This window comes from Meleagris gallopavo, chromosome 1 (genome assembly GCF_000146605.3).
Source record: "Meleagris gallopavo isolate NT-WF06-2002-E0010 breed Aviagen turkey brand Nicholas breeding stock chromosome 1, Turkey_5.1, whole genome shotgun sequence".
In the NCBI taxonomy this organism is placed as follows: domain Eukaryota; kingdom Metazoa; phylum Chordata; class Aves; order Galliformes; family Phasianidae; genus Meleagris; species Meleagris gallopavo.
Window position 1 is genome coordinate 9462622 of NC_015011.2, and position 120525 is coordinate 9583146.

The window sequence follows — 120525 nt, forward strand, 5'->3', positions numbered from 1 at the left end:
GCGCCTCCCGGTTCCGGTTCGGTCCCGCTCTGCTCGGCCCGCGCGAAGCAGCGAGGCCTCGACGCAGGGAATCGGGTTTAGGTGCTGCCGAGCTCTTACTGCTGTTGCGCTTTTTGTGGCAGGATCAAACACCTCTCAAAGCGACAATTAAGCAATGAAAGGGTGATGTGTCTGCCTGAGTAAACCCACAGACCTCTCAGTGTAACCCTGCCTTCTCCTCTGTAAGCACGTTGTGTTTTCCTTTAGTCCTGAATCAAATAGAATAGTTCAGTTGGAATACACCTACACAGATCACCCAGTCCAACTGCCTGACCACCTCAGGGCTGAACATCAGATAAAACCCGTCATGAAGAACATCACCCAGATGCCTCTGGAACACTGCAGGCATGGGGCACCAACCACCTCTCCAGGAAGGCTATCCCAGTATCTAAACATCCTCTCAGAAAAGAGGTTCTTCCTGATGTCCAACCCAAACCTCTCCGACGTGGCTCTGAGCCATCCTTCTTATCTGTCGCTGGGTATCAGTGGGAAGGGACCGCACCTCTCTCCCCAGTGCCCTTCTGCAGGAAGCTCAGGGCAGGGCAGCCCTCAGTCTCCTTCCCTCCAGGCCTGACACACTGAGTGCTCTTTCCCACTTCCCACAGGACATGCCTTCCAGATCAGAAGTAATTGTCTTGTACTTGGTGATAATTCTATGTGATTAAACTCTCAAGTCTTTGCTGCCTTTCACATCCTCCATGATGTCACTGTGAATCACAGAATCATGGGATGGCTTTGGTTGGAAGGTTCCTCAAACATCATCTAGTTCCAGTCCCCTGTCATGAGCAGGATTGCCAACCATTAGATCAGACTGCCCATTAGATCCCACCCGGCCCTGAGTGCCTCTAGGGATGGGCACCTACAGCTTTTCTGGGCAGCTGTGCCAGGGCCTCACTGCTCTCTGAGTAAAGAATTCCCTTCTAACATCTAACTTAAACCTCCCCTCTTTCGGTTTAAATCCACTCATCTCTGTAAGCACCAGAAGCCTACTTAAAATATAGGCCAGAGCAAGGCAATTCTTTTGCCTCTGACCTTCCTGGAGACATGATTCTGAATATTTTCTACAGTTTAGAAGAAAAAAATGCTGATCTGTTCTTATTTGTTTCCAGCCCTGGGCCTGGGCAAAAATCCCTGCTTCACAGAGGATGGCACAGAGCCCTCTGGCTTGCTTTGCTCAGAGCCAGCACAAGTCTAAGTGCTTGAGTTTGCACGAGAGCACTCAAGCTCTGCTCTGAACCATTCAATGTATTCAGAGCGTGTTCTGAAAACAAATGACCTTGTAATTTTCACCTGAGCTATGTGTTTGGGATGCTATTGTAAAAGTATGTTTCATGTATTTTTGTCATCTTGTTTGTTGTTGCTTGCAACACACTTTCCTCTGGCCTTGAAAAGCATGATGTTGTCATCTTTATTTTGTCATATGCCTCGGTATCTCATGCTGCCACACTTCCAAGGAAACCATCCCGTATTACTCAACTGTATTACTCTTTATACTTTGGAACCTGTCCTTCCCACAGACACCCAAACACCTGTAAAATTCTTCATACTGAGGCTTAAAGTAAAGCTCGTTTGTCCTGAAAGTCTGTTCTGAGCATTACTCAGCCAAATGCACTGCTTTGCAACCATTAACGTCCTGCTGGTCCTTTACATTGTGCCAGCTACATCATCTGTTACTGTCTACATCGTCTGTAACCATCTATATCTACTGTTACTACCTCTCCTCCACTAGAACTGTAATAACCCTGGTCTGAGGAGGATCCTTTTATTCTGAATAGTTCCATACTTAGCATGTTTCACCCCCGTTGTGTATAACAATATTATTATTTCTGCAAGCCACAACAGTGACGTGGAAACCACAGTCTAACGCAGATGAAATGCAACAGAACCTCTTTCAGGGCTGACCTCTTCAGACAAGCTCTAGGTGCTGACAGCTGCAGTATTAAAAATATTATGTCGAGGTACTTAGTATCATTTTAACAATGAGCAGATTGGATCTAATCTTTTATAGTCCACAGTCACCTGAATCAATATTCTTAAGCTGTGATCCATGCTAGCTGAGCAAAAAGTTCATTATTTTTACATCTCTTCCCTATCTATGATTATTTCTTTTCATTCTTATTAATCTGACAACTCTTTTTGACTTAGCTAAGGCTAAAAGCTGCACGTGTTAAATACAGAACACTAGCAAAACACTACAGCATTCTACATTCACAATCCCTGTTTATATAAGGAATCCTTAACTTCTTGCTTGCACACCATTTTAGCCTAACAACGATTCAAGCTCCTTTGCAGTACCACAGAGTTTGTGGTGCTGGAACTTGTATCAGTGCTGTTTGCTGTGCTCTGGCATCCTCTGACAGTCCTGTGAACATCAGTGTTTGCTTATTCTCTTAGAAAGTAACAGTTAACTTGGAATCAGCACAATAATGGTTTCCTTTTCCCTCTTCCCTTCTCCCTTGTCCCTTCCCTTCCCTTTTTTTTCCAGTCAGTTTTAGTAGTTTATGATTTTCTTTCCTAACAACAACTGAGAAAGAACTTCTTAAGGGTGACTGACTTGGTAAGCTAAAGCATACAAGTGTCAATTATTGTTTTACTGCTTATTATATTACCCTACAATTACCACTGAGGGGCTGGAGCTGCAGAGGCAGTGATGCTGCCAAACTGCAGGATTTATAGCCTAAAACCTTGGACTGAAGACAGCTGATGACAGGGTTCCACCCCAAGAAATAGTATGGTTTCAAAAGCACCTCACTTTGTTCACAGGTTCGTAGAGGCCACAGGAAGGGCTGCAGTTGCAGTTAATTCAGGAACTGTGATGCATTGCGTAACAAGCATTATTCTCAATGTCAAATGGAAAAAAATGCAGGAAGGTAACACAACTTACAAGGTTTATACTGTCTCTATGACCCATTTATTTTATATAGAGAGCAAACAACATTTAAAGCTGCCTTTCTTTCCCCAGTGTCTGATTTTATAATAGGTCATTCATCTCTATAAAAAGTACTTACTCTGAGCAACTTTATGTTGCACTGAAGAGGATCATTACGTGACAATATAGGCAATCAATTAAGGAAGACTTCCAAGCAGGTACATCTTTCTAATTGACAGGAGCAGACAGGTACTCTTCAGCACAACCTACATTAACAAAACGTTGATTTTAATCATTTCAAATTTAAGCTAAATTGCAAAATAATTATCTGGCTTTCTTCCAACTCTTTAGGAGGTTTACTGATTCATTAGGTCCTTGCAACTAATTTTTTCCACTGTGAAAATCAAGCATGCCCTTTGTATACCTTGGCAGAAGTAGAAGGCACTGTGTATGCAAGCTTATCTTAGACATGGGAAGGTCTAAAGTAAAAAAAATAGTAAAGTATCGTAACTGGAGTGAAAGTGGAATAACAGGTGCACCAGAGGTCAAAGAAGAATTGCATTCCACCATGCTTTCACTGCTCTACACAGTTCTTTGCTGGAAGTAAGAGGGAATCAGATTTTTATGGAGAACTCCAGAAACCACATGCAGATGTGATAGAACTCTTCAGCCTCTGTGCCCTCAGCTCCCAGTGAGATGGGTCCTGGCCCCAGGAAACTCTGTGTCCCAGGGAACCTGCAGTGGTGCTTGGTCTCACTGAGGGAAGAGAAGTTCCAGATCAGTGGAGATGTTCCTAATACTGACCCTTGAACCCATCTGAGAACCAGCTCCAGTCTAGCCAAAGTGACTGGAAAAGAAGTGCGGAACTGAAACTGTTATCTCATTGCTCAGGAATTTAAGGCTGGAACCAAAGTCAAGGAAAAGCTGTTGCTTTGCATATTTTTGTCTTGCATTGAAACCTATGAGATATTTCTTTTCTTCCACAGAAAGAACTCTCCAAGAAAGTTTCAAGATAGCTGCTTGGAAGTCATCTTTATTATTATTATTATTATTTTATTTCATTGCATCTCAGGAAGATTGAAGTACTTACAATGAATCAAATTCTGTTCTCAAGTATGCATGCAAATCCTGTCAGAACAGTGCAAATATACTCAAAGGCCACATTTGGTTACTGAAAAACTAAAAGTCAAAGTTAATAGAAGATAGAAAAATAATTCATTTTTAACATTAAAGTAATGGCAACATTCTAATTCTCTTTCTACTTATCAGCAAACAAATACTCAAGAGTGAGAGGAATATTCTTGCCACTGATAGAAAGAATGACATCACTTTCTCTATAAAAATACCTAGTTATTTTAAAGCACTTCTGTGCTTATAAGTTTAAATTACAGTTATTATTGAAAATTATTTGGAAAAAGCTGTTTTAAAAGCTTGTCAGAAAGGATGATTGCAGCCTTTTATTCACTCGAACTAAAAGGTAATTGAGAGAAAGTTGTTGATACACTGGAAGGAATGGATCCAGAAGATAATTTTTCTTGTGAAGGGAAATGTCACATTCTATTCCTGAGCTATGGAAATTTACAGATTCCTTCCTTTCTTCCAAAGCTTCAATCTATCTCTACATGCTCTGTATAAACTACCTATCACTGTGAAAAGTACTAACTAGGGTTTGTTTCAAGCTGTTACAGCTGTGGCTTCCACTAACAGATAGACACAGAAGTACTTGACTGCCCGTATTTCTTTGATGACATCCTATTTTAATTATTAGCCTCTATTAGATTGCCTGGGGAGCTGTGAGACATACACACACACCCCTCATCCAATTGCATCCTTTTAAGAAAGAAAGAAGAAAGTAGGCCCTTACTTGCAGTGCTTGTAGGCAAGGTTAACTGAGGAAGCAAAACTGAAAGAATGCTGGTAATATCCAAATGTTTTTCTCTTCTGTTCACCCTTCAACTCTATCAGATCTTCCAATAAAAGAGCATGCTTCCCTCTGCTTTGCCAATGTCTCTGATCCCGCAGAGCTGCTCTTAGGCCCAAGCGGACCTTGGGCATGAAGCATATCCCTTTTTTTTTTCTTTTTTTTTGCAGCTATATACAGACCCTTTCTACAGAAGAGTTCTAACAGGCAGGAACTCTGGGCAGGCAAACAGTTTTCTATAGTTCAGATAGTAATAAACTATTATCAAACTACATACCAAGTTCAGTAGTAAACTCTTCTATATATACTCTTTCTTAGTATAAGAAAAACCAGATTTTTTGAAGGTTTTTAACTCTGCCTGGGTGGTTTTCCTTAGCACATTTACAGGGCACGTGTGTGCAACCAGTGTCACACTTTGCAAATTTCAATAGAGGGCTCCAATCTCTGCAAATTGTCTGACAGACAATTAAAACAGCACATAAAAAGAGATATAGCACTAGTACTTAAACAACCATAGAAGCGTCTCATATGATCTTTGTGATTTTCAGTAAAACAAAATAGAAATTATCTGAGCAGCAATGTCATTCAAGAAACTCAAATCAGTTCTCACGTAAAAGAACCAGTGGACCAATGTTAAAATGCTAATTACTTGAAAAAATATAAATTAGAGTGTAATTAGAATATATATATATAAATAAACTACATTTATTAAAAAGTATTTGACTCCTTAGAGATGCCAGGACTGAGACTGTACTTGATACATACAGGCTAAGATGAAACAAAAACCTAGTTTTTTCTGTTAGTCACTGGAATGACCTGATGACCCTTCATTTCTTATTATCTTACCTGTGATTACAGGTGGACTGAGCTCACCTAGAAGCTTGTGAAATGCTTAATCACCACTTACTTCTTCCTGCTCCCTTCTTGACTTCTTGCAATCTTCTTCAATGCTTCAATTATGTTCCGTTCTTGAGAACTTATCGCCCATCAACCTAACTCTTAAATACAGAAACCCACACCAATCTCCTTGGAAGACACTTTCTCCTTTTGACCTGCTATTCAAAAGCTCAAAGTTTGTTAAGCATCTCTAGAAGACTACAAATAATTGCAGTTAAAAATGAGTGTAGAGATTCATCTTAGAAATGCAAGAGGTGTTCAAAGACGTAGCCTCTATTTGGAAGATCTGGTTGTAGATTCTTTTAAAGTTGTCCGGGGATTTAAGGTAGAAGAGGAAAGGTGTTGTTTTTGTTTGTTTGTTTGCTTGTTTTTGTCTTTAAATGCTAGTGAGTAGCCTCCTAGAAACCAACGTGAATCATGTGATTTAATTAATGATGCTACTTTGGCTGGTTAGTACGATATTTTAAAAATATAATATCAACTTGAAGAAAATGCTTAGAAATAGAAGTAAAATTCTCTTTCAAAATCCAAGATTCTGAGTGATCAGATCAATGATAGATTGAAGCACTTTATTTGAATAGTGTAATTTTCACTTTGACTGTTTTTCAGATGAATGCTGAAGCAAGGATGATGACAGCTGGTATGAAGTTGTCTGAATCAGTCATGTTGGAGCACAAATACTTGCCAATACTTTGCATAAAAAAACACAAAGCGGAGCAATTTGTGCACTATGTCTTTTGACATCTCAGCATGCATGTTGACTTGAAATGGATTTCTCTCCTTCTGATATTCTGGTATCAAAATAAGATGGGAAGAGCAGAATATAAAATCAGACACAGCTACGGGGAAAAAAAAAAAGTGGGCAACAGAGAACAGAGTATCTTTTCATCACTGAAATTAAATATTTAATTCTAGCAAACAAATGCAATTAAGAGCTTTGCTGTACCTGACTTCATACTTATTCAAAGGGAAGCCAGTCATCCCGGGGGTAAATCTGAGTACGTCGAAAAGAAAATTCAGAGACTGAAGAGTAACCTGGTAAATATTTGTAATCTGTTTGTCTTGCCTGACAAAAGGCTGCCAAGTTCATCTGGAGTCCACCATCTTACAGGAAACATTTTTAGAGCTGACTAGTCTACATGTCATACTAAATATAATTTAGAAAAGTTGTATATTCTGATGAAAGTGATACATTTTCCAATGATTGCACAGGGTTTTACTCAACAAACTCATTTTGTCAGAACTATGAATCAAATTTCACTGCAAAGCTTTGAAAAATCAATCATATCCAAGCTATCTCCAGACTGTCAGTGCACGTAGTCTTGTGAAAGCCATGACTCAAAAACATAATTCTAAATCACTGTAACTAAGAAATGGTAATTAGGAGTAATCTATGTTATGAAAAAGAACCTGAGTGCAAAGGAACCATTCAAACCAATTGCTTTTATGGTTGTACCTATAACAACAAGCCATCAGGAAAAGAGATTACATTGTTAATAACAGATTCTTCGCTTTGATTAGAAAAGGTAATGCAATAATGAGACTTGAACTAATAACACATTCATAAGAGATTTAGCTGTGAGAAACTTCCTCCTCTGTCACAGTAGGACAAGTGTAAAATAAATCTGTGCAGGGCCCAAACAGGAACTATAATAGAAACCAGAGAGGCATTGAGATGAAATAAATATTCAATCTAAAATGGACTTGTACAACATTTCATTCCTCTTGCTGTTTTTAGCAGATTTTAAGACCGTGACTAGAATTCTTAGGACAGAAATGAATGTAATGCTATGTATGCCTTTCACAGCCAGGAGCCATTGGCTACTGAGAAAACATGTGTGACTTACCTGCTGCACCATATGGTTGATTATCTCAACATCACAAATCAATCCACCTTTGGAAGGAGGCACTTTGAAACACCACGGGATAGAACACAAAGTGGAGAGAGAGGAATAAAGAAGGGTTGTATGGACTTTCTCAGTACAACCCAACAACTCAACCATAGGCTGAGCAGAAGCAGACAGCACCTGACTACAAACAGGGTAGGAGTAGGAGGTAGGAAAAATACATTTGCCCTTTCATTTTCAGCACAAAAACACCAAACTCATGCACTGCTTCAGAATGCAAGCAATGCTGTGCGCGGCTCCCAGGGGAAATCCGCACTGCAGCACTGACAGAAGCTAGCTTGAAGTTGGGTTAGAAAATACAAACAACTCGTATGTAACTGAATCAATGCCAACACATTTCTGAAAACTATCAGATAAAGAGCAACATGAGTAATGGCAAAGTAAATCTGAATAAAGACATTAATTTCTCTGAGAACAGCATGGCTACAGAGCGTACGTATGTGCAAGCACATCTGCATGCACGGCCAACTAAAAAGAAAAACATTACCTGAACCTCCACATTTGCCTGAACATCCCTTCCTCTGTAGGGAACCTGCAGGATTCAATGACCTCTTGAGGTCCCTTCCAACCCCTGCAATTCTGTGATTCTGGGGTTCACATGATGATAACAGTGTTAACACCTTGCCCATTGCTTTACACTTCAGAGTAATGAAAGGATAATGCAGCCAGATTTCTTCACCCTTGAAACTTAATTTGCTTATCCTAAAAATATTAAAAGTTTCTCCTTCTAGTGTTCTTCTTACTGGTTGTTGTTTAACTGTATGGAGGGTTTGATATATTAGAATAAAAAATGCTTGCTTCCACATAAAGTATTGCCTCCTATAATTAGTTTCAAACATGTGAATAATTTGTGCTCTTTGGACTGACAAAAACACTAGTGGGTGAAGCTGACTTAAAACAGTCCTCACCATCACTGCTAAAACAGATGTGACTAATGCCAGTCAAGAGGCCTTCAGGTAGCCAAGATGTTTATGTGGGACAATCAGATTTGAAACAATGCCTCAGAAAAGGCTCACGTCTTCTGAAACAGCAGCTGGTAGCAAGAGTGGATACGTTACAGCATCTAACATGGTACTAAATGTCTAGATTTAGGCAACTGAATGCCACTCCCCATGTTGGATAGCACTGTTTAGCAGGGAGACCTCAGGTTTTTGTCATCAGAATCCTGGGATTGATGTCTTAAGTACAGGAATTACTAAGCACTCACATAGATTTTCCTCCCTACTGAAAGTGTGATCAGTGGATGAAAGTGATTGATGCTAAGGCTCCTTGCTACTCTGGTGTGTGACCCTCAAGAGGCTCAGCCTGGTCGAGGTGTGGGCTAGTTTCCTGGGCCAAACATCTCCTCTACATAGGTGGCTTAATGCCCAGGGGAAAAATGGCAGCCACAGACTGGAAGATATTTTGGTGGCAGAATCCACAAGTAAGTTAGGAATCTATTGTTCCTGAAGAAGCATTGCTCCTTTGGAGTAATATTCCTTATTTATTTTCCTTCTGAATCATATTTGCTTCATGAATGCCACAACTGCCTCCAAAACTGAACTAAGACACAGCAAATGGAGACAATCAGGGGATTTGCTTCAAAACTGAATTACTGTTCCAAATCTAATTGCCAATGTAGAGCTGGTTACATTGTACCTAGGAACCTTAGATTTGGCCCAGGGTGAAATAGCTTCCATTGTTTATAAAGCATTATTTCTAAAAAAAACCAGAACTCTCCTGCCTTTACTTTAGAGGTGATTGTCCCCACTCAGCTCTTGTGAGGCCCCACCTGCAGTACTGTGTCCAGGCCTGGGCCCCCAGTACAAGAAAGATGCAGAGCTCTTGGAATGAGTCCAGAGGAGGGCCACTAAGATGATCAGAGGGCTGGAGCACCTCTCCTATGAGGAAAGGCTGAAGGAACTGGGCTTGTTTAGCTTAGAGAAGAGAAGGCTCTGGGGAGACCTCATTGTGGCCTTCCAGTACTTGAAGGGAGCATATAAACAGGAAGGGGAACAGCTGCTTACGAGGGTGGATAGTGATAGGACAAGGGGGAATAGTTTCAAACTGATTCAGGGGATGTTTAGGTTAGATATAAGGAGGAGGTTTTTCACACAGAGGGTGGTGACAGACTGGAACAGGTTGCCCAGGGAGGTTGTGGATGCCCCATCCCTGTAGGCATTCAAGGCCAGGCTGGATGTGGCTCTGGGGAGCCTGCTCTGGTGGGTAGCGACCCTGCACATAGCAGAGGGGTTGAAACTAGATGATCTTTGTGGTCCTTTTCAACCCAGGCCATTCTATGATTCTATGATTCTACTGGTCTTTTAACTCCAAATGAATTTCCAGGCCTCAAATTTCCTGGGACATCTGGCAGAAGACATCAAAGGGGCTAGAGCAACTCAAGAATTGATGGCCACCATCTCATTTTTTATAGTTTCATGACTATGTTTCAAGCTCCCGCTGCAGTACAAGTATCCAGAAAAACAAAAAGGTTTCAAGCAAATTGATGGCTGAATTTTAACAGCCTTAAATTGATGTAGATACATGTCAGCGCCTTCAGGAGACACAGCTATTGTAGAAACGCTATACTTACCTTCAAATTGAAACATGCTGGTATTTAACAGTTTTGTAACAGTGAAGATGTTATCATGCCTAAGTAAACCTTGCATTTGCCCATCTGATACTGTATCTACAGAGATACATAACATTAGTATTTGGCTGTGTAACTTATTTCAGCTACTTATTGTACCAATTTGTTCTTCCCCAGATCCACCTATAATACAACACACTGCTGCTTATTTATATACCTCTACCACAAATATTTACAAATAATCTTTTACAGCACCTTACATAAATCACACAGAACCTCAGATTCTTTTCATTTTTTTTCTGGGCAGCTACTTATCTTAACTGACAACTGAAGTGGCAGTTCTGTGAAATCACAGTATTTTTCATCATTATTGTGGTCTCAGAACTAAAGATGTTTCTGGCGTAAGGGGGTAGGTGTTAACATGTTAACATCTGTGCCCATGTTTAATCCCGTGCAGAAGACTCCACTTTTTGGTTGGAAGATTAGAAGCATGAGCTGGCAGGGTGCATTCAGTTTGTTGTGCTTCTAGAGTATTTTTGAAGTGTTATTATTCATCCTACTTTTCTCAAATTCCAACTCACTGTATGAGAATTGCTTCAGCACTTACTATTGTTTATCCAGACAACACCTACCACTCAATGCTTCCGGCACAACGAGCATAAAGTTAATCTGACTAAAAGTAAAAAGTGCCCACATGTATGTAGAATACCATTTCATTAAGAGCAGGTACACAGAATCCTCGTCTGGCAATTTTCCATTAGTGGAAACCCATCGTTCAATGTATTTTCTATGCAAATCTCTGACTCTTACATGAGCACGGCATGAGCAGTAGTGCTGCATCACTTTCATTTGGTCAAGAAGCTATTGCTAATTAGATACAATAATGAAATTGCATAAGCACATCAAATTTCAAGTTTATGTCTATCAGTGAATTTGAATGTATATTTTATTCTTTAAGACATAATCTTTCATTGTCATGGAGTCATAAGTATTTGAAAGCTGATGGAAAAAGCAGAAAATATGCCTACAGACCAAATATCTTGTTTACAGCATACTACCGGTGAATAATTGAATCCTACATGAGGCATTTTGTAGCCTGGAATAGTTCAGAAATGAATGCTATTGATTGTTTCAGTGCACCACCTAGCACAAATGCACAAAGTAGTACAGACCATGCGGTCTCTCAGATGCAATCATCTCATTTGTTACTATTCAGTGCAGCAAAAAGATTGGCTTGGAATTCTGTTGACCTTTCCTGCAGCTGAGGACTGTTCTCTCAGATAGCCATCCTTCCATTCTGCCTCAAAGCCCAGCTCACTTCTGAGTGGCCAAAGACTTTCATCAAATAGATGGATGTTCCACAGATATTTTTTTTTCTCTCAGATGCAAAATGGTGGAACTTTAAGAATCATTCTATGGCTTGAACATTTTAATTACAGGTTTCACCACTTTATTACAATAGTCTAGATTCTAGAAAATTCTTCATGAATGTTTTTTAATCATTATACTTCTTCATTCTTAAAGCTGCACTGCAGTCGACCTTTATGGGGCACCAGTCTGAACTGCAGCAGTGTAGCTGCCATGAGAAACAGGGGAATGCTGCCTTTGGCATGCACATTAATTTTGGACAAATGCAGAAAATGCTGGGCCTCCCAACTTAGCAATCTACCCCAACTTCTATACCATTTACTGTCATTATCAGGTGCTAGTCCCTACAATACAGCCTAGAAATAACAAATAATAGAAACACACAGCAGTTGAAAAATGAATTATTGTAATGGAAAGCAGGTTTTACTCAGGCTTTACAAACAGCTTCTTATTACTAGGTATTAAGCAATTAGGCATGAATCAATATGTAGCATTTCTTGTATAAAGAGATTAAATAAAAATACATAAAAATACAATTTTCAGCTACAGATTTGTCTTCAGTCTGTTTCTGTAGGACCATGAGGTTAGAAATGGGAAGTTAAGACATGATATTTCTGAAAATTCTAATGTGAAAAAACAAGCATTCACTGCCCTAATATTAAAAAATGTCTCAAAAAGGAACAGAAACACAGCACATCACTCAGGGAAGATTACTTTTATATTGAAGTCCTGGGAAGGGAATTAATCATTGCCTTAAGTGGGCAGAACACAGCTGGGAGTGGCTGAATTGCGTTTGCAGTGGAGGAAAGCTGAGGAGCGCTCTGTGAAGCAGCTCAGCTGGATTCCTGAGCAGTGAGAGGCTGCTAACCACCAGCGCTTCAGAACACCGCAGCAGTAAAAGCCCATGAAATGGCTGCAAGAAACTGTTTGGTAGCAGGCCCAGTGGGAATTTCCTCAGCTTTCAAATAGTGGGGACTGTATGCCAAGATCCCCGCAGCACTGCTTATCTTGAAAGTAAACAGCTGAATGTGTTTGGCACGGTTGACTACTGCTGTTCAGGCAGCTTTTATATGGGTTTGTATGAGCACAACTATCATAGCGCTGGAGTTTGGAGTCAACATTCTTTTGCTAAATTTCCAGCATGTATGTATAGGGAAGATACAAACTGGCAAAAAACTTATGAAATAGATCAAGAAACATGCAGGATTTTTAGTCCTCTTAAGCCGAAATCTCCACTTCCTTGCATTACCCACTTACAGCCAAGTGCAGCACTACTGGGTACAGTAGAATGGGCTTTTCAAACTTCAGGAAGGATCATTTTTTTCTTTTTGTGGATTATCTTTTTTCCATGATAATCTTAAAGCAGTCAGTGTTGTAGTGACTGCAAAAAAAAACCAAAAAAAACAGACTTTGTCTCCTAAAACACTAATGCTACTCTCAAAGTAGATAGGTTCCAAAAATGCCAGATTCACATTAACTGCCCAGTGGTCATGCTGACATGAAAATGAGTCATGTTCAAACAGCAGGCCAGAACGCTTTGATCTTCAGCTGGCTGACACCTAGGCATGCTGCAAATGGTAATTGGCTTGATCCTGGAGAATGAGATTACCAAACACAGCACTGAGCAGAACCAACCCCTCTACTCAACAGCTGTTTTGCTGACAGACTCCAGGGACTCTTATTGCAATCTCATAAAGAGGTATTAAAAGCAACCTCAGGAGACACTTGCTCTATCTTGAAGGGGCATTATTAGTAATACAAATGTCATTTATTATGGTGTAATGGATGGAAACACTGTTGACAAAGGAGGCAATCTCTGAGTTCTCCTCTGCAGGTAAGAAGACACTCCTGAGCTATGCGCTTCCTTCCTGCAGGAGAAATCACACATTGAATGTACAATACTTGATCAACAGAGACCTAAAACCAAGGCAGTCAGTTTTGATGGTATTTTGTACAAGGGATACTAGAAGGAATTATTGTTTTGGTCTGTTTTGGTGGGAAAAAGAACTGATGCCACAGGATACAGGAGTGAGAGCCACTTACATAAACAGCGATGCTACAATGAGTTCATTTGATTACAGGACAGAGAATAAACAAAATAAGCTAATTGTAATAGAAAAGAACCAAGTCATGAAGCCCAATCCTCCCACAAAAGCAACAAGGCTATTATTGTTGCTGCTATAAAAGTTCTTGGACTATTTCAGAGAAATAAAAACGTCTTTGATGAAGTTCACAATCCTTTGAATCCATAATATCTGTATGTGGACCAGTGCTTCTTAGAGCAGTGTGAAACCCCAACCCGTAGGTTCAGTTTCTTCCAGGCGTTGTGTATGCGTACACTGAGCTGCACCTGTCAGGGAAAAATCTATAGCAGCACAGTGTAGATGAGCATCAGAAAGGAAGGCTGTGTGGAAAGGGAAATATTCAGAGCACTAAAGTGCCTAATGCTGGCTCATGTCCCCAGGACTCCTAGGCCTATAAGAGATCTCTCAGGTATTGATCCTTTTTCCTTGGGATGAAAGGGATGAGCGATTCCCCTGAAGTTCACAGGAGTTGATGGATGCTACAAAAGGCTTTTCAGAACAGCAATGACAAAGTTGCTTTCTTGTTTCTTCTGCCAGAGGAAAAGATCATACAGCTTCACTGTTGAAATAAACAAAATAGCAAACTAACACTGAGCAATTCTCTTAAGGTGAAGTGAATGCTCAGGCTGCTCTTGCACCACAGAAGTGGAGAACCCAATCTTTCCATATGAAAAGTGGGTTCTGCTTTGTTTGGGTTTAAAGAAAAAAGTTAGAGAGGATTGTTAATAAAAGTTAAGATAAAAGTTAATCTAGAATGTTTGTGAACTCTTCAAGCTATTCAGCGCCGCAGAACACAAGGATGAAACAGGGAACATTTTTGATAAATTTGAGCTGAAGAAATTTGATAGAAGCTTGACATTGTTGAGCTTGCCTCTTGTCAAGGGATATATACTTCCTATGATAACATCAATAAGCAACTTCTACTGTAACAATTGAAATTAGTTCAAAACTGCACTAAGTACTGTGGTTTTATCAACCAGAGTATAAGCAGACAAATAACGTCAAAAGCGGCATACATGTCAGCAGAACATGAAGGGATGCTGAACCCTCTCTTTTCAATCTTTTTTATATTGAAACTTATTGGAGTCATTATTTTCTTCCTCAGTAACAAAAGGAAACAACTTTACAGAAGTAACTGCCTTTGGGTACCTAAATTCTCAAATTGGATGATCTAGGATGTGGGCCAACTTCTGCTGAAGCCAACTCTGCACAAGAGGACACAAACAGTCCAAACAGTTTGACGAACCCCTTTTAATCAATTTTACTCAAGTTGCATAATCCTTGACTACTATGTACTGACATCCAAAATGATGCTGCTTTAGCACTCTGAACAACTCTAATCTCCTCTCAGACTCGTTTCCCAGCCGAGAGCTGAGCTTGCTGCAGTGAAGATCCCTTCAGCTCAGCTCTTGGCTTCTCACCACACTGAGACATGGAGGCACACGGCTGTCCTGGCCTGTCCCAGTCAGGGAGAGGTGGGCATGGCATGTAGGCATTGCAGCTGAATGGAGGGCTGGAGCACAGTGGGCTTTAAACACACCTCCTGGGAGGCTGCAAGCCTTCACACTGCAGCACAGAGCTTCCAAGTACATGCAGTCATACGATGGGGGACTAAATGTAAGACTTGTCTGGAATTAACAGCAAGAAACAGCTAAAGCCCTTTCCTCTCTTCCCCACTGAATTAATTGTTTGGATTTGAAACACTTCTTTTGCAAATATACTATTGAAATACCTGAAAGATTGAAAACTAACACGGATAGACGGTGCAATTTTTCTTGTTATCTGAGGCTGGCAGACGTTGTTACAGATGAATCAACTCAATTGCTCAGCAGAGAGACAAATCAGGTCGCTAGAATTTCACTCCATGGGAACTGCTTTGGAAAGTGTTCCAACTATGAAATATCACCGTGGTTTTGAGCTAGCAGCTCCTCATCAAGGTATTGATCTTTTGCTGGCATCATAGCATCTTGTTGAGACAATGACACTGTGTTTTCAGTGGAGCCAAGGGCACCATGATCCCTGTTCCAGGTGTGCCTGAACATGCTGAAAAGTGCAACTAGACATGGTGCTGAGGAACAGCACTGGCTTATAAAGCAGCACATATTTGCCTACGTAAAGTTAAGTACTGACAGGCTGCTGAACCACTGAAACAGCACTAAAGGCAATGGTGCTATGGAAAACTCCATGGACAAAACCAAAGTCTACTCAAGTCAGTTGTATCCTGACTCCATCACTTCTTAGCACTAGATGAAAAATGACTGCTATTTCTCCACCATGATGGTTTTCTAATAAATTTTACTGGTTTTGAGCATGTTGCCAACTCCTGGCATTGAAATAAAGCAGATACTTTCTACCATTGTGCAGTGTGTAGCAGACGGAAAATTGGAATACTATAAAGAATTCATAAAACTGCTGCTGTGGTGATTTATTCCTTCACTGTGCACAGATGTTCACACTTCAACTGGCTAATTATTTAAAAGACAGGAAGAAATTGCTTGAGGTACCCTCTCCTAAGGGAAAGGCCCAGACCACACCACCTTTCATGAAACATGTTGTAGAAGGAGCCTTCTCTCCTGAGTTTCCCGTCTCTTTCCAAGACACAATACATTTGAAAACAGCAGCATAGATCTTAGCTGGGCTAGAAAGTATGGCCCTATTTCTTCATCTACACAGGTATATGATACCTGATCTTAGACAGAGCAATTTAAGTAAGTTTGTTCCATCACGTTTCCTCTTGCCACAGAAAAAAAAAATACCAGTGTTCTTGGAAATACTCCAGTAAAACTACATTTTATTTCTATATAGCACTAAACATCTATATCAAAGTACATTTATATACACATGCCATATCTAAAACAATGTAATGTAGCTGTTTCTCTACTACAGAGTGTTTAAGTAATACAACCCACAAGAGAGATGTAGTAAGAAGAAACTCAGAAGGGAACAGCTCTGAGAACAATTCATAGGTTTTAAGGCGAGAGACTGTTTTGATCATCTTCTCTGATTTTCTGCTGGGAGAACATAGAGTTTCAAACAGTAAAACCTCAATCAAGCCCAAAGAATTGTAGCTGTACTACAGCATATCTTTCAGCAAGACATCCAGTCATGACTTAAGGAACTTAACTTGTGGAGAAGCTCCTACATCCTTTGCTGAATGATGTAATGCCCCATCTTTCTGCCCATAACAGTCGGGCTGGAATCAGGTGGCTATTAAAGTCCCTTCCAACTCAGACCAATCTGTGATTCTCAGTGTTTTGATGGGATTTCCCCCTTAACTTCAATTTCCAGATGTTAAATCATACTGTGATTGCTATCTTCTAGAGCACTGATTGCCATTATCAATTTTGCAGCTCTTAATTTTTGCCGCCTACAAATATGCAGCACCAGTGATTTTAATTTTTAGGGCATTAATAAGAATGCTGGCTAGCATTATCTGAAAACTGGTCCAAACAGATGGGTACCACACACAAATCATTTACAAAGTCCATTTATCATAAACAATAAAGATGGCATGGGATCAGTTTGATATTAATAAGATTAACAATTCTATTATTAAAGTGGGAACACAAGTATGGTATGACATCAGCTATGAGTTTAAAGCTTTTATCATACGATATTTATAAAACCTGATTCACTGTCAAATGTATATATATATACATTTATGTCCGTGCTAAAAAACAGACAAAGATTTGCCTGGTAGTAACCTGCTTATTTTACCCTTGGCTAAATCAGTTAGATCCTACCTCTCTGTACAAATCTTTCACAAAACAAAACCGAAAAGGAGAAAACACAGAAGTTTTCAGGATTCATCATCATTTCAATATTGCTCTTTTTCATGGCTCAACTCTATGGCTGACTTTCAGAGTTGGAGAGATTTTTGAAAAATGATGCATAACATATTTATTTCCTTGGGCTACTTGTGAAATCTTATTCTAATGACCGTGCATACCAGAATTATTACCACTGTACTTCAGGATTTCAGTATAAGAGATTAATCCTTTAAGCTCTTTCTATTTAAAATGGCTTTAAGTTCTGAGGAGCTGCTTGTGATTGCCTTATCATTTTCCCTTCAAAACTCAGGGCTTCCTTGGTGGTTTTACGTCAGTATTCTTAGTTCATTTCTTGCGCTAAGATTGCCAGTCCTGAAACAACTGTCAAGATCATTCAAGTGAAATTGCAATTTTTCATTTCAAGGTTTAGAAGCTAAGCTGTTCTTTCTTTTATTACTTTACAACATGATGATACATGCTGTGTTATACTAGAAAGTGATATGAATAGCAAAATATTTCACTCTCCCTCTTTGAGTTTTCCTTTTTCCCCTTAGCTGAAAAGCTTCAACTATTCCTACTTGTTTCAGAAAAGTAACAGCCTCTAACTTACATTCAGGTAAAAAGAACAAGACTATGCAGGCTTTGATTTTTTTTTTTTCAATTCCAGCAAAAAATTTAAATCTGGGAAAATATTTATCATCTTCAGTCAGTGGGTGCTTTGTAAATCCTAACACTAACAGAGTAATCTCTTGGATAAGTGGCAAAACGCCAAAACAAATGGATAATAAAATATTTACTACCTTTATCATATTTTATTTCACCCCAAAACTCTGGAATTACTGTTATTTTCTTTCCAGTATAATTTTGCTTATGCCTCTTTCACCAGTGAACAGCGTTTCTGCAGCAGCACTCAGTAATTATTTTCAACTGCAAATCATGCTAGAAGGATCCTGCTGCTATAGCTCCAGCTCCAATATATTTGTTATACTCATCACTCTTATAAATATTTGCTCTCCCTCAAATGAAAGTACACAAATCACAGAAACAGCATCAAAAAGTTCAAGCAATAAAGAACAGCTAATGAGACCTAATATAAACATACCTCTAAAATATCAAATTCATTCCTCTTTAAGGAAAGAAAACATGATTTTGATGTAACTCACTTGAATAATAACTATAATGTATTATACTGAAGATATTTTTGGAAATTATATCACATACAACTGCAAATTTATATTCTGTTCTGTATTTTTCAGCTACCTTATACTGTCTGGAGTCACTGGAATACCGAAAACATATGGAACACTAAAAAGAAAGGAAGAAGGCTGTTTTTAGTTTAAGGATACATTTCAACTGCTACACAGAAACTCAGAAATGGATTGAAAAGCAAACAATGAAATTTAATTACCTTCTAGTACACATTTGGATTAAAGAGAAATTAATTAAGAGCAAAAAGTGGTTGAAAAGCATGGTCAAGGCTCTGCTACCCTTGAGAGATATCACCAAAAACTAATCCCTGACATAGACACAGAAAACACGGAAAAGGCACTAAGAGTGGCTTTGAGGGATAAAAGGTGAGGTCTGTTTGAATTAGATATAGAGGTCTGAGGAGAAGACCCATGAGGAATTTCAAACAGTGCTGGTGATAGAGCTGGATGGCCAAAGTCAAAATTAGAGGGGAAAAAACAAAAAAGCTGCAGCAATCAGTTGTGAAGATTACCAGAGAACAAATGTTTGCTGTAGCTCTTAGGATAAATTGTAGATACAGATTAACACACAGTTTGATGCATACTAACACCTGAAGATATCTGCTGGAGATAATCCATCAAACTTCGGTGTAGTACCATGTCTCCATTATTCTTAAGCACCTGGGGAGAGCTACAGATTCACTGCTGAACAGCTTTTTGGCCAAAAAATGGAGGGGGACAAGCACGTGATTGCTGCTAGTGCCATGCCAAATGCAACATCGCCACATTGAGCCAACTCGTAGGTTCAGAAGAAAATCTTCAGGAATCCACCTTTTGCATTTTCTTCTGCTTATTTTTCACTTCTTACATTAAAGCAATAATAGTAAACAGTGTTGCTATTCACTGGGACTCTGAGAAAGAAAAAGTGGATGTGTGTGTTCGAATGTGTGGTTTACTCTGACTTTTGGGAAATGTTTTTGCCTATCTCCACATCAATCTGCAGTTCTACACAGGTCAACCAGCACCTCTTAAGTTCTCCCAACAATTTAGGAAGATATTTTAGCCTCAGGAAAAAATCACCTAATGCCATAATGATTTTTCTCTGCATCTTGTTTTGATAGCAAACTAAATTTGCAGAAACTGATTTGAAATCATAGAATCATAGATTGGCCTGGGTTGGCCACAATGATCACCTAGTTTCAACTCCCCTGCTATGTGCAGGGTCACCAACCACCAGACCAGGCTGCCCAGAGCCACATCCAGCCTGGAAAATGTATAATTTAAATAAAAGAAACCTCTATCAATAATGAACAGAACCATTGTGGCTCAGAGCCAAATATGCAATCATTTAATTCTCTGTTTGAAGTTCTGTCATGGTGCAATGCTGTGTTTAAACCTTCACCATATGTTCTGAAGGCATAATAAGGTGTAATTTCAAGGAACAAGAAGTGTCTTGGAAAGAGAACTTGTCACTTTTGCCAACTTCTCTGTCTCCTACCCAAGATTTAGGAAGAGCCATCCCTCCTGAGTCACACAGGCCTCAGCACTGCATTGCACCAGCGCTGCGGGATGAGTTCTGTGCTCCAGGCCGTGGGTGAGCTCACAGCTCAGCTGGGGTACGCCGGCAGCCAGCACTAGGTGATCTGTGTGACAGATAAACCAAAGCAAAATTAAACACCTTCACCTGAAACTGCATCAAACGTAAACAGGAGCGCTGTCACTAATTTTTTAATGAGGAAAATATATTTGAAGCTACCCGCATCGACTGCTTATCCAGAAGAAGACACAGGAAGACAGACGTTTACCCAGAGACAGACAATATTTATTTATGCTCTCTGCAGTTTCATTACCTGTTTCTCAGTTACTTGCTAGAGAGTGTAAGTGTCAGTCCCAGTGTAGTTTGGAAAGTCTGTTCCTCAGTCTCCTTCCCCCGAAATCTTGCTCAATTCATGTAACAGAGAAGGCCATTTACAGAGAATAAGATTACAAAACCCTATGATGACTGTCTGCCTGTGACAATGACTCCCCCTGGCCACCAGTTCTCTCATAGTGATTCCTTTCTCTTTTCTTCCTCTCTGATTTACTTCAAGTTTCAGTACTGCTCCCCTGGTTGACCTTTTCTGCTGCATCTCCCAGATTACATTAGCTATGTTTTTGTCCACCTGAAATGCTTGTGCTTCCAAGTTTTGAAGGATTCATGCTGACAGCCTTCACAGAAGTCCTTGTGTCTTAGCTTTCACATTTGTTCTCTTTATTTGTTCCTTTTACTCAGAATACTCTCAATCATACCCATGGATATTTCAGCATCTCCTTTTATAGAAGGGAAAAAGATATTTCTTTAATTAATGTTTATTCTTCACGTGTACTTCTTCACCATGAGGTTGACTGAACATGCAATTTTACTACTGAAAAATATGTTACAGAAGTCTTTAATGGCCATTCCTTGCTACATCAGAGGACTCTACTAAAACTTTAGTTTCTTTACAGGCACAAAAAGCAGCACCATTCAGACTACTGAGTCTCTACCTTCGGCTTTCCTTCACGTCTGGCATTCAGTACTCCTTTTGCCACGTTTTCCTATTTTAATTTTTCTACTTTTCTTGGATGTGGTTTGCTGCAGTAAGCAGGTGCTCACCACGATCAGGCTCCTTCTCTCACATCAGTGCTCCTGAGAACAGCTCATTATGCTTCTCAACAACTCCACCATATTCTTTCCTTCCTGTTTTTACACCAGTCCTTTTGCCTCTAGTAGCTGAACCTTATTTCTGATGTACCCTCCTGTCACTTCATGCATTGCTGTGGAGTTGATGTGGGACATAAAAATCACATTAAAGGAGTTTCCTCCAATGCACTGCCCCCTTTCAGCAATATATTACCATAGTATTCTATTCCTTCAAAAATAATTTTTTTTTGGCCAAATCTACATTTTAAGGTTTCCTCTGAATTTCTCATTGTCTATCCACATTGAGTCAATTAGGGACAAAGATGAAATCACTCCTGCTTCCATTCACTGACCAGCATTCATTGTTCAAAATGACAACATTTACTTGTCATTTTTGGACTTCCTTATTCAAACTTTCTTATTCACAAATGTACCACTTTTGCTCAGATCTTTCTCCCTCTGCACAGATAACTGCCTTTTTCTCTCTGTCCATGGGACAAATATGCCCCTCCTGACCCTCATGTCATGCACTCTTTTTCTCTGCACTGCGCTGAAAGAACTGTTGTGAATACATGATTTACTGGACCTCTTTCAATCAGTTATTGAGTGTCCTTCCTCTTCAGCATCCCTTTGTTCTTTCTTTCATGGTTCTCTGTGACTGCTTCTCCCATTTATCTTGTCTTGCCCTATATTGTTTTGACACAAAATACAGAACCCTCTAAGATTGTTGCCTTGTTTAGTATAACTGTCTTTGTTTTCTTTTTCTTTTTTTTTTTTTGGAAAGGGGGGGGGGGAGTAGAATGCTGTTCTTGGGTTAGTTTGCTCAGCAGCTTCACTTCCTCTGCTTCCTCCATGACTTTTACAATGAAGTAGGTGGATGAAATGGTTAGACAGAAGGGTGTTCTCATCAGCCAAACAGGAAGTGTGATCAGCCACTACAGAAGGCACTGTGTGTTGTATTAGCTGGTTAAAGTTGGTTAAAGCAGTAAAGACATGCAGAAACCAATGCTTTGATATGGAGGTGACTAATTTTAACTGTTTTTACTTTTTCCTTACTGATTCAAGTAAACAAGACATGGATAGAGACATAGTATTGTTAACTCTTAGAGTAAGTCACTTCAAGCCCCACCTCAGTGTTGCATTTACATTATAGCATGCTGCTGACACAGCGATGTAAAGATAAGCATGAAAAAGCAGACTCTAGCTTAAACAACTTAATCAGCAAATCCTCCTACTGTGTACATAGCTAAGCTATCAGGGGAGTGCTGTTGTCAGCTGAGATAATTTTCTTTAACATCAATCCACACTTTTCTGTGTGTCATGAGGAAAGCTGTACAGTGTATATGCCATACCTTCGCAGAAAAGTCTACCAGTGTAAGCACACCAGCACAGCTAGATTTCCTGAAGCTCTCCAGAACAGATGAGCTGAAAAACAAATTGGTGCAACTGAATGCCCACTGAAACATCTGTTTATATATCTCACTAGCTATCACAGCAAAGAATAAACATCTTAGTCCCTTTTCTCAAAATATTGCTACTGCAAGCTATAACTCTTGTAATTTTTGACCAGCCAAGAACACAGGTACATTCCTATATTTTAGTACATAAACTTCCTGAGCATCTTTATTTACCAATTGTATTTAGTGACTTAACTCTGAAAAATGGTCCCCGAAAGTAAAAGTAAATTATTTTGATAATTATTCAAGGCATTTCATTCCTGCTGAAAATAAATTAGCTGTGGAATCACCTTAGATTAAGAGCTCAGTTTTGAAATGGCCCACAGGACTTCAGAAGAAGCAGATCCTTGGAGAACCAGTATCCTGAATCAGTATTTTAAGGATAGACGCCTCTAATACAATATTCTATAGAATAGTTCAGAATATATATATTCATATAAAAATAGAAGTTCTGTATTACAATATAAAGGTACAAGAAAGAAATCAAGCTGACTACACTAATTTAAGCTTAAGTAACTTATGCTTAGTTTAAACTACAGTCCTGCATTCTCATTCTGCTCTATCATTAATAACACTTTTGTCGATGTGGACTCCCTGTTCTTCACAATACAAACGTAGCACCATCTGCACATCAGAATTATCTGAAGTATTCAGTTGAATAAATCAATGCAAGAATTATTTGTTTCTGGTATAGAACTTTTCACTGCATTGAAAACTTAAGAATAACGTAACACAGACATATAATTAAAATGAAATAACGCAGTGAACTCCGTGCTGACTTGATTCAATAAAATCTCCACTTATAAAATGAACCAGAAGTTCCACATGGCTGCACCAGACTGACATAAAAGTTAAATGGCTTTGTATCAGCATTCAGGCCAAGTTTCACAAACGTTACAGATAGCCTAGGCTACCTATCCTCAAAATAATGAAGTTCCCTTTAGAGAAATATCAACAATGAGTAAACACAGTTTCAGTGAGAAACATAGTTTCAAAATCCATATTACGGCTTATGATAGAATATATATTCTATGGATTTATCACGTTTTTGACTGCCACAAGCAAACGTATCTCCTTTTTATATTCTAACAGCAGTGGATCGAACACAAACTTAATCTTATACTAAGCAAAGTTCCACTCCTGACCTTACAGGTTTCATTTTCACTTTAGCTAAAAGGCATGGTTCATATTACACTATGCTTCTTGTGCACGGCATTAAAATTGCTGATACTCAAGGTCACAATGCATTACAAAATGCTTACAGATCCATAATCTTCCATAATCTTTAAGATGGACCTTATTTAAAGGACACTAGTAGAGAAGAGGATACAATCCACAGCATACTCATCTATAAGCAGCACTGAAATTACTGCAATGTGCAGCTTCCACTTACGACCAAGATCTTACGTGATTTCCTTAAGAAAAAATTTTATTAGTTCTTAGGAGGTAGATCCCAAAGCAGGCAGAAAACTTCATTATTTTTACTTTTAATAACTTATTTGCATTTTACACACATACTAAAGAACAAATGCTGGGTTTCAAGTCACGCATCACACTACCTGCCAACTTTGTTACACCAGAAGATCCCCTGCAGTCAGTGACACACTATATTTGTCTTGTGTAGAAAGCAGCAAAAAAACACCTGTAATCAGCACTGTTTTCTCAGGAGTCATGGTCCAGAGCAACGTGGAAATATGCCAATTTTATTTGCAGAGATGAGGCATCTTAGGATCAAGAGAAAATCAAAAAGCAAGCAAACAAATGCTATTACAATATTAAATGTAATCTTTAAGGGAACTTTAAAGCCATGACACATTAAAGCTTTCCCTCCAAAACCCCCCCAGATGAATGGGTAAATAATTGTATGCACCTGAAACAAAAGGAAATAATGATCTATTTTAGTATAAAATAACATTAGATCTAACGTGATTGAAATGCCCTTGCATCTTCACTTGATGTGACCTTCTGTCAACAACTTTTGCAATTCTTCACCAAGAGAATCGTGAGTTACTCCTCATACTTATCCCAACCCAAAGGACCTGAAGCCTAGAAGCATCGTACCCTGAGCACCGCACAGCAAAAGCGGCCTTTTGCCAGCACTTCAGTTCATAGAGCCAGGTACCATTACGAGTCAGTGCCCTACACACTAAAACACGGTGCGAGGGGTTCACAGGAAAGGAACGGGAGAAAAAGGCACCGTGACGCCGGCAGCCTCAGCCTAGGTTTCCTCAGCGGCCACAGAACACAGCTAACTTCCAGACCAGCGGTGCAGGCGCCCGCCATCATGACCGGAGCGAAGAGCGCCCCCACCGGCCGGGAGCTGCCCCGAAGGCCCTCCCCACCGCCCGACACTCCCTCGCTGCCATTGGGCCGGTTCGACCCACCCGGCAGTACTCTCACTTCTGGTTGGCTGGATTCTCCGGGCCTCCTCAGAGGGCGAATGATGAGCGCCGTTGTTTCCCGGTCCCAAGATGGCAGCTCTCAGTCCAGTTTCTGGAGAAGGGAACTGGGGAGAGTGAACCCTCAGGGCGTGGGTCGGGGCTGCTAGCCGGGACGGGACGCGGGGCCGGGGATGAGGTGACAGCCGCCATGGCGAACGATGGGGGCAGGAAGCAGTTCTGGAAGCGGAGCGGCACGAAAGTGCCGGGCAGGTGAGAGAGGCAGCGGGAAGGCCGGGGCTCTCGGGCCGGTCCCGCCGTCGCAGCCCCGGAGCGCAGGGCCTGTAGCGGGGCGGCAGTGCCCGGGCCCCTCAGCTGTTCCCAGCTCCGCCGGTGCCGTGAGCTCGTCCCGGGTCGTCGACCCCCGTACGCCGTCTTAAGGCCGTCCCGCGCCGCACGTCCGTTTGGTGCAGGGAGGTGACGGTGCCGTCACTGCCCTGTCCTGTCCGGGAAGTTGTTGTAAGGCGTTTCGGTCCCTCTGTCGTTCTTCTGTTGTCAGCTCAGTGCCCGATGTGTGTCAGGGTGTGCGGATCTGTTTCTGTGATCAGAGATCGCTAGTGGTCTCGTATGCTTTGGTTACAGCTTGTGTTGAAAAACAAGGTGTGAATAAACGAGTGAGCTGTGTTAGCTGAGTTCGCCTGTCCAAACACCCCACAAAAAGTTGTATGTGAGAAACTAAGGAGCTGTAGCTAAAAAAACAAACAAATAAAAAAACCCAACCTTCCTCCCCCCCCAATACAGCACAACCAAAAAAGTGCTGACTTGAAGAGAGTGGTTAAAAAGGAGAACTACAAAATTACTTTTGTTAATGGTGGGTCTGTAACAGCAGCTCTTCTGCAGTTCTGTCCCGTATCTTCAGTACACTCACCTTTGTAAACGTAAGCCGTCTGAGTAGCAGATGAGAAACTTTTACTTCTTTGTTATAAGCCAAAAATTGAGAGATTCCAAAGCGTCAGAAAAAAACCTTGACATTTTATTAGATCTCTGAATGCAGCTTTTTATTGTTGGAAATTAACAAAAGAACATTCAAAAATAGTCCTGAGCAAAAATGTTTTCTTTGTAGTAAAGAGTACGCAAACTTGAAAAACATTATTGGTTAGTGATGGTAAGAAGTGTTTTTGCAAAAAGGAAGCTTGTTCTCTAACGCAGGCTCAGTTCGTAGTTCTTAGATCTTGTTAAAATTAGTAACTTCTGTACTTCTGTTGGGTGATCGAAGCACAGAATGGTTAACAAGTTCCTGTTTTTCTTATGAATTTGAGTAGTTGTACTTTGAAACTGAAATATGACAAAAAAGCTGTAAAGTGTGGTTTCCTGTGTAGTATTTCAAAATACTATGAGGCTCTTCTCTTTTCTCCTGAAGTGTGATGAGCAGAACCAGTTGTCATATCCTAGGTGAAAGCTACCAACACTTTCTCCCATTCAGCAATTTCTGGGAATATATTCTCCAAACTCCATTAACTCCTTTAACCTTTATAAGAGGCTGAGATTGCCCATTCAGATGTTGATTTAACAGTGGGGCTCCCATCCTGGAACTGTTTTAACCGTGGAGTAATTCATTTTTCTTTCATCCTTTTTAAAGGATGAGGTGTATTCTCATTCTCAGATAAAGATAGTTTATTATTTATACTGTTTTTTGGATGGTATAGAGAAATAATCTTGCTCATCCTTTAATTGCCCCTTATCCATAAGCACAAACTGGTAGTAGTTTTGTTTATCTAGTTGTAAACTGCCTCTTCTGATCTGACTGTTCCTCTCTCTGTAAACTTCTTGCTTTGTAATTTCATTAAGTACCTGTATCGCCTGTAGGGATAAAACACGTTTGACTTTCTTTGATTACACAAACTCTGTGAATAGTTGCAGTTAATTAATTTGCAGCCTACTGCAGATGTGGAAAAATGAGAATATAGAGAATGCGTTCTTGTTTTTTGTGGCAGAGAGAGGATTGTTGCTTTATACAGAGGTGAGTTCTCTTCATGTCCACTCATACAGCATCTGAAAGAAAGGACAGATTGTCTGTGCCATGAGGACAGTGGCTGGTGACACCCGGCCCTCAACTGACCTAGAGCAGGGGAGAGGGCACACACAGGTGACTGAGGGTGGAGTTCATGAACTCCACAGACATCTGTAGGATTAATTTCACAAATTAATGCTGCTGATTTGTTAAGACTGCAGTCTTAACGGCTTGGTACTGAATGAAGTTTGCAAAGGTTGGACTTACATATGTGGTCTTGAGATTAATTTTTGATTTGTCAGGAGGACGTTTGCCACTTTTCATGTAGTTTTCAGGGCAGATTTAAGTTATGTCAGCATTGCATGTAATTTGCTTTTCTTACAATCAGAATAGTGGAGTAATAGCTTTCAATGTGAAGCCACTTTAAATAATATTGTGGCTGAAATCTGGAAGGAAATGGACTTAAATTAAAGTTAATTTATGTGAAAGCATATATTTTTTTTGTAGTCCCATGGCTTACGTTCTCTAACATGCCATCTTCTGTGTACTGTATTTTTTTTTTTTTAAATTGGTCAGCTTTGTGCATCGCTAGCTGTTAAGAATTGGCTGGTTAGATTTTGGGCCACAAGCATACAGAAAAATTTAAATCTTTGCAGATAACTCTGAGAGGTTTTGTTCTATTTTATTCGAAGAAATGATAAATCAGAAGCAGGAAAATATACTTCTTTTGAACTTTCTTACTGTGGAGTTACCTTTTTTCCTTGTTTTAATTCCTAGACAGGGGAAAAAAAAAAAGAAAAGAATCATCTTAAGTTGGCCTCAGGCTTTTTATTGAGCTACTTTTGAGTATACACTTTAATTTCAGATTTGTTGCTTTTAGTTCTGTTGGGGATTTTATGAAATGAAAGATGACTAGAACATCTCAGTTCTGTTTATTAGTGTCTAATTAATGTATGCTCTCTCTTTTCCTATAGTATCCAACACGTATATGGAGCTCAGCATCCGCCTTTTGATCCACTGCTGCATGGAACGTAAGTTAACCTAATATTCAGATAACCCAGATGGTTTGAATCTTATCTGTCTTCTTTCCTCCTTTTTTTTTTTATTTTCTACTAGAATATTGTTAACCTTCTTTTCATATTTTTTGTCATAAACTTGACTTTTCTGATGTCTTTTGTGACTTCCTGATGCTTTCCATACTGTGAATTGCAAAAGAGCTTTTTAGTGTCTTGTCTAACATGGGTTGCAATCTTTCATCTCCGTAGTGCCTTAAAAACTTATGGTAAATACTTATCTTAATTTAGCAGATGAAGCTTATAGTTCAGATGTAACCAATCTGTATGCATCTTACTGTTGATGATTTGCCTGTTTTGTTCATCTGTGAAATAAAAGAATCAAATGATGGTGTGGATTGCTTTGAGATGAAAGTGGGAATTTTGCTTGTGGCAGTAGGTGGAAGAGATGTGACAGTAATTTAAAAATTGCCTTAGATCATGGTTATTGGATATCAGAACACAATGTGTATGAAAAGGGTAAAATTATCATCATTAGTAACCAAATACATTTCTTGCTAATAACCCATAACTAATGTAAGTGCATTATTCTTCATTTCCTTATGGCTGAGGTGTTTAGGAAAATGCGTTATTGGATTCTGGCTGCTGCTGCTTTTTTAATTTTCAAAAGTTTTTAATTTTATTTTTTGAGAGTAGGGAAGCTGACTCAGTGTATAATTTAGCTGAAATCTGAAAGCTGATGTGATTGCTCTGCATTACGGTAAATGAGATCAAGGGCCAAACTAGGGAGGAATGTCTGTATTATCTATCCTGTGCTGTGTTTTGACAGAAGGATAGAATTAGCAGGTGATCAGGGCATGCTCAGAGTAGGAACTCGAGGAAATATCCTGGCTATCAGAAGAGCAAAGTTCTGAAGCAAATTCATGCTAGAGTGCATGACTGGGGAGGAATGATAGATCTAATGAGTTTTAAGGTGAGATTTGATTTGTTTATGACAGTGATTGCGTTGCTTGATTGCATATGGTGATTTAGGATTAGACCTGATGACTTGATTGCTGCTGCTGCTTGATTATACAACAACTGCATGGAAGGACCTGAAACCTCTATAAAAGCTTGTAAAGCAAGTGAATTGTAATGTGTCCTCTCTGTTTTATAAAGTGTTCCAGCAGTATTTATTTTATTTGACCTTGAGCTTTTATCTGTCTGTCTGTTTTGGAGATAAAGAAAGGGAAGACTTGTTCAGACTGCATTCAAAACGAGGAAGCATGAGGTTGTTACCTGCCTTTCTCCTCAGAAATGTTCCACAATGTTATATCATGGTTGGAAGCAGCAGTAACTTGAGTAGAGGGAGAGAAATATCTGCTGCCTGCATAATGTCAAACACTGACTGTATTTTTTACTTCCCTATCAATAGCATATTGAAAATCATTACTGATTCTCTAAACATTGTTTACTTGTTATTTAACAGCTTGATAAAACCAGGTTCAAAGCCACCTACAACTCCAGTGAAACTAAAGAAAGTCAGCACCTTCCAAGAGTTTGAAAGCAATACAAGCGATGCTTGGGATCTTGGGGATGATGACGATGAACTCTTAGCAATAGCTGCTGAAAACTTAAATACAGAAGTGGTCATGGAAACGGCTCACAAAGTAATTCAGAATCACAGCAAGTTACAAGAACAGCATAAATTTCTGGAAGAGCATCTACAGGAAGAAAAACAAGTAGAATCGGCAGAGCTGACTTCAGTCCCATGTGGTGATAATAGGCTTGTTAAATCAGTCAGTGAAGGTCATACGTCAAGTTCATCAGGTATGTTAAGAAATGGGAAAAGATGTGGAAAATCGAGTGAGGAGACCTATAATATTTGTCTTTTAGGACCAAGGTAAATATTATTAATCAGTATTAGATGATTTGAGGGAGGTGCTGCACTCCTGACCTACATATTTCTCATAGACATGCTTTACAGTTTAGTATGGAAAGAATAAACTTCTTTGTTTTCAGACTAGATATGTATTCAATTTTAGGAAGGAGTTACACTATTTGTTGTATTTTAATGACTAACTGCATCAAGATGTATGCAATTAATAATAATTCTACAGGCTTAGGAAAAGTTTGTACTAAAATGCTACTGTATAAAATATTTAATAATGGAGAAAAATGATTTGTATGGGCTGGGAAGTTTGTCCTATCGAGTGATCTGGGCTGTATTCCTGTGTAAATCTTTGAAGGGAGCAGTTGCAATGATTTCCCTATTATTATTATTTTAAGAATGGTGAGAGGGATTAAAAACAACTTTCAGTTTCACAGTGATTATGGAAATGAATTAACCTTGCTGTTAGTATGATCTCTAATTTATGTGATTTAATTGTGGAATACTGCTAGGAAGAGGAATAGCTCTGCTGTTAAATTCAAGTAGCTTGCAGTTCAAACTGGTGTTATGCCTTTAGGTTATATTTCTGTATTTCTCCAAAAGAGAATTGCGTTTTGAATTTAAAAGTTAAATTACTAGTAGTCTTCTTACTAGCTGAGGCTAAGTATTATGCTTCTTTTTCCCTTCAGATAATGCTAGTGAAAATTCTTCCATGCAGAGATCACAGTCCCTTCCACAAACTTCCACACCTCCTTTGGTGAGTGGAATGGCAGACTTCAATACCTCAGTTACTCCTGCATTAACTGAAAGAGAAGCATCCCGATTAGACAAATTTAAGCAGCTACTTGCTGGCCCCAACACAGATCTTGGTGAGTACATCTTGAAAAAGCTATGAATTCCATCTAAATAACATTTAAACTATAAAACTTTCCTGATTGATGTATTGTTTTTCTGGTTTTGATCTAATTCTTTCAACATTTAGAATAGATCTTTTAAAAGAAGAATAAAATATAGTTGAATGCCTGTTCTAATGTGTAATATGAATGCATTATACTAATAAGTAGAATGTTAGATGCCTTCTTGTTCTATTGTCTTGCATCATTTTGTCTTAGTGGACAAACTGGAAAAAAAAAACACTGCCAACAAACCAAACAAAAAAAATCACAAAATGTAGTTAGCTGTGTTAATGCTAAAGCCTGCTAACGTAGCAATGTGTGGTGTAAGAATGATTCTTCTGCTTAGAAACAGGAAAAAATGGTAAGGCATGGAATTATTATTGCTTGTCTGCTTAGTGAGCGTTCTTCACGTTCAAACTAACACAGTAGTTCTGTGTCTCATCTGTGAATGCTGGCAATGTGTTAATGTGAAAACAAATGTGTTGTCAGATAACTTGACTGTTGCCTTTGTCCACTAGATTTTAGCTGCTGATGAGTAAGTGCTGAGAGGGTATTGCAGAATCAAATGGCTGTGTATCCCACATGAAAATGTGGAGCAAATAGGAAATTTGGAAGGCTTGGTTAGTCACTTTGTTGTAAGACTTTATGTCAAAATAGCACATAAAATGATTTTGACTTAAGACAGTTCTGGAAGATACGTTCAGGAAACTTATGGAAGGAGATAGAAACTGCATGTTTACAGTTCCTTAATTAGCACTTTATTTTCCTAAAAATATGAGACTACTTAAATGTAGCACAAGTTGTGGCTTTTCTTTTTTTTCATTCTGTGATGCATCCTATGTTGAGATTGATGCTGATGAAATAGAGCTTTGGAAACAATACTAGAGCAGACATAACACTTCAGTGAGTTATGACATTCTTATAAAATACAGCTGTGAATAAACTCTGAGGTGCTATGCAAAATATGGAATTTGGTTTAAGCTTGCAAAGGATCACTGAATAGTGCTTTTTTATCCTTTGATCCAACATGTTATGTTTTTATATGATTGTGACTGATGTGAAAGCTCAACTTTTTTGAACACAGTATAATAGTAGAAGCCTTCTTTACAAAAAATTTAGTTGCTTGTGGTAGCAGTGGTGATGGGAGGACGGTTGGACTAGGTGATCTTGCGATTCCATTTCCAACCTTGTGATTCTATGACTCTATGAAATCAGAGTGAAGACGAGATTTAACTTAAACCTGATCAAGGGGCAATGGCCATAAACTGGAGCATAGGAAGTTCCACACCAATATGTGAAAGAACTTCCTCACAGTGAGGCTGATGGAGGACTGGAACAGGCTGCCCATCTCTGGAGAATCTGCCTGGATGCCTATCTGTGCAACCTGCTGTTGGGAGCCTGCTTTGCAGGGGGATTGGACTTGATGATCTCTAGATGTCCCTTCCAACCACTAAAATTCTGTGATTTCACTTCTGCTTCCTAATTACGAGTGAATACTTCCTCAGTAACTGAAATTTACGGATTAAAGTAAAAACAGATTTGTTGTGTCCCCACTCCTCTCCCCCATGCTTTCTAAACTTCACACAAATATATACAGGAATACAAAATTTAAGTATATTGTTCTGCATGTCATTATTATAATGTCACACGCATTGCATAACGTGTCAGTATTCTTTTTTGTTGATTCCAGTAAATTATGCCTGTTCTAAGTGTACATGTAGGGAGCCCCTTGTTTCTCTTGCTGCGTAAACATAAATTCATATATGTTTTTTAATATGCTCTTTTCTTCATGAAAGGAATGTAAAGAAAGTTCTCAATGTTGTGAAGCTGTAAGTAGTAGATCATATATAGTGCTGGGACTACATTACATATATTTATTAGGGAAAATGTGGGCTTGTATGCTTATACACAAATATGTACAAACAAGTATATACATATGAGCATATACACATTTCACTGTGTGTGTGTGTGTGTGTGTGTGCGTGCGTTATTGGAAAATGCTTGTTTTAGCTCCATGTTCCAACAAAGGCTATATTTAAGAAGGGTCATTAATGACAGTATTAGTCTAGAAAACCAGATTGTTATTATTCAGTATAATAGTGAGAATGAGCTAGGGTAGAACTACGTAACAGGCTCCAGTCTAAAATTTGAAGTAATGTAGGGATAGGTAGCTGTTCTATTGCACATGGCTAGCTTTCACTTTTGTGTGTGTGTGTGTGTGTGTGTGTGTGTGTGTGTGTGTGTGTGTTGGAGGGGGGATGAGGGAATTGTTGATCGTGATGAACTGAATGAGTGGGCTGTCATGATGGAGATATTCCAGCAAAAATTTCTGCTTGTTTCTACACCTTATGTAGTAGTGTTGCCTTTACTTGGAAGCAGTAGTTGTATTAGCAGAACATCTCTGACTTTGTTTACTTGATACAGATTTGCACATTGTTGAGAGAGATTGTGATGAGTCTTTTCAGAGTATCTAAAAAATAAGGTAATCTGTGGACTGAAACGCTGTCATGTGGATTTTCAACTTGAGCCTTTTCTCCAGTCGTAATGTGAGAAGTCAACACAGACTAAGAATGCGAAGTAGCAGAAGTGATGCTGAAAGCCTTTCATTCACACTTGAATAATAATTATCCTATAGAGACAGAGTAAAAAAAAAATAGTGTTGGTCACATTTGTCAACTTGTGGCTGTGAAAGATTGTGCTCTTTTTCACCATAAAAACTCAAGAGTTTTTATGTACATATATATACATACATATATGTATATATGTGTGTGTGTGTGTGTGTGTATGTATGTATATATATATATATATATATATATACACACATTTGGAAGTGAAGGTTATTTTAGCCATTGAAATGTGCTAATAGATTTTGGAGTCAGGATTTGGTCTGTAGGTTGGATGTTGTGAAGCTGTAGAAAGAGGTACGTTCCACCAGCTCCATCAAATTACACACAGAGAAAATAATGTGCTGGGAATGTACAGTTATCAGAGATGGGATCCTCTGGTAGTTACTACACAAATATATGATGACAGAGCCATTCTCAAAGTTTCTGCGTGTGGTTTTGTCTTTGGGTCCCTGTGCATGGCGTCCTTCTCTTCTACTGTGTCAGCTGCACCATTCAGCTTGGTGTCATCAGCAAACACACTGAAGGTACACTCAATTCTACCATCTGTGTCACTAATAAAGATGTTGAAGAGCACTGGTCCAGGTAGATGACATCAGTTACCATTCCTTTGTCCGCTGATGCTGTCACATGCTTCTAGGTATATTGTTTGTGCTACAGGAGAGAAACAGTCAAGAGCCTTTGCACCTCTAAGTATTAATGTAATGCAAAGAATAGGGAGCTAATGGCAGAGTTATGAAGTGAAAGCTGCCTAACAAGCTGAATCACATCGTTGCAAGAAGTGTGGGCTGGTAGAAGGAACCTGCTGTGAGAAGCAATTTGGAGAATGACTTGAGGACTGATTGCCATCTATTAGAATCACGTTGATATATGCTGAGTGCAAATTCAGGAAGCAGGATAGGACTGGAGATAGCAATACAACTGTGCTCAATACACAACTGCAAAATAGATTGTAGGGCCAATGTGTAGTCTTCCACTCATGGTACTGCAGGGCAGGTTGCTGAGAGACAGCAATTTACCCTAGTTGTTCTGTACCATCTATCTATGCTCATTCTTGCTTCATAGTCAACCTGATTTAGATTTACTTCATGTAAAGTCCTGCCTTTCTTTGTAGAGGATTTTGCCTTACTGAATTAAGGTGGCCTCTTGTTTTCAGAATCTCTTGCAGATGATTGCTATAACAGGAGTGGAGGGGACTCCAAAGCAGCTTAGAGAGGTTGAGAAGGAACTTGAAAAGTAGGGTTTATTTTTTTTTGTGTGCTTAGAATTGTTTATACAATTTAGAATGTATATTAAACCTTATTGAACACATCAATTATAATTTTTATTTGTTTATGGTTGATAAAGGTAGTAGTCTGCAACAGCATTCTGCTGTCCTCTAAAAGTGTTTGTCAAACTGATGTTATTGGAAAAAATTAAATAACTGTACAAAATATTCATTGAAGTGAACCTGATTAATTTTCTTCCTAGCCTCATTAATTTTTCTGCACTGAACTGCTTAGCCATTTGTCTTTATATTCTTGGCCCATCTATGTCACTTAGAGTTTTATTGCCTCCTGTAGTTTTCAGTCACGTACAGTTGATCATTTAGGTATATATTCTTCTTCCAGTTTGTTGCTGTGTTGGACAAAAGTAACAAATTCTGTCCTGCCCCTTCTTGTTGTGATGTGCTGTTAGTCATATCTATTTTTCAAACTGCTATCATTGAAAAGTATTCTCTCTGTGCCAGTCAGCTTTTCTGCAGAACATGCAGAGCATGCATTTCAGCTAAGAAATAATAATAATAATAAAAAAGCAAACCCAAAGAAACAACAAACCAACCCCTCCTCTCCCCTCCCCCCAAAAAAAAACAAAACCAAATCCACACAAAACAAACTCAAAGGTCGGTATTCTTTCAGTGGCCTTCAGAAAGGATTTTTATTTTTTCTTAATTAAGCATCCTTACATATCCTTACATATTTTCTTGTATTGTTTTCTGCATTTAATTTGTATTTTCCATGCTTTGATGTAATAGCGTGTAATTTCATGACTACGTGAAGTTTAACTTCCCCAGCATTACTGCTTTGGTTGGATATTTCAATTTCAACGTAATAATTAATCATTTTTTTGTAACTAGGTGACATAAGTTTTTGTTGTTTTTTTTTTAAACAGTTTCTGAAAGAATTTTGCATAGTTTGTCTCTGGAAAAGTTGTTTCTCCTTTTTTCAGGATATGTGATTGATGTTGCATTACATAGTAGCTATTGACATACAAAACATCATATTCCTAAACTGAACAAAAAAATGTGAACTTTTTTTTTGCTATTAATGATCCCTCTTATGGCATTATTAATACTATCCTAATTTCTATCTCTCCTATTGTGCTCTGTGTCGTAGTTACACTGGAAAACTTCCTGCAGTTTTCTCTTCCCTTCACTCTTTTTCCTACTTTACACCTGAAAAAAAGGTTGGCATCTTTTTCTTTTGTTGTCTCTCTTCATATGTTGAAAACCTCAGTTTACACATTCTACACTTAAATACTGTTTTTGCTGTCCTTAACTGCTCTCAATTTCTTTTTGCATTATTTTTAAGGTTTTTTTTATTTTTGTTTTGAAAAGGTTGCTGGAAATGAACAGCTATTTTTTAGCCAGCTTGATTTAACTGAAAAAGACCCTTTTGGCTATTTATAATTCATGATATTTTTTGTTAATAGTTTCATTTCATATTTTGCATCTATCATATATTCTCAAAGTTTACTTGGCTGATATTTAGACTACGTTTAAATAAATCCAGAATTTATAACTGAATATAGTGTGTAAAGAAATTCAAATTCGTAATCTCTGCTTAAGAGCTAAACGATATATAAAAGCCATTGAAAATGAAACACTATTTCAGCACCTTGGAGTTTGATTATTTTCCTTCTTGGTCTTATTAATCTCCCCTTTCTTACATTTTATTGCAGGTAGAGACAAGTCAGTATATTTCTGTATTTAAGTGGTTTTTAATATTTCTTAGGAGTAGATGAAAGTGTGTTCAAACAGTGTTAGAGCAGTGAATGTGGTGGTTTTTCTAATATTTTCTTATGTTTTACTTCCCTGTGTTTCTTCTTTCTGTAATATCTCTGATTTCAGATCTAAGGTTTATATTTGTATTCAAATATGTAAAATACATATTTTTAAATATATGTATTTATATGAATATGTAAACCTGAATTCTATATATAATTTATATAAAATTATATGAATAATTGAATATAATTATAACATATATAAAAATATAACTTATATAAATATAAAAGTGATGTCTCTGTGAACTGGGATTGGACTAGATGACCTTTAAAGGTTCCTTCAACTCAAATGATTTTATGATTGCAAGAAGTTGTTGATCTCCCTCCTGTTTATTAGCTCTCTTTGAGTATTGGAAGGCCACAGTGAGGTCTCTCCAGTGCTTTCTATTCTTCAGACTTATCAACCAGAGCTCCCTTAACCTTCTTTGTAAGAGGGGTGTTCCAGCCCTATGATGAGGTTTGTGACCTTGCTCTGAACCCACTCCATCAACTCCACGTCCTTGTGCTGAGGGCCAAAGTCTTGGACAGAGTCCTCCATGTGGGTCCTCATAAGGGCAGGTAGAGAGGGGCAATCACCTACCTTATCCTACTGGTCATAGTACTCAAAGTGAGGCTGCACCAGTGCTAAATGGAGTGCCAGAATCATTTCTTTTGTGGTGGTCCAGTCTAGCTAGGAAAGAGTGAAGAACATCATTATTTTTGCTGTAGAATACATGGGGGCAGTTAGAGAAGCGATGCGTATTTGCCTTGTAACCTCCAGAACTGAGCTAGTTATAAGTTTATCTATTTGATCTGAAAACATCAATAATTACCTGCGTTGGCCTCATTTTTGTTACATATGGTTGTAAAATTTGTGGTGCGCTGACATTTAAATAGCTCTTTATTTTATGGAAGGCTTTACAGGTATCATTTCCTTTTCTCTCACAGTAACACCAAGGTTTGTGTAAATTTATTTTTGTTCAATCAGGGATCAGAATGCATGGTAATATAAAAGCAAAAATACATTTTTCAGTATCCAGTCTGACTGCAGTCTAGTGGAAACTCTACAGTATTAGTTTTCATATTTAGCATTGCTTGAACATATAGTAGCATCAGGTATCAGTTGTCTGGCATCATATAGATTGAATCAGTTTGAATTGTAAGCTTTGTTCAGTCTCAAGGGAGGTTGCTACTGAATCGCATGATGGTATTTAGTTCTGGCATTCTTTTCGGGTTGTGTTAAACATTTATGTTTTGATTATATTTAACCTGATGGAAATTGGTCAACCAAGAAATAATTCCTGGAAGTGGATGGACCAAAATTGTAGTTGGAATCAACACGTTGTTGGGGCAGAAAAACTTAGATTTGGGTAGTTGCATTTCTGTTTATAAACAGATCGATTATTTTGATTTGATCAAACTTTCCTGTTTGATACACTATCTATTGTAAATTAAGTTTTTTATTGGAGAAAAAAAACAGTAGCAAAACAATAAAATAAAACCACACAAAAGCCACGAAGATTGAAGAACTACTGATCCCATTAACAAACAAGAATCTTCTCCTTTTTTATAGTTTTGGAAAATGAGTCGCTATCCTAAATCTTTGCTTCTCCGTGCCCTTCTTCATCAGCATTCACATTTGGTATTACTTAGTATGAATGTGATACATCGTTGACTTGATAGAAGAACACTAGTACTTATTTCCTGGACTTCTTTCAGGAAATAACTTAAGGAAATTGAGGAGCTATTATCAGTTTTATTAATTGCAGCAGCGCAGTGTAAGGAGTAAAACTGGTTCTCTATTGTGTTGAAGCCTATGGAAGACATTCTAGATTAAAACCATTGATCTGAACACCACTCAAAAGTAAATAGATTTCATAGAATCATAGAATCACAAGGTTGGAAACGACCTGTAAGATCATCTAGTCCAACTGTCTTCTCATCACCACTGCTACCACAAGCACTAAACCATGTCTCGTAGCTCCTCATCCAGGCACCTCTTGAACACTACCAGGGACGGCGACTCTACCACCTCCCTGGGCAGCCATTCCAGTGCCTGACCACTTTCTGAGAGGAAAAAGTATTTCCTCATGTCTAACATAAACCTTCTCTGATACAACTTGTGGCCATTTCCCTGAGTCTTGTTTGTTGCCTGGGAGAAGAGGCCAAACCCCTCCTCATCCCAGCCTCTCTTCAGGAAGTTGTAGAGTGCAATGAGGTCTCCCCTGAGCCTCCTCTTCTCCAGACTAAACAATCCCAGCTCCCTCAGCCACTCCTCATAAGACTTGTGCTCCAGACCATTCACCAGTTTCGTTGCCCTTCTCTGGACACGCTTCAGGGCCTCAATGTCTTTTTGTAGTGAGGGGCCCAAAACTGAACACAATACTCAAGGTGTGGCCTCACCAGAGTACAGGGGGACGATCACCTCCTTGCTCCTGCTGGCCACACTATTTCTAATGCAGGCCAGATGCTGTTGTCCCTCTTGGCCACCTGGGCACACTGTTGGCCCATGTTCAGCCAAGAATCAACCAACACCCCCAGGTCCCTTTCTTCTTCACGATCATCCAGCGACTCAGCCCCAAGCCGATAACGCTGCATGGAGTTATACTGGCCAAAGAGCAGGACCTGGCACTCGGCCTTGTTGAACCTCATTCCATTCACCTCAGCCCAGCGATCCAGCTTATCTAGATCCCTCTGTAGGGCCTCCCTACACTCAGGCAGATCCACACCACCTCCCAACTTGGTGTCATCTGCAAACTTACTGAGGGTGCACTCAATCCTGTCATTTAGGTCATCAATGAAGATATTAAATAAGATGGGCCCCAGTACCAACCCCTGGAGGACACCACTTGAAAAGGGTCACCAGCTGGACTCCATTTACCACTACCCATTGGGCACAGCCCTCTAGCCAGTTTCTTACCCAAAGAAGTGTATACCTGTCCAGACCACGGGCAGCCAGTTTCCCCAGAAGAATCCTGTGAGAGACTGTGTCAAAGGCTTTGCTGAAGTCTAGGTAGGCTACATCAACAGCCTTTCCCTCATCTACCAGTCTGGTCACCCAGTTGTAGAAGGAAATGAGGTTGGTCAAGCACGATCTGCCTTTCATGAACCCGTGCTGCTAGGCCTGATCCCCTGGATGCCATGCACGTACCGTGTGATTTTTAACATAATCTTTTGAACTGCTCATCTTTTCAGCAAGATTTTACTAACTCTCTTTCCAAGTAGACTTGAACATTGAGCATTACAGCGAGGATTTAATTTTCAACTGATGCTATGAGATTGCTGTCATTAAAATACCATCCAAAATTATCATCCAACTTCCTGTTGTGTACCTTTATTTGATTTTTAAAATGTCATGGTAACAGGATATTCTTCTACAAATTACAAAAGCGATTTAATTAAGAGTGTTTCACATGTCAGATAAGGTTTTGTCACCAATAAGGGAACCTTAGTGGTAATGATTATTGGTTAGAAATGGCCTCATGCTTCTTTTTACTAATGGAAAACTGCTCTTGTGATGCAAAGAACGTTCGCAGTCAGTTGAGGAAAACTTGTGTTGTTTGGTGATTTTAAAAAAAAAAAAAAAGCTTAAAGGAATTTGTTGTAATAGAGATGGGAAATAAGAGAAAAGCTTTTAAGCCTTTTCCTGAATGTTTAAACAGTTTGTAGCTCTTACTGATGTAATTTTGATTCTTTACTTCAGTGATTCTACTGCAAGTCTTATGTTCAGGGTAGGCATAGACAAGGTTCTTTGACAGCTGGATGCTTGTGCTTGGTTACTGCTGGCATTTCAGATGACAGTAAAAGGACTTCTCTCCGTAAATATGCAGTTTTTCACTTTATGTGAATTATGAGCTAAGTTTAATTTCTTCAGCTCCTTCAGTTTTGGTCACAAGCTGAAACTCAGCCTTATTTCCTGTCTCCACTAATCCATGAAACATTTAGGAGGAATGCATTGCAATCCCAGTGGTCTTCTCACTTTGAGCTGATAATCACACGTTAGTTCTTCTCACAAGTTGGTAATGCTAACATGCCAGACTCCTGTGTGGAGTTCATTATTTGAAATGTTAATTGTTTTGGGTGACTAAATCAATTCTTTCATCTCATTCAAGAGTGTAGCTCTAGTCCATTAGACATACTCCAGGTGAGATTCTTTGCACAGGCAGGATCCTCTTTATTCTGTAGCGCTTACTCAGTTTTCTTCTTTAGCCAAAGGTACTGAGGGAAATGACGGAGAGAAAGGAGATATGTAACTCTCAGGTTTTTGTTTTAATTTTTTTTTTAAGTGGGAGAAACTCTTGTGGGTAAGTGTACTGTTTCTGAGACTCAGTATTTACATTGTGTCTTCAACTGTTGAGTTTATTTCTTAGTGGGTTTAGTACTCTTCAGTTTGTCTTTGTTTTCCTAATCTTCTGTTCACTTGCTTTCTCTTACGAATCTCATCTTCTGCTCCTCCAACTCTTTACAAAAAATACCTAACAAATTGTACTTTCCTGCTTCCTTCTAGCAAAGATCCTAAGAAGGGTCTTAGCATGTATTTAGAACATTGGCTTGGACTTTATTTTCTGGTTTTTGCATGCTTTCAGAATAACTCTTTGTTCCATTGAGAAGATGAAGGGCAGTGTTTGCCTGAAAAAAAATTTAATGAAGCTCCTAACAGAGCTATTATTCATTTTAGAAACCAGTTGCTGTGGTTGCCATAGTAATAACAAGCCCTTTATTAAAGCTTTTTTTTTCCTATATGTTCTGCCTGCATTATAATGTGCGGTTGGGGGAGCTACAGTTCCATGAATCTGTGATCTTGAAAGAATTTTCCAGCTTTGTATAGTTAAATTATCCAAGGAATTTGTGTTATAGGGACATAAAACATGTAAATCTAGTTTATCATATCTATTGTGAAATTGTTCATGCAGGCCATTGCTTCATGTAGCCGATTACAGTAACCTCAGTGAAATAACAGCTGTATCAAAAATGAATAATGCACATAGGGAAGTTTAGAACTCCTTTAATATCTCATGATTTATTTTATTTATCTATTTGTAACTGGTAGAATGATGAACATGTAGTTCCAAGAGAAATACTTGCAGGCTTTGTTGTTTCCCTATATGTTTGTTAGTTGTGATGGGTTGTAGCTGCATTAATAGTTCCTGGGGTTAGAAAGCCTGTAAAGGGTGTGTTTTCTTTGTATTATGCCCTGTGAAATATTTATGGAATATGAAGAATCTTTACATAAGCTACTCTAAAAGCATAGTGTCATAAGATTTCCTTTAGAGTAATTGCTCTAAACATTTTCAACTTCAGAGAGAACAAGTATGTGCTTGAATGTATTGTACTACCAGATAAAAACATTTTTTTCTAAAATGAAATTAATTATGCCAATTTGAGACATTTATATAAAGTGTTATTATCCCTTCATAATAAGACCTCCAATCTCAGCAGTGTTTCTGCAAATTAAATGCTGTCTCATAGGCAGAAGTGCCAGTTGCATAGTGGTAGCAAATGGAGAGGTTTTTTTTGGTGTAAAGTTTGTGGGGTTTTATAAATGTATTGATTGGTCACAGAATTATGTAAAATGATGGGTCAGCTCAAAGAGAAAGCACTAATTGGGCTTCACAGTGTTGCTTCAGAAAATGAAGAGAGTGAGACAGTTTTCATGAAGAGTTTTACAAATATTGCTCTCATTTCAACTCTGAACCAGTAGGTTAAACTTATTTCTGTGCTTGCATCTTTAGCACATTGTCATGACTGTGGTGAAAGTTTTTTGCAGCTGCTCGTTTTGGAGATAATAAAATAAGTTACTTCAGTATTCTGGAATTTTGAGAAAATGTTGATTTTATTGAAGCAAGGATATTTTGCAGTGCTATTTTAATTGAAAATACATGCCTGATTTGTAGGTGGCATTAAAGCTCTGAAGAAATCCTGTGCTGGGAAGCATGTTTTCAGCTCATAACTGTGACAACTAATTCCCTGGCAAGTCTATATGGGAAAGGAGTTAGTATAATGACAATAAATTGAAATTATGCTTTGAATAGGGATAATCTAACCTTTCAACCAATGACAAATAATTTAATGCTTAATTAGATACTAAACAGAGAACAAGTTTCTAATATAAGTACATTTCCTTGGTGCCCTGCAAGTGTTGGTTGAGGATGGATTTCTTCTAATACCTTGATTTGAAGGGTTGCTAACTGTGAGGTGTATGTGCACAGTCATACAGGCTTTTTACAAGATATGAATTTCCAAGTTTGAGAGCTACACCTTCACATCTGTGCTGCTATACTGCTGTACTCAAGACAACAAAAAGTAATGATTAAAATCTGAAGTTATACTGTTGCTTTTTGGAATTTGTTTGATAAGGGAAAGCTTAACATCAAGCCAGTATTTATTAATTTTATTCTAGGTACTGTATGTAATTTCCCTTCCTTTAGGTATTGTTTAACCCTTTGTCCATGTAGTTACCTTTTATTCTTTTAAAATGCTACTGAAATACTCTCTGGTAATGGTCTAAACGTAATTATATTCCAATTACAGTTTTGAAGCTTGCTGTACTGTAAAATCTTAATTTTGAAAAGCATTTTATAATGTGCTGTTACTGAGAAAACCAAGACCTGATGACACTTGTTTCTGAGCGGAATTGTTTCTCTAAGTTATGGAGAGATTAATTTCTTGATGAAGTCAGGCTGCCCATGTAAAGGGGTGAAAATGTTGAGATGTGAAGCCATAAATGAATATTGAAAGCTAAGTTGAGATAGATGCACTTGCTAAAGTTAAGTCCTTTGATATTAGTATGGGTTGGTGTTCTAGTATTACTAAAATGAGGAGAGGGGGAAAAAAAAAAAGCTAAAATGTTGAGGACTAACTAAGAATGAAATAGCTGGAGTATTTTGGTAGGCCGGAGGTTCCAGCTGTGCCATCTGACTTTGTCTTTCAGTTTGCCTGCTTTTTCTTAACACGTTATTTTTGGTGTCCTTACATTAGTTGGAATTCATTCTTGTTATTTTTGCACCGTTCACTGACATTCATCCTTCTGTTTTGTGAATCAGTTGGAATAATGTCATACTTGGGGGAGAGGGAGATATTTTTCAGGAAAGGAAGGAAGTGAAAATTTTGGTGGATGGTTTGGAGGGGAAGCAGCTTCACCATGGAGACAGCTGGCACAGGTTAGAAAAGCAGCGCTTCACTTTTCCAGCCTTTTTGTATGTTTGCTTCCAGATACGTGCTATCTGTAGTATAAGCAGCTATGAACTCTCAAGTATTTTTGAAACTGAGATGTGTCCCAGGGTACTGAGCTTCTGAGGCCATCAAGAGCCACGTAGCTCTGGTGACACTGCTGAAGGCTGGACGCTGGAGCATGCATAGAATATTTGCTGTATGTCAGAAAGGGTTCAGCATGGGATGTCAGGGGAGCTAATATCTTGACTTTAATTGTGTCAAGGCTGTTTATAAGAACAACATCTTAACTGTTTTCTAACAGTGCTTTTCTAGTTTCTTCTTTGGACATGGAAACACATTCTTCTCAGATGTCTAAATGAATGGCTTTTTTCTTTGCATAAGACCTTCTTGGAGTTATTTGCCTTGAGTTGTGCTTCTGACTTCGTTTATTTTTGAGTTTCTTTTGTGTTCTTGATCAATTAATTTCTAACAGTGTGCTCCCTTGAATGATCTGTGTATTACGTATTGGCCAGTATGAAACTTGTGTATTTTAAAAAGCAGTAATTTTATCATTTATTATAGTTAGAATGCAACTTCAGTTGTATTATTAGCTTCACTACTTATATATTACTTCAGATGGATTTTCTGTTTCAAGGTATTATAGAATATGAGAGTACTTAGCACTGCTAGTTGGGAAAGTCTTCAACAAGAGACAAGGGAGGGAAAAAAGAAGAACCAAGTGTTTAAAAGAAAAGCTAACGCAACCTGGATCAAAATATTGTGGCGAAGTGCCATCTTACAGACTGGAACATAGTATTTTAGTTCTGAGATAAAAACATAATGATCATAATGATTTCATACTTCTTAGCTTGTTTTTTAATGGAGACTCACAGATCTTAAGTTGAGTATGAATGCAGGCACTTCAATTACATGTTATCATTTGAAATTACAAAATGATCTAATGGGAAATTTTTAAGGATAAAGCACATCTTCTACATGTGTTTCAAATAAAGCATGCGTGTAATTCATGTATTTTAACAGTGTTGTTAGAACCTAGCTCCACTGCCAATTTTTCATCTAAAATGGTATTTTGTATATATGCTCTGGTTTGTTCTTACTTTTCTTGTTACCTGAGGCGTGTTTATTGTACTGCAATAACAGTGTTAAGACTGAGTGGCTTTAGAGTATCTTTTTTTTTCCCCTTGCTTTTGTTGAGAAGGACAGGATTTCTCTTTTATTCTTTCTTCCTTTTTTTTTTTCTCTCCTTCTGTTTGGATGGTGTTGAACCTTCAAGGGAAAGCATAATGTGAATTGATGCTTTAGCAATTGCGATGCACAGGAGTCAGACTGTATGCTTTTTGGGTAATAAGCATGAAAGCTTACTGCTACACCTGATAAGAATTCATGCATAATCTCTTTCAGTTGTAATGTGTGCTATTTGTCAGTTGGAGAATGCTTGTTGAGCTTGCTGTAATGAAAAATTACAACCAGACTTTTATACATTGTTGGAATAACCTGAGATTCTGGAATTTTGGAAGACTGTAAAATATAACAGCAGCCATTGTTTGCACAAAAATGGGGTTATTACATACCAAGGGCTAATGGTGTATGATGAAACTAACTTAAATCTCTATTGTGCAATCATCTGTCTAACATCCTGTACTGAAAGCAATTACCATACCACTTATGGAAGCAAAAACAGAAATAAAAGCCTTGAGAGAAATTCAGAAGGATTTTGTATGACATGACAACAAAGTAGAGATTATTAATTTTAAGATAATAAAGATTATGAAATGCAAGAAAACAGTCTCCAAAAAAGCAAATAAGGGGAGTAGAACAGCGTGTCAGTCCTGTCAGTGCAGGGAAACACTGCTAGAAAAGTTTGAGAGAAACACCTTGCAGAATATTTAAAGCTAGCAGGTGATTGTTTTCCCAAATATGTTTGGAGAAGGAACATAGCCAAACGTTTTGTAGGCCCAGCAGACAACCCAGGTGTAAAGGAGCACCCAGAGAGGAAAATGCTGTGGCAGAGGACCATAAACAGTTATGTTCAGCGTGGAAGGACGTGGGCAGCTTTTTGCCCCTACGCTGTGGAGCACTATTCCAAGGATCTGTTTCAAATTAAGTGCTGTGCTGTAAACTGGAAGTGTGTAGCCCTTCTTGTATGTTTTTTTCCCACTTCGAGAAAGAGCAAGACCTTTTAAAATCAGTATCATACGGTATCCATGTTATTGTTTGGAACTGTAAGACAAAGCTCTCCTTACTTGAAGGAAATCTGCGTTCATTGCAGAATAGTGTCAGGAACAAAACTGATTTCTCTTAAAACTTGTTGAGATATAACACTGTTTTTCCTTTCTCTTTAAGGAATGTTATTTCAGTGAGGGCTACAAGCATTTATTTATTTTTATTCTTGAAGCAGATGTTTCATTTGAAGATGTGTAATATTTTTAACTCTTAAAACTATTCTTGCGTGGTTCTGAACATACAAGGAAAGCTCAGCTGTATTGGAATTTCTATTTATAGTCTTACTCAAATAAGCAGTATTTCAATTCATGGTTTGCATGGTTCCAATCTTTGGTCTTAAATGAGTTACCTAACAGTATGTGGTATATTTGTCGTGGGTTATTTGTCACTGATTTCATATGCTCTGCACTATCTCATTCTGACAGTAGACTTACCTTTTTTTTTTTTTTTCCTTGCTTTTGCTTGTATTTTTTAATTTTTATATATTTTTTACTTCTTTGCATTGTTTGCAAAAATTGTTTACATTCTTTGCAATTGTGGGATTGTTTTTAGAGATTGGTACCCATTTTTGTGCTGGGTTTTTAGATTTCTACTGGAATTGAAATAAAGTTAGGAAGGAGAAAAAATAGTAATGTGAAGTATTAGAGAGCTTAATGCAATAGAGTGAGAATGAGAAATTGCATAAAAACAACAAATACAGTTTCACAGTTGCAGCCTACTTTCTATTTACTATATGTGCTATGCTTATTACTTATTAGTAAATAGTGTGTTGTATCAGTAGATAAACTTGAAGGTTTAGCAAAATGATTTTGTGAAAAAGCTGTAAATTAATGCACAGGATCTGTTTCCTTTCAGTCAGCCCACCAGTAACACAAATAAGTTATAAGAGGTGAAACAAATGTATTCATGAATACTGCACAAGGACTGGTGGAGTGGTATGATGATGCACAGTTGGAGACCACCTGCTTTTGAAGACTTCAGGCTTTTATTATTAAACTAACGCTGGAGCTTATTATTATGTGCCAAGATAGAGAGGAAATGCACGTGTGATTTTTAGATGTTGTATTTAGTTAAGGCAGATTTTCTCTTTTTATTCATAAAGTGCACAGAATACCATACTTCTCATATCGTTTATATTTGCCTACCTTGCCTCTGCTTGCTCTGACAGATTTTCTGCCCTTTTGGCTTTCAGATGAAAATGGCTGGCAACACTGTTACTTAGGGTTTTCTGCTTAGTAGCTCAGGGATTTGCTTGATACCAAAGCCTGGTCAGAATAAAAACTTGTTGTAGATGTGTTGAACACTTGTCTGAAGCCCCAAGCTGCTGACTGTGCCTGGGTTTGAGACTGAGCTAATTCACTAGGACATGAAGAGCTGCTGGATGTGATGTGAGAAACTGCTGAACAAAACAACCACTGTGTGAAAGTACGACAGAAATTGTAACTAGTACCACATGGGGATGGTCCTTCATGAATAATTTAGGGCGAATTATGTGAGAAATATCCAAACAATGCCATTACTTGGAGGGGAACAGTGAGTTGCTTTGCTGGTTTTGTAACATTGTCCTTTCCTATGCCTGGGTGACCATGGCAGAAATAACAGACTTAGGTAAGGTATAGTGAAACTGGGACTGCTGGGTGATGAAGTAATTGATGTAGTATGTTAATTTAAGACAAGTCTGAGTTAGAGAAGGGTAAAGTAGAAGGATGATTATATCAAGTAATAGCAAAAGGGGTAAGATAAGCAATCATTTGACCAGGTATTCTTGGGGAGTACCTATTGGCCATCTTGTACTGATGATAAAACCAAACCTGTTAAGACCATACTGTGTGAATCAAACTTGCTTTGGCTGTCAGGAGGACTTTCGTGTGGTGTTTCTTCGCTGATAATGGAACACTGGGCTGGATGTGTTGAGAATCCTGGAATTAATGTGTTAGTGCCTGTTCCAGGCCTGTTGTGGCAATCTTGACTTCTGTGAGAGTAGAGAGGCCTTGCTGGGAGGTCTTGACAAATTAAAGGGCTGGGCAATTGCCAACTGTATGAAGTTTAATGAGAGCAAGTGCCAAGTTCTGTACCTGAAACAGGACAACCCGAGGTGTATGTATAAGCTGGGGAATGAGAGACTGGAAAGCAGCCCTGCAGAAAGAGATTTGGAGGGGGGTTCTGGTTGATGACAAATTAAGAGCCAGCAGTGTGCCCTGGCAGCCCAAAGGGCCAACCGTACCCAGGGGTGCAGCAGGCAAGAGGAGGGCTTGTCCTGCTCTGCTCTGCACTGTGCGGCCTCATCTCCTGCACTGGGTACAGTGTGGGTGCCACAGCTTCAGAGGGACATAAAGCTATTAGACAGAGTCCAAAGGAGGGATATGAAGATGGGGAAGGGTCTGGAGGACAGGGTGTGTGAGGAGTGGCTGAGATCGCTGTGTTTGCTCAGCCCAGAGCAGAGGAGCTGAGGAGAGGCCTGATGGCGGCTGCAGCTCCTGACAGGGAGCGGAGGGGCAGCGCTGAGCTCTGCTCTGTGTGACAGCGACAGGGCCCGAGGGAACGGCATGGAGCTGTGGCAGGGAGAAAAGGGGTTAGGGAAAGGGTCTGCACCAGAGGGCACTGGGCACTGAACAGGCTGCCCAAGGCAGTGGGCACGGCCTGGAGCAGCTGGAGTTTGAGGAGTGTTCGGATGTTGCTCTCAGATGAAGGGTCTGATTTCTTGGGTGGTCCTTTGTGGAGCCAGGAGTGGTGGTACTCGTGGGTCCCTTCCAACTTGTTCTATGATTCTGTGATTCACACTGAAATGAGATGGGTATTGAATTGTATGTAAATCAGATTAATAATTCCATCTTCTGCTTGCTTAAGCAAAATTAACAAAACTGATAAGATCTTAAACTGTAGAATAGGAATTTACAGTTTGCCTTTTAACCTTGATCTTCATGCCAGACACCTGTTACGAAGCTGGGTGTTTCTGTTCTTTGGAATGCAGAGGCTTTGTTTTAACTTGGGCTTACTGGATAGATTTCTGTATATGGCCAAAGATCAAAATCTTCTGAAGATGATCTCTTAATACCACCATAATGTAATAATTTCTTTGTTGAATTATTTTTGTGCTTTTCTGTTTCCTACCAACTCTTCCCTGTGTCTGCCCCTTCAAAAAAAAATTAGTTCCTCAGTGCTAATCCTGGAGAAACAAAAAGCCTGCTCCAAATGGTAAGGCACTCAGACTTCTGTTTTAAAATGGCTGCTTGCTTTTCATCTTCTCCTGATTTTTATTTTTATTTTTAATTCCTTCAATAGTCCATCTGCTTTTCTTTGCAGCTATACTTAATGAAGCTTGTTCCTGTCCAGCTGTGCTCTGTATCACAGTCTTGCTGTGTGTCATGACAGAGCTGTTGGTGTGCTTTTTTTGTTTGATTTTCTTCCCTATCTTGTGCATTCTTGGGTTTTCTTCAGAATCCATCTGTGGCTGTTTTCCCATGGTTCATGACATCCAGTAGTCTTTTCCTTTAAAACTATTTAACATCAGCCCTTGTCTTAAATATTATCTTTAAATGTATGATCCTGAGTACTGCTACGGGAAATTTAGTATCAGCATTCATGAATCACTTCTTATTGGAGAAATTAATTTGCTTATTTTGTGTGTGTGTGTGTGTGTGTGTGTGTTTCCCTTTGAATCCTTTGTTTTCAGTGACAGCGTGCTTCCAGTATAGTTGCTGTGCTACCTGTGATGTAATGCGTTCAACTTACACTTTACCCTCTCAATCAGTGTTGATAGTCTGTTCAAGTTCTGCTTTCATTGTTACTTTAGCAGTCTCACACCGTAACTCCAGTAGTATCACTTTTTTTTTGCCGTTTCTGCTCTTTTGCTCATCCCATAGTTTTCCAGTGCCAATAAAATCCTATATATGAAGAGCAAGGGAAGAGTTTGCTGAGATTCCTTGGGGCTTTATAAAAAGCATGCTTTTGGGTTTCTTCTACCCATTTGTATTTGCTGTTCAGAAGTACGGTGTGCTTCTGAAGGCATATGATGATTCTGCTTATGTTTAGCTTCAACTCCCTCTCCTTTTCCTGATTTTGATACAACGTATACACTTTGTATGTATTTATTTCAGTAAGCCGTGGAAGAATAATGCGTTTCTATTGTAAGTTGCCAAGTGGACAAAACCCCCTAAATTCCTGTTTTTTTTTTTGTTCTTTTTTTTTATAGATCAGAGGGAGAAGTAATAGAAACAATAGTTTTACTCAATAACTCTCAAGCTGATGGTTAAAAATGAATTTTATATTGTAGTATAAGGAAACTACTAAGATGAAATTCTTTTCTAGGTTGAGACAAATCTTTTTAAAACAAAATACATTCAAAGAATAATCATGTTTACAATCACATTCACATTTGATTACTTTCTTTCAAAAAATTATTGGTAAACAAAAAGATGTGGCAGCAAAATTGCCCATGATGCAAAGTTACCTTAGAATTAAATTTATTAATAGGAGATTGAAAAGAACCCTTTACAAAAAAAAGAACCAACAACAAAAGCCAACAACAATAACAAAAAAAATAAAACAAAAAACAAAAAACAACACAAAACCCTCAAGATAAAACTTTTTGGTGAGACATTATTGCAAAATGTACAGAATTAAATAAAGATAATGAAGCTTTGTGAGGGGAGAACACCACCAAACAAACCAGCCTGCAAAATCTGTTGTCTAGACTTCAGTTTTAGAAGCTCTGCCAGTAATGTGGTATTTAAGTTCTTTACAGAGAGTGGTGAGGTGCTGGAACAGGCTGCCCAGAGAGGTTGTGGATGCCCCATCCCTGGAGGTGTTCAAGGCCAGGTTGGATGGGGCTCTGGGCAGCCTGGCCTAGTATTAAATGTGGAGGTTGGTGGCCCTGCATGTGGCAGGGGGGTTGGAGATTCATGATCCTTGAGGTCCCTTCCAACCTGAGCCATTATGATATTTCAGTGTTAGTGATAAAAAACAGCCAAGCTGGAGAAAGGTGGTATGACATCGGGAATAACTCATTGAGCTGAATCTTTTGTGTCTTTAATAGCTCTGGTGTATTTAAGTGTTGTCGATATACTGACTTTTTACGTTATTTTGTCATTGTGAAACTGAGTAGGATTTTATTTTTCCGATTGTAGTTTTTGTTACAGCCTTTAGATTATAGAAAGGCAGGAAACATTTGGACTTCTTGTATTTGTTTTTCCTTCCAATGCATATTCTTGTTCATGTTGATGCATAAGTATAAAGGGGTACAAAAATCACCAGGTGAGCTCAGGAATTTGGGCCTCAGCATTTAACGGATGCTGAAGATACTTTTCTGTGGCTGAAGAATCTTTAGCTTGTTGGAAGTCAAATAAGTCACTTCATATTTGGTGTATTGTTATACTTTTGATATTTGATATTCAAGTCTTTGGTTTGCACAAGGTTGGAATTTATCTTTAGTGATGCTTGATCTGCTATTCCTAAATTGTTACCTATTTTGCTGGTTGTACATAATATAACTCTAAATAAAGTTTGTATTGATAGTAAAAAACAAAAACAACAAAAACAAAACACCTTGATTTATGTGTTCTTGCTTTAACAAAGTATCACCTTGTTCTCCCTGAATTTTTTCTTCTATTATAAAGATATAAATTTGTTACTTTAAAAACAAAACTACAGAATACACTCAGTGGACAAGTTCTTATTGTAATTACTTTGTTCTCTGCTTTTTTTATTTAAAAACTTAGTTGAAGTACAGAATCTGGAAAACATTCACTGGAATATAGATAGTGAATTTAAAAATACAGAACTAATTGGAATGAGCATATTAAAAGAAATGCATGACTTTTATTAACACGCCAAAGAACACAGAATAATTTGAACTTGTTTTTACCCTAATTTTCTGTTCCAAGTAAGAAGAGCTACTATCTGAAGTAGATACCTAAAGAATGTTGTTTCATAGGGACACTTTAAGGCATCTTTTGTCTTTACATTATCAATGATTCTTCTATAACTTTTTTCTTCCACAATAACCAGATTTAAGAAAAAATGTGTGAAATCTCACAGATTGCTTTAGATGGCTGTGCTGTCTGATAAAGAGATTTTGAGAGAGGAATACAGGATGCAGAATGAAAACATAACGAACTGAATTCCAACATGCAAACATAAAGAACATTCTGCTTATGTAACTGCAAATCTCATTTTTAATTAGGATCTGTGTAAGTTATTATGCAATAAAGCTGAATCTGTCTTGCATATTAATATATGGCAAGTATATTTAAAAGAAAAAAACAACAACTGGGCAGTAATTCAAAAAGCTACCTCATCACACAGTGCCTGTTATCACAGTTATCCCTATGGGAAGTAATTATCCACTGTCTTAACTCTTTAGAATTGCCATATAATTTGATTTCATTGAACTTCATAAGAAGACATAATAATAACAGCTTTTTACTAATTTGAATATATCTGTGTATATTGATAGTCATTTTTTTTAGTTATCATAAAATACTTTTCTTTTAATAGAAGAATTACGGAAATTGAGTTGGTCTGGAATTCCCAAACGAGTTCGTCCCATAGCATGGAAGCTTCTTTCAGTAAGTTGTACTTTTGTCTTTTTGTTTAGCAGTAATGGCTTTCTTCAAGAATTGCAAATATTTTTGCCTGTGTTGTAATCCATCAGTAATACTTGAAAGCATTGTCTTGTTGCTGAACTGTAATAAAAATTCTGTTCTTTGCTCAATTAGAAGATAAATTGGTCAAAGTGAAAGGAGGAGAATGAGAAGTAGTAATAAATCATGCCAGCTGTGTACTTTTATTTTCAGCCTGGCTTTCTGTGAAAGCAGGACTTATGTGATAAGTAGCCTCTTTCAACCAGATTTGAGCCAACATTGGAGACCTGAAAGACAAGTGAATGCCTACAGTTTTCTTGAAAATAGGTGTGCAGTGAGGAAGCAAAGGTTATCTGTGTCCCATGGAAGGCTTTCATCTGGCTTGACATTACAGTAGGTACTAGACTCTTCACAGGAAGGATTAGCTTTGTATTGAGGAAAAGCTGTGAAAGGAGCTTGGGTTTGGCTGTTTTTTTTTTTGTTTGTTTGTTTGTTTTACATTAGTTTAAGCTGAGCAAATCCAAACAGCTGCGATCAGTTACCTTGTAGCATTGGATCTCCTCCTCTTGGTCTTGAGTCAATTTCAGGGAGCTAAGCTGCTCGAAAAGCTGATCACTTGTTTGCTTTTGGCTCGCTGAGTGCTCCCTCAGAACCTCATCTGGGGTTCCTCACTGGAGGTGGGAGGAGTTTGGAAGTGCAGTAGCTTGGGTGCAGATTGAAATACCATGGAGCAGCACACTTGAGTGCTTCAGATAAGGCAGCATAGGGGAGCTTATGGGAACCTGGGGTTTGTTGGGTTTGGTGTTGCAGAAGCAAACCTTTTTATTTCACTGTTTGCGCTATATTTATAAAGGGCTCTGTTGCGAAAATACTGTGTATTCCTGGCAGGAATATTTCTGGTATCAGTCTTTTCAGCTATAAAACTTGTCAGAGTAAGTGCTTGTTCGTGTTAGCTGTTTCTTTGTACAAGGCTGAGAGAACTTGCAAAAATGTTTGTATTAAAGAGAAGCAAAAATCTCGTGCTGTCTGCTCTCTGGAGACTGTGAAAGACACTTTATCAGCAAATCTTCATGCATTTAAGAACTCTTTAAAATTCTGAGTTATATACACAACAGTTTAACACTATTGAATTTTTCAGAGAGTAGACTTAAATAGCTTTACTTTTTATAGAATAAATTCAGCAGGGAACGTGAAGTATTTACTTCACATTGAGTTTGATTTCCAGTGACTGAAAGAGTCTGTCTTGCTAATGAGTTCCACTAAATTTGCAGCTTAGTTCCACTGATTCTAAATGTAGATGCAGCTTCTTAATGGCAAATAGTCAGTGCTAACTGAGATGAAGTGGGCAATGTACAATATATTTTACTTCTGCTTCTAAAGTTGTCCAACATTAGATGATTTTACTTTATTTTTTAAAATTTAGGATGTCTATTGTGAAGTATTCAGTCAAAAATTTACAACTAACTCAAAATTGACTTTGAAGCCTGATAAGCTGAGGCCAAAGAGTAGGTTAAGTTTCGAATAATAACGTTAAAATATTTGATTGAAACATTTTTTCAAGGAGAAAGATATGAAAATCAATATAGTGCTGGAAAGCCACTGCTATCACGTTTACTGTTAACAGTTTGTAAATTTACATGATTTATTTCAAAAGCATAAGAAAAAAAAAAGAAAAAACAGGCATCGTGTCCCTAAAGAACAAGTAGAATTGTTCAGGCCCAGTGTTCTTTTGAATACAGCTATGGCTGCCTTTGGAAGGAATTTGATAGATAAACCCTCTACTAATTTATGCCCCGATGATATTTTGCCATCCTTACCAGCTTTTAAAAATAAAACTTAATTTTGTAAAGTGAATGGGAAACAGGATGTGTCCTACTGAAAGATGACTTCAGTCTTTAAAACAGAGTAATGGCAAAAAGTCTGCTGACAAAATATTGGTATCCTTGAAACAATCGCATTTGATCTCGCAAATGAATTCTTTTCTAATAGAGCTAAGATATCCTACAGGAAAAAAAAAATCAAACTGTAGAGAATACAAGTGAGGCAGAATTCAATATTTAACTAAGTTCAGAGCACTGGGACAGGATATTAAATGTCAGTCTGAATCTTGAGGCAAAAGTTAAGCAGATGCAATTTAAAAATAGCTAGAATCAGATGCAAGTCAGTACATCTTAAAAGAAGTGGTTTTGCTAAAGCAAGTGTGTGTTAAGCTATCTAGAAAGTAATACTTGTACTTAATTTCTTGTCATCTTATGAGAAGGAATTATAATACACAGCATATTTTTAGTTATTATAGTACGGAGATATTTACATAAGCGATTGATACTCTAGTGTGTGGGTTTTAATTTTCCTGGTTTTGGCAGAACAATGTAGAAGTGGGATTTGATGTTGGATTGGTGGAGGAGAGTAACGAAATTCAAGTATTTATCCTCAGTGTGTTTGATTCTATTGTAGAATCAAAAATTCTAGCGTATTACATTTACCCTAAATCCATTTTTACTTGTCATGTTAAAGACTGACTAAGAAAGTTGTTTTGGTAGCTAAATGCATAGCATCGAATTAGTAACTTGTACTGGCTGTGGCACACTGTTTAAGTACAAGCACGTGCTGCAGTTCTAACATCATAGAATGGCTTGGAATGGAACTTTAAACGCTGACTTTAAACCCTGCTGCGTGGGCTGGCTGCCACCCACCAGCTCAGGATGCCAGGGCCCACCAAACATGGCCTTGGGTGCCTCCAAGGATGGGGCAGCCACAGCTTCTCTGTGATTTCTCTGAATGTTCTGTGATGTTATGAGGATTTAATTTATTATTATTTTTAATAAGAAAACTACTTGGTTGAAAAAAAAAAAAAAAAACACAAAAAAACCCTGCTTCCTTTGTTTTACTGATTACTACTAGTATGATGATGCCTGAAAATGTGAAAGGAGAATTTTTGTAATAGTGGCAAGAAACAATTTAACTTGATGTGAATAGCAGATATTAACCTTTTTTCTTGGGTGGCTAGATCTCTATTAAAGCCATTTATGTTTACAGTGATTCTTTTCCAAAGTGTATTTTTCAAGCCTGCTATGTATGTAAGGTATGAATTGACTTTCTTTTTTTTGCCATGTTATGTTTGAAATCAAGCTACACACGGGAAAACATTAGCTATTCTTGAATGCTGAAGAAACCTTTCGGCAGGTAGTAACATGAATAATGATGCTTCTAGTATATTCAGTTTATGTAATAAGAACATTTAATAGCAATGGTAGTTCCTTTCTTAAAGTGATGACATGGTAATTTGAGACTGTTTTGAAGTGGCAATATGTGGAGAGTCTAGAAATAGAGATCAGACTGGACAGAAGAAAATGAGAATGGATTTTCGTGGGAGAATGGTTTCTTCAAGTAGATTGGAAATGAGTTCATTGAAGGACAATTCAGATATACAGTTACATTAAGTACTACATATTAACTGCATATCTGACATACAGCTTCCTTAGCATGATTGTGCCTTGTGAAAAATAATGTTTATAAACTACTTTTAAGAAACAACTAAGGCAGTATGTACTAATGAGCTTCAGATCCAAGAGTCCAGTTTGTGCTGAAACTTTTCATAACCTCTTTGGATGAAATGAAAACTTGAAATTATTATTTCAGTAACTGAAACAGAGAGTTAAAGTAGCTAGAATATTTGAGGCTTTTTAGTAAATATACCATTATATGATTTTAACTATAATTTAAACAAGTATATTTCTAAATGTATGTCATTCATACTTCAAAGCCACTCAGGTATGCATTTTATTGAAAAATTGAATAAAATTCCTGAAATAAGGGCCACGTGGGGATGCAGAACTTAATGAACTCAAGTAGCTTCACATTTCTCTGAAATTGTTTTGAACTTTTTTTATTTGGAAGGCAAGCGTCTTGGAATTCTTGATGAGAAACTGCTTGGAAAGATGAAAGACTTGAAATGTATTATTAAAAAAAAATGTTTTTTTTTTCTGCAAGGTCTTGGTTTCTGAACTTTTGTATTCAGTTACAATGATTAGAAAACTGATTTCCTGAGGTATTATTCAGACCAAAATAGGATTGCATTGTACTACATTTGTTCATTAGCTTTCCTGTTGCATATAATCAAATGCTAACTGTCCTTTTTCTGAAGCACAGAGTAAGATCTTTTTCATTTCTTTTTTTATTTTTCAGGGTTATCTTCCTGCAAATGTGGACCGAAGAGAAAGCACTTTGCAAAGAAAACGAAAAGAGTATTTTGCATTTGTTGAACAATACTATGACTCCAGAAATGATGAGAGTCATCAAGATACCTATAGACAGGTAAAACATCTACTGAATTACCTCTTACCTACGTTAAATCTGTTAAGGAGCTTGAAGAGATAGTAAATTTCAAAAACAATTGTTTGTATTTATTTCCTTAAGCTTACTTGATAATCAACTGGTGTAATCAATTACTTTCCTAAATTTTGGAAGCTAAATTAAGTCTTTCTCAAAATATGAAATATTTTGGTTTGATTATTAAAATAGTAGATTTCTTATAATGTAGCTTTTGTCATGCCATGCTATGTGGCTATACCATTTATTCTGTACAATTTAAGAGGAATAGAGATTTCCTCTGGCCCTCCTTCAAATGGCTGAGAAGATAGTGCAATCCTGACTGTTCCTTACTGGCTCCATATTCCTGCTTAAGAAGTTGAAACTGCACGATAAGTAATTAGCATAAGAGTGTCCAAATTTTTTGCTTCCCCAGATAAGTAAAATAACTTCTCTTCAAGTTTTGTATTAAAATAAATGATTTGCGTCACAAAGTACTGACTTAAGCAGTCAACCTTACCTTAGACTTCGTTAGGGCAGATTAAATGTGTGTACAGTAGTCAGTTGCACGTGGCTTTACACATATGTTGTTAGGCATAGTTACACTGAGGCAAGGAGCATTGATGATATAACTGTAGTTTGGAAACAATCAGCTTTGGTGTAAGGATCTTCAAGTGTGAAAGGAAATAGTGGTTTCCTTTTTTTTTTTCCAATTAATAGTTTAAATTAATAATGACTTAAATATTTGGTCCTATAGCTTTGAACTATGTTATTTCTAGAATAATAATACAGTGGCATTATAACTAATAGTGTAAATTGTATGATTGTCTATTTTTTTGTTATTTAAAAAGTGTGCTGTTGGCTCTTTTTACAGTATTCTTGCTTCTGTCTAATTAGATTCATATAGATATCCCGCGCATGAGTCCTGAAGTTCTAAGACTTCAGCCCAAAGTAACAGAGGTAAGAATTATGTCTGAATAATGTGAGTTTCAGGTAACTCTTTTAATGAATTTGATATCACATATATGTGTTTGGAACTAATTCATAGCGTGGTTCCTGTTTGTCTGTGTATCTGTCAAAATCCTGTAAGGTTTGGAAGCTCTTATAAATTATTCTACTTAAGAAATCTCTTATCTTTGAGTTTAGGAAAATTATTGTGAATTTGACATTTTATGGAAATAACTCATTATTAGATAGATCTTCCTTTTAAAATTAATTTTATTATTTTTATGGCAGTTGTGTAGATTGTAGGAGAGGGTTATTGGAGGGTGCCAAGCGGAATGTTGATGCTTGAGGGAGGAGCAGGAGTTTTTCACAAAGAATTTTTCACACAGAGGGTGGTGACACTGGAACAGGTTACCCAAGGAGGTTGTGGATGCCCCATCCCTGGAGGCATTCAGGGCCAGGCTGGATGTGGCTCTGGGCAGCCTGGTCTGGTGGTTGGTGACCCTGCACATAGCAGGGGGTTGAAATTAGATGATCACTGTGGTCCTTTTCAAGCCTGGCCATTCTATGATTCTCTGAGTAGCACCCCTTGAAAGAGGAGGAGAGGGTTGTTGAAGGTCTTCTCACATATAATTTGATCAAGTCTGCTGGACTTCTCTGTTATGAATACTTTATTGTAAAGATTGGTGACTCTAGGTGTAGGTTTAATTAATGTGAATAGTCAAAATTCAGTAGTCTATAATTTTATATATTTTCAATTCTGGTATTGTCTCTAATTGAATTAGGCTGAAATGGATGGTATATGCCTATTTCCCTTCTATGCTTGCATTATTTGGGAGAAGTAATTTTGAGGAAACAAGATTGAAAATTACTTCATAAAATTTTCTTTACTTCTTTTATTGGTTATTTAAAGAGAAATAAAAAGCAAATTCATAGACCTTTCATGATTAAAGCTTTGGGGGTTTTGAAGTTCCTTTGGGGTGGCAAAACCCACAAGAAATTCAGAAATCTGCATTTAAGCTAATGGATTCTTCTTCTTATGTATATGAATACAGTTCTTAATGTTATCAAGAATGAAAGTTAAATTGAAAAGAGAATAATTGGTTGGTAATGACATCTCCTGAGATGTGGTGGTTCATACTAGAAAAGTAATTCCAGTTTCTGTTGCTGGTTTGGAAATCAAGAAGGAAACCTTTTGGGAAAGTGACTTTTTTTAATGAGTGTTATTTGAACACAGTGATGAACACTGTATAGAAACTTAAATCAGGCTGCCTTTAAGGTATTCAGTGCTCATTTTTTGTGATTCAAAGCAGTAAATGAAACTTCATGAAAATGAGTAGGAAATTGAAAACACTATTTTAGTGCATATTTGTTGAATTTCTGATTAGATGCATTTGGGGATATTAAATCTGGTATGCCAATTAGTAAGTGATCCCTGCTGCTCAATAATTTACTGTTTCAAAAAAATTAATAACCCTCCCTTTACCTTAGTTTTCATATCTGGATTTTTAAGATGCTGTGAAATCCAGGGATGTCTCAGTTTGAAGTGCAATCTGTATTTGTTATCTGTTTCTGAGGAAAGGGAAGGGGATGTTGGTATTGTAAATTAGAAATTGTTTGACTTAACTTGCCTTCTTGAAAAGCACTGCTCTTATCATTTCTGCCATGAGTATTTTGATAGTTATCTACTGATTTTTTTTTCTCGTTATTTGTATATTTTTTAATCTCACTACATAAAAGTAAGAATTTATAGCTAAGTAATAAGAATCTTGGCTAATGAGAGCAAGGGAATATTTTTGAGAATGCACAATTGAATACCTCTTTTTCTGCCTGATCTTTTCCTCAAAACTGAAACTAGAACAAGCGAAAAAAAAATATCTTAATGTCACTTCCCACTTGTGTTTTAAGTTGGTTGGTTCCCAGCACAATTCTTAATTAATCTCTTACAGTCTCAGTGATTTTATTTTAGATGTAGCTGTAACGAATCAGCTGTGAACTGCATTAGGGCTTTTGTTTCATTACCCACAAAAGCTTTTCACTTCTGTTGCTGTTGCCCATTTTCATTGTTCTGTGGATTTACAGCACTTTGCTCTTGTGTGTGCCAGGGAAACTAGGAGCTGGCAGGGTAAGGAAAGTTGATTCTGAATGTATGTGGCAGGAGGGTGGATGTTGATGCTTGGAACTGGCTTTCAAAGGGAAAAGTACAAACATGCTCCAGTTTCAGGTAACACATATGGAAGCCTGTAATGGATCTTTCAAACACCTGGATGTGAGTCAGATGTGCCTAATCATTTCCTTACCTGAAATGACTGTAAAAGGGATTTGAAGATAAAGGTTAAGTTTTATTTAAATCCAAACTAGAGTAATTCAATTCTTAAGCTAACAGATGCTTCAAGTGAGATTGAAACAGAAACGTAGGCTTCATAAACTAAACTTTCTCTCTTTATTGTGTCCATTCTGGGCACATCTCTCAGTGTGAGCAATCACTGATTTCTGGGTTTGCAGCAAACTCTACTCACTCTCCTCAGGGTCTTTACAAATTCTCTTCCTATTTATTAGTACTGTGGCCTGCTATTAAAACTGATGTAGTCCTTTTGCTTGGTGACCTCTCATGCCTCTGCTCTGCTTCCTGCCTGTCTGCACCCTTTTTTTTAAATTCAGATTTTCTCTATGAAGAGCAGATTTTCTCTTTGTTTCACAAGATTGTCCTTGATTGAGTGCTGATAATTAGGGCAGAGCGTGTTGCGGCTTTCACAGTGCTACTCATTTGCAGCCTTCTGAAGGAACGTACTGTTTTCAGATGTGAACAGTTAGGAGGAGATACTGTGTCTCAGACCTAAGTTACAGTGGACGTAAATTCTATGATTGTGTATGCTGTGGCCATTGGAGCTTTTCCTAAGAAAAAAGGTGGTTCAAGGAATTTAGGGGCTGAGGTTATGTGATAAAGAGCTGTCTTATTTCTACATTTCCTGATTATTTTTTATTTTCTGATGTTTTATTAACTGGTATATGTGCTTCTGAAGTCTAAAACTCAGTGCTGCAGTATTAAGCAAGCATAGCTATTAAGGACTTAATTTTTGTCATGTTATTAAAAAATTCTAATTATATTAAATACTTCTTTCTGTTACTTAACAAGTAGGTTATTACATTGAGAAAATACTAGTTTCAAAGGGATATATGATCATGAAAGGATGATTTAATATTTCTATGTAATGAAGAGGAATTTTGTATCACTGGAAAAGCTCCAGTGAGTAATTGCTGCTCTATTGTAACTGAATTACATGCAAGTCTGGTATTAACATATACTAATACCCTGAAAATGCTTTTTTTAAAAGTAACTTAGAAACATAATTAATGTTGGCAGTTAATAATGAATGTAATTGTTGATGTGTGCTTTTATATATGTGTTACTATATTTGTAACTTTGTGACATCAGGTCTGTCGTTTAAACAAGTGTCTTGTTTAAAATGTGCTCACCACTTGGTAAATTATCTGAGAGTTTCTTTAACTCTTTTTCAGATCTTTGAAAGAATTTTGTTTATCTGGGCTATCCGTCACCCAGCCAGTGGATATGTTCAGGGCATAAATGATCTTGTTACTCCTTTTTTCGTAGTCTTCGTTTGTGAATATATAGGTAAGATTTATCATAATACTGAATTACGAATTGGAACTGGTTTTTGGAACAGCACATCTGTCTTGGTATGAATAATATTTTGGAATAGTTAATCAAGGCGTAATTAGAGACGTGCATTTTATTGTAAGTATTTTTGTTATAAATCTGTACGATTCTTTTAGATATATACTGAGAAGTGATCAGATTTTGTGTGAATACTCAGTGGAGTTCAGGATTCTTTCAGATATTTGTCAAAAAAAAACCAACCCAAAACCAACAACAAACCACGACCCCTAAAAAGGTAACCAACTAATCAAAAAGCACTGTAGAAGCTGCAGGCAGAGGAGTTGTCTTTTGTCAGATCTGGAAGTTTGCAAAAGGACAGTCCAGCACTTGCTGTCATCTTTATTTCTTAACTGCAGAGCTGGTTAAGAAGTGCCCCTTTCCCCTTTCTCTTGATCCTTTCTTTTTCTGTGATGGTTTAATTCTCTGTCTCTCTCTAATTCATGCATGTCCAACCCACTAGGTTTATGTTTTTGTTGCTCTCTTTTTTTTGTTTTAATGAAAGATATTAAAAATACAGTTGCTTTACTTATACATTAGCTATATTTTTTTTATATGCTGCTCAAGACAATTTCTCTTCACTCAATGTATCCCAGGCAAGCCAAAAAGTTGGATGCCCCTCTTCTGATTCATATGTTTTTGTAACAGTTTTAGATTTGATATACTGAATAATCTGATGTCGAGAAAAGAAAATCTCCCAAAACATTTCCCTTGCTTCCTCCACCTGGTCCTTTGCAAAACAAAACAAAAAAACACAACCCAACCAACGAAAAAGAACAAACTTGTCAAACAAGGAAAACTTTATTGAGTGGCAGGGAAATGAAACTAGAGAACCTAATGAAATGGATCTGTGGCTGAAGGAGTGGCAAACTGGACCTGGGGATTGAAAATTAAGGCAGCAGTAATGAAATTTTGTTATTTAAGAACTCCACTTTTGTAGGGTTCAGAGTACTGATACCAGTGGTAGCATAAACAGTTGCATTTCTGTTGACTGTATGGCTGTATATGTAATATTTTTTCAGATTTGTTACGTAGGAAACCAATTAAATGCTCATCTCTAGCACGTTATTCATGTCTTACATCTGTGGATTAGTATTTAAATCTTCATGAACATTAAATTTATTGTTCATCATTAGCAGTAATTCAGTTGACATTTCAGAATAGTTTGTTAACAATTTGAATACTACAACACATAAAAGGTAAGGTTGAATGGAAAAAAAAAAAGCTTGAATTAAAACTGTTTTCCTTCTGTTTCTATTTGTCATACGCACCTATCATATCAGTGCTTATATATAAATGAGCAACATGTTGTCTTGCTACTTCAGTGAGACTGTGTACAGTGGATTCTTCATCTTCTGCCGTCTGCCCACAAGGTACCCATTGGTGTCTTAATCCAGATTGATTAGATTTAATGAAGGACAGTTTATCCTTGAGTGGATGAAAGGCTACTCATTTACTCATTTGTGTGGCAACACCTCTTGCATTGTTCATTTCTTATTTCATAGGGGGACATTTCATTGCTAAGCAACTAATGAGAACTACTGCTGCTTATTCCCTAATCATCTCTTAAGCAGGGTAGGGGCCCACTCCTGAGAGTAGTTGCAGTTTCTGCCTTTTCCTCCCTCATTTGACAGAAAATGGAAACGTTCTTAATGATCCTAGAACAGTAGGATCTCTAGTAGGCTTTAGGGTTGTTAATTGAAATAAGAAGCTCAAATGAGATGTGATTAGAGAATTGATATTCCATGTTAAATAGACCATTTAATTAATATAGTAAATAAATTTGTCTTTACCACCAACTTACGTTTGGAGACCCTGGTGATTGTAAATGTATTTGCCAGCTTGTCAGTATATTCATATAACGCAGTATAACTGTATCAGGAAGTTTGCACTGAAGGAAGACAGAATTTAAAAGCTAACAACTGCTAAAGATGAATGCCTCTGAAAAGGTGTGAATCTCAGGAAGCTATATTCTGAAAGCTCAATTGAAAGTTCATATCTGTGTAGAGAGAACAATAGTGAATTGAACATATTTTCTTGAATGTATAAGTGGTCGTGCCTAAATGCTAACAGCACATATTTCCCTCAGTGACATACAAATTGATTCGAAGATTTGTCTTTAAAAAATCTTTTCATTTGAGTCTTTCAAATACAACCAAGTTGTACTGAGTAATCCATTCAAGTTAGAATGAGTAAGAGTGTGCATTTTACTTAAACCTGAAATATGGACATAAAATTTATGAAGTACCTCAAAAACCTTCTGGTTTGTAGTACAATTTTAAAAGTATTCAAAACTCAGAGCATGAATTGTGTTTAATTTAGATAGGAAACATGCAGCACTGTATTTATGTTTAGCAAAATGATTAGCTGTTAATGTATTTAATATTTACTTTTGATTTTTCTTTTATTCTAATTTTGGGCTCTGATTTTTAAGTGAGTGTTGGTATGTACCTTAAATTACTTTACATATTGCTTTGCTTTGTTGTTTTTGTCTCAGTTTTACTGAAACATTTGTGTTGCTCTTCTGAGTCATGATTCATCCTGTTGAAATTAATAGTAAAGCCTTTTATTTTGGGTTCTTTCTTTAACAGAAAAAAAAAAAGACAAAAGAGACTCCAGAGGTTTATTTAAGATTAACTGCCATTTATTATTGTTAATAATGCCATTAAAATAACTCTGTGCTGATTAGGTTATTTCACAGTATATCCTGTTTAGTTAACTATTTTGTTGAGATTAAAAACCCTGGTTATTTTATCTTTATGACAAATATGAGAGAGACATTAATCCTTCATCTCACATCACAGCTGTGCTCTGCTACAGATGTGCAAGCCTCTATTGGAAGTGTCACTGAAGAACTTTTGAAGATTGAAATAGCATGTTTAGAAGCGATAACTTATTTGCATAGTAGCATATTTCTCATTTGAATCTGAATGCCAAAAAGCAGATTCATTGATCTTTTTATAAGGATCGAAGTCAGATATTTTTATGGATAAACTTCAGCATGTGGTTTCTCACTTTTAGAGTAGGTTGAGTGACTGAATGTAGTAATTGAATATTTTCACTGCTGAGAGTATTCTTACACTGCTGGAAAGGTTGCAAGTATGATGAAAGAGTAACTTGGTAATGTCTCATTAGTTCTCCACTCTGCAATAAAAGCAGAATATTGTATCATTTTCAGCAAGATAAAACTGTTGTCAAACCAAGCCAAAATAGGCACAACTGCAGATACAGAACATTTTAAAGAAGAATGGTAGTCTTGCTGGTTCCTGCTGGAATATGATAGGCTTAAGATTTCTGGCATAAATTAGGAAAATAATGAATTTAAATATTAATATTTTTTTAACAACATGATTTTGTGTTGATCTAATGTTTGTTTGTTTGATTTTTCCATTGAGAAGTGCTAATAATTTGTGTGCTTATTCTGCTATGATATAGCAGTTTCTTTGGGATTTCCAGTGTTGGTGGTATGGGAAAACTATTTCATGTCAATCCTAACCTCTTATATGACGTAGCACTAATACATTCTGTGACTTTAGAACTAATGCTAATTAATTTCAAGGCAAATTTGTTATGTCAAACTGAATCCTGTCCATTTGGATGCAGATCTAGAGGCATTTTTTTTGTTATTGTGTTAAGATTCATTATCTGACTGCTCCCTGTTCACTGACACAATGTGAAAAAGGAAGTTTTACACTGGATTGGATTTTCTGTTTCAAGCTGCCAGACACTGTTCTCTTTATACAATTCTGTGTTACTTGGAGGTCCTGTTGATCTGTGTTGTTTCTAAATTTTGCCAATCTGCACGGTAGCTTTTGATTTCTTACTCATGGAGTCAGTTATGTTTCTGTTGGATTTAACATTTCAGTACAACCTGTGCATTTCAGTAGTTCAGTGGGCCTCATGTGTACACCTAGAACCACACGGAGAACCTGAATTTACTCTCCACCCACAGAGAAAAAAGATCAGGGGAATCACCATCATAAGGATGCATCTCAGGCCATTGCTAAATGGGGTGGCTATAGAAGATCACTTTGCAACAGCTAACAGTGTTGGATCAAGGAAATCAGGAGTTAACAGCAAGTCAAGGGCAGAAAATGAACACTATTGTGGCACTTCATCATTTTATATCAGATAAAGAGCATCAAGAAAAATGAGGCTGCTGAAGACTGGAATGATGCTCAAGATCTTGCCTACAATTTTCTTGCAATAAAGGAGCTTAGGCAATTTGAAGATGCTCATAAGAACTGAAAACTTCAGAAACAGCAATCTTATCCCTGTAAGTATTTTTCTTGTAATCTTAAATCTTACACATGGTTTGGTACCTGGTGTTTTCATAAATTGATACTGCCATATGACTTCATGGAGTAATTTTTTCAGGCCTAGATTGTAATGGGATTGGAAAGGGATTTAGTTACAGAGTATTGTTACTGTGTGAACAAGAGGTTGGTTGATCCTGTAAAAGCCATCATCTGCCTGTATGCCCTTCGCTTTTATTTCCATTCCCTCTCATATATTATGGGAAATCTTCCTGTTTTTACCACAGGAATTCATACTAATTTATCACCTTCTTTCACTCCTTTCTAGCATATCTGCAGAAAAAAAAAAAAAATTTAAAACATTCTGGTTTTTTTCCATAGTTCACTGAGCGCTGTATCTAAAATTATAACTTTCAGAATATGATTGAAGTAATGTTTCAGAGCATTGCATCATGGCTGAATCTGAGGTAATTCCTCTGTATTTATTTATAGAATAAGAAAAAAATTAAATTTGCTACATACATTCTTTCCAGAAAGAAGAGTTGTAATTTTTTTTATGTAGTAAATAAATCTGTTTAGAATGTATGTAAAATTGAATTGAATGAGACAGTAAGCCATAAAGCAAAGGGCATTACTGCATGACTCCAGATAGCTGTTAGAAGATTTTGCCAATTTTTGTTTAATATGCATTCATTGTTTTCCTTACAAGACCAGGCTGAAGCTTCGCCTGCTGCTGTATGTAACGTCAGACCATTAAACTTTCTTTTATAGAAAACTAGGCCTTTCTTATTTGATTCTACCAATTTACTAGTTATTGGAGAGTTGTGTGTTGGGATTTGAGGTGATAAAATGGGAAAGATGTAATGTATTTGTAGTTACTCTGTGAACTATAGACCTATAACTGGATTAATGGAACACTTCCTCCTTACAGGCCCTTCGTGAGTTTGGAGACTGGCGGAATCATTCTTACTCTCTTCGTCTTTTCTAAGAAAGAAATACTTCCCAGAACAGAGCTCCCAGGAACATAACGAGTTTCTTCTGTGCGAGAAATTAAAAATAATGCATTTGCAATTTCTGAATTCACTAGAACTTTTCTGAAAGTCTTGGAATTATGCTGTTTAACAAGCTTGCAATGTTACAGTGCTTTTTTTGGTTGTTTGAATAAATGTGTTTTTGAACAACACTGCGCTAAAATGGTTTATTTATATATTAAATTGAAACTTTTATGAAATTTATGAAGCTATGATTTATGAAACTTTTACAAACTAAATTTGCATAAAGGCACTGGTGTGAAGCATAACTGACATCTTGACATTTTATTGCCAGTTGAAAGTATTAAGTAAATATTTCCTTACTTTTTCTCATTGTAAAACTTTGGTGAAAAACTATAAAACTATTCCAAATATTTAAATAACTCTTTAATCATGTAAAAATTCAGTGCACAAGTTCCATTTAATCACATTAAATTTTCTATCCTTAATGCAAATGACCAGTAATGTAGTTTCCACATACAGAAGTACATTTTAGTGCTGCTTCCTAATAATTTCTATGACATTTTATAGTTATGTTCATGATATTAAATGAAATTGACTGTTTGTGTTTATGACAGTTTCAGTCATCTTTGAAATACTCCTTAATATCTGAATGAAATGTTTTATATGATTAAGGGGATGGGAGGATGGCGGCAGCAAAGAATGAAGAAAGCTCACACAAAACTATTTTCAATTCAAGTCTTGGAAATACTGGCAGCCCAATTTCTATGGAATCTCCTCCTTGGAGATTTCTAGAAGCCACCTGGCTGATGTGGTACTCAGCATCCTGCTTTGAGTGTCCCTGCTTGAGCAGGGGTTGTGCCAGATGGCATCCAGAGGTTTCTTCCAATCTTGGCCATTCTGTAATTCTGTAATTCTGCCTTCTGTGTAAGCTCAGGAAGCGTCATGTGCTTGCCTCTGCAAAGATCAGCAGCATGGTCAGCTCAGTGACGTGAAACTTTGGAATTACCTCTTAACTTCTGGTGCCTTCATTTAATATAAAACTTACTATATGCATACTTGCTATGTAATATATATATATTTATAAAAATGTAATGTGACATATTTTATAAAATTGTAATCTAAACTTACTTGCAGGAAAATGTTGTTCACTTTATCAATTATTAGGAATGTTTTTCCTGACTCTTACCCTGTTTACGTGCTGATACACTGTCTAGAGAATGTATTTTTCAGTGTGGTGCAAGTAGGTGAAGAGAGAGGCTTGTGAATAAAATAAACTAGATTTGAATGCTTTTGTATGATGTCATCACCTTCTTGCTTTGTACTATGGCAAAATTCGACAAATAAACAGAGATCTGTGTTTGTGCCAGTTGATGGGGCCGAGGACTTGATACTTACATACCACTCTACTGCCTGCACTGTGTGACAGCACTGAGTTGATGACAGTGGGAAAGCAGCTGGAAATGTTTGGGTACTACAATCCTAACGGTGTTTCATACCTTGCTAAGAAGCCTTTCTGGAGCTAAGTAATATTTGATCCTGTTTCTTGTAGTTTGGCTTGTTCTGCTTAATTTAGGAGCTTCCCTGAGACCCTTTTCTTCCTTATATAATTTATTTCATGCTATCTATCAGAGTCCTCAGTTGGAATTCAGCCATTCTTTTTGTCTGGAGCATACTAATGGTCCCATTAGTCACTGCAGTTCTTAGACTACATGTTTATGGTCCTGTTAGAATTCATCCTTGTGAAGAAGCAGTTTATTCTGAGAAGTCACTTTTAAATACATGCGTATCCTACTGTGATTCAGAATTTATTTTTCTCACTCATCTATTTAAATTTCTCTGAGGTGTTGTAATGAAAAAAAATAAAGCAACCATGAAGTTTTCTTCAGGAAAACTACGTTGTATCAAAGGAGATTTAAAAAAAAATAGTTAAATTTTTGCAATTTAAAAAGACTTTAGCTCTCTTTTGGCAATTAGCTAGGTTGTATTTTTAAATTGTTCATCTGTTTTTATGCATGTCTCACTCAAGAAAAATAAACCATATGTGGTGTTTGAGCAGTTTTCTCATTAGAATATAATACAATTTTTCAGGCCTAATTTGGCAAAGAAATCTTACTAATTTATGCTCTTCTGTTTAATGTTACAAAGTAGGAGTATGTGTGTGAAAACTAATAGAATTATTTGAATTATTTGTCAGCTAGCAATGTGTGCAAACTGAGCGTCCCTGCACAGTGAGCATTTCATTCTGGCTTAGAGTTTCAGTTAAGGACTTTTTTTTTCATACAGGTGTACTCAGAAGTACAGTTGGGATTTTTACCTAGCTATGCACTTCATGCGTGGCTTGAAAGAAATAAAGCTTATCCTCTAGCATCTTTCCCTAGGTGTTTTTTTTTAACCTATTGCAAGTCAATGATGGCATTTGGTACCAAATATATGAGTGAATCTGTCTGCATAACCTCTCTGAATCTATTTCAATCAAAATGAGATGACTTATCTACTTAATTAACAGAATATTAGCTAGTTGTACCAAATCAATTAGACCTGCTGTTATTTCTTAGGAGTGTAGTAACCTTCAGAGGGAACTATGTGAACTCAACTGAACAACACGTGCTGAAAAATTCATATTTCTTCCAGACCCCATTTGCTATTTCAAGAGGTTAATGTATCCTGCTTTCATTTCATCGCTCTTTAAAGTTAACGGAGGAGCTGCATATTTGGGTAATTCCAAATCAAGTTCAGTTGTACTGAAATGTATTTCTTTCCATATGCTTTGATCACTAGCTAGCTGTTGTCAAAATAGGTAGTTTTACTTGCTCTTTTCCAGTCCCCAACATGCATTCCTGTTGCCCTTCTTCGGTCAGTATTGGTTTTTCTCTAACACAGTTCAGCTGAACTGGCAGGAAACTAGCCCCATAATAAAATGAATAATTTAAACTCAGAGATCAGAGATGAATATCAGTGCTGGTTTATGAATGTTAAGGAGGAAGAGAATAGCAAGATCTCTGCTTAATGCCACCTAACTTTAGATTGCTTTAACTTTTTCATAGCTGTACCCTGTAATAAATATTTGTGAATTCTGCTTATTTTTCACTTAACAAGTTGGAAAGAATTCTTAAAAAGATTAAAAATGCAGGTTAAGGTAGGGTAACCTGCATTTCTAATATACTTCCTTTCTATCACTGTCTTTAATGGTCTCTGTTGTTATTACAATAGACTATTCTCTTTTTACAAAATGAATCCTTCTCATACACTGTTTCAATTTTGTTTTCACTCTCTTAAGTATGCCAACAGATTTCCAAGCTAATTAACACTCATCAGAAACAGTGGATGCATGGTCTGTCTACATAACAGACCTTTTTGGAGAAAAATTTGAGTGAACAAGTTTTTGCTATTAATTAGGAGAACAGAGGGCTGTGAATAGAATTTGTTTGAGTTATCAGTTTCAACTTCAAGGTAATTAAAAAAAATAAAGAAATGTGCACATATTCTTTATCCTTATCCCCCTGAAAGTCGTCTGTAAGTCTGTATCTTTGACTGTTCTGAACATACAGAGATTTCTCTTTTGGAGCTACTTGAATTGAGTAAGATTTACATACATCCTTGCTGTTTAAGATCCCAAAGTCACATTTTTACCCTAAGATCTTCCTGCTCGAGTCTTCAGCTCTTTTAGATCTGCATTTTTGGGCAAAATGAAGACAGGTCTATGTTTTTGAAAGCAGCTTAAGCTTTGCCTTCCTTCTTTGCTTCTCTTGCCGCATGTGGAATTATTTTTTACCGTTACTTCTGATATTTTTCATGTGAATTAAATTTTTTGATAGTAGTTTTGTATTATTTCTATTTATTTTTGTAAGTAAAGTGTTTGAAGTCTCATTGCAGTGAATTAATGCAGACAACTCCAGTCAACTTTATAATCTTCATTAAAACAAAAATCAAGTTCTTGAAAATCTATTCACTTAACCAGACAGTTCTCATGAACTGCACATGCTGAATATTGTGAATGAAGTGTAATAAAATATCCTCTTTAGTATCGTTAAGGAAGTGTACTAGTAATAGTGCTGAGCATTCAGCTTATAAGAGTGTTATAGTTGAGAAGTGATGTGTTCACTCTCTGCTGGGGTAAAATCAACTCATTTTAAATAAAAATTTTCTTCAGCTGCCTTTTAAAAGATGCCTAACCATCTGAAGTTGAATAAGCTAATTTAACTTAGATTTCTCTGGCTGTGGTTAACAGCTGCTGTCAAAAGTGAAAAAAAGAAGGCATTAAAATTATCCTAATAAGTATATCTAACTACTGAATTGTCTGTTATTTTTAGTTCCTTGCTTGTGAGAAAACTAATGTTTTGGTAATGGTATTTATTGCTCATAGCATCATGTGAATTTTGGTTAAAGAGGAAAAGATCTGAATTTTTAAGGTATCTCAATCTTTTAGACGTTTCTTAAGCTTTTAAATTGTCTTCGAAGAAAAGAAATCACATGTAGCTAATAACGATAATATAAGGAATAGGATAGAAAAGTTTGACAAAATGGGAGGTGGTAGATTTGTACTAACAGTGTATTAGAAACTGCTCAGGTATTTAAATGAAGAAACGTAAATGACTGGTTTTGACTATTGCTTCACAAGAAAACTGTGTTATATTAAAAAGAAAAATTTCCTGCCTTTGGGAGGAAAGGAGAAAGTACTTCTAAATAAAAAAGGATTTAAAACACTCCTTTCTTTTTGTTTTTGCAAACGTCAGCATTATTTTCATAGGGCGTTGAATAAGACAGGCCTTCCCTGTAATTAAGAAGAAAATATCTGAGTCATTCAGATTTGTAATTTTAGAAAATGTTCTTCCTTTCTCAGAGTGGCACCTACCGTGTAGGAGTGCTCTGAACCCCAGAGCTGTCCCTGTAGCCTACCTGAATAATTATTTCCAATCTGTGATATTTTTACCTATGCCATGCTGCAGTGTTTTCATTGAAAGTGTAGTAAGCAGCAGTCATTTAATCTTTGCTCTGATGACAAGCTTTTAAAAAAAAAAGTCCAAAGGGATTAAGGAAGTCTAGATATGGAGATGAGGTGTTAGAGCAAATACTGGAGAAGCAAACAGCATCTCAAAGATTGAACTAAGAGTCAAAACGAAGGATTTATCACTTACAATTTCTGTTGACTGGTAGTAATTTCTTTAGTAATTTACTATTTGAATTTCTTCTACTCGAAGATACTGCCATATAACTGCTTTTCTTGATAAATAGAAAATGAAATGAAAACTTATAATCTTTTTCTTTGTTGGCATGATATAATGGTTGCAAAATTGCTGCCATTTTATATAAATTTTGTTGGATCAACAAAATGGATGCCCCATCCCTGGAGGTGTTCAAGGCCAAGTTGGATGGGTCCCCGGTCAGCCTTGTCTAGTATTAAATGGGGAGGTTGGTGGCCCTGCCTGTGGTTGGAGGGTTGGAGCTTGATGATCATTGAAGTCCCTTCCAACCCAGGCCATTTTGTGATTCTGTGATCATTTATGTCTGTAGGCATAAGATTACTTTGACCTTCTTAGCCTTCCAAATGTACTGTCATGTTCTGATGCAGAAATCTCATATAGCTGCTAGGTCAAAAATAACTGGATTAGATTTTCTTGTACCTTCACTTCCTAGTATCTAGCTGTGTGGACTGTTTGCCTAAATGTTTCTTTTGGGAAAACTTTATATACCCAGTCCTATGGAAAGAATGAGAGGAACTTTTTACTGTACTGCTATTTTTACTATGAGATGTGTTGAACAAATCCTGCAATTAATAAGAAATTTTGCAGTAGGTCTTGGTGATGGTTAGGGCCTTTTCCAACCTGTGTAATTCTGTGAGTTTCTAACATCAGATGGGTTTCATCCAAGATTTCCAGCCAACTGAAATCAATGTTTCTATAATATGACTTTTGTGACTGTAAACTTATCTGTAATCAGTAAGTTGGTCTTGGGCCATACACGTTCATCCTGCAAAACCTCACTTTATGCTGATTCTTTTTTTTTTGCTGGCTGTATGTTTTCAGTTCACTGTGGGTTTTGTCCACAACTTGGTGTGCTACCTTCTGTATTTCACCAGAGGAAGTATTTCATTAATTTAATTTTGCACTGTATTCAAATGCATCATAAATATTCTGAGGTACCATAATACTGTTTTGTTGACTCATAAACAGAATCACTTTTTGATCAAAAGTTGTGTCTGCTGTCTGTACTTTTTTCACATCATTTCACTACTATCAGGGATTTCCATTCTCTTCAGTACAGCTTATGAGATCATAACAATTGTTCTGTTGTTTATATTATTTCCTTACTTAATATTTAAAGTGATGTTTAATTTTCTTCACAAGCAGATCAACAACTTTTGCTTGTGTTCTACTTTAAGCCTTCATACCTGAGTCACTTGTCTGCATTTTCTTCTGGCCTGCAGTTAAAGTATCTCCGTACTTGATCTTATTTTAACTACTGTTATACATTTTTACATGAAAATCAAAGCAACCATGAAATTTTGTCATTAGCAATCAGATTGAGTTGTAACTGGCTGACTGTATTGATTTGAAATTTTTGAGATTTTCAGCTAGTTCTGAGATTTGTCTGTTAAAACAGTCTGGTTTTGTATTATTGAATTGTCTATGTCTAGCTCTTCTGTGGTTTTAAGGTACTCTAAAGAGTTGGTGTGGAAAAAGGAATTTTTTTTCCCATGTGTGTCTTATATTTGTGTGTATTTGTATGTCTATATGTATACACACACATACATGTAGGTCCCTCCAAATGTATACTGCTTCCTATTTATTTCCATGGAAAAGACAACAAAGAGCACAATAACAGTATTTGATAGAGCAAATTTTTGGCTACAAGACCATCTTTTTCATCATAGTCTCACAATTTAGCTATGCATTTTCACCAGTGGTGAATGAGAGTCTGCATGCTGTGCTCATAAAAATCTATATGGCCATATGGAATGCTATCACCACTGCTGAAATGCAGCACCCATTGCCTCGCTGTCCTTAGTGCACACCCCAAGAACAGTAAAAGTTTAATGAAATGGGCAGTATTATGAGGACAGGCTGAGGGAATTGGGGCTCTTCAGCCTAGAGAAGAGAAGGCTCCAAGGAGACCTTATAGTGGCCTTCCAGTACCTGAAGGGAACCTACAGGAAAGCTGGGGAGGGACTTCTTCTAAGGCCGTGTAGTGACAGAACAATGGGAAGTGGATTTAAAGTGGAAGAGGAAAAAAATGAGGAAAAACATTATTTACTGTGAGGATGGTGAGGCACTGGAACAGGTTGCGCCGTGAGGTTGTGGATGTCCCCTCCTTGCAAGTGTTCAAAGCCAGGCTGGATGGGGCTGTGAGCAACCTGGTCTAGAGCAGGGGAGTTGGAACTACATGATCTTAAAGATCACTTCCAACCTTCTGTGATAATATTACTGTAAAGTAATAAATTTCTGGTAAGATAGAAATATCTTTTGTGGATTCTGTTGTCTCTTTTTGGTAAGTAATTACGGTACTAATTGACTTGTACTGTGAGGAAGTCATGAGAGTTCTGAAAATTATTTTATGGGGTTTTATTTGAAACTACAAACTGGAAATGTTGCATCATGGGAATAAATGAAAAACAAAAACCTTAATAATTACAGACGCACTAAAATGAGATTGAAGAGAAGCCAAAAGATTTCTGCAGGTGTAAAAGTGAAAAAAATGTGAAGAAGGAGAAAGTTAATTACAATTAATGTAACTATGGGAGAGGCATGTATTCTAAAGAGATCTGTGTGGTTTTCACTCTGGCTTGTACGTTCATTTTACTCTCCCTCTGGTCTCCATATAGTTATAATTGATGATCATCTTTCTATAGTGCAGAAGCACTGAGTTGTTTATACTTGCAGATCTAAATCTTCTCAACTGTGCTTTCAAACAGACTGGGGAATGACTTTAATGACTTCTGGCATCCAGTTTCACAACTTTGTGTGCTTATTATGGAGAAACTCATAGGAAGAAAAGCTAAAAGAGAATGAATTGCTTAAGCAATGATAACATGCTGTACAAATTGTCAGAAGCATATCATTCAAATACTGTTGATACAGATCAGTAACATCTTATGACCTAGCAGAATGTTTTCAAATTAAGGTGATTCAATACTTTAAACATAGCTGTAAGCAGCCTTTTTCCTCTCATTTTCAACAGCATATACAGTAAATTAATGCTATGTTCAATTCAGGCATTGTTTTCAGAACTCCATGCTGAAGCTGTTTAACTTAAATAGACTTTGTTTGGAGTTTAAATACAACAACTTTTTTAATCATAGAGAAGTAGACACAGCTTCTTAAAGAAACTGTGTTTTCTTCATCAGCATGGGAATTTTTGGCTTGACCAATGACCAAAAAAGGAGAAAGAAATCAGTTCATCAACTTCATACTTACAGAAAAAGTTTAATGCTTTAGTAGCACATTTTGTTTATTTTTGACTCAAACTTTTCTCTTAATTTGTTGACTAATAAATAGTATTATCATTAAAGACATTTGTGAACTGATTTCTATGTTCTATCTGGTTAATTATGAGAAAAAATTCCTTAAATTACAGTCATGCTGAAGTACTTTGCTTTTCTTATGTTTATCTAGGAAGTAAATACACTATATTCTTTGCTTCTGTGTAGTTTCTGTTTTTCATGTGGAGACCATATACTCTGTTATTTCATTATTTTTTTATTTTAATGATAAATACCTATATAAATCGTTTGAATATCATGATAAAAGCGTGCATGATTTATTCTTACTTTTCATCCTTGTTTTTTGCCATCAGTTTCATTGGGAAATTATGAATTGCAGTAAATTAACTCAACAATTAAGTGAGATAAGATGCAGTGTTGCCTTTGCAATCAGAGTTTATCTTGCTCAACTATGCTTCTTTTAATTTAGTATATGGCAATTTGTGCTAAAAAAAATGTGCAAGTAATGGATGTTACTCATGTTTTCTGCTTTTAATAAGGCAGTAAGTTTGTAAGACATATTTCTTCCCAATTTGCTGTAATGATGTAGGACATAAAGATTATGTGCTTCATTGTTTTGTATAAACATATTGGCCACTACTGTAGAGCTTGGGTTTGCAGCAGACTGCCGCAGCCATAAGCCTGTGTGTATACTGTCACTGAAAACCAGTTATTTTCTGTGCCATCCATTTTTCTTTTAATTTGAGAATTTATTTTGATGTTCAATTGAATGCTCAATTGACAAAAACAATTTTTTTTTTCAGGAATGTGCATTTATGCTTAATGTTATTGTTGTATGTAAATGGTTGGTGAGCTTTACTTGAGAGTAGCAACTTTTTCAGTCTTTCATCAGTGAAAAAACTAAACCTGCGACACGTGAAATTGTTCATATTAACATAACATTTCTTGAATGATGTTTACCATTTTAATGCTTATCAAAATTTGTCTAGTTAAAGTTAGCCACATAGTTTATTAAATACATAAGTGTTTATGGGAGTATTCAAACTTATTCCTTTTCTCACCTTTTACTGTGAAGTAATTAAGTGCAGGAGGGTGTGCTCTTCGTCACTGTCAGGTAAATAATCTTAATTGTATGTACTTGTCAAAGTCATCCTCCTATGTTCAGATACACAGACAAGTTTTAGATTGTAAAGTACATTTTGACCTAATACAGTTGTTTTTTTCTACCTGATAAATCCTATTTAATTCTGTACATTTATGAACTCTTTTTTGAAGGCTCTTCCATTATAAAAATGCAGTGCTAGAAATTCTGTCTTTAAAATGCACTATAATTTCATACCTTAAACATTTTCTAAAGTTCAACTGCCTCTGACAGAGCTTCTTTGTGTAATACAACTTGTGTGTTACGGATTTTGGAAGTGCTTTTGAGTGCGTGAAATGTACATTTTTGTAAACAGCTGTATGTGGAATTCCTTGAAATATAATGCTTTTTTCTTACTGTTGTCAGAGATTTTTTAAAAAGCATCTCTTCTGTTTAAAGAAATGTGCATTGCCTCTGAACATAACCAGTCATACTGAATGTAAGAAAACTTTTATGTGCTGAGTTAAATTTAGTTTTCAGATCTTTTTACTTAATATCACCTTAATATCCTCAAGATGTTGTGGAATTGGCTTTAAAAGAAAAATGGTCTATTGTTTATCTATCTGCACCGATACTCCTGTGTCTTGATATGTCAGTCACTGATCCTAAAATTTTTTAAAGGATTTTTGTAATCTTTTTTGTCAAGATCTACTGCTGTGCAAAATTTTGAGGTCTTTTCACAGTCACTGCCTCCTGTTCTTTCCACAAATAATACATTCCCAGTTAAAACGTCATAGGACAATAGAAATTGAAAGGAACTAGGAGAGGTTACACTGGGCAGTGTCATATCCTAAGTTAGGACCAGCTGTATATAGGACCAAAGTGTCTATCATTTTAAGACCTTTCCCCACAAACCCAGGCATCACAATGAGTCCCACATAATGCCTTTTTCTGTCTTGTGCTGCAGGGAGTCTGGTACCAGAACCCACTGTCTATTCATTGCTGTGATCTCCTCTCCTCCATCACCTGTGTTTCCTGCTGATGTCTACTGATCTAAATAGCTTCTTGCAACTGAAACCAGTTACTTTGCTCTGTCACTGAGTAGATAGGAAAATTTAATTATTTTTTCAGTAGTTAAATTATGCATATATAAAGACTATTTTATTCCTCTCTTTAGTCGTCTTTATTATTTAAAAAAAATTTTTTTTTCCGCACTCAACATGTTTTTTGGTGTATCCTCCAGATCCTCAAACCCTGGGCCTTGATTTAGACTTCTTTGGGCAGGCGGTGGTTATGTCTTCCCATTCTTGTTCTCTGCTCTGTGTATTTGTGTGTATGTATATACGTAGGCTCGTTGCTTAAAAAAATGAAATGATAAGCTCAAGCTAGGTAATTAAAAAATGTGGTTTGGGAGGCAAGTTCAACCTTTAATCTTTCATTTCCTATTCTCCAAGTGCCTTTTGGATTTCTCAGGAAACTCCCTTATCAGGCATTCTGTGTAAATGCTCATCAGCATCCTGTGCTCGTCATGCATATTGGATGCTAATTACTTACTAGTCTTCTAATTTGGTATCACACGCACCACTTCCCTCTGGCAGTCTGTTTTGGTTGACAGCAACAAACCTATTGAAGTGATTACTTTGTGAAGAATATGCACTGAATGTTGTGTTCTTCTTTGTCACTTGTTTTTTTTCCAAGAGCTGTCATCTTAAAAGCTTTGAACTGTTTCTCAGCTCAGTGGCTTAAGTTTTTTTTTTCCTAAATGCAACTTGCATTTACTGGGTAGATTTCTCGCCTGTGTAAAAGCTTGGTAGCCAGATCTGTGTTTTGTTCTATGCAAGTTTGGCAGGTCAAAAACCTGTTGGTTCCACCTGGTCTATGTAGTTCTCTTTGGTACTCCATTTTTGTGGTGGACTTGTTTAATCAATAAATACTCTTATGTATTGAGCTGTACCTCAGCTGTGTGCCTACAAAGAGCCTATGTCTTTTGTTTCTTTTACAACACAAGCTGAGAATTTCTCTACGTTTCAAATAAATTATCACGCTCAAAAAACAAATGCATTTCTGTGTAGATGTGTGCAATGGGTTATGAATAGGAATTAAGGGCAAACTATGGACTACTTATTGAGGAAAAAATATTTTGCCATTAAAATTTGGTCTACAAAAAGCTTGAGTGGAAAATCTTACTGGCAAGCATGCAGACCCGCTAAAGGAAGTCTCCCGATGATTTGCTGGTTACTGTTACGCAGTCTGAGTTAGAGAATAAGTGTATGAGATATTTACTCTTTTGCAATAGAACTAATTGTAGAGTCATGCATTAACTTTGACCATAAAAATTAGGTCAAAGTAATCAAGCTTACAGTGTTTTTGGAGAAGGTGATTTACCAGGTCAGTGGAGATTGTAATGGTTCTGTCAGATACAGCAAAATAATATGGAGACTTCATAAAGTAAAATGATTAATGATAAAACCATTATTTGTATATTGATGTATGTAATTGTATATATCCTGCTTTGTATTGCATCTTTAGGAAGTTGTGGCAGATGATCTGAAAACAAGTGTAAGATTATTAGCAGTCTTTAGATAGACAAATCAACAGTACAGGTTGTATGAGAACATGGATTGTAATAAGGGAATATGTGATATGCAGTAAGGTCACGTTTACCTGCACCTGGACTGGTGAAATGATTGGGTTCTTTTTATTTTTTAATTTTACCTTTGTGACTTCACTATCACAAAGACAGGAAAGTTTTTGCTTTGGTAATTAATCCTTAACAGCTCAAAAGCTATTTCTATCAGATAAATACATAATTAGGAACTTTTCAATGGGAGATATTGATGTGGTTATGTAAATATTTAATTAGGTAATTGCTACTGAAAGAATTTACATTTAAATACTCTATTATGTTCTGATCCCCTTAGAAAAATGCTGCTTCCGTGCAACAATGACTAAATAGCTGTTTTGAAAGTCTTTGAAAACTGAGTTTGTGATGGAATACGTAACATCTTCTAGGTGTGGAAATATTACTGTGTACCTCTGAATGCAATCATATGTGTCTAATTCTGTAGTTTGTGTCCTTTGCTGGTAACTCTGAAGCTATGACATGTATAGTATTTACAATAAAATACTGTAAATATTATACAGACAAGCACCTATGCGTGTGTGGTCATGGTGGTTTTCTTGCAAGTAGCTGCAACATCTGTATACTTTGGACTTGAAATGTATGACAGTTCTTATACACTGGATGAAGAATACATTTACATAAAGTAATGCTTCATAAAAAAAAACCAATTTTAAGATGATCAGAGAAGCTGTGCTTTGTGCATTTGCATATTTGTTATTTTGTGTATTGAATGTGGGTAAAGAACAATTGTTCATCAAACAGGCTTGTTTTGGGTTGTAGAAGTTTCTTATCTTTCTTATACCACCATCCATTTTAATCTCTACTTTTCACTTTAGTAAACCCTTCTGAGTTTTCAGTATTTATTTCAGCACAAATGTCTTCATAAATAGAATTCCCACTGAAGTTTAAGTTTTCCATTTCTTTAATTAATGCAGAAATGTGTATTGTATGATTCCATCTGTCTGTAACAGGAGATATATTCACCCCCTATCAAATTAAATAGTTTTACAAAAATCAGATACGTTTAAAAGACAATGAGAGATCAGAGATGAACTTTGTGTTATCATTTTGAACAGCTTCTACCAAATTTACTGACTAGACTTAACCTCATCTCTAAACCAGTTTTGAATGGCCACAAGCCATTGTTTGTTTACTGTGTTTATTCTCAGCTGTCACTGGAGTAGTAAATGTATGGCTAGTTGTAATTAATTATTATTATTTATCTATCCATCCACTGCCTTAGGGAGGGATCTAGTTAAAGCCATTTAGAAAAACTTATTCTTAATACACTGTGGGATGTTTCAGAAGCACTCAGTGGCAATCAGTAAAGAATGGCTAATACCATGCTTACAGCAATGCACATATATAGATCAGCATGCCATCGACTCAAAGCTACAGCAGTTTTCCTTCAGGCAACTATTTTACTGTCTTCCACAATTACATAGATAACAAGATAAAAATCTCCACAGGAAACTGAAGAAAAGTAGAAATGTTACTGTGAGACTTTGTAGTTGGGACTTTTTTATGGAGTGTTTTTTTCCCCCAAGATATTTATGCACATACACATTTCTCTGCTTCTTTTCCTCAAGTTCTTGTTACTTAATCTTTATATTACTGTCCATTCAGATTTCAGTCATTGGAAACAAATCTGAAGTTACCTAAAACTCAAATTTTTAGTTCTGTTTTCAAACAAAATTCTTAAATTGGAATAATGTTTTGTCTCATCTGCTTTTAAAATGGTTACACACATTGGGAGAAGAACTCTATGAGAGCAGCCCTGCGGAGAAGGACTTGGGGGTCCTGGTGGACGAGAAGCTGGACATGAGCCAGCAGTGCGTGCTTGCAGCCCAGAAGGCCAACTGTGTTCTGGGCTGCATTAATAAAGGGGTGGCCAGCAGGGAGAGTGAGGTGATTGTCCCCCTTTACTCGGCTCTTGTGAGGCCCCATCTGCAGTACTGTGTCCAGGCGTGGGGCCCCCAGTACAAGAAAGATGCAGAGCTCTTGGAATGAGTCCAGAGGAGGGCCACTAAGATGATCAGAGGGCTGGAGCACCTCTCCTGTGAGGAAAGGTTGAAGGAACTGGGCTTGTTTAGGTTAGAGAAGAGAAGGCTCTGGGGAGACCTCATTGTGGCCTTCCAGTACTTGAAGGGCGCATATAACCAGGAGGAGGAACAGCTGCTTAGGAGGGTGGATAGTGATAGGACAAGGGGGAATGGTTTTAAACTGAGACGAGGTTTAGGTTAGGTATTAGGAGGAGGTTTTTCACTCAGACGATGGTGACACACTGGAACAGGTTGCCCAGGGAGGTTATGGATGCCCCATCCCTGGAGGCATTCAGGGCCAGGCTGGATGTGGCTCTGGGCAGCCTGGTCTGGTGGTTGGCGACCCTGCACGTAGTGGGAGTTGAAACTAGATGATCATTGTGGTCCTTTTCAACCCAGGCCATTCTATGACTCTGTGATTCCATGATTTTTACTTCTGTTGCTTGTTTGTTTTAACTCCTTCTGTTTTTTTCTTTTTCTTTTTTTAATATCTCTAGCATGTTTGTCTTCATCCAAGTAAGCCCTCTCCCTGTGCTACTACATTTGCATGCGTTTTTTTTCCCCTTAAAACCACATGAGAAAAGAAATATTTTGCACTACCGCCTATATAAATCAGTGCTAAATATGTAAAATGGTACTTTGCATATTCTGTCTATCAAATATTCCTTAATGGAACTTGTCATGAAAATGGATGGCCTATTTTTATTTTAGCAGAAGTGTGGGTCACTTAAATATTTAGAGTCAGTTTTTGAGCTTCCATAATAAAATGCGGAGCAAGTATTGCAGATCACTGAGCATTTGCTTGCTTCTGGCTTTTGTGATGTGTTGCCTTCTTTATTTGATTTAGTGTCTGGATGACTTCCACAGTATGGGCATACACCACATTTTAGTAAAAAAAAGAAGGATGATTAATATAATGGATACAATAAATATACTTCTTAGACAGTGTAATGCAAATTGGCATCCCTCAGGGGTCCGTTCTGGGACTGGTTCTTTAATATTTTTATCTCCGACATTGACAGTGGGATTGAGTGCACCCTCAGCAAATTTGCAGATGACACCAAGCTGTGGGGTGCAGTGCATGCACCTGAGGGGGATGGGATGCAATCCAGAAAGACCTAGACAGGCTCCAGCAGTGGGCCCAGGTCAACCATATGAAATCCAACAAAGTCAAGTGTGAGGTCTTGCACTTGGGTCATGGCAGCCCCCACTATAAGTACAAACTGGGGGATGTAAGGATAGCCCTGCTAAAAAATTTTTTTGGGAGAAAAAATAGTCTTTTCCATTTTGTATGATTTCCTTTGGATTGCACGTGGTTACTTGAAAACAAACAAATTCTCCTTGAAAAGCTGTAGTCAGCTTTTAAACCATTTTACTGGTTTTCTATTTTGGGGCTTTCTTCTGTCAGAACTTGAAACGTTTTATTGTGTGGTACAGACATAAACGTTCTGCAGAGGTTGTTCACGCATAACATGAAGGCTTCTGATAATCCTCTTTCAGGTGTGAAATATCTAGAATGAAGTAATTTATTATATATTAATTCTGGTTAACCAGGCATGATTTGAGATTTTCACAGTCTGCAGGAAATTAAGTATTCATTAATATTTAAAGCCATTAGATGACACAGTTGAGCAATAAATGATTCATTTGATCCCTGCTTAAGTAAATGTTCGTTGAAGTTTCTGACTAGAAAATAAGTGGTGCTTGTCTTTGTTTTCAGTTATTTTCCTCATCTTTGCTTTATTTATTCTGTGCACTTCATTGACTTGTCTTCTTCTCTCTCTTTTCCTGAAACAGAAGAAGAAGAAGTGGAAAATTTTGATGTTTCCAGTCTGCCTGAAGAAGTGCTGCAGAACATAGAAGCTGACAGTTATTGGTGCATGAGCAAGTTGCTTGATGGCATTCAGGTAAATTGATTTTTCCTGTCTGTAAGTAGTGAAGATAACTGATTCATGTCATGGCTTTGAACTGCTTTAAGGTTGCTGGGAAAAAATGCATCTGTGAAAAACAGGGGAGGAGTAGATTTTCCCATTGGAGAAATCTGCTGCAAATTTGGCATATTAGGAAAAAAAGTTCAACTTTTTTGTTCTTTTTATGACTTTTTATGATGTGCTAGAGCATAGTAAAAATGTCCACTTTCAGAGTCATATTATGCATCTCAGTCACCAATTGTACAGAATTTTTACTTAAGTCTCCAAGTAAAAGAACCCCAGCGAGATTCTGAAAAGCTGGCTTCTGTATTTATTCATTTTGAAGTGATTGATATATCATCCTTTAAACTTACTAAACTTACTCTTACTAGTTCCTGAAATTATTTTCATATTTTTAAAACATCTGATTTAGGCTTGATATTTCTACAACCTCACTGAGTGTTGTCTGAATTGGTTCAACATAGGAAAGCTATTAATATGGACTCAATTTTGTTGTAAGTGCTGCAAGTGATAGCAGAATGGAGGATTTGTGAGTACTTGTTAGTTGGATCTACAAACTAAATGTGTAGCTCAGCGTCTTGTATTTTGGTGAGGGAGGAGTCAAAGATTAAATGGTTCTCAAAATATCTGTATTGGATATTTAGCATTTTACAGCAGTTTATGCTGCATCGGCATTGCAGCAGAAAAGCAGATACTTCTGACTTTACAAAGAAGTTATCTGAATTAATTTTATGGGCTTTATGTTGTGATAGACATAAATAGTATGTCACTAATTCTGTTTTTCAGATCTGTCATTTGAGATAAACATTCTGAATCTTGTAGAAAGTAAAAATAATCTGACTTTTGAAAGTCAGAACATATGCAAGAAAATAATAATCAGTGTGTCTTTCTGGGCTGTGATGAGATCAAAGCTGACCTTTGATAAAAACATGAAAGTTTCTGAAAGGTGTTGATTTTTCTTTTACACTGGCAACAAAGAATGTTAGCGATGTTCACTAGGCAGATGGTTGCAGTCAGGGTTCATTTGCTGTTTTCAGTGAGCTGATTAGAAAATAAATTATGGTTACAACTATTTAGCACTTCGCTGCTGCTGCTTTTCTTTTTTTAAGTGATGTTCATACCATCTCTTTCTCATTATTCCCTGATTTTAAATGAGCTGTACAGACAGTGTGGAGAATCTTTGCTTTGAAATTGTTTCAGTATTATTTTGATGACAATAGAAGAATAAGTAACAGGAATAGCAAAACTTTAGTTGATTAATTCCTAGCATTTTTGTAAAAGATGAGATGATGGAAAAGTGCTTTTAGAACATACGATGAATTCAATCCTTCTGGTAGGTCTCATGTATCTTACTTCGTTTTCAATACCTTTTGGACAAATGCTTGAAAACTAAAGTGTTTATTTCTCCAATTACTTTTAATGCAGTGAAGAACATGGAGGTTGAACTTATGTATCTGGAAAATGCCTATCCTCCAATCATTAATAAGTCATCATTAAGTATCAGTAACAATAAAAATTCATATGAAATGAAACCGTAATTTTCAATGAAATTAATGTTTTTGAGATTCCTAATTTTGATAGCATTTTTAGGATAAATGTTTTTCATATTTTAGTACTTAATGTTTTGAAAAGTGCTTTGACATTCTCTTGCTTATGTGTATGTTTTAATATGAATGCTTAATTGACAAAAGCATGTTGCAAAATTACACTCATAACGAAATTTATTTTTTTATGATATTGAGTCAAGAAACAGAGCACTTTAGTTTCCATGAGGGTATTTTGAGTACATTTCTCCTTGTTCAATGTCAAATGAGTAGTAGCTCAATTTTTGTGTAGCATCACTGAAAAACATAGTCCTTTTATCATATTGATCCCTGTAAAAGATGCTGCATTTCTTATTTCATCCTAGCTAAATGACTACATTTCAAAATATTTGACCACGTATCAAGAATAAAAGTCAGAACTTGGAATCTATTTGAAGAAATATGTGTAAAAAAATATTTTACAATTTTGTCTGATTTTGGAAAATCTGTCACAGGGCCGCTGCTGTACTTTTCTTCTAGAAAAGAAAATTTAAAGATGACATCATTTCTCCTTAAAATTCTGTTTTCGTGCAAAAACATCAAGTGCTGATAAACAAATTATTGAAACTAATTGTAATGGAATTAAACTGCATCGATTAAAAAATTTAAGCTCGTACATAAATGGAATGGTTATCAATTGGATGTATTCAGAGATGCACTCATCTATCAAAAGCAGGCTTGAAATATTATGCTAGCAGTGTGACTAATGATGTTACAGTTAACTCATTGCAACTGCAGAGTGTTGCTGAAATAAAAGATTTTGCTACTTTTTTTCCTCCTGTTCTGCCTTCTTGTCTCCCTGTGTGTTGATACCCACTTTGCTGCTCAGATAGAGGGGTCATGTTGCAGGATGAGTTTGTTGGGATAATTAATCCAACTGGAAATTATCTTGTTGAGAAGTGGATGAAAGACTGTTTTACTGAGCTGACTTACATTCTGGATATGTGATTATAGGATCCTTTGAAAGGAGACAAGGACTAAATGAGGACTGGGGTGTTAGGATAATGTGGAATCATTAAATTTAACGTCAAGCCCAAAGTGCATAAGAGGATTTATATCAAACTAATAAACCTGTGCTCCTCCCTGCTCCTGAACGCTCATTCCTTTGTGATCTCTCGCTGAGAGCAAGAGCTGTGAGCTGATTTAGAGATCTGAATCACACAACAAGAAAGCACACATCAAATACCTTAAACTGGCACTGTAGCAAAAAGATGAGTAGAAGTACCCAGCAGGGCCAAGGCATAATCACAGCAGCAAAGATGTGGATTTACTTTGCTGTAGATTCTTAATTTGTCAAGCTTGTTGCTGATATGCAGTAAACTAGATCGTCCACTTTAGGTTTCTCTACTTCTCAGTGAAGTTGCTACCAATTGTTTCTTGGAAATAGTTCTCCCTATTCCCTCAGTATTTTCCATTAATCTGCTGTATATACATTGTGGAAGGTCTTTACAGCCAACGAGCAAAATACTATTTTCTCACAAAGCTAAAAAAACCATGAAAAAAACATACATTTAAAAAAAAAAAAGCCCAAATCCTAAACAAGCTCAGTGCTTAATGTTTCCTATTTTAATATGAAAATGCATTGCTGGGGACTTATGTATTACAGCTGATATTTTGTCTAAAATGCCTGAATAACTGATGCAAGGAATGTGTGATGCTGTGGTGATAACTGCAATCTGGAAAAATGTGCTGAATAGCCAAAATATATTAATGAGTGTAGCCTTTCCGTTTGGTGTTGGCCTATCAGGACTGGATAAGCTTAAAGAGTGTACTGTGATAACAGTTAGATAGTGGGATATTTGAGATAGGAAGAGGACTCTACAGCTCATCTAGTTCAGCTTCTTTCTCAGAGGAGGTTCAAATCTGAGATTTGGTTTCTCAGGGCTTTGTCCAGTTGGATCTTGAAAATGTCCAGGAACGGAGGCTGCAGTATCTCCTGTGAGGGTAACCCATTCAAATGCTTGACTGTCCTTGTGTTGAAGAAGTTTCCCCCCCCCATCATATGAAACATTTCATGTTTCAACTTATGCTGCTTGTCTCAATATGCACTGCTCTTCTCAATATGCACTATTTAAAAGTCTGTCATCTTGGTGACATAGATTTTAGCAGGCTGCTGTTACGTACCTCTAAAACCTTCTTCAGTCTGAAGAGGTCCAGTTTTCTCAGTCTTTCAAAGGGAATGCACTCCGTTCTCCTCAACATTTTGGTAGATCTCTACCCTTGTCCAGTTTTTTGATGATAAATAAACTCCTTTTCACAAAAACCCTTGCCAGTCAGGTTGTCCTCAGCTTGTATTCTTGCACAAGATTGCAGTTTATAAATTTCTGAGAATGTGTATGACCGTGTTCAAAACATGTCTAAAAACACCAATTTTGTAATTTTCAGTAAATTACTTGATTCACACTTGTAATTCTTGATTCACAGTTAGCAGTATTTTGGTAAATACATTCATATTGCAAGCAAGGATCATGGTTTTTTTCTGCCTGATTAGTTATATAAACTACTTTGTCTTCCATTGCTATTTGAAGAATCTGTAGTGTTTCAGATGTCAATCCATTTTGCTTGTGATAAAAGCCGGTCTTCTTTAGAACACTTCTAAATTGCAGGTGATGCATGAGTACTTCTGCATTTTCACCTTTAAGAATAATGACTGTGGACATGAGAAAATGAGATAGAACTTATCCCACGAGTACTTTTTTCCTTTCAAGTTGACATTCGCACACACCTTTTTTAATTAACTTTTTTTTTTTATTACTGTATCATCCTTTATAACACTTTCCTCAACCGTCTCATTAGTATTCAAGAAAAAGTTCACATAGATCTGTACCTTCTGAAAACGTAACATTCACATATAAAATTAAGTATAACTCTTCATTTTAAGTTCAAGTGTAATGGTAATAAAATAACCAAAGGAGAAATATATGTGTTGCATAATGATCTAACCAGATGTATTAAAAATAGCAGTAAAATTTTAATATCGTTATTTATCCAGGCCTGGGAATTATTAGAATAAAAGCGAAATAGTTCATTTGCAGAGACTGTAATGCGATGAGGTGTATGTTAGATATTTCTGTGGCTGATTAAATAGAAAGATTTACAGTCTGCAAAGGGAATCCTGCAGAGAAAGTTGTTGCTAACCTGTGCCTCAAATCTTAGTTATAAGTGGATGGATAGAGTGCTACTTGGAAAATCTTTCAAAGGGTCTGAGGGAACAGATACTTAGCATGAATATTTAGATCAGACTTTGAGAAGTCTGTACAGAAATAACACTAAAACTTCTGAAAATTCCTCACAGGACCTTTCAAAGATCTATTCTTAAGAAAAAAATAGGTCAAAGATAGCTTTCATAAAACCCCTGCGAGATAAAGGTCTTTCTCTACCATATCTGTATTTCACTGGGGTAGCCAGCTACTCATAGCTGAACTAGTTTCAGCTAGCCAGGTTAGTTACAGAATCATAGCATCACCAAGGTCAGAAAAGACCTCTAAGATCATCCATTCCAACCATCCACCTATCACCAGTATTTCCCCACTAAACCCTGTCCCTCAGTACAACACCTAAACGATAATAAATTGCCGACCTGTTAGCTGTGAGTATGGAGTTTGGTAGCCAAGATAGACATATATAAAAGAATGTGTATTGTAGCTGTCTGTCTCTACCTCTTATCTGTCTCTTCATATATGGACCACGTGTATACTGCATGTGTGCCCTCGTGCACTGATCAAGTTTCTGTATTGCGGGTGTTGCATGGTCTGTCTACTTGTGCAGATACAGTGGTAGCTTATCTAGGATTTCTGGGTATACTTCAGTTCAGTGCTCCATTCAGCTTAGCTAGCTAAGGTGCTCCTTCCTACCACTTTCCTCAGCTGGACACAGCACTACTAGTATGGTGTGTTCAGAGGAAATGTGGACGAACAGTCTCCACTAACACTGCATAGCTCATATTGAAAGACAGTACTGCAGTCGTGCAGTTGTTCCTGTGTGAACAGTTCGTGATGCCAGCAGAAATGCATGCTTTAGAAATGTGGAATTCCTGTAAGGAATTTTCAGAAATGTTAGAGAGTTGTTTTTTTTCTTTATCTAGCTCTTCTAGCACTTGAGCTGATATCTGTGCAGGGTCTCTTCCTGCAGTCAGTAGCTCTGTAACCCAATCTGTGACAGAACTTCTATGTGGTAATAACTATTTAGTTATTTCCAAAAACCCAGAACGTCCATGTTATGATAGTGCCTTGTCCAAGTTATATCCTGAGAACGACACCACGTTGTCTTCTTTTCTTGAAGCTGCAACCAGTCTAGGGAAAAAAGAAAAAAACAATGTTTGGGAATGGATTGCTTTATCAGGGCTGGTTACTTAAAAAAAGTATCAGCTTCTTATCTTAGAATAAAATTACAAGTTGAGTTTTAAAATTTTATGAGTGATAATATATGTAAGGATTGGAATGACTGCTGATGTCTGCAAACATACTGTTCTGTTTTGCTGACAGTGAGTTTTTTGTTGAATGGGGCCTGCTGTTCTGATGGTTATATTGTGCCTTGGGATTACTCTTAAATGTTTGCAGTATCAGTGACTTCCATAAAGTTTTTACTTACTAGGAACAATTTAAAATGTTTTCTTCTTTAGTTACAAACATGAGATACTTTGGGAGAAGTAGGTTGAGCAATTAAGGCAAGCGTTTGTGCCTGGTCAGGACTCTTCTTCTAATGTGAACTGGGCAACTTCAATGTTTGTAATAATTACTAATCAAATAATATCCCTAACTGTTACTTCTCTCCTTCTTTACCTATGTGTCGTTCGTGAGGCTGAAATTTTTGAAGCATGTGGCCCAAACAGGTGCTGCAATCCAGGATTTCTTCTGTATTCATTCCCAGATATCTGCTTCTGTTTTTCTGATGTACTCCATTAGAATACATGCTGTTTTAAACTTCACATGATTTAAGGAGATGATTTAAAATACAACAAGGGTTTAGAATTTTTTTCTATAAGCAGCTTTTAACTTTCTCATTTCAAGATAGCTTTATTATGCTTTTAAAAATAAATAGCCTTAAGGGCAGACTTTTTCTGAAAGCAAAACATATACACTGTTGTGCCATTCTTTGTCTTTTCTGAAGGACCTTCAGATCTTCAAAGTCCTGTGTGAAACTCTTCTTCAGAGAAGTCTTTGAAGACTTTATTAGTACCTGAAGAAAAATAAATATGTTTTATTCAATAATGTGACCATGTCAACTCGGTCAATAGAGTTGTTGTAACTACTTCTTGTTGGAATGTAATCAACATAATTGTTGTGTTAGTTCTACTCTTTTGAATTAACACTAACGCTAATTAATACATCTGCTATTGCCTGTTCAAAACTTGGCAATAGTTAAAACTTGGAATAGTTAAAACGCAAAACTGCTATGGTCTTCTGTATAGAATCATGTCTCTGAGCAGTCCAGGACTGTTTTGATTCCTGATGGTCTGGCTCAGACAGATTATTTCAAAGTAGATCCTGAAACTCATCACCTACCACAAACTGAGAGTTGACTGCAACTCTTTGGGTGTGACCATCCAGTCAATTCTTTATCCACCCAGTGGTCCCTCCATCACATCGCATCTCTCACCTAATTTGGAGACCAGTATGTTGCATGGACTTTTTTTTTTAAGTTTTCAGAAGTCAGGTTTAAAGGAGTTGTGGAACATGCAGATTTATTTGATCTTCTCACCTGGGAATGGAATAGAATTGTTCAGTTGGAAGCAGCCTTCAAAGATCACCTATTCCAACTACACGGCCGCTTTGGGGCTAATCAGAAGTCAAAGCAAATTAATGAGTATGTCCCTCTCAAGCCATTTTTAATACTCAAAAATTCCTTACGTGCATTTTTAATAATGTAAATCAGTGAGGAAGGTCAGAGGATTTAAAAGATTAAGATTTATGACGTGATAAGAAATGTTGTTCTTTGAAATTAGAAAGTACTTAAAAAGGTCCAAGTACAAAAAGTAATACAGTATGTTTTCGTGTGTCTTTGTAAGTGCATATTGTGTTATATATCTATTTATATATACACATTGAAATATATGTATAATGTGTATATATTACAGGTTTTCTGTATGTAATTAATAATATAATGTAGTTGTGTTAATAAGTTATAAGTATTTATATAGTAGTTTGTATTTCTTTCCTTCTATATATCCTTACAGCTGCTTTTGTAATACACCAGATGGCCTTCACCAGTACAGTTTCCTTTCCCACATACAATTAAAATAATTGAAGTCAGAAAGAAAGATTTTCAGAATTCTTACGGACTTATGGCTGTGAAATACATTTAGTATTTTTTAGGACATTTAAAATTAGAGTACCAGAACTGTGTTGAACCTGGTTAACAGTTCCTTTGGATGCACCGTTAAGACATGATTAAAAGGCAACTGTTATTTTCTTAGCATTCAATAAGCTTGTAATAATTTGAACAGATAGCTGTCAGTAGTGTGGCTGTGCATGGTGATAAGAAATGGAGCATTTTTGTTATACATCACAGTGACTTGCTTCTCATATGTGGTTGAAAATACTGGAACACACATTTATACTAATCTGCTTTATATTGCAAACAATTAAAAGTGCTAGATGTGTACTGCAACATCTGGAGATCATTAGAAATGAGAGTAGGACCCATCCTTATTTTCACTCAATGCCACTTTTTCAGTGTATCCACAGAAAGTGTTACTGTAGACTTATGGCCGAATTATCCCTTATTGTCAGCTGTCAGAGCAGAGATAGCAAAATGGATGGGATTTGATTCCCATGGTGATTTTTGGAAACTGTTTTTTCTCTCTGCTTTCCTTCTGTGAGTACGGGATGAGAGTTTGAGTTAAATCTATTCAGTGCCTTTTTTTCCTTATTTATTTATATCCATTTCTTCAGCGTGCTTATTTTCTTTATTTTCACATTCTAATCAAGTTATTCAATTTAAAATTCTAACCTCTAAAATCTAACCTTTAAAAAAGTAAAAATTTTCTACTGTGTTCATGTCTTCTCTTATAGTAAAGGCTGCAATTGAAGTATTTTATTTTAAGATTTAATTATTATTTTTGAGGAAAAAGTCCTGCCAGGCCTATTTGTAGTTGCAGGGCAGTTAGCTATTAGTCTCTGCAGAATAAGTACCAGCAATTAACACAAAGATTTGAGAATGAAGCAAGTTTGGAGCCCTTGTGACATTATAAAGTCTTAACCTTTGGTATTGTAAGGTGAAACTAATTATATGTTGGAGTCTGAACTAGATATTACAGCCATTCAGCCATGAAGTAGGTTAGCACGGTTCACTGAAAGTATGTTGGAAGCTATCTGAGCAGAATGTCAAGGAATTCAGTGCACAGTAACTCATGGTTTTTTTAATATTTATTGTACATTCTGTTCTATCTCATACTTCTTTGTATGTGAATACTTTCTAGACAGAGTCAAGAACAGAGGTTAGAAATACGATGTTTGTGTTAGCTGCTTGCTGAAGATATGTGGAGGTAAAGAAAAAATGCTGTTCCTTAGGACTTTTTGAGAGTTAGTCTTTTGCTTTATGTAGATGATGAGTTGCACAAGGAATAAATGAAATGTAACAAAAACTTGAAGGACGAGTAATGTAGCATGCCTGTGAGAGCCCACAGGTGTGAGGGGGAAGAGTGAGGAGAGCTGAAATACTGGACTCTCTTTTTCTGCAGAAGTTAGGAGGGAGCTGTATTGAAAATGTGCTCTATAAAGATCTGTCAGTGCTACGAATAAAAACTTTGGTCCTTTGAAGAGCCGTTACGCTGAATTTGGAAGCTGATAAAACCAATTAAACTATATGTTAGAAAAACTCAAATCTTAACTGCTGAACTTCTGTATTGCCCTGAGAAATAACGAGTTGTGTTTTCCTTTCAATCTGTTACCTGCTTTTCCTTTACCTGTAAGCATAAAAGGATTAAGAATTCTAGATGTCAGAATACTTTTTTACGTTTGTAAAATCATTTTTTCACAAGCTTCAGAGTCAATTACAAATATCATAGGAGGGAATGTTGATAGAATAGTTTAATTAGAAAATAGGTCTTGTGAGCCAACGAGGATGTTCCCAAATAAATGAGTCAGCACAAGTAGAAGAGTAATTCTGAACTGGCTGCACTTGGAGCTCAAATAATAAATAGGAAAAGAAATGAGTAGGCAAAGATGAAATACAGTGAAAAACAAACTTAATAGCTTCAAAATCCAAGTTTGCGATCTTGGATTGCATTTCCAGATGTGGGGGGAAGTAACAGTGCTTTGAGAAGGAGCAGTTTCAGATTCATAGATGGGAGCTACGGTGCTGTTGCAGCACATGGGAAGCGGCAGTGTTCTAGTGCTGCATTTGCTTTCTTTGTTAAATATGTAAGAATACTTTTACAGAAAACTTGTTATAGATTGTATAACTGGGTACCATATTGCTGTTCTTTGAATACAGTACCGCTTCTGGAACGTAGACTTAACTTTCTTAAGAAGTAAGTAAATGAGTATATAAACAAACACAAAGTCTAGTTAAGAGTTATTGCATTTAGACAAATGCATGCAAGTGCCCTGTCATTTTAACTGCACAGTTCATATGCTAGATTTTGGTACATGATATTAACTATGACCTTACGTTCACAGCAGTTGTGACTATGTTGAAATAGAGTTTTGATTTCTCACACTGTTGGAAGGCATGATTCTGAACTTACAAGGATCAAAATTTATATCTTCTCGCTGATTAGGGTCTAATTTTCATATTTCCTTCCTTATCTGTGATTAAAATTATAAATTTGTGGTGGGGGGAAAAAAAAAGACCTTAAGAAAAACCACTGTAGCACGACAGCTTTTGACATTTGAGAAGACAGCCTTCTGAAACTCTTTAGACTTCCATGATGTAGTTAGAACTTCAGGGGCACTAGATTAGCAGGTAGCAAGCAGATGATATAGCAGTAGCTATAAGGTATGCTGTTAGGCACACACTCTTGAGTAAGATGATGGAGCATGATTATTTACTACTGAACTGTAAAGACAAACTTAGGAGATGCAAAACCAAAACTTGAACACCTTAAGGAAACAAAAATAAAATAAATAAAAGGAAAAAAGAAAAAAAGAAGAGTTAAGTAATTGAGGGAAAGGAAATTCTAATTTTCCATTAACTTGTATTTGTCTATGGTCTCTTCTTTAGGATAATTACACATTTGCTCAGCCAGGAATTCAAAAGAAAGTGAAAATGTTGGAAGAGCTTGTTAGTCGGATCGATGGTAAGTTTAAAAGCTAACCTAATTTCTAAATAGTGTTTCATTGAAAGCGTTTAGTCAAAATGTTTGCATGAAGTAAAGCCAGCATCACTGCTGCTACCTACAGTGGTGGAGTAATGTAGCCTTCCTCAGATGAGGTGTCACACTCGGTCAATTTGTGGCACGCTGGCCTTTGAAAGATCACTGTCCTGTATCATTTAAAGGAAAGCTACTAGAGCATGAGCCACTTTCATTACTTTTTATTAAGGCAATATAATCAAAATTCAATGGCAATTTCTTTGCAGCAGAGTAATGACCACATACAAAAGGCAGCCAGTATTCATTTCACATTAAGCTCAATGATTGTTGTAATACGGGCAAGTCACAGTGGTTGTTTATGGCTGTCCTTTGGCACTATGTTTTGTGCCTTTGTGCATCGTTTTGCTATCTGGAATGCCTGAATAATTTCTCTGTGGAATCCAATTAATTATGAACTCTGGAAATAGCATCTTTAATATTATAGATAAATTACAGTATGTGCAGGGGCAATTTGAGATTATGCTTTCATGTTTTAACAGGGCACTTTGAAATATTTTCTACCTTCATCCTTAAAATAATTCCCTTCATGAAATGCTGACTGTCATATTGCTAGAGCAGAGTTTAATTAAATGAAAGGCAAGAGATAATGCTTGCCCATTCTAAACATACTCTCTTGGTAGTTTGTTAAATTAATGAACAGAGTATTAACAAAATGTTGCCAAGCAGAACCAGCCATATATTTGTGACTTCAGCTTCACAATGATGAAATAGAAAAAAAGTATTTCCTGAATAGTTTACTATTTGATAATTTGTGTGAAAAGGTTAATTCTGTCATTTCATTGTATGTATTGTGAATTTTTCTTGTGCCAGTATTTACCATAGCAAATTTGGGTTGGCCTGCACATACTTGCAACCTAAATTTTGATTGAGTTTTTCATGCCCTTTACGTATTCTTAATTATTGAAAGATAAGAACAGAGAGCAGTTTATGTAATATTCTGCTATAAATGTAGATGTATATAAAATTGTAGTAATTGTATGTATTTTAAAAAACATATAAATTAATATTAAAAATAAAGGGTTGCTTCTATGTAAAGTGTAGGAAAATGTTTATTTAGAAATGTTTCTAAATTGGTGCATTTTATAACTTCAGAAATCATCTAACTGCTTTCAGTATGGATTTTCATGTTATTTTATGCTAATTTCAATTATTTATAGAAACAAATGCATTTTTAAATAAAGTGCATAATTACAATACCTGCAAGTAAACATCATAAACGTGGTCAGTAAAGTATGGAAACACTTTTTTAAAATGAAAAATACTGTTGCGATAATAAAACTCATTCTTAACTTTTTAAGAAAAAATAAATAAACTATATTATTGTTTGTTTTGTAAGAAAGGAAGAATAGCTGAAGGCTTATTTGTACGTTCAGTGCTTTGGGTCAGTGGATTAAGTTTGCGAAGGATTATTTTGAAATCTTTGCACTTAAATAAAAGAAAAAAAAGGGCAGTTGTAGCAAATACATTTTTCTTCATAAACTCTCCTTTGTAGGGCAGTTTAATTGCTATTTACTGACTGCAGTTAGTAAGCTAACTGCAATTAAAATGTCTTCCAGATTTTTATTTGATTGGAAATAATTTTGTGAGGTCTTTAATAAGACTGTATTTAATAGGAAATTGTTGAAGTGCACCAAAATTGCGGTAGCTCAAAAATTGCAGTTGTTTATATATCTTTCTAAGCGTAGGCACAACATATTTGCTGATGTAAATTGTGTAGTATTTAAGAAAGGATGTAACCAACACTGTGGGTAATTTTACTTTGAGCTGCAGAGTATAGAATATCCTATATCAATGTCTGTGGCTGTAGACAACTGCCAAAGTGTTAAAAATGATGATGGACACTGAATAATAACTTTTCTACGTTAGAAATGTTAATTTTCTGGCAGTTTTTAGTAGCGTACGTGAGTGCTTGCTAGTTTGTGTTGACTCTTCAGACTGCATGAAGCAGTTACAAGGCAACATCTTAGATTACTCTTAATTATAGATTCTTGATATAGTTGAACAGTTGAAGGACAGCTTCCTTGTTTGAGTGGTATAGTTGGAGAATGCAAAGCAAAGTCCTAACTAAGAAATTGATTGCCTTATAGCAGGTATATTTTATGATGTATGTTATCCATGTGACATATGTGTAGCATATGTAGGAAAGGAAACCATGTGTTAAAGGAAACTGTTAAAACTATTAAAGTAAACTAAACAGCTAATGGGGGTTGTGACATGTCAGAGCAAGGAAATGGAATTAAACATTTTTTCTGTGAATAAAAGATGACACTATGAAATATTTTATAAAGCTGTTAATTTTCAAACAGTAGCAAGCTTGAAGAATTTCAGTGTAATTGATGCTATTGAATCTTAAAACTATTTTGGTTGAATTACTCCACAAGTCAGTGGTCCAGACCCCAACTCTCTCTCATCTCCAAGGATGGCGATTCTACAGCCTCCTTGTATTAGACTCTTCAAGGCTTTGACTACCATCAAGTGACTACCAAAAGTCATTGTGACTTTCTTTTAGTACAAATAAATAGAATCTTCCTTTATGGAATTAAAGTATAGTGTGTTTTATTAACTATTCCTCCCGACTTGCTATCGTGCATAAAGCTACTGGGAGTGCACTAGGTGCCATTCTCCCAGTCATACATGAAGTTGCTGCATAGTATTGGCACCAGTATTTATCTCTGAGATTTATAACTATTTGTTTGTGCCATTTGTAACTGACAGCCACTTGGACACTTATTCTGCTGATCACTTATTTTGCAAGATCACCCTTGTAGTGCAGAGGCACACTTAAGCTTTGGTTTGAAAAAGATTTTTCAGTATTCTTTCTTTTTATGTAGTGGAGTGTCCAGCTAGTTCCTCTCTTTTGCCAGAAAATATAGTCCAAAATACATGAAAGATTAAAACAAGGTTTCAGACATTGTGTTGGCAGTGGTGGGCGTGCGCTGCTATTTCAACTTTTGGATGATGTCTCAGATAAGGGATCCTGACCTCCTTGGATTTTTTGATAGAATGATGATACAGTTAAGTTGTTATCTTTCTTACTCTTCTCTGTGTGCTTTTTTCCTTTTTGTCTTCATATTGAGTCTGCTGTACTGCAGCTAAAGAGAAAAGTATGCTTGATATGAATTTAATAGTTTTGCTTTAAAAAAAAAAATTGCATGGTTTATACTAACTGTAAATATTCTAATTGCTAATCATGATTACTGTGGAAGAAAATAATGTTCCTGTTGTTACTGTGTCACATTATTTTCTTGATGCTGGATAATTGAATGGTGAAGAGAACCTTAACATAATAAGTAGCTGCTTGAATGGATGAAGCTCATGCAGCTTGTTTGCTTATTATAATGGGTTACCAGTGTATGAAAAGTGATACCTAACCCTTTGGAGAGTGTTAATACATTATGTTAGTGATCCAAGCAACCTTCATTAACCCAGCCTCATGGATCACAACTCCTCTCAATATGACTGTCCTTGTGTGTACAGTGCAAAACATTGAATTAGATTTCAAACAGCCAAGACACTCTGTTAATTTAATCGTAATCTCAGCCCATTTAAACTCCAGAAAGTATTTTTAATGACCCGTGTACTCAGTGGAAGACTGAATAATGTTTTATCTTCAAACTCTGTCCCATTTTTCGCCTTGTCGTCATCATTCACATCTAAGAATTTTACAAAAATTTTGCAAGAGAGGATCAATAAATTGCTGAATAGTATAAGCTATCTGTTACAAGAAGTTACATTTTCTATTGTCTGTAATGTCAGTGGAGCTTTTCTCCTGTAAATCATGAACAATCTCATGATTTGTAAACAGGTCACACTTGTGTGATGCTCTCTTCCACAGTTGCTTCATTTAGCCTTGAAATCAAGGAGGCATGTTGCAGGAATGGCAAAATTAACTCAGGATTTATGTTTTCAGAATTTACAGATGTTTAGCATTTACCTGGTTTCAGACTTGGGAGAGTCTTGATTTCTTCAATTTACTGGAAAGCATCTGATAATTAATGACATAAGTAAGTGTCAGGCAGCCTGCAAGAAGGCTGAGCAATTGCACATAGAAGTAGTCTTGGTTTTTCCCATAAACTGACCAAAAATATAGGCTGTTAAAATTGCATGTCATTCTCTCTAAATTAGCAAAAATGCAACTTGAAGGAAAAAAAAAAACCTATTATTTTTTTTTTTAATTGTATTCTGATTAATGTTAGAAAAAACTTGTATGGATGGTATTCACAACTCAGAGCCTACTATGGATATTCTTCATCTTCTGTGAGGATAATTATGAAACATTTTATTCTAAATGTCTTCCAAAATAACTCATGAAGTTTGCTGTTATGTGCTGAGCAACCTGATCTATGTTTTCACAAATCAAAGAGTTACAGGGTTTGGAAGGGACTTCTGGAGATCATCTAGTCCAACTCCTCTGCTAAAGCAGTTTGCACAGAGTTACACGGGAAGATGTCCAGACTTAGTCTGAGTATCTCTGTTCTTGACAAATTAATCTTAGCTTCACTAATCGTTATTTATTTATTTATTTATTTCTCTCGTGGATTGCAAATATCTTGGTCAGATGTCTGCATTTCTTTCAGTAATGCCACAATAAGGACTTTTTAATCAAGAAAATTGTCATAACGTGCTGTCATTATATGGCCTTAAGTTTATACTGTACATATATTTTAACTGTTTTTACTCACAGAAAAAAAGCTGTATAAATATTTTGTATGTATTTCTTTGTTGTGTATGTGCAAGTTAAGTTCTTCACAAGACCTAGTTAATTTGTAATTTTTCATTTTTATATGTTTGTTTGCTTATGCACAGTGAAAGAACTTATTTCATTGTATCATTCTTGGTACTTCTCCTATTTTGAAATACTTGCTTTAGGTGTGTCTGATAGGTTATTTAATATTCGGTATTTATGTATCATGTTATGGTTTCTTAACTAATTGGGCCTGTTTATAGTACATCCTTCATTCGTATAGAGCTAATGGAGAATTGTTCTATCTAATGTCAGTTCAGTTGAGAGGCAGCATTAAGAGCTGTGTATTAAATTGCTGAACTTTCACTGGGATTCCTGCAGTTTTCTCTCTGTGTTGAGTTGTGACATAGCATTTTGCACATTCTTCTTCTGAAAGAGAGCCACGCATTCCTGAAGAACCATCCAGTCATGCAAATACAAAAGACCCAAAAGTACTTGCAGCAATGTATTTGGTAGTTTCTATACCTTGATAGTCTCTAAAGATTATTTAATTTCTGTGCTGATTTGACTTTTTAAACAGAGGAGAAAACTGGTTTTGATTTTTTGTTTTTGAAAATCTGATTCTCAAAAAGACAAAATATCAACCAAGGCTAACATATTCTCTTCTGTAACAGCACTCTAGGTGTCTGCTCAATATACCATGATAGATACAAATTAACTAATTTGTTCAGTTTTTAATTTGGATCTTGGTTGTTCGTATAATGAACTGAAGATGATACTGTAGTGACATTCAATCAATCTTTGCTGTATATTCATGCTAATGATTTCTTTAAAGTATGGTTAAAGAATACTTAACCGTGTGTGCAAAATTATGTTCATGTTTAATTATGTTGTAAAGCATTTTACTGACACCTGTAATTTTCAACTAAAATTGTATCTGTGGGAAAAAAAGCACCAGTTGTCGTAGTTGTAAAGACTTTGCATTCTTTAAATCCATTGAAGCTGTTTGAATTGGAAGTGGGAATAGAATTTATTTAGATCTTACTGCTGCTGTTGAAAATTAGTGATTAATAAGGTCATTCTTTATGTGTCAGCTTGATGCTGAAGTGATTAAAAAACTTGTAGGCATTTCATAATTGTTTTAAATTAATTTGTGCCATAGAGCTCTTTTTCATTTTAACAATGCCATCTTATTTTTTATCTGATTTTACGGTTGTAATTACTGTATTATACTTTAATCTACTCTTAGATGCTGCTCACTGGGCATTATAATTATTTAATTTATCTTTTAAATCATATTTCTAAATTTTACTGAGGAGATTAAGTTTGTACGCTCATACAGGGTTCAGAGATCTTAACAAGAGTTAATTAAGACTGATGTTAAAATCATTTATAAATTCCTGACTTTTCTAAACACTTTGACTTTTAATTAGCCTAAACTTACATTTTTGCGGCAAATTAAAAAATAAAGAAAAAAAAACATGATCTGAATTGTAAGAAGTGTTGGGCATAAACCCAGTTATGATTGCACATGGTTGTGATTTATAAGATTTGGCTACAGAATTCTGATGACTGCTTCTTGGAAGTAGAACTATCTGATCAAACAAATAACATTGTAAGATGTAACATATAACATCTTGAATATTAGGTCAAGTTCCACCTGGGACAGCAAGTGTATTTTTAGCTTTTAGCTTGAATGCTTTACTGCTTGGATTACTGTTAGTATTTTTCCTAATAGTTTCCTCCATTTTCCTTTGGATACTTCAGAATTATTACACGCTTGATTCCTTGAGGCAGCTAGATCTCCCATCCCTCGTGTCACTTCCCCTGTCTGTCCCTCTGTCCATTTTCTGCTTTTGCTCTGGAATCAGTCTCTTGGACTTTTCCGTGTCAGCTGAATATTTTGAGTATGAAGATACTTCTCAAAGTCCTGACAAGTAGCAGTATATTTAGTGGGCTGATTTCAAATAGACAATTATCTAAGTTGTAGGCCACGAAGAGAATACTATTAGGTAATACATCTGGTCTTCTGCCAGTCTTGTTTTCATTTTATATTGCATTTCTCAGGGATTTGTTTGTTTATTTATTGCTTTTAATGATATGATTATAATTCTTACAAAGGATGAGGTAGAAGGCAAACTAATTCTGGAACAAAAAAAACTTAAATGCTAATTGTAGCTATTTGGATCTCTACTAGTACTTGAAGCAGAAATATGTATCATAGCGAAAGCTTGTCTCCAAGTGCAGATTTATGATCATTTCTGAGTGTCTTTTTCCAGTCATCAAAAATTTCTATTGTTTTTAATGTATGTTAGTAAAAATAATGGAGATTGATAATAATAACTCACTGCTAAGCTGTATTCTTGACAAAATCAATTTTATTCAGACTTTCATATATTCGGGTTGGGGGTTTCTTGTTGGTTGTAAGCCTTAATCTGCATCTAGGGCTACCTGGTGTTGAGGTTTTGCTCCAAATTCTTATCTTTGTCTCCTATAAGCACGCTAGTTTTAAACAGCATGGAGATGGTTTGCAAAATAAAGAATGAAATGCAGAATTTGCCTTTGGTAAAGGGAAGCATTGCTTACCAAACACCAGTTTTGTCAAGTGTTTATTTTAAGTCAGAGGCAGGCAGTTCATCATGAGATTCTGCTCTAACAATTACAAGTTTACCCTTGTGGATGGTAGCATTCATAGCAAGCAGCAATATTCTCAAATGTGTTACTTGTTGTTTATGTCACAGTACTGTCTTTTTTAAATAACTCTCCATGTTGTTAGGAAGTTCAATCAGGAAGAATTGCTTACTGTAATTGCTTCTTTGCTTAGAATAAAATTCTTTAGAATAAAATCTGGTTGGTTGGCCAGTTGCTTGCTTTGCTCAGCTAAGAGGACAGTTCTAACGTTTTGTAAATGATGGCAAAGACTGTCAGTCAAGAACCAAGTCACAGCATTACGAACAAACCGGGAAAGAAATCTGTTACATTACACTATTTACAGAGACTGTGCATAACGTTTCATCCCTGCAATGGGCTGTGAAAACTTTTCTGTAATTTAGAAGTTGCAATACTACATAGGGAGGAAAATCACTATTGGCAGCTCAGGTTTATAAAAACTGTGGCAGTGCTACATGGGGGGCATTTCCTATTCGTAATCTAACAGTTATATAAAGTTCAGACTTGCAAGCATGTTCCATATAAGTTAATATGAGATTAAACCACGTGATTTTCTTTTCTATAACTTCATCTTTTAATGGACAAGAGCCAAATTTAATTGATAATCTGGCAAGTAAAAGATAAATGTTTGCACTGTGGTGTGTGAGAGAAATCTTATCAACCGTCAGGCAATGAAATGCCAAACATTGTAGTATTTGACTGTCATGGGACTTTTAAAACATTTAAATATAAAATTGCTGTAACCTATGTTATGAAGCTTCACTGTCAACATCAGCTGACAAATTGAGTGAGTTAATTAAGTCATAAGTAATAATTTCTTACTACATTTGATGTGGGAAGAAAGGTGTCTGGATTTTTCATTCAGTAGACAAAATACAAAACAACAAAAACAGCTAGCTAGAAAATTCTGCAGCTGTATTGTCTGTTTTACAAAAGAGAAGACAGGAGGAAACATTCGGATCATACTGGTCTATTTATCTGTTTTGTTAAAGTCTCTACAAAAATATTAACTAATATTAAACAGCAAAAGTTAATTAGTGGAAAAAATAGATGGTGAATGAAGATCCTGAGTGCTTTTGAGTCTCTGAATTACTGTTCAGTCTCTACTGCGTTCCTCCATGAGATTACTACCTGCCAAGGAAATATATATATATATATTTTATTAAAAAAACTTTATTATCAATTTGTATATTCACTCAGGGAATCTTCAAAAGAGTCATTAGAAAATTAATAAAAAAATAGGATTCTATGTTAATTCTGCAGTAAACTTTGTGTATTTTACAATGAAAGGATTTTAAGTTTTAAAGCAGTGCTTTTTTTGGAGTGATATGCTTTGCCTGCATTATTATCTCTAAGGTCATTGATTATTATTTTTCTTTATTTTTTTGGAATGTCGGTCCTTTTTAAAGTAATAAAGTGACAAATGCAAAACCAAGGAGAATTTTGACAGTAAGAATTCTCATATGTGGTAGATGTGGAAACTGTTTTCTGAAATGTCAGTTCTCTGTATTGTTCAACTTTTTTGGCTTGTCTTCCATTTTGTAAGTCTCTGAATTTTTAGATTATAGCACTTGATTTTATTGACTTGGCCTGGAAAGAAGAAAATCCAGCTGAAGTACCATCTGAAATTGAGAGTGCTAGTATATTTCTGTGGCACGTTTTCATACATCAAGTAGAAAGATCACAGGCATTATTCTGTGTTAAGAAGAGTGTCAACAAAGCCTCTGCCATTATTTTTCTATCTGTTTTGGATTGGTACCAAAGGAAATACTCTTGTAGCAACTGTAATCACTTAAATAAGAATCTTAATGAAGACAAATACATGCTTTTTCTTCCTTCCCTTGTAAGGGGAGGAGGGATAAATAAACAGGTTAAAAGAGCTGTTTATTTACCCGATATGCTTTAATTGCATTTCAGATGATGTTATAACAATGAGTCTGTTTTATATTTACTTTAGAAATATGTATAAAGCGATGATAAAATGGAGTTAAAAATGAAATGCTGAAGTATGAACTATGAAAAACCCCAAATTTTCAAAAATGTCAAAACTAGGTTTAGAGTCAAGCATCAGAAAAGATTGCTAGGGTTGATAGGACTCTTTAAATAAAGGTCATCAATAAAAGGCTAGTATTGCAAAGTAATAAATTACGCAGATGGATGCAGTGGCTCCATGCTGTGCCACTGTAATTTGGCAATTCAAGCATCATTTTGCTATTATTTTGTTATTCATCTTTGCTTATGTGGAAGCTTTCCCAGCTCTTGTTATGTCAGTGTCCCCCATTCAGGTCAGCCTTAAGTCGTCATGCTTCAGTGCAGGTTATTTTGTCCTTAAGTGTGCTTTAGTTTCTGAATCTGTAGTCACATACAACTTTAATTCTGAAATCAGTAAAACAGTGTGAGAAGCTGTCTTACTTCACCTTATAAATATTTGATGCATATAGATTCTGCTTCCAGGAGAAACTGAAAATTTTAGCTGTACATTACAACATTAGGTACTCATAATTAATTTCAGAAATTCTTGATGAATTCATAGAAACATAGGAAACATTCACTAAAACCATTTCTGTGTACATATTTATTTTAAAAATTGGGAACCTTAGTAAATATAATTCTTGGGCTTTTTTCATTTTGGTACAAGTTGTATTTTTTCATAACTATAACACAGTCTTGTTGTCTGAAAATGCAGTAAGTGTATTCTTGTGAAATACTTGAGATCTGAAAGTTGACAATAATTACATAACTTGCTTGTTTGTTGCTGACTCGTGCTAATTTCCAGTGAAATGGAAAATTTAAATTTAGATTACAACTGTCGTAATTACCTTTATCAGCAAAATAGCCCCTTACTGACAATTACTTACAAAGTAGGAAGAATGAGTCTTTTCAGTCATTGCATTTTCTATTCCCGTCTTACATCAATTGCGTATAACCCAGGGAGTTCGGTAGTCTGCTTTTCAAATTCTTTAGACTAGAAAACAACTTCCAAGAAATTCATTATGAATATTAAACACGAGTTGAAATATAAAGACTGGCACAATTTATTGTTCTTCATTACTTTCAATGTCTGCAAGCAACCAAATGAAATATGTTTGTACTGTGTGAAGAACAAAAATGTTAGGTGGTGTTTGTGAGTTAGTACATCAACTAGAAATAAAACAGTTTTTGCATTCTACTTGGTTATTTAAATGTTGTAGTCTGCAATATAGGTATCTGAAATAAATTTATTTCACTTCAGCATATGTGACTTGCAGCTATATTTCCCTAGAGCAAAGGCGGACACATGACAGTGGTTCTGTACCTGTTAGTACCTGCGAGGCATGCAAAGCCTCTAACTGTTGAAAATGAATATCAAAAGGTGTTATATTTTCTTCACTATGTATGTTGCATGTTTTTACTGCCTTGTTTCATTCTTAAGTTCATTTCTCTAAGGTTTTAGGACATGTGATTACGATGGTTGCCTTCTCCTTTCAGTAGCTTTTCAAGCTGAGAACTTCTTCATAGCTATTTTACAGAATGATAAACAATTCTACCATGCATGTCATGTCATACAGACATTGGAACCAGCCTTAATACTGAATATTGTCTCTATCACTGATTGTGTACTTGATGAGTTTCGCAGAAAGTCTTGGAAAGAAAGGTTTTAATGTGATAGGAAGATAGTAAGTTTGTAAAGGTAGAAGATCAGCCACATGATTTTGAGATTGGCATGCAAAGGTGATTGTGGGTAGTGGGATATCCATGACAAAGGTCTCCTTTATGAGTAATTTTAAAAATATTAATAGTGCGTAGGCAGAATATATACTAGTAATGTAGTAGTACTTCTCGTGTACACAGCCAAGGGGAGGGATTATCCAGAACGTGATGAGGTCACTTAAAAGTCTGGCACATCATAACCTCTCCACCCTCATTCTCTTAACTGATCATGTTCTGTAGTAGCAGGACTGTAGCAGTTCAGTCTGTTGTGTTAGTAGTATCTGTTTACCTGATTAGTGTTATGTTTAGAAATGAAACAGAACATTTGAAGATTTGCACACTTTTATGGATAGCTTCAAGTTTAAAAAATATAAATAAATTCCAGAAGTAGCAGATATTTTTAAGATGTTCAGAAACAATATATTTTGACTTTATTTATATAATGGAAGTTTATGACTTTAAAAACATAGATTATTTAGCCTTGGGTAGATAGAGACAAAGAGAGTGCTTTGGAAATGTAATGATGTTATATACATATTTATAGGTGTTTGTTTTTAGACACTTTTGGAGCCAGTGAACATTTGGTGAAATGTGTTGTGACTGTTCTGATTTGCAAAAAGGCTCCCTGTTGGTTGTTTTTAAAATCTGAAACATTTTTACTTCTTCCATATTGAAACAAGTTCAGTTCTCTGAAAGTCAGTTGCCATACTGACTAAAACTTTCATATAGAGCCATACAACGTGTATTGAGAAAGAGAATGATATAACTTCAGTCTAAGCCTTTAAGCTATCAGAATTCTGAATAACTAAAAATAATAATTTGTTAAACTGTTATTATTGGGCTCACCTACAATCTTGTACAGCGTATTCAAATTTAAATGGAGCTGGCGTGGGTGAAATTTATTCTGTAAGTTTGTACTGTGCATTCATTTCCATTATTCTCTGGCCTGCTTGCTTCAACACAGAGGCCCCAGGAAGCACAGTGCGTTATACAGATGGACAGCTGATCTTTTTGGTCAGAAAAATTCAAATATTTCAGATTTAACTTCTGCTACCTAATCTTCATGTAACGTCTTGTAACAGTACCATTGTACTTTTGGGATGTTAGTTGTTCATTTAGTTTTTTAGTGCCTTTTTAGCTCTGATAAATGTGGAATTTGGAAGATCAGAGTGTTTTCATTGTCTTAGCTTCTAGAATACCTCTGTGAATGTAGATGAAGGAGAATATGGGTAGCAAAAAAATCTTTCACAAAGAAATAGAATAGAGATGTCCTATTGAGGCCTTAACAAAGACTTCTTGTCATACATTTAGATGAAGTAAGACATAAGTATTTCTGCAGTACTTGTAATTTATGGCATGTTAGCTAAAACCACTTAACAGAATGTGATTCTTTTGGAGGTAAATTTTGCTGAATATAAAGAAGTCCGACTAGCAGATTAGTTCCATTAAAGATAGGAATAACCCATGCAAGTGATTATCTGTGCTCTCAGAAAACACACCAGAATAGATATTGTGTGCTTGAGTAGTTGTTTAGAAACCTTTGATACATTGATACTTTTTTACAATACATTATTAAAAAATTGTATTTATTTGATATTAAGAAATTATTTAAGCTTCAATTTGTTTAAATTAGCTCTGTTTTGCATGCATTAATCTCAACGTTCTGTCTCAAGTGAATACAGCCTATATTTATGCCCTCTTTTATATTACTTTTATTACTGTCTTCTTTTTATTACCAATGGTTGTTTTTTTTTGGAAACCGTTACATTATTTATGAATCTTGTTGCTTGTAGTCCTGCCCCAAATAATTTTTAATCTAAGAAATTAGTGAATATATATCTACATATTAATTTCATTTTATAAATTCGTATATTGTTTTTTGTGTGTTGAGAAGCTGTGACTTCAATCTTTTTTCTTTCATCATTGTGAACCATTGTTTAAGTCATCCAAAGGGAGAAAAATAAGTCTAGCGTACTGTATAAGTAGTTGCTTCTCACGTTAATGTTATGTGTTTATTTGTATGCATCACCACATTTTAAACTACTTGGGATCAGAGGATTATTTAATTTTCAGATACTACTTTTGATAGTTAAGGACTTCAGAAAAGGTTCAGTAAAATGTTGGTTTATTCTGTCTTCAGAACAAGTTCATAGACACTTGGATCAGCATGAGGTGAAGTATTTGCAATTTGCTTTCCGATGGATGAATAACTTACTGATGAGAGAAGTCCCTTTACGGTGTACCATCAGATTATGGGACACATACCAAGTAAGTACTTTATTACACTTCCATATCTCTGACTGTGTGTTTCCAACAAGCAGGTGTGTTTTTGTGTTATTCTTCTTGAACTTCTGATTTAGAGTCATAATAATATGAGAGAGTCTTCCGTGATCATTACCATTTAGAAACATTAAAAGTTTTCAGTCATTTTGCTCTTAAAAACACCCAAGCACTTTATATTGGATCAATTTATAGTACTAAAATGTACCCCTTGTCAAAGCATGGGTTAATGACAATGCCCCTTCTGCCTCTTCAGAAAACAAAGCATTGAATTTTGTTTAATCAATGTTCTTCATAGATTCTGAGTTCCAGACTTCACACTCCCCCCTTAACTATTCATTCCAAAACTAGCATCCATCTCTCCAGCACTGAAAAATGCTTATCCTTCTGTAATTAGTCCTGTTCTATTGTTTATCCAGATGAATTCCTTATGTTGCTGACCTCTACTTGAGGCAATTAGTTTCCTCAATAATTTCTTGCTCAACTGTCAAGCGAAAGAATTGGTATTAGTGAAAAACTGTTAGTCTGTTCTTAGTTCTATTTGTTAGTGTTCCAGCAGCTTCTAGTTCTATTTTTTAATTATTTTTAATTCTTTTAATTATTTATTTAAATGATAGACTTTTGCCAGAGGTGTGGAGCACTGCCAGGGGAAAGGTGTCTGGGTAGGACAGACTGCCTGGTTGCATTGAGTCTGTATTGGGCGTCCATTCTGGCTCCCCCACTTCATGAGGACATCCAGGACAACAGTGAGCAGCTTCCCTTCTCTTGCAAGGATATGAGAACAGCGGCCTTTCTTTAAAGAGGATCTCACTGTTGTTTTCACAGAAGGAAACCTTTTGTCTCCTTGCTCTTCCCCTCTTACTATCACAGCAGTGCCTCACTGAGCTGTCCATTTTCTTCAGTTAAGAGAAAATATGGACTAAATATTGTTTCCAGTTTAAATTACAACTTGGTTATTCTCAGAGTAGGCCCAGTTTTCCCATGAACTACACCAGGAGGTTTCAGGGGAACAACAGCACGCTTAATAGTCTTCTGTTGGTATTTCCTGGTGTGATAGATAACTACTGTTATCTGGAATGGTTAGAACCATGCTATGTCTCTCAAAATTCTTTGCAGTTCTTCCATTAATGTTGTGAGAATAGGATCAGGCACTTAAATGCTATCCAGATCTGTCTTGGTTTGAATTGTAATAAAGGTTCTCTATCTGGTATCATGTTTTTGTCTAGTTTAATTTAGGATTCATCAGTCATTTGTTATGCTCTGTGAAGTAAATCATTGAACATATAATCCAAAATACCTGTGGTTGATGTAGTTAAAGTGTAGGGGCAGAGGAAACTGGAAAGGTTCCCAAATCCTCTGTTAAGTAAATGCTCTATTATTCTGTAGCTGTGTCTTTGAAATCCACTAAAATTTATCACTGTCTTCTGAAGCAGAACTTTGTAAAATAGGAAAATTAAGGACATTTTGCATGCTGTTTACAAAGAATGTGTTGCAAGAGCTTCTTAGCTGTAAATGTTTTGTTTTACTTATTCTTTAACTCAAATTGCATTTTAATGAGAGTGAATTATTCCTTTCTTTACTTGATTTGGACTTCGCGTTTTCTGTTTGGTTTTGTTTTTAAGATAAATGCTTGAAATATTTTATATATATTTTTGAAAGTGATATTGCTTGTGAGGTAACGCCTAAGACATTCACATTTTAAATCTGTAGAACTGTATTATATGGATGGACATAGACTTTGTCAGATGCGAAAGATTTTACAGACCAATAATGTAATATAATAGCTCAGATTTATCTTTTTATTATTTCTTGCCTTTTTATTTTACATTTTGCCATCTTTTTTGGCATAAAGAATTGGTAAACTAAGCTAGCATCGTAGCAGAAAAATTCAGGGATTATGCATGTTAGTTTTATGTTTGCTCCTTTTTGGGGTTGGGGGTGGTTACTGACACTGATTTAAAGATTTGTTTGTGTATTTGAAACAAAAAGTTAACTCTGACTTAAATGATGCAGCATTCTGCATTGGAATCTGGGGGGATATAGATATGCTCTGTATCTATGCTGTTCAACACTAAACAGATATTTTAAAAGGTTAGATTTTCTGTCAAAGTCTCTGAGGCTAACCTTGATTCAATTTAAGACATTTTGTAGAACTTTGCATCAACTTTTTATTTAGGTTGATTTTCTTTTTTAAAAATCTGTGTTGTCCTTAAGGTCCTCTTAAGATCCACTGTATTTATGTAGCTGTGTACATTTCTCCTAAGTGCAAAAAATCATTACAGTGGTAGCATCCATTCAGAATCCTTCATCCTTTTCTAGAAGCAGTACAAGTGGTAGGTTGCGAAGTAGTACAGAGTTAAATTTTAGCTATCGGGTAAAAGTCTTGTCTTTTTTTTTTAATTCTATGCTTAAGTATTGAGTTCAGAACAACATCTGATTTTTGGGCAGTTGGGAGCTTGAAGAAAAACTCTTAATGATGCCATTAAATTCTCCTGATATTTGATAATGTACTGTACTGACTGCTCTTTGAGATGAGGTAGTTCTATTTTTCATTATACTGTTGGTCTTCTGGCCTGATGTTCTTACACAAATTACTTTTCTGTGCTGTCATTCCTACAGTGATTTCTCTGTGTAAATAACTCTGTAGGAGTACATAATTTCCTTGAGAAACACTGTTAGAAACTTACTCAGACTTCTGTGTTGGCTGGTATTAAAATTTATGTGGATCTGAAATTGTTTGAGAGAAACAAAACAAAACAACAACAAAAAAAAGCAACAAAATGTGAATGCAAAAAAGGATGGCTACAGCAGTATATTAGTTTTCAGTTTTAAATATATTATGGCAAGTGCCATTTGAAAGTGTAGATTTCAAGTGTACAGCCTAATATTTAATCCTGCCAAGAAGCCTTTTTGTTTAGTACCACTTTGCTGACTGCTGTATAGCCAGCTGTCTAGAAGGCTGATTAAGCTGAATTCTCATAGTCCTTGGATACATTGCAAAACAGGTGAGTGAAGTAGGTACTATTTACAACTCACCAGTCTATTTTTTCCTTCTTGGAACTAATTATTTCTTCCTTGTCCAAGAGTCTGATGCTTCCCTTCTTCAAAACAAATATTATTTAAGTTTTCTGAAAAATGTGTATCTTCTTTAGACCTAGTATTATTGCAAGTACTCGGGTAGCAGTTTACATACTTTTCTTATACAGGGAGAGATTGAAGTTTGTGTGTCTCAGGTTGGACTTCTGTTGACCAGCATGGCAACATATATGCTTTTTTTCACCTTTGCTCATTTGTATAACTTAGCTAATTCATAGCTTTTGTTGGGGCAGGGTGGGAGGGGGGGGGAGGATTTTCTTTAAATATGAACATCTAATGTTACAGTTTAAAAAAAAACTTAGTTTATCCATTTTATTGGTCAGTGGCATGATAGCTCTCTGCAACATTTTGCAGCCAGATATATTTCTTAGGCTATCCTCAGTAAGTTTGTTTCTCTACTAAACTGTTCATTTTCTAGATCGCTCAGTAATTTACTGAGTAATACTAATCTTACTGTTATTTTTTCATTTCTTGTATTTTATTTTTCTTTAATTCGTGTCCTCTTTCTGTCCTGTTCCACAACAATTAGTTTCAGTGTCTAGCTAAGTGAAATAGATGAAAGTATTTGGACATGTGAATTTTTAATATCCAATTACTTATACACGACTAGGATCATGTCTTTAAGATTTATAGACATTTGTCAATTTGATTGAAGCTGGCCAGTGGGTTAAATGTTCCTGAAGTGGGAGAGATAGACCTGGTGGAACATAACCTTTCCTTCCTGGACATAAAATGCAAATGTGAAAGTTTAATTTTCTTAGGAAATAAAGGTAAAATACTGCTTAACTTGGTAATGGCTCTTGTCCACATGAAATACACTGTAAGATAATCTCTTGGATTCAGAAGCATCAGAGGCCTCTGGAGCCTGTAGTCAAGTTATACCTTCTTCTTTGATTCTGTCATCCCTCGTTTTTGTATAAGGAATGTTTGTTTTTTTTCTCCAGCTTCCTGCTTGAGAGCAGGAATTCACTGTTTGCTCTCTTCTGAGCTGAGCTGCAATTGTCCCTACTTTCACTGTAATTCAAGAACAAACCTTTTCACATTATCTTCTTTAAAAGTAATTCTAAAGATGTAATTAAAATCAAAAGTTCTTGGATACTAAATGTAAGAGGACTTTTACTTATAAGGTTTATTTATAAGGTGCAATCTAAATATTTCCTTTTCAAACAAAACATCCTTACTCTAACTCTCCTTTTGTGTTCAAGTTAGTATTTTCCCTTATGACATTAGTTCCTGTTGCTTACAGCTTCCCTTCAACCTTAGCAATTGTGAAGTTTTTTTTTACTTTTTCAGTCTTTGTCAGCCAACTGACTCTCATTGCCTTACACCACATGGATAGTTATTTGCCAGGACAACTGTGTTGCCAAGGCAACTTCCCATTGCCAACAGTTGTGCTCATTAAGACTTTATTTTGGCAGGCAATTATATTCCAGTGGCATAACACTGAAGTCAGTGACCTCTTATTGTTTATCTTCTGCTAACTGCAATCTGAAGTAACATAAAACTGACAGACAAGAAGTTAAGAATGTTAGTCAGAAAAAGTTTATCTTCAATTATGAGTATAACTTTTTGTACAGACTTGAACATGCATAAGGGTTGTATGCTTCTGAGTATCAATTTTTCTGACCTTAAAAAGCACTCATTCATATTTATAAAAGTTCTCAGGTTTTCTCCTAGGAAGGACATAATCTAAATGCTATTTGTAGAATTACAATAATGTGTATATACACTTGGTATTCTTGTTGATTATCAAGGTTTAGTTTATTAATTCCTATTTAATTTTAATTTTTAGTGTGAGACAAGGCTCCCAATCTCCTCATGCAATCAAATTAAGCAGATCCATAATCTTGCTGTACATTCTCATCCCAAACTGTGATCTGCAGTTATATATCCTCATCTTCCCCCTGTACTGCTCTGTATGCTTTGCCTCAGCAAACAAGGTTATAATACAAACAAGCAACAAGAACAAAAGCAACCAAACTAAAACAGGAATGAACCAAAGCCCCCTACAAAAAAAAAAAAAGAAAAAAAAAAGAAAAAAAAAAAAAGAAAAAAGTTAACTTCCCTCTATCAAATTGAAAAATCATCTTTACACTTTAGCCAGCCCATCAGCTTTCCTTACAGCCATATCATTTAATACATCTCATCTGCTTAGTCCTCTGCTTATTTTCACATTCTTTCTTTTCATTACAGGAAGAACCAGTCTTGACACTGCCTGTGTACCTACTCAGATTTTGTAGTATCTACAGAGAAGGTTAGGGACCATGAGGAATGAGTATTAGGTTGCCTGTATAGTGACATTTATCTGAACCCTGAGGAATAAGCATTAGTACTAGCAAGTTAATGCTTGAAGTAGGTGCTTAAATATGACTACAGGAAAATTGATCATCTGCCATGCCTTTGGATGGGTTTGCATATTATTCATGAATACCTGGACATCAGAAGTCTGTTGGACCTGAAATTCCAAGATTTCTACTTTCTGGTCTTCTAACCTGTGAACTCACTGTTAATAGAATCATAGAATCATGGAATGGCCTGCATTGAAAAGGACCTTAAAGACCATCTAGTTTTAATCCTCCTGCTATGTGCAGGGTCACCAACCACCAGACCAGGCAGCCCAGAGCCACATGCATCCTGGCCTTGAATGCCTCCAGGGATGGGGCATCCACAACCTTCTTGGGCAACCTCTTCCAGTGTGTCGCCACCTTCTGTGTGAAAAACTTCCTCCTAATATCTAACCTAAACCTCCCATCTCAGTTTGAAACGATTACCACTTGTCCTATCACTATCCACACTCGTAAACAGTCTTTCCCGTTCCTATTGATATGCTCTCTTCAAGTACTTCAAGTACTGGAAGGCCACAGAGCCCAGTTCCTTCAACCTTTCCTCATAGGAGAGGTGCTCCAGCCCTCTGATCATCTTAGTGGCCCTCCTCTGGACCCACTCCAAGAGCTCCACGTCCTTCCTGTACTGGGGACCCCAGGCCTGGACACAGTACTGCAGGTGGGGCTTCACAAGAGCTGAGTAGAGGGGGACAATCACCTCCCTCTCCCTGCTGGCCACCCCTTTATTAATGCAGCCCAGAAACACAGTTGGCCTTCCGGGCTGCAAGCGCACACTGCTGGCTCATGTCCAGCTTCTCGTCCACCAGGACCCCCAAGTCCTTCTCCGCAGGGCTGCTCTCAAGAAGATCTTCACCCAATTTGTATAAATACCTGGGATTGCCCCGGCCAAAGGGCAGCACCCTGCACTGGGCCTTGTTGAACCTCATTAGGTTCACATGAACCCACTTCCCCAGCCTGTGCAATAACAGTAAAGGTGGGATTTAGTTTGACACGTGAATGTAAAAATGTAGGTATCTTACTGTGAGTTTGTGTTTAGTGCTGTATCAGGTATCAAAGATTCCATGTTAGTGCAAGGAGACCTAATGAATAAAGACATGGAAGCTTAGGAGCAGCTTTCCTATAGCGTAGAGTAGCCGGTCAACTAAATCTCCTTTTAGGGTCCATTGAGTGTATTGCCCAGATCTTTATTACCTGTGTAGCTTAAGCATATGTTGTGTTTGCAGATACTTAAATATAAAAAAGGCAAGCTCTCCGAGTTTCTGAAAGAAAAAAAAAGTTAAAATTCCTTTCCTACTGCTTGGGGACTGGCTGGACATTGATTGATGGGTGGTGAGCAATTGCTTATGCATCACATGTTTTGTGTCTGTGTATATCTATAAATCTATATGCATTTCTGTGTGTGTATATATAACTATTTTTTTCCATCTTACTTTTCTGTCTTAGCAAATATTTTTTACCTCAACCAATGAGTTCTACTTTGTTGGTTGTTTTTCTTTTTTTGATTCTCTCCCCCATCCCATTGGCAGAGTGGAGTGAGTAAACAGCTGTGTGCTGCTTAGTTAAACCTCGAGATATACATAGAGAAGCATTCACTTTTTTCTTCATTCAGCTTCCTAAGACAGCCCCTGGTGCTATTGAAATAGATGGCAATTTTTCTGTGGCTAAACAGAAGTTAATTGCACATGCAGAATGGATAAGATGAAGTATTTTCTCTTCTGTGTAACTTAAAGGATGTGAGTAATTTCATTGACTTCAGTTGAGCAAGTAATGAATTTAGTTAATTAAGCATGTACTTGAAAGTGATCTATTGATCAGGATCTTGATGCATTTTATACGATGATAATCAAATGTTAGATGTAGTCTAGAAAATAGTTTGTTTTCCTTCCTTCCTACTTTGAAGTAGTTTTTCTGTTTCTGTAGGAATTTTTAAGTAAATTTTTTTATTTTAAAAGTGTGAAAATCAGGTTTTTATACAAGAAAAGAGAAAATTGTCTCTCTCACATATGCTGTGTATGCTTTCTAATTTTGTTCATATTTTACATTCTATAAACATTGGACTTTCATAATACTGTTCTGTCTTTTATAAGTTAGATTAAAAATTAGTGTCTCTAGTGACTGTGTAGTCCTTTACTTACTGAATTATGTGTCCTTCTCTAAAATTTTGTAATGAGACATATTTTGAAAATAACTATAAAAACTTAATTTATAATGTTGTATAGGTCAGTGGAGTATGCTGTGTGAAGCTGATATAGCCGATCTTATTTGAATACACTGATTTATGTAGAAGACCTCAGAGGTTGAGTCATCTAACTTTATTCTGCTTTTTTTTTTTTTTTTTTTTTCCCCCTTAAAGCTTAAAAAACTAAGGTATGTTTGGAAGAGAGCATAAAATATCTTTTGTAAACAAAATAGCAGCTAAGACTGAAATATTTCTATTTTTATAAATAAGAAAAGTCGAGATTTCAGAGTGTGACTGAGTGATAATAAAAACTCCTGGCTCACCCAGTTTTTCTATAAGGAATATATAACTATAACTATAACTATAACTATACATATATATATATATATATATATATATAAGGATTTATAGTTCTTTAAATAACCCCTTTTCGTGGTTATGGTTAACTCATCTGGTAGTGGTCTACAGTGAGTTGTCTAGCTTGTCAGACAAGATGAAAGCAGTTGTTGGTGCGGTAATGGTTGAACTTGCCCACCAATATTCAGTTAGATTTTGTTGCTGTGAAACACATGTCAGCAGAGAGGCAGTCTGACAAAATGGTGCCTGGCATGGAAGTACGTATGAAGCAAAGGTGTGGAATTCCAACCATGTGGAAGAAATCTGCAGGATTAGAGTTTTATGTGCGCAGCATGCAGGTTCTTGTTCATAGCTGGCAAAAATGCACAACTAATTTTGGTGACTGTTGAAAAGCAGTGCTTTGTAGCTGAGAATTTGCTCTATCAAATAGTGTAATTGCACTCTATTGTAGTTTCCATGGAAATGAATAGGAGGCATTACTTTTGGAACAACCTAAATAGACAAGCTGATGAATATGGGTTATGTAAATGGCTAGTGAGGTGCATTTAAATATTGACTGAACAGTTGGGCCCAAAGGTTTGTGATAAGTTGCACAATGTCCACTCACAGACAAGGCACTAATGACTCTAGTGAGCAGGACTCAGTACTGGGACTAGCACTGTTCAATATCTTCATTATTGACCTGTGCACTTGGCTGGAGTGCACCCTCAGTTAAGTTCATAGGTGACACAAAATGAGGAGGCATGGCTGATACGCCACTGCTTGGGCCACCATGGAAAGGGAAGTTGGCAAGCCTGAGAACGGTGCATAAAGGAATCTCATGAAGTTCAGCAAGCAAAAATTCAAAGCCCTGCATCTGGAGAGCAATAGCTCAGACACCTGTAAGCACTGGGGGCTGGTGAGCTGGAAAGCTACTTTGCTGAGTGCTGGTGAATACCAAGATGAGCATGAGTTAGCAAGGCTGCAGCAAAAAAACCCGAAACCTACAGTATCCTGGGCTACATTAAGAGGAGTGTTGTACCCTGTTCCAGTTCAGTTACACATGGCTTACTTCGATGAAATTCTTCCAGTGTCTATTTAATGTACTATAGTTTTTCTAACCACCGGCTCAGCAGAGTGAAACTGGTATGTGACATTCAGAGGCTTCTTCATTTTTTGCTATGCAAAATGGCCATTCTGTAAGCCAAATAATGGCTTTAATAATAGGTAACTGCAAGTTTGTCTTCAGGGGCTTTGTTTGTATTAAACTCGCTCACTGTTGATGAAAAGTACCTTTGATGAAGCATGAAAAAGCAGAGACCCAATCTGGTAAGTGCTGTCAGCTGTGTGGTTTTTGCAGCCACATGTCCTTACAGCAGAGTTAGTAAGCTTCCTTTTACTGCTTGCTTTGAAAAGGAATGTACTGCTAGACCTTAAATGCATTTGAAAAAAAAAAAACAAAATAGCGTAAGCTTTGCTTTATGCAAAAGAAGAGAAAAATAGAAGAAAAGAATGCCAATTTAATTACAGGGGTTTTGGTTAGAGTTGATTCAGTTTAAGTTATGATTTTCTGTTTTTCCCTTTCTGCTATTAGGTACTATTTAAAGAAAAGAAAAAAAAAAAAAGCCAAACTCTCAATTCTTTAAGCTCAGAGGTTCTGAGCTTTCTCTGGTACTCTTACGCTCTTTAAACGTGAGAGTTAATGGACACAATTCTGTTACATTCTTCTGGCCTTATTTGAAGGGAGCATATAAACAGGAAGAGGAATGGCTGTTATGAGGGTGGATGGTGATAGGACAAGGGGTAGCCGTTTCAAACAGATGGGAGGTTTAGGTTAAATATTAGGAGGAAGTTTTTCACACAGAGGGTGGTGATGCACTGGAAGAGGTTGCTCAAGAAGGCTGTGGATGCCCCATCCCTGGAGGCATTCAAGGCCAGGCTGGATGTGGCTCTGGGCTGCCTGCTCTGGTGGCTGGCGACCCTGCACATAGCAGGGGGGTTGAAACCAGATGATCTTTGTGGTCCTTTTCATTCTGTGATTCTGTGATTCTATTTGTACTTACTTACATTTCTGTATTAGATGCAGAAACTTTTTTCCATAGGTTCTGTGTAAGTAATTCAGAACTCCTAGGGGGAGAAGCCAGAGTGCAAAAGGAACTTTGCACAGATCCTGCAACACAGAATGGAACTTCCTGTTTTTCCACCAGAACCATTTCCTTGCTCAGCTTTATTTCCATGCCTTGACACTTGTTGTTCAGCACTTAAAAACAGTAACCTAATTAGTTTTCTCAAGTTCCTGATGTTAGTACCTAGTATTTGGTACCTAGCTGCAGTACCTAGGTACTGACATTTCTAGAAGTGAACACTAGCAACCAGTGATCAACATTTCATTTTTCCCCCCTTTTGTTTCCGATGGGTTGTTGTTAAAACCTGAACAACAGTATAATAATATAAACACATTACACGGTTCTGTAGTTCCTTCTTTTAAGTTTATTAAAGCATCCATAGCTACGTATAGTTGGTGTAGGCTGCCTTAATATAGGTATGTCTGATGTTTCTAAAGTGCATAAAACTTAGGAATTTTAAATCGAATTAGGAATGTTTATGAAGAGCTGAAGTTAGGCATTTTGTTTCATTTGAAAATAAACAACAGAATTTGAAATAATACAGGATATGATTTATATTGTTGTGCATGATAAATTTCTGAATAGCAGAACTCTGTGCAGGTAAGGAACAAAATAGATTACTGTAAAATAGGGTTGTGAAATTCAGAAATAAATCTATGGTTGAATGCCATTTTACAAAACAGGCAGCCTCACTACCATATGTAAAATAATTAGTACATATTAATGTACTAATCAGCTGCAGATGACAGAACATTAGACTACACTGAAGATAGTAGGTTGAAAATGTATGTTAACCTGCTCTGCCTCGAAGCAGAGTATTTTAGTTACAAAGCTGTTCAGCAGCCAGCACAGACAATCCGTTAAGCTTTTAAAATACTTTTTAACTCCTTTTCGCTATGTAAGACATATTACCTACACTCAAATGCAACTTTTTGTAAGAAATGATAAACCAGTATTTCACAAATACAGTAACATTCAGTAAAAATGGTTTATTTATAGTAGCACAGGTACTTGTGGGATTATGAAATATATAATTACTGTTTATTTCTGGAATGCATAACATTATTAGAACTACATGAAATATTAAGTCCTTATCTTCTTTCTTCTTTGTCTTTGCTACGCTTTTGCTCCTTGTAATGACTGCTTCTTCTTTAATATTCTGGCCTTTCTTGTTTTCCTGATAAATGACAGTCTTGTGCTTTGCTCTGCTGCTTGGATTGCCCTTGACTGTCTATGCTGGGAGCTTTTCTGCCCTTTCTTCCAGTCTCACAGGGTTTGTTGGCCCCCTCATTTTTATTTTTATTTTATAGTTCTCCATCCTATTCATGAGTGATCTGATGCTTTCCTTATAGCTTCATTGTCAGCTTTATGCTGATGATATGCATACCCACTTTTTTTTTTCTTGACCTGACTCCCTTAGTTAAGAGATGTATTTCAGAGTGCTTGTATGACAGTTCTCCCAAGATAGCTGATGGCAATTACTGATACCAAGAATTTTTTTCTTTCTCCTTTTCTTCATCAAAGCACTTAGTTTTCTTATTTTGTAACTTTTCGTAGTAGATCCTGTGCTGGATTTTTTTGTTCATCATATTTTTCTCTTGCATGCTCCAAGCTACTTTCTACTTCCCCACACAATTAAAAACAAAAACACAAACAGTGACAGTTCTTATCTAGTATGAAGAGTATGAATTTCTTTAAATTGGATGGAATGGTTATTCCAGTTTGTTTTGTTCCTCGCTTGTGCCAGATGGGATAAACCCGAGATTCTAAGGGAGCTGGCAGAGGTGACTGCCAGGCTGCTTTCTGCCATTTATCAGTGGTCTCGATCAACTGGAGAGGCCCTGGGTAACTGGAGTCTTACTAATGTGACTCCTATCTATTAGAAGGATTATAAGAAGGATCCAGTGAACTACAGGCCTGTCAGCCTGACCTCGGTACTGGGAAAGGTTACGGAATAGGTCATCTTTAGTGTGATCACACAGCATGGAAAGCCCTTCAGAGGGGTCTAGACAGGCTGCATAGCTGAGCCCTGAGCCCTAAGCCAATGGGATGAAGTTCAAGACTAAGTGCTGGGTCGTCCACCTTGGCTACAACAACTCCTTGCAGTGTTACAGATTTGGGGCAGAGTGGCTAAAAAGCTGTGTGGAGGAAAAGGATCTGAGGATATTAGTTATCAACCAGATCAAGCAGAACATGAGTGTACTCAGGTGGCCAAGAACGCCAGTGGCATCTTGACTTGTATCAATAGTGCAGCCAGCAGGAACAGGGAGGTCATCATCTCTCTGTAGTCAGCTCTGGTGCGGCTGCACTTCGAGCACTGTGTTCAGTTTTGGGCCCCTCAGTACAAGACAGACATGGAGGCTCTGGAGCATGACCAGAGAAGGGCAACAAAGCCGTGAAGGGTCTAGACGTCTGATGGGGAGTGGCTGAGAGAACTGGGATGGTGCAGTCTGGAAAAGAGGAGGCTCAGTGGAGACCTTATTGCTCTCTACAACTACCTGAAAAGAGGTTGTCGTGAGGTGGGGACTTGGCCCCTTTTTCCAGGTAACAGCAACAAGATGAGAGGTAATGGCCTCAGGTTGTGCCAAGGGAGGTTCAGGTTGGATATTAGGAAGGATTTTTTTTTCAGCAAGAGTGGTGAGGCACTGGAAAAGGCTGTGTCCAATGAGGTGGTGGAATTACTGTCCCTGGAAGTGTTTCAGGAAAGGGTAGATGTAGCACTGAGGAACAGGACTTAGTGGGCGATATTGGTGGTAGGTGGAGGGTTGGACTAGATGATCTTACTGGACTTTTCCAACCTTAATTATTCTATATTATTCTATTATTATGTGTTTCAAGAATTAATGATTAAAAAAAGAATAAAAACAAAACAAAAAAGCCCACCCCACTATTTCAAAGTGAGTGTAAATCTGTGCTGAATTGTGTATGTTTTTTGCCTAATTGGGATTACTATTTTTATATGTGAAAGTGAAATAATGCTAAATATGCTACAGTGTGGCACTGAATATGAAGAAATTCTAAAATAATGATGATGTACCATCAGTTATGAATAATAGTTTTCAAATTAAATCTAACTTTATCTGTCATCTGAACTTTCTTGAGAATGCATTATTCTACTAAATATTTACCACCTTTACTAGTTAGGATACACACAAGTTAGGAAAACAACACAAAAAAATTATACATAAGAATTTTCAGTTTCACAATGGTTCAAAAAGTAAGTTGTCCTTTTGTTGATTCAGAGCTATGAACAGAATATAGAATGTAAACCTGAAAGTACAGGTTGTGTAATATTTCATCATCTTAGAGACTATTCTGATTAAGTGCACAAATCAGTAATTACTAGTAGTATCAGCTCATTTTAAAGGAATTAATTTGTTTCTAATATCTCTAAGCTTTTTTT

The 120525-nt window shown here is 36.6% G+C and overlaps 1 protein-coding gene and 1 long non-coding RNA gene across 8 annotated transcripts; one reads left to right on the plus strand and one right to left on the minus strand.

Annotated features, from left to right (window-relative positions):
- Nucleotides 1-14222: 14222 nt before the first annotated feature.
- LOC109369830 lies at nucleotides 14223-25076 on the minus strand. Of its 5 annotated transcripts, none has more exons than XR_002119439.2 (5): nucleotides 24290-25076; nucleotides 22626-22698; nucleotides 20462-21959; nucleotides 20110-20254; nucleotides 14223-18729 (listed from the first exon to the last, which is right to left on the minus strand). It is a non-coding gene; the product is annotated as an uncharacterized LOC109369830 (long non-coding RNA). The 5 variants fall into 5 exon arrangements; XR_002119428.2 differs by lacking the exon at nucleotides 14223-18729 and having other exon boundaries at nucleotides 19938-20254; nucleotides 24290-24454; nucleotides 24792-25076; XR_004159274.1 differs by lacking the exon at nucleotides 14223-18729 and having other exon boundaries at nucleotides 19938-20254; nucleotides 20462-20921.
- A 124-nt stretch (nucleotides 25077-25200) lies between these two features.
- TBC1D22A (TBC1 domain family member 22A) lies at nucleotides 25201-107823 on the plus strand. Of its 3 annotated transcripts, XM_019619742.2 has the most exons (12): nucleotides 25202-25381; nucleotides 28094-28150; nucleotides 29601-29941; nucleotides 30692-30871; nucleotides 52438-52508; nucleotides 56709-56837; nucleotides 57729-57791; nucleotides 61296-61410; nucleotides 82684-82793; nucleotides 93566-93641; nucleotides 106901-107028; nucleotides 107658-107823. In XM_019619742.2, exons 1-12 carry the CDS (start codon nucleotides 25320-25322, stop codon nucleotides 107727-107729), a joined length of 1404 nt encoding a protein of 467 aa, XP_019475287.1. In that variant the 5' UTR covers nucleotides 25202-25319; the 3' UTR covers nucleotides 107730-107823. The 3 variants fall into 3 exon arrangements, 1 of the variants encoding a protein (XP_019475287.1); XR_002119311.2 differs by lacking the exons at nucleotides 82684-82793; nucleotides 93566-93641; nucleotides 106901-107028; nucleotides 107658-107823 and adding exons at nucleotides 65337-65728; nucleotides 66090-66175; nucleotides 66640-66889 and having other exon boundaries at nucleotides 25201-25381; XR_002119318.2 differs by lacking the exons at nucleotides 82684-82793; nucleotides 93566-93641; nucleotides 106901-107028; nucleotides 107658-107823 and adding exons at nucleotides 65337-65728; nucleotides 66640-66889 and having other exon boundaries at nucleotides 25201-25381.
- The last annotated feature ends 12702 nt before the right edge of the window (nucleotides 107824-120525 follow it).

Excerpts from the sequence above, each read along its gene's own strand:
- TBC1D22A (XM_019619742.2), top strand. The coding sequence starts at position 25,320 with ATGGCGAACGATGGGGGCAGGAAGCAGTTCTGGAAGCGGAGCGGCACG. Across the intron at positions 29,942-30,691 it reads TCATACGTCAAGTTCATCAG|ATAATGCTAGTGAAAATTCT; the intron begins GTATGTTAAGAA and ends TTTTCCCTTCAG. Across the intron at positions 107,029-107,657 it reads GATTATGGGACACATACCAA|ACTTTTGCCAGAGGTGTGGA; the intron begins GTAAGTACTTTA and ends TTTAAATGATAG.